This window comes from Sesamum indicum, linkage group LG10 (genome assembly GCF_026168435.1).
Source record: "Sesamum indicum cultivar Baizhima isolate 11 linkage group LG10, ASM2616843v1, whole genome shotgun sequence".
Lineage (NCBI taxonomy): Eukaryota > Viridiplantae > Streptophyta > Magnoliopsida > Lamiales > Pedaliaceae > Sesamum > Sesamum indicum.
In genome coordinates this window covers 13,262,630-13,390,221 of record NC_142666.1, presented here as the reverse complement: position 1 = coordinate 13,390,221, position 127,592 = coordinate 13,262,630, and the positions used below count along the sequence as shown (strand labels likewise).

Genomic DNA, 127,592 nt, shown 5'->3' with positions numbered 1-127,592 from the left:
TCACTGGGCTGGGTTTCTGGTCTAATTATAACCAGGATGGTGCGCTAGATGATGATACGAGGTCCTGTCCTGTTGATTGTCGGGCCTAGTTCATATTATGAAGGGGCTCTTATGATTATGTGTTTGGGTTGGCAGATTGATTTAACGATGTAATGCATGCTGCCGAGCAACCATTATGGAACAGTTGCAGCCAATCTAAATTGGAATTTATTGTTGAGTTGTTGAGCAAACATATGATCGAATATCGCCATGGGCTGATAAGATATTGCCCCGCGACCACACACCTTGCCTTTGGATTACTATAGTACAAAGAAACTGATAAGAGACTTGGGTTTACCTGTTGAGAAGATTGATGTGTGTAAGAATAATTGCATGTCGTACTGGAAGGACGATATTGATCTTAACTATTACAAGTTTTGTAAAAAAGCTAGGTACAAGCCTACCAGGGAGCAATATCCTAACAGCAAGAAGACCCCTTATGCTATTATTAGGTACCTGCCGCTTACCCCTCACCTGCAGAGGTTGTATGCTTCAAAAGCGACTGCTGAGCAAATGACGTGGCATGGCGACCATCAGACGAAAGATGGATCCATGCGCCATCCGTCTAATTAGAAGCATGGAGGCATTTTGATAGGACATATCCCGATTTTGCAGCAGAGTCCCGTAATGTTAGATTGGATTTGTGCAGGGACGTGTTCACACCACACGGACAGTACGGTCGTACATATTTATGTTGGTCCATTACACTTACACTGTAAAATCTCCCACCGGGATTGTGCATGAGTTCTGAATATATGTTCATGATGATTGTGATCCGCCCTTCCAATCCAAAATGTCTCATCGATATTTACCTAGAGCCGCTGATTCAGGAGTTGCAGAATTTGTGGTATGTGGGTGTACTAATGCATGACAATACAAAGAACAAGATATTCACGATGCGCGCCGCATTGATGTGGATTATGAACGACCTACGCACCTATGGGACGGCGTGTGGTGATAAACTACACCAATTATCATGATTTTATGGTGATTTCACCCTTCCTTTTGGGCCAAAATATTCCTAATCATTTGGATTTATTAAATTTCAGCTAAAAAGGTTTGATATGGGATAAAGATGAAAAAATCAAGCTAAAAACGAAAATTGAAAGCACCAAAAAGGAAACAAAAAATTTTCAAGACAGTTTCGTAGGACTGACTAAGCGTGCCCACGCTCAGTGCTTCAGTCAACAATGATGAAGAAAAGGAAAGATGCAATTATCACAAGAGAAGGAGTGATTTGCTGAGTTTTGGAAAGGATCCCATTTCATATGTGATTGATATAATCCGATGCTTTGTTGATCTTTTAAGAACCAATCATGTATTTAACGCTCCCCTATGTCTAGATTCGTAGGAGGCTTTTATTATAAATAGGAGGGTCTCTCGATTTGTGGAGAAACTTTAATTCAATTGATGACTTCATTTTCATATTCTCTCTTTAGTTTTAATTCATTGCCTAGAATTAATGGAATTTCACTTCCTAGTGTGTTATTCCATCAAAATGTCCACTAATTTCATTATTTTCTGGTTAAGGTTAAGGTGATTGCTTGATTCATAAATTGTTGTGCGATATAATCTGCGCTTTTCATGCTTGTTAAATGAGCATTCATGTTGTTCTCTGTGCCCTTATTACAAACATCTGATTTATGAATAATGCGGCCAATTGTTCATTTTAAAAAAAAATTGCTTAGCTAATTGAACTTTATAAATCCGTGTAATTATTTATTTATTTCAATACTCAGTAGCAACGTAGCATAATTAATTATGTCAAAGTAGTTAGTTATGATATGAGGAATGCATGATCTAATTTAAACGAATTATCCTCGTAGGAATTTGTTAATTAGAATTAAGTCTTTCTAACTCTTAATGTTGTTAATAGATTAAATCTTGTGCATGTTCCCAGGGTAGTCTATTAATTAGGGATCTAGCTAATGGTCGTACCTTGGCTGACGAAAAGGTAATGAAAGGTGAGGCCATACCAATAAAAATAACTGATTTATTTATTTAAACAAGTGTTATATTTGCTTCGATGATGAACTCACAGAATCAAGCATAAACTTGACTTTAACCGGGAAAGCTCTTTCTCATATCTTCATCCCTTGTTTTATTAGCTTTTGTTTAATTTAGTTCTTTTTGTTCTTCTCTACAATTGGAATCCCCCCAACTATATTCTTTTATTTTTACAATCAACTTAACACCGGTCCCGATGGAATCGACCCTACTCCCACTCCTACAAAGTCCTAGTAGGAATTATTTTTTGTGGTCTTGACATCCATCATCTGGATGGTGTACCGTTGGTATTATGGGATGTCTTGTTTGTATGAAAGATACATGTGGATTCTATTTTCAAAACAGTAAGAAGGTGTGCTATTTTGACTGCCACAAACAGTTCCTCCCCCACGGTCTAATTAGACGATGAAATATAATAGTATAAGATGCTACTAACATCTACATAAGACTAACAATCTTGGATATACAAATACACTTGATCTGTTGAACATGTATCAATTTATCGAAAAGAATTATATGTGTCCAATGGTCTACTTTTCTTTGATCATTAATATGTCTGGAACTGTTTTTTCTTCGTTTTTAAATTTTTTCAATAAAGAAAAAATTATTTTTGGTACTTGAAAGTGGAATGGTTCAGTAATATATAGGAATCGTCTATTGAAAAGACCACTAAAACGAAATCGTCTATAAAATAAAGCGACATCGTTTAAGTTGCTTAGCATGGTTCTAGGAACATTTATATTATTTAATTACTGTTCCAAATTGAACCCAAAATCTAATTAATCATAGCACATGAGACGGCATCATTTTACGTAATTAAGAGCGGTCTAGGAACGGTCAGTTGCCAAAAAACCGTTCGTAGACCGTGCCAAAATTTTATATATATTGAAAACTTAGTTGATTTTTTCCTCCCTCCGTCACACACTCTCTCTCTCTCTCATTACTGCCATTCGCCTGAAGCCGCTATTCGTCGTCACTCTCTCATTTAAGGTTCTCTTTTCTTTTTTTATTTCTGTCCCACCATTTTTTCTTAGTCACTATTTCTAAAAATATTTTCAAAAAGAGTTTTTGAAAATATTTTCAGAAATTAAATTCTGAAATAGTTTATGAAATATTTCCAGAATAAATTTTCTTAAAATAGTGTTGGAAATATTTATATAAAATGTATAACTTATATTAATTTATGTAACAATATTATTTAATTAGTCCATTTATTAAATATTGTTTATATTGAGAAATGTACTATTTAATCGAAATATTTTACAAGTTTGGCTATTAGTGTCGAATTGAATCACATCAAATATAAAAATGATATAGTTGGTTAATTAAATTATTAAATTTGTTGGATTTGAATATTACTATAGCTATTTATACAATTCCATCGCAATTATTAACCAAATGCGCAATTCTATGTATTGTTATTTAATTAAATTATATAGTAGCAAGGAATTGACAGGAAATTCATAGAAATATTTTGAAAATTATATTTAAGAAATATTATGTTATTAAACAGAAAAAAAATGAGTTTTTAATGATAATCTATTTTAGGTATGTTATTAAAAATAATAGTTATAAATATATAAAAGGTTTGGTTAATCCTACGAATTAAATAATAAATGATAAGTATTTTTATGAAGCCTATAGTGTCCAGTTATTAAGAAGAACTAAAACAAAGATTTATATTTCGATAGAAATGAAATATGAAAGGATCATTAGAAATTGTGCGAATAATATCTAATATTATATTTAAAAAGAATTACGATATTCTCGATATATTAATTATATGTGGTATAAGTTATTATAGAAAACGGGGATAAGGTGAAAAGACTGACAATTATCGATTGAGTAGATAAAATCGTTGTACGGTCGAAGTAAGTAAAAAATTAGTATAATCTATATATATTTCCTTTATTTATGGTATTACTGTTATATAAATTTATGATTCATGCTGAAGTTGTTTATCTGCAAATATATGAGTGATGGATAATTTAATTTGATTGACGATATGGTTTACGTGAAATCAGAAAAAAAAAAATTACAATATCATATTTATTGTATGATGTGTTGTGGGTGTCTGAAAATGAGAATATATCGCTATATGGTTTTACGTTACTAGTTGTTTATAAGAATGGTGATATGTGAAAACGAGGGAATGGTGGAAATTGAATATAATTGTGATGTAAATACCCATTGATGTTGATAAAAGTCTGTAAGGTGAAATGATATGAAAATAGCTATGATGCGATATGAGATAGAAATAAAATGAAAAGAGCTTTCATGGGATATGAAAAAGACGTGATATGAAAAGAGCTATGATGCGATATAAAAGAGCTATGATGCCAAATAAAAGAGCTATGGTGCGAAATGAGATTGATGAGCCTGTTGTCAAGGAGATTCACTTGAACTTATATAATGGTGAGATTGAGTTAACGAAAAAACGCGATATCACCTTTTGGTAAGCAAACTAGAAAAAATGGGAGTTTAATTGATTGTGTTATTGCGAGTTAGCTATGTGGTGCAAAAAAGTTGATTATGTTGGAATTAAATTGACTATATTCTATTCATGTCGCCTATTTATCTTGTTTGGACTATATTTGATATATATATATATATATAGGGTTGTTTATTTACTTATTGAGTAACAGGCTCATTCCCCTGCTGACAACTTTTTTTTCAGGAATAGATCTAGATGTGTTTGCCTGTCGAAGGCTAGGTCTAAACGCTATATTCAGGCAAGTCGGGCGAGTACGTAGTTTTCTCCCCATTGTCAGTTAAAATACAAATCATATTTTATTTGTATAGGGAGAACGTAAAAGCATGGGGATTACTTATTACGGATTACTTGTGGTGTTTGATATATATATATACATATACATAATGTTTTGGGTTGATTATGCCTGTTATGACGTTGGGATTACATGTCCATATTGATTAAATGATGATGTGCATATTTATATATAGATACAGGGGTTACTTTAAGTATAACGTTTAGGGAAGATATAGCCCTAGTAGCGATAAAGGGTGCTACAATATTTTTCTTAAACTTTTTCAAGAATTAAAATATTTTTCTTGCAATAAAACACTTTTCTAAAACGTTTTTAGAAATTAAAATATTTTTTTGAAACTTTTTCAGAAACTAAAATTTTCCATTTATTGTGTATTTAGATTATTTGTTTAATTTTTTTCAAATTTATTGTAAAATTGTGTTATTTATGCAATTCTTGTGTAATTTAGATTATTTGTGTAATTTTTGTCAAATATAATGTATAATTGTGTCATTTACTCAATTCTTGTGTAATTTACAAGATTTGGGTAACTTTTGTCAAATTTATAGTGTAATTGTGTAATTTATGTAATTCTTGTGTAATTTTTGTCAACAATCACAAAATTAGGCTACTATTTCCAATAATATTATAATTTACATAATAATATCAAGAATCACAAAATGAGGCTAATATTTTCAATAATATTATTATTTACATCATAATTATGTCAACAATCACAAAATTAGGCTATTATTTTCAACAATATTATAATTTACATAATAATGTCAAAAATCACAAAGTGAGGCTACGATTTCCAATAATATTATAATTTACACAATAATATCAACAATCACAAAATTAGGCTAATATTTTCATTAATATTATTATTTTCATCATAATGTCAAAACAATCACAAAATTAGGCTATTATTTCAAATAATATTATAATTTACATAATAATGTCAACAATCACAAATTAGGCTAATATTTTCAATAATATTATTATTTACATCATAATGTCAACAATCACAAAACTAGCTAATATTGCAATAACAAAAAGTTCAGGTGATATGCTGAAATATCTTAAAGCAATGCTTGACCCGTTTGTATATGTGCACAAAGGAACTATACATTTTTAAATAATTAATGAGTACAATAATCATAAATTCATGATAATATTTTCAAGAGAAAAGTATTATTTTAGTCCGCTAAGTATGTCTAATTTTAATTTTAGTCCGATAACTATGTTCATTTTTATTTAGGTCCAGTAACTTATGAAATTGCTTACTTTTAGTCCTTTGGCAGATTTTCGGACAATTTTACACCTATGAGTGCATATGGACTAAAACTACTTTTCAAAAGTTGCATAGGGGTAAAACTGTCCGAAAATCTGTCAGAGGACTAAAAGTAAGCAACTTCGTAAGTTACTGGACCTAAACAAAAATGGACATAGTTATCGGACTAAAATTAAAATTAGGCATACTTAGCGGACTAAAATAATACTTTTCCCTATTTTCAATAATTAAAAATTAGTACATTTTTTTTCTAATAATGATAAAATTAGGGTAATTCTTTTAATTTTTTCAATAATTACAAAAATTGATACTTAATGTAATTTGTACAGATTATGTCTAGTGGTATGCCTCTTCTACCATGTGGCCGTGGATGTGGCCCATTAGTTCTACCGATGCTGTCAGATGCTTCCCACGTTGAGAAACCAGTCTTTCGACCACCCCCACCACCTGACAGGTCGGACCTTCAGCCGCCGCGCATACTCTAAATGATGCTGGACCATTTGCTGCGACACTGGCAGCTGAGGAGGTCGGACAACTGTTCACCACACCAACGGCTGATCTTGCCAGTCCGTGGGATGTTCCACCCCCACCAGCATCAGCACTACCAGCAGTCCCCCTCACCATCTACATGCCAGTATATCAACCTCGATGACGCTAGGTAATTTTGTTTATGATTAATATTTAGTTTTATTTTATCTTGAAAATAACTAATTAACATGTCATTTTAGGTCGCACCATAAATTCCACGAGTGCATAAATGCGGTGGTGTGAGGACACTTTCTCCATCCTTGGGGATGTTTAAGGCAGGTGCCGCCAGAGCACCAATAGTTCTAGTTCGAGAGCATGAAATAATTTTATATTATCTTATAACCTAAATTGTTACATGAATTTAGTAGTGCTTTTTTAAGTTGATATTTTGTAGATGACCTACTGATGGAACTGTGACGATGAGTCTATGCTCCGGGTCTTCCACATGTAGACCGATAAATACATTCGCAATAAGTTCGCCGTCGCTTGCAGGGAGCTGGTCAAGACACTTTGGCTGGCCAGCGATGTATGGTTCTATCTCCAGGCATATTAGGCTAGCGTGGATTTCTAGGAGGAGCCTGGGAAGAATAAGGCAAACAGGGATGCGAACCCGGCAGCGTCCTCTATTGTGTACCGCGGAGGATCTTCCCTGTCGGCATGCACAAGAGGAAGATGGTAATTACATCATATTATTTTTTAAATTTTATCATTATTTTATAAATATTATGCTAACTGTTTTATTTTTCTATAGGAGGCAGAACTCGATCGGCCGCCCAAGCAGGTGGAACTGTTCGCCAGATATTACAAGAATAAGGCCAATGGCAGCTGGAGCGGCCCGAGGACAGCTGAGGTAGAGGTAAGTACCTTGTGGTAAAGTTTTAATATTTATTTATTTTGCAGGAGATGTTCCAGAAGCTGATGGAGGATCATTAGCCTCAGTCCATGGCCGAACCGAAGGCTTCAGTAGCCATGACTGAGCAGCAGCTGTGGCTAGCTGTAGTCGAGGGCCAGAACAAAGGTCGTGCATTCTGCCTTGGTTCTAAGGCCCACGTCTCCACGGAACCTACACATCACCATCGCCAACCCCACCGATACAGCCACAACCAAACTCGGCTATGGAGGATCGCTTCAGCTGGCTGGAGAAGATAATTGTCGACGTGATGGCCATGATGAGGGAAATGCCGGCCAGCTCGTCGACTACAGGACCATCACAGCCGACCGCCTCCACTAGCGTCCCAACACAGTCTCCGACAGACCCCCAACTTCAAAAGAGGGGGATATGAACGACGCTGATGAGGAGCGTTTAGATTAGATATTATTCTTTTTAATTTTGTAATTAGATAATATTTTATATTAATAACATTTATTACATTTCATTATTTCATATTTATTCAATTAATTGAATTTATAAATTTAATGAATTAAATTAATTAGATTATTTATTAAAATTTATTAACTATATAAATTAAATTATTTATTAAAATTTTATTATTAAATAAAAAATTAGGAACAATTTTAATAATTGTAAAGAAAATGTTACAAGTCTAAAAAGTTTTGTTCTGAAAATAATTTCTAAAACAATTAAAAAAAATTAATCTTAAATAGTCTAACCGTTTTTAAAACAGTTATAAGAGACTGTTCCATACAAAAAATAGACCATGCCTAATACTATTTCAAAAATTGACCACTATAAAATTTCAATGACCGTTCCTAAATATATCATCAATACAAATAAATGTAGTTCCAAAATTCAAGTATCAGTATAGAAAGACTTTTCCAAAAATAACCTGAATTAAATTACATAACCGTTCCAAATGTTATCCGATGCGTTCCAATAAAAAAAATATATATATTCAAATAAACTATTAAGAACGGTCACCATCGACGTTTTACAATAACCAGCCCAAATTGAAACATTCAGCAACTGTTCCTATATATTAGGATAATCGTCTACAACGAAGGATCATAAACCGTTCTAAACTCCGGTTTAAAATGATTTCTTTAATTTCTAACCGTGCCAAATGCAGAAAAGACCGTTCCTAAAATCACCCAAAATCCTGCATTTTTTTATAGGGATATTGGTTATGCAATAATAAAAAATAATTAATTAAATTATATTTAATTAATTCTATTGATCACATGATCAACTCTAGTTGAGGGTGAACCTAAAGGGTCAGACACAAATTATTGTGGAAGTAATGGAATTAATTTAAAATTAATTTTGAATGAATAAATTAATTTTATGTGGATTAAATTAATTCTTGAAAATCATTTATTGTGGAATAATTCGTTGGATGAAAAGCCCAAGAAATTAATTGCTTGAATCAATTAAATTTTGGTCTTAGCCTTTAAATTAATAGGATTAATTTAAAATAGCTTGAACTGATTAATTTGTGGATTAAATTCGTTAATTAATTAGTAGATGGACGTGTCTAATTAATGGATTGGGTTCATAAATTAGTGGAGATGTGCTTCAATTAATTAGTTGGACTAATTAATTGTTTGGACTTGATTAATAAATTGGATTATTAATTGATATATTTGGCCTGTGTATATTTAATTGGATTAAATATGCACATCAATTTTCTATTGGTTATTTTATTTAATTAGATTAAATAATAAATTCAATAGATTATTATTGGACTTGATTTAATTTATTGGATGTATTAAAACAAGCCCGATCCAAATATTAGGTGGTGAAAGTTTAAAAGACTTGGTTTTTTAAACACACTACAACACTATGTCACAGGTCATTCTCCTTTGTGCAGCACCATAAGCCACGAAATTTTCTCTCTTTCTCCATGTTTTTGAGTCATCCTTGAAGCATATTCAAGTTGAGAATGAAAACAAATTATTTACAGTAATTGATAATGCAAAACGGTTTCAATTTCTTCCATCAAATCTAAGTCTTTCTAGTAAAAAGGTTAGATCCATCTTTCCACGGTGTGGTATGGAGTAGCTTTAGAGAGGTTCTACACTTGAACTCTTTAAGTGAACAGATCTAGAAAGAGGAAAGGAGTCAACGAGTAGCCGAACTATTAACGATGAAAAGGTATTTTTTGTGGTTACTTTTCTATTCGTCTATTCTTCCTTTGCCACTAATAAACACATATTTTATTTTATGCATCTCTGCATTTTATCTGCACAAAACACCCGAGAATGATCAAAGTGTACACCCCTGTGATCCGATTTTATTCAGTTTGATTTTAATTTACCATCTTTTATGCTTCAACTGCGTTCCCGGATCGATCCGCTCCCTAATGGTATTAGAGCCTAGTTTGGTGCTTGTGGCATTGGATTTATATGTTTGAAATATATTTTACGTCTTTCATTGCTTTTGGAAAGTTGATTTGTTAATTGCATGATTATGTGTTTTTAAATGCATAATTTAGTTTTGTATACTAAAATTTGGATTTTTTTTTTTTGAAAAATTAGATTTTCTGAAAATTTATGATTTCAGTTTTTTTTTTTAAGAAAAAAGAAAATATAGGATTTTTTCTGAACAGGGCAGTAGTAGCAGCCGCTACCGGCAGTAGATGCACGCAGGGCACCTGCGTGACTGGCCGGGTGATTGTTTTGCACTATTTTTCCCGAAAAAATGAATTTTGTATTTTTTCTATATTTTCTGAAATATATGATTTTGGTTCATTTTTATTTTGATTAAATTAGATTTTTTCAAAATTAAATTTTCCTAAAATCAATTTGAAAATGGTTTTCAAATAAAAAAAATATGTACATTGGATGTACGAGGAGATATCCATTTTCTAATTGTATTATTACATATGTATTTTTCTGCATATAATTGTGACAATTAATAGTTATGATATTAGATATCATTTATTATAATGCATGATTTGTGTTATATGTGGTGCATGTGTATTTTAGAAAAAAGATGTGTTATATTGTTAATTAGATTGATAGTGGGGATGATCACAAAGCCTATATGGCCTGTATGTATGGTTTCAATTTATGTTGGGTGGGGCCTGCGTGCTCTCTTATTATCTCTCTCATTTTTAGTCTTAAAATAATAAGCTTGCTTTCTCCCTCTTTTTGTACTACTCCCAACTTATGATTGTCGTTTTCATTTTTTATGATGTAATGAGAGTAGATAGGAGGTAAGGACTTCTTATTTTGGTAAATAAAATGTAAGGAAGATAAGCACAAGGCGATGGAAGCCCATGGTGGAGGCTATTGGATGGCCTAAGGAGAATTCATGGTAAAGAGGCTTGGTGGAGCTCACGTGGAAAGCCCAAGAGAATAAAGAGGAGGTACAAAGCCCATTAGATTGATAATGGGCTAAATTCTTGTAATAGCATAGGCCCAAATTCTTATAATAGCATAGGCCCACCCTAGATTGACCATAAATCCACTATGTGCTCATTGAGTCACAAAGGATTGGGCTTGTGGTCATCCAACAAAGGCGTGGTAGGCTTTTATATTCTTGTATGATACATTTATTTATTATGAATGCTTTATTAAACACTTGTTATTTAATCACGTGGATATACATAATGTGATGAGGTCTTGGTCTCAAAACCAAAAACAAACTCTCACCTGGATTTTTCAGGTCAATATTAGGTCCATAATGGACATAAATCTAATAATTAATTCAAGCATTACATCCACGAAAATGAAGTGAGGAAGCTAATTTCACCCTAACTTGGCCTCACGAGTCATGGCACATTTGAAATGAAATAAAGTTGCACTATTGTTGTAAACGAAGTCAATACACTTCTATTTTCCTATCTTACAAAGCGTGCGTGGCGAAAATTGTGCTATGATTTGGTTGATGGGTCGGGTGTAAAGCCATCAAATATTATTTGCTTGGAGTCCTCAAGATCATATGAAGAGGCGAGGTAAAATAACTTAGAGATCTCATTAGATGAAAATGGTATAGGTTACCTCCCACATGGCCTTTTTTCATGTGAATCGTAAAAGCGGAGCATGAAGAATTTCACTTGTGGACTCCAAGTCTACTAGAAAATGAATTTTTCTGAAACCCAGTTGAGAGTGATCAGCTTCTGCAGAAATAGTGGGAGGGGTTGAGGACTAAAAACCAAGTTTTAACTTGAACTCTATTACTATAATCAACTTAACATATTTTTTGTGAAATGTCTAAGAATTCACTAACCATAATACTTTAGGCAAATTAATTTAATGGAACTAGCTATTAATTGGTTGAAAAATCTGAGGATAGTCCTCCATTTCAAGAACTAGATCTATGTTCTGGATAGGTCTCTTTCTTGGATTCTACCGGAAGGGTCCACGCCTGAAGAATGTTTAACGTTCGAGAAGTGGCATGAGGATAATTGAAAAGTCTACAACATCACACTGGCTTATCAAGAAAGAAATTTTATGCGATATCGGACGATATATTAGATAGGCTATGACGAAGGCATTCTTTGGTGCCAAAATGACAAAAGGTTGTATGTACAAAAGCATGGAGTGATGATGTTGTCCCTTCTGGAGAAGCTCAAAGATCTCCAGGTTGACTTTGAAAAAGAGACGTACATTGACGTGATTATTCAATCTCATCTTTCCTTCATTTAACTCATTTATTGTCAACTATAACGTGAATATGCTTTATGATGTAAATGGGCTTGATTGGAGTCTACGTTGAAAAATCTACGTTGTTGGTACTAGTGGAAAAAACTTCAAACTCTAAACCAAAAGAGAAGGCTGCCGGATACTGGAAGAGGGAGAAGGTTAAGACATTGTCAACCGCTGCTAGCACTTTGAGTGTTGCTCTTGTTACACCACAAGGCAAGGGTAAAGGAAAGAGGAAAAGGGTTCGATAGTCAAGGATTCTAAATGATGTATGCATATTCTGCCGGGAAAAATTGAGGTGGATGTGGTGCCTAGCATAGCCAAGCCAGTAGTTGCAATTGAAGCAGACAACTAGGCTAAGACAAAATCTTTTAAGCCCGAGATCTCATTACATAATCCACGAAAAATTCTTAGATAACTACCATCTGCCAGGTAGCGATAGTAGTAAGAGGTGACACATAGTTAGACCGTGTTACCTGACCAAAAAAATACAGTAGACCCATGGGACCGAGCCGGTATTGTAAATTGTTAATACTCAAAAGGTTCTGAACGACATGGGTAATTAACTTAATAGTCAAGTGAGATTGTTAGAACAACTTATAAGAAAGCCAATTAGATTGGTTGTTTTCTTATTCATCAATCTTTATCAACCTAATATTAATCAGATGCATAGAACAAGTATTTATCATTGCCTCATGCGGTGTTTTAATGTCACAACAAATGCCCACAGACCGAAAGGCTACACTTGTAGAGTTGGGTTGTGCATAGGTTGGCAAGCTATGAAACCAACTTCTAAAGATCTGCTCAAAATGTTGCAAGTCGAGGACCTCGAGACAGGGCATCAAAAAACTTATAGAGACTTGCAATAAGTATTGCAGTGTCGTGTTTTATCTAGGAAGACGTAGGTCGTCTATGCAATTTTAGTGGGTTGGTTGGCAAGGTTATCGACTGGCAGGATTGACTCATGAGGATCATCATATGGAAGCCTTGAGAGCTCGTTAGTATGACAGGAATTCTCGATTTTGATAGTTCAGGATTAGTCCTCGGACTTGAGAAATCATGGCAATCACGCACATACGAAGACTGTATATTAGATCTGGCGAGCGGTGGCTGTGTCATAAGCATGATCATCATAAGCCTTGTCCAGTGTAGATGCAGTATGTAGCGAGGATGGTGGATTTCAATCCCCTATCTCTATGTTTAAGACTCTCAAAGACTTTGGCTAAAGCAATTGATCGATTACAGATAGGTTTTCTAGATCAATTCGGTAGAGTAAACATGTCTCGAATATGAAGCTTAGTTGTTTGGTCAAGAAAGGGAGCCGAAACCCGATTCCATGCCCTAGACGAAGCTCAGGAGATGGTTGATAGTAGGCCTGTATCCATATGGAACTCGTAGTTTAAATGTTCACGCCAACGTTCACCTAGTCTCTAGTGTTATGGACCGTTGTTAGCCGTCCACTCATCGTAAAGAGCATTTTCGGTTATAGTATAATAAAAAATAATTAATTACATTTAATTTAGTTAATTTTGTTGGTCACAAGCCCAAGCCTAGTTGAGGGTGAACCTAAGGTCACACACAAATCATTGTGGAAGTGATGGAATTAAATATGAAAGAAATAAATTAATTTAATTCATTGAGAAAAATAATTAATTGGATCATTTATTTAGGATAATTAATTGGATGGATAGCCCAATAATTTAATTGATTGGATTAATTAATTTTTGAATTTAGCCTTTTATATTAATTGAATTAATTTAAAATAAGCTTGAGCTGATTAATTGTGGACTGGATTCATTATTTGATTAGTAGATGGACTTGTCTAATTAATGGATTGGATTTATTAATTAGTGGAGATGGGCTTAATTTAATTAGTTGGACTAATTTATTTTTTGGACTTGATTAATAAATTAATTTTATTAATTGAATATATTTGGGCCTGTGTATATTTAATTGAATTAAATATCCATATAGATTTTTTGGGTATTTTATTTAATTGGATAATAATAAACCCAATAAATTATTATTGGGCTTGATTTAATTTGTTGGATAAATTAAAAGATGTCCAGTTCAAATATTAGGGGTTTGGAAGTTTAAAAGACTAGGCTTATATTTAGATTTATGTTTTGAGTGTTTTGTTTTGTATTTTGAAGATAGAGAGAGAAAAATAGAGATAAGTAAGTGTGTGTTGAAGATAGATGGTATGTTTGGATTTGTGTTTTGAGGTAATTTAAAATATTTTAAAATAAGTGGTGTAGGTTTGATGTTGAGATTTGGGAGATAAAAATCACTGTTCATTGTCAAATCATATTTCTTTTATATATAAATATTGTATGTTTAATATTGTATTTTTTGGAGACAAAAATTACTGTTTATTGTCAAATCACGTCTCTTTTATATTATATATATACATATATATATATGTTATATATAGAAAGTTGAAAAACAAGAAAACACACAGATAAGGTGTAAAAACACAAAAATAAAAATTGGGTAGGTCTTTTAAACATACTACAAAAATTACTGTTTATTGTCACAACTCTCTCTCCCTTGTGCAGCACCATAAGCCACGAAATTTCCTCTCTTTTTAATGTTTTTTTAGTTCTCCTTGAAGCATATTCAAGTTGAGAATGAGAAAAAATCGTTCACACTAATCGATAGCGCAAAGTAATTTTGATTTCTGCCACTGGATCTGATCCTTTCTAGCAAGAGGATTAGATCTATCTTCTAGCCGTGGGTTGTGGATTAGCTTTGGAGAGGCTCTACACTTAAACCCTCTAAGTGGACGGATCCAAAAAAAAGAGGGGGAGATAACACGAGTAGCCGAATAGAAAATGAAGAAAAAGTATTTTTCGTGGTTACTTTTCTATTCATCTTTTCTTCATCCTTTGCCACTAATAAAAGTATATTTTGTTTATGCATCTCTGCGTTTTATTTGCACCGAACATTCGAGAATGATCAAAGGTTACACCTCTTTGATCCGATTTTTATCCCGTTTGGTTTTAATTTATCGTTTTTCACGCTCCCACTGCGTTCCGAAATTGATCTGCTCCCTTTCAGTTATCTTATAGAAGTACATTTTAAAAATTATAAACATTACATATATTACATCCCCCATAGTTCACAAATATCATAACACATCCTTATTCAAACAAAAAGACATTAGCACTCCTAAACTATAAAACCGTATAAAATCACCCCTGAGGATTATATAGACAAATCATGTCATAATTAATTATGTACTCACTAGAACGTCCAAATTAAATGTGTGCACACTCGATAAGGATGAGTATAATGAAAGAAATCAATTACCCATAAAGAACATAATGGAAGAAATACTCATCTTGCTTATGGTAAATTATATGGACGCCCCCATAAGGTTAGATATAATTATACAAAAATTTTATATCATTTGTAAAAGTATAAAAACGTTCTCCAAGGGGTGTTAGTGTAATATACTTTAGAATATTTATGTAAATTTTGTCAGTGAATTGGGATGTCCTTAGTATTATAATTATAATTTCGAAGGTGTAATTGTAATTTTAAAAAAATTATAACATATTTGCATAATTAAATCTAATTTCAGGATGTGTTAACATAATTCACTTATCCATCTTAAAAATGTTAAGATTGTTGTAAGTAAATCTTTCAAGCATCCTCTAAAAACATTGGGGGGTGGGGTTGGGAGGGAGAGAGAACAGGAAAAAAATTCGCTTCAACCATACAAAACATAAATAATTTAGTGCTCCCAAAATAGGGTAAAAGAAACCTTTAATCCGCTATCTTTGTCTCCGTTTAATTATGGTCCACTAATTTTGGGGATATTAGTTTTAGTCTATTATCTTCCAATTTTGCGTAAATCTGGTCGTTCAGGCTAATTTATGACCATTTTGTCCTTCTAATGGAAATAGCTTAATAGCCCATCTTCATGCTCTAAAATGGCTCAACATGCTTTCGAAATAAAATCAAGCCCTTATAAATCCATACATTTTTCCGACCGCTTTGTTCCCAGATATTCCAAGTTCTCAATTTCACGGACTTCCTCCAACCACACTACCGCAGTAGATGGTTTGTAGGTACTTGACTCCTTCAGCAACAAATAGCACATCCCTATTTCGTTTCCTACCTTAGTGCATAGAAAACACTCCAGTATAGGGATTTAATAGAATTTTGGGCAACAAATTGAAAAAAAAACCTTACTTTTATTGAACAAATATATGAAATATTACATAGATAATATAACCTCCATTGCAGGAGACAACTGTTTAGCCTCTCATATGAAAGAGAACTTGACTCGTTGAGGAAACCACCACAAAATTGAGAATTAAAAATTACAAAGACTTGAAGGCTTAAATTATTATGCTTTGAAGAGTTGGAAAACATTTATGATGATCCCAATCTGCTTCATTGCCTCTTTATTTATAGTCGTCTGCTGACTTCAAACTTATTTTTTTATCACTTCACTATGCTCGTCATCTTCTTGAACTTTTCGGATGATGTCATTGCATTCGTGATCATCGCGTCCTTTTCAATTGTTGGTTGGTTTGTCAGCCATGTGGTTGCTAGTTGGTTTTCTTGCTTTGTTGACTGTTGGTTTTTGTCTTCTTCTGCCGACAGTCTCACTTCTGAATTCTTGACATTCTGCAATTTTTTACTTTGCCTTGTAAAAATCCTTTCTTTTACCCTTGTCCTATTTTGGTTTGCATTTTTTTTGGGTGACCTGAGTTTTAGTCCCGAACAGGGCTCTTCTTGTTTTTACAACAAAGGCATACATAGTTATCCCATTGCCCAACATGCAGCATGTTGCATGTCTTCATTCTTGTGGCCTCGGCTGCAGGCACCTTGTTCTCCCATATAATTGATTTTTTCTCGAACATGCTTTTTGCAAACTCAGTGTTTTTTTCTGTCATGGAGTTTAATCGAAATGATCCATTTAATTTGTTTGAAAATATTTTAAATGGATACTTGACTTTGTCCATCTTAGTGAAACAAACCCATAACCCCCAAGCTCTTCTGGTGGAAATATCATCCTCACTTATGGCTGACACCTGCGGAGCTTCTCTTAAGGCAACTTTAATTTTGTTGAAAGCTACCATGTCCGATCTCTGCAGCTTGATAAAATAAAATGTTGGATGAGACCTTTTCTCTGCAGTTTCTAGAACAGCTCAAATGAATTTTAGCTTCAGAATATCTCCTCATTTTAGTGGGGATTATTTTTCCATGAATCAAGGACCGCCCCACTAATCCATTCCTGAAGCTTTGGAATTTTCGAAAAACTTGGTGACATAGTATGAATTGAAGCAAGAGCTCCAAAATCTTTTAGTTTTGACCTCTCTAACATCCAGACCCTGTTATATTTTTTGGATATTTCGATTATAGTTTTGCTTGAATTCACTCCTTTGCAAGAAGTTAATATTTCCCACATTCGTTGGTAAACCTGCGAAGCAAAAAAAGAAGATTTCAACTAATTAGTATTAGTCCTAGAGGTTTATCGGCCTAAGACTAATCTCTCCCTTTTTACCCCAAAGGTGCAGGGTCGACTTGAATCATCAGGAGTTTTTATTTTTCGTGACCCAATTGTCGTCGTTTCACCAGAGTCTGGCGATAGTCTCATGCAATCGGTACTTGAATCCGATGCTATAAGTCTAGAGCCCTGCACTCTTAGGGCATGTTTAGGGTCATGCTCCCTCAACTCGTGAGTCATCCCCAAGGGTGATGTCTTCCGAATTGGTTCTTGTAGGTCGTTCCATAGCGAGGTTGAAGCCACCATGGTACTTCTTATTGCGATCTGGACAGTGTCAAAATTAGCTCTTTGAATTTGTCCGTTTACCTGGGCATTTACCGCTAGCCATCCAAATTTCTTGTCCAACCCCTTAAGATTTTCTCTGAGGTGCCTGAGCCTCAACATGATAGAGTTTGCTTCAGATGCCTCCATCTCTTGTCAGGAAATCTGCAAGAACATTCTCATGAGATTTTATAACGATATTATTATATTGGCATTCAGCTTGCCATCTAATAATACGAACTTTCTCAATTTTAGATTCTAATTTATTTTTCAAGAAAGCTTTAACATTAATATTATCAACTTTTAACGTAAATTCTTTAGCAAGTAAAAATAAATGTCATTTTTTAAAAGCCTTCCGAACTGCAAAGAACTCTTTGTCATTAATGTGCTAGACTTGGACTTGTTGTTCAAAGAACAATCCTCCTGTATATCTACAATGTTCTTTCCCTGTAGTAGTGTTTTTCATGTGCACTGCTACCCATCTGTAGTCATTGACGTTTGTGTAGACCGCCAATTCATCCTCATCTTGTGGTATGGCAAGCTTTGGCAAGTTATTGCAAACCTGTTTTAGCTCATGAACCCTTTGAGCATGAATTCCCTCCCGTTTTCACTTTGAATATTCTGTTTCCTTCAAAAGTGGTTGGAAATCCTTTTTGTATTTTGCAAAATTCTTAATAAAGATATCTGCAAAATTAACAACTCCCAAGAAGCTCAGCAAATGTTTCTTATCCCTGAGTATGTTTAAAAAATTGCAAATTTTCTCCATAATATAATCATGCAACTCAATACCTGTCTCAGCAATAAGAATTCTTAAAAATTCAATTTTACTGACAACTATATTAGCTTTCTTTTCAAAAAGCATTAATCCTTCTTTATGGCATGCATTAAAAGATATCTCAAGATGTTTAATATGATCTTTCACATTCTTAGATGCAATCAATATATTGTCAATGTAACAAACATGAAACCAAAATAATCTTTAAGAAGATCATCAATTTTTCTTTGAAATATCTGGGATGCATTAACTAATCCCATCGGTAGCACATTCCAGATATATTGTCCATGTGCCGTGGAGAATGCAGTAAATTTTTTTGATTCACTCTCCATCTTGATTTGATAAAAAAACAGAGTTGCAATCGAATTTAGAAAATAATCTTTACACCTTTGATGCAATCAATTAAGTGCTCTCTACTAGGAATATGATAACCATCAAATTCTAATAGTTTATTAATACCTTGATAGTTAATTACCAACCTGATCTTACCTCTTTTTATTTTACCATGGTTTCTTACCAAAAAAACTAGGGCTACTGTAAGCTGAGACTCCAGGCTCAATGAATTTAAGATTGATATGCTATTTGATAATCACCTGCATATCCTTCATATTCTCCATGTTCATCTAGATAGGCATATTTACACTACTCCTTGACCTTATAGTACCTTCGATCTTGTTCCTATCGAATCAGGCCAGAGAATTTTCACTGAAGTTCCTCTAGATAAGCCTCTAGACATTTTTTAGAGAAAGCCTGCTTTCCTCGCTTGTGTCCAATGACTTTATCTCCTGCAATGCTTCCTTGAGGTTTTTAATCTCTTTTTCAGATTCCTCATAGAAACTATCACTATCAATGAGTCTTTGTTACTTGAAAAGCAAAATAACTTTATCAAATTTCCTCATATCCTGCATTTTTAGATGGGTTAATTTGGCATCAAAATCACCATGCTTGCTGCGAAAATTTATGGGCAATGTCCTATTAAATGCCTTTTCTCTTCCCAAAATCTGTATCTCACTACCATAGTTAATAGTAAAAATTAACAAATTCCTCTTATTATTCTAAATATATCTTGCGAATGTGTGAATAAAATTTTTACCAAGAAAGATATCAGCACCTGTATCATGAAATAAAGAGGAGGTGTTTTTACCGTGACCTATGGTGTTCTGAAAGCTCCTCCAATCATGATCTTGACTTCTCATATTCCCTCATTAAGTATTAGGATTTTCTGCAAAAACTCTCTTCCTGCAACAACGGGTAAGATTTTCCTTGCTTCTTTAGAGAAACTCCAGATTTTGTTGTGCAAATCCCTAATCCTGAATCAATATAAGCTACAAAATACTCTGTCATATATTGATCATATAACATACTAACATATATGTATATAGAAAAGGTACTAGTCATTCAATCCTTATAGTAACACCATCAAGACTGAATTCCATTCTGGTTTATGATTTCGAGGAAACTGGACCCCAGAGTTATACTCCCATTTTCTTTCCTACAACTAGAATTTAATTGCCTGTTATTTCTAATATGCCTTCATATCTACCAATAACAGGTTGCTGCAAAGAGTTTTCTTTCTTAGTGATGTCAAATAAAACTTGTATTTTTTTCCATCCTTTAGGGCATTTAAGTTTTACATTATCTACCCTAATTTCTTCAGGAGTTAAAGCTTTTAACAACTCTTTCTTCTTTCCTTTGTAGCCTATAATCCTATATTTCGCAAAGGACATCTTACTACTAAACTCAATTCTAGAACTAAGTATTGTGTCTAAAACTGGGTGATCTTTAATTATAATATCGACACCACTTATTCTAGGTATCCTAATAGGGTATGGTGTCATCACCTTGGCAAATTCCTTGAAAATTCTAGAAATCTCAATATACTATTTCATAAGAAATAAATCAGAATGATGTGTGTTGAAAAGGGCATAAGCTATTCTATAAGTTATAAAATATGGTCTATTACCTTCTTTCATTAAATCTTTTTTTTTAAAATCCTAGTGAAGGGTTACGACTCTGCTAAAATCTTGATCTACTAGATTGTACGCAATCCTAGGATGAATGTCAAACATTAATTTTTCTACATACAGATTACCTATCATAGTCCCAAGGCAACCATCTGTTAAGTTATTGATTGTTCTATCCATTATAGATAAATATATTTTTGAATCAATTCATTCTTTGAAAGTTGATTTTATTACTACTTCAATAGTTTCTATGTGGATTCAATTTCATAGTAGCAACTACTTTCTCTCTAAACTTACTTAATGTTTCAAGAATTTCTTCTTTAGGAATAAGTTGCATTTCATTTATATTACCCATAGGTTCCATGGGAACAACAAAATCACCTGAACTTACTTTATAGATTATGTGATGTTTCCTCGGGTTCAGTTCTATCTGGCTGAGGACTCTCCCGATTCATCCAATTCTAAAACCATCGCATAAGCTGAGGTTGGAATCTTAGCACATGATTCTTTCCATATTTGTGTTAGACACCATCATCCTTGAAAAGAATAATGACACGCTTTTAGAGGTTTGAAGCCTATCACCTTAGTTATAATTATTCCAACTCAGTTAAAGATCCATCTGAATCAGGCTCTATTTCTTCGTAATATACACTCTCATCTGAAGGAAGATCTTCGGTTTGTTATATTGGTGCCAAATCGCCATAGTAGACTGCGTCTAGGATGTCATCCTTACCTTCAAAATTTCTTAATTCACCATATTTTTCCAGGCAATCTGGAGATATATGTCCTTTTGCTCTGCATGTCCAACAGTTGCAGTCTTTGAAACTTATATCGGCTCGGGTATGAGCTCGTTTGAAAGTTCTCTTTGTAGGGGTTATTCTTGTGGATCTTGTATCTGTTCGTCTAGATCCTTGGGATAAAGCCCTTATTGGTCCGGCCTTTTGTCCATATTTATATGATCTGGCCTTTGATTTAGACTAGCATGATCTCCGCTTGAAAGAGGTTCTCCTGGAGTTCCTAAGGTAGGAGTCATTGTTCTGCTTCTTCTTCTTTCCTGGTTCGCTTAATTCTCCTATGATTGTAGGAAAATCATTGTTATCACAACAAGAGAAGTTCTTTTGATCTTACCTCTCAGCTTCTTCATGTTCTTTTGGATGGATGCTTGATAACACCAATCCTTAAACTTGTTTTTAAGGAAAGACATCCTCCTTGCAATTGAATCCACCTATCCTTCGAATACTTTGTATGACTAGATCAACATTTCCTACCATGGACTGCAGATCTTCGCAAAGAACATTGGAGTTGCTACTCCACTCTGAAAAAAATACTTGTGAAACCAATAGATATATTCATGTACTTTGCAAATAGTCTTTAGTTCAAGGCCGAAAAGAGATTGTGCATACTCTCTAGCCTTTTCCGTTCTAATTCCTTTGAAGTATCCATCTCCGATGAAGTGTATCTTGATAAGCCTTCCTGGCCTATTTATTATTTGCTTTTTGAATCTCCGACGAGGATACTAGTTTTGGTGTCTTCTGAGGTATTATCCTATCCGATCTTCCCAAACCCTCCAAGTTTAACTCCACTAATTTTATGAAGATTTTTTTGTCGAGTTCTAGGGTGGTTGTTGCGATCTTTATGGCTGCAACCCATTCATCTATTAGCTTCTCGATGTTTCGAAAGTCCATAACATCAAGGTTGAGCATGGCGTCGTATGGATGCAAGGGCTAGAGCATGGTCCTTGACTCAGGTTTATTTTCAAGCGCTCTCCTCGGATTTCTTCCTGGATTTTCTCTAAATTTGGTTCCTTAGAGAAAATCTGTACTTTCTCTTATTGGATGATCCTATGGACGATCATAGGAACTTGTGCTTCCCTCAAGCGGTGGTAGTGCTGAAGTAATTTCATTAGTTTGAACGTTCATTAAGTCCACAATCCAAAGTTGAGAAAAGGATTCAACCAATTCCTGTAAATCTGATAGATCAACCCCCGCTAGCCCCATTATTTTATGGATTTTGATGGCTTCAATGATCATCTCTTGTCTTCAACTTTGGAATCTCCGTTGCCTTTCCCTTCTGATGTAAAAGAGATATTGTTCCAAGGGCGTCCCTAATCCATTCTTGTTTGGATCTGGATGTCCTAGGGTTTTCTCTTTGGTTTCTTTTTAGATTTGTAAGATCCTTGTGTAGATCTGGAAGGATCTTAAGGATTTTGTCCATCTTTTGGTTCAAGTCTCTATTTTCATAGGTATATGGATTAACCTATGTCCATAGTATTGAATTGTCTTTGAATTTCTCTTAGATCTTGTCAGATCTTCGAGGTGTCCGGCTCGAGTTCTTTCCAATCAATTCATTTAATCATAATTTTAAGAGTTGTATTGATAAAGGAATTTACCCAGTCTAGTTCTTCTTGCTGGTATTCTACCATGAATTTTGGTTACTTGTAGGCTTTTTACTGCATTCCCTAGTAGCACCTTCTGGATCTGGTGAATTTTCACTATTCTTCTTATTCCTCGGTGGTAAGAGGTTCAGAATCCCACTTTGTTGTGGCTTTATTTGGAATTTCTAAGATGAAATTCTTTATCTGTATTTTCAAGATCTAAAAATACTCCAAATTGTCACTCGAACCATCATTCGTTGTTTGGAGATAATCTTCTCCATTTCTAAGAATTCTCATAAAGAAATTCCATCTTCGATCTTTCAGAATTTGAAAATATTCCCTACTGTAACTTGAACTTTCGTTCGATTCCATTCTCTTAAAGAGTCTTTTCGATCAGTGGAATAAATATCTAAATGCAATATAAACAAATAATACTTCAATAAACCTAGGCTTTGATATCATTTTTGGCCAACATGGGTGAGAGAAAACACAAATTGAGTACAAATGGACTAAATTGCTCTTTCGTGTGTAGGGGTAAAATTATCTAAAATTCTGTTTCTAGACTCAATTTAAATAATTTTGAAAGTTATTGGACTAAATTTAAAATACGCAAACTTAATGAACTGAAATTATAAGAGGGCAAACTTAATGGACCAAGCGAATCTTTTTGCTCCCAAAATATAAAGTTATAAATAGTAGCAAGATATCTAAAAGCAAAATGATCATTTAGTACTTACAATTTGAATATCTTCCTTGTTTGTTGGGCTTAAATGCGTATAGTTCTCTGTTTTTAAAAATTCATTAAAAAAAATCTTTTTGTTTTAAAAGTAAGCTAAAAGACTCTTTTTAATTTATTAAATATAGCTCAATCGTCTTTCTTTATTAAATATAACTAACGACGTTAATTTTAATACAAAATGATCGTTATACCCTTACTTAATATATATTATTTCTTATTTTAATAAACGTTGGATCTGTATTGATTATATCAGAACTGTCAGATCTAATCAATTAATTTTAATCATTGAATCTTATATTTATAAAAAAAAATCAAAAATTCATATTTTACTAATTTTAAACATATATTATAAAAAATTATTATTTAAAAAATAAATTAAACAAAATTAACCCACCCCCATCCCCTTCCCCCACTGCCCTCTCCGCAACCCTGCCACCCTCCTCATGGGTTGCCTCCTGTAGAAGGTCATCGTTGTCCCCAAATCTTGGTGATGCCTGCATCATCACCTAGATTGGAGGCTATGGCGACGGTAACAACACCCAGATATATTGGGCAACGGCAATGTCACCTCCAATCGACGGTCATTCAAAATAGCGCAGTTTTGGGGGCTATCGCCCTTTGGGCGACGACGACGACGACGGACGTTGCAGTCGCCCATTACTTTTAGTTTTTACATTTTGAATTTTAAAGTGAGTAAAATATTACATCAATTAAGTTTAAAATAATTTATTGAAATATTTTTAAACATTATTAAAGTCAAGTTTTAAATTTCAATTTCAATCATTATAAAAGTAATTAAATTTAAAGATAATTTATTAAATATTTTTAACTAAACAATAATTTAAATTATTAACAATATGTAATTTTATAATTATTAACATAATATTTGTTAAGAAATTTTAATTTTATAAAATGAATTTATTAATTTTTATACTCTGATTTTAATTTAATATTTCAATTTTAATTATAAAACTTCAAAAAATTATATATTTTATTATTTTTAAGTAAATATATTTTATTTTTTAGATAGATAAAAATGCTAAAAGAAAGTCACTCAAAACAAGTAAAAGATGTAATGTGAAATATATAAATACCATGAGGATATTTTAATAAAAATATCCAAAAATAAGGTCAAAAGTAACTAAAAAACACCCTCAAACGCACAAGAAGCGCGTGTAATGCAGCTTCCGTTAATTACTAATGAAAGAAGGTGTTTTTCCTGAGTTTTACAAAACACAGGTGGAATTTCAGTCTATTTCGAAAACAAAGCGGATTTATATCTATTTCAACAAAACACAAAAATTTATAGCTATTTCAACAAAATACAATGGCTAAAATGTATTTTAGCCAATTGTTTTTTAAATTAAAAGTAACACAAAATTATACTGCTTCCATTTAAAAAGAGAGCATTTCTAAGGAAATTTAGATGTAATTCCCAATATTCAAAGGAATATCTTATAATTAAAATATATTGGGAAGGTTCTAAAGAAATAAGAAGAAATTGATCAAAATAGTAAATAAATCATTTAATGAGTGAATGACAATATCAAACAAGCATGTAAATACCAAATCAAACATAAAACCACCTTTCTTGGACATAGACAGCCAAAAATTGAGTGGAGACAGCAATCTTGTGAACAAAATATTTGCACCTAATGGACTCCCTGGAATGATGAACAGAATAGTTCATAAACCAGATATATTGAAAGCAACATCAGTTACAGTTATGGTCTGAATGTATTGTAGCAACTTTCTGCATCCAAGAACTAAATATGCAAAAAATGTCCAGATAATTTTCAATGTCTAAACACATCTAAGCATGTTAGCTAGAATTTTAATTTAAGTCAATCTTTGATAAATATGGATTTTCATTGAACTAATTTGCTGACGTAATTCCGTGAATTTTACTACCACATAAATCTATTTGTTGGACGAAAACAAACGTTAGAAATACTAGGTGTAATTTTCCAAACCACATAGAATCTACTTGTAATTATATCAAATCTCATAAGAGAACAGAACAGATAATTAAGGTAGACATCTTTATTCATAGTAAAAACATGTTAGTGTAGACAGCTCATTGTCCTGGGGGTAATGAATTTAGAGAGACAACCAAAACAGAGAACAACACAATCATTATATCCATACTTGTCATCAGAAGTCAAGACATACAACAAATACCCAAAAGTTCTTAATGCATGATGAAAATGAAAAGATCCACTTTCTTTTAACGATCTAAATACCAATTTCCAGGGCACAGATTATCTGTTTCAACAGCAAGACTTATCTCCGGTTTCCAGCAACAGGTCGACGGACTCGGAACTGTGTTCTACTAACTGAAACCGAGCAGTCACCTGATGTTCATCTTGATCTATCGGTAATGATGGCTTCCTGGTAACAAAAAGATGAGATTAGTTGGACAAGGGAGATGAACAAATGAATGAATTTGTTTTATACCACCATAAATATGCATATACAAGCTTTCTCTGCAATAGACACAAACAGTCTCAATTTGACTATTTCACCATAAAGACATCTATTACCACTGTTGTTGCATGGCACTCCTTTATATTCAGCCATATTACAACAAGATCCTTCATCTTGGAAATTACTCTGGTACCCTCACTCATGTTTTACATTACATGTTTGGCGTTCCCTTCGACGATCCGGTGAGGAATTTGTCAAATGAAATATGATTGGTTTTTAAGGAAGATTTGTAATGTAAAATATGACAACAGGAGATGCAAGAGAAGTAATATAGGGGGTTTTCGTGATTATCCCTATTTGGTGTCATGTCTTTATTGTAGAAGGCCCGTGAAGAGATTATTTGACAACATTCACACATAGACGTGAACCCTCTTGTTACATTACGCGCAACACTCACCATATACGGCTCTCACAGACTCCTAAATCCATCCCGACCCTTTTCTTCCACCACTTCAATCCTTGATCAAACTTGCGTTCCCAAGGAGATATGACTTGGGAGTTTCTTATGAAGGATCGGGCAAGTACTTCACTCCTGCTGCCTTCTTGATTGGAGAGCCACCTTTACTAGTAAGCACACAGGAGATTAGAAGTGGATTTGGACAACCAACAGAAGGAACTTTTGTCCTTCACTCAAATCAGCTGAGCTACCTGAACCACTTTCCTAAGGATTTCTGGATACTGGCGCTGGTCTCAAGTCTCACTCCAAACCCATCGGTTGGTGAATCAGTGCGAAGGGAAGGTCTCATGTTTGAAGGACACAGAAACAGCACTCTAACAAGGCATAGCCAGTGAAGAGAAAACCAAAGCATACTTGCTCAGCACACCATCACACAAAATCATGATGGGTCTGACTCCCATCACGAAATAGGATGATGTGAAAAAGATTGACTGTGTAGAGTCCAGCCCTATCGTTCTAATCCAACCATATAGACAAGACAACCCCTCTGGAATGTAAAATACATCTATTCTCACCATCCCCAAGCATTCAATGTAACATATTCACCTTATACTCACTACAAACAGTAAAAGGAGGACCCAGTGCCGGAAAAGTGTTATAAATTGAAAAACTAAGCACATGTTCATGACAGGAGGGTGAAATTACAAAATGAAGGCATCACTATAGTTCACAATCTCAAGTTTCATGTACAATTACTTCACACTATTTCATCTAAGTACAGCCTATAAGAAGTCTAAAAAAGCAATAATTGTTGAAAGTATGACGCTTAGATTCTCCCAGGAATTTGACAGCACTGTGAATATTACCCATAACCTACTGAAAAATGACTGAAATTAGTTTTCATTTCCATAGCAATAATTCGGCAACCCTTTTGAGCTAGTCTCCATCTAATAGAAATAGGAGGGAAAATAAAGCCTTACTACGATCTTTGCATTATCTCTTGCCCAATACTTCTGGATTACATTGATAGTTTATCAAGAAGTTAGCAGGAAACTGGAATTTTTCCAATTTATTGAGTTCTAAATGCTTAAACAATTTGTCCCTCTATACACATGATGTTTGCTAAAGCTAAAGAGGACATGATGATCATAATTAAACAAGTGAATCGCAAGCTCCAACTCTTCACACTTTATATCTATGTTAAGTTTGTGTCATAAAAATGCAAAACCTAGGCTATGTTTTTATTTGATTTTGTTTGCTTTTGTAAGATAGAGGTATGAGTATGTATGAGTAATTTTTGTATGTCTGGCTTTGTTTTACAACTAAAAGTTCAAAAATATAGAAATTTTAATTAATATGTTTCTCATAACACATATATAATTATAATCCAGTTCTTTTTAAATTATTCCGCACACGGATCGAGTGTGCTCCATTGTTAATATAGAAGAAAAAGAAAATTAATATCATTTTCATCAAACACGTGTTTCAACTAAGAAAACAATGCAAATCTTTCCACATTTTTATCAAACACGTATACACATAATATATGGATAATTCGTGGTAAAATGGTACACTTAAACATAAAATATAAAGTGAAAGATCCATATTTATAGATACAACTCAAAAAGGATAGTCATCAACCACTTTTCTTCAAATAAAAAAGTAAAATGCCAAGGAAGTCAAATTTTGTTATAAATTGTGTTCCCATCAATGTCATCAACAATCGTATATATAAAATTTATAAAAATTCAAGATACACAGATATACACAAGCCACATGGACAATACATGACAAAAAAAAATACAATTTACAGTAAACTAAAACTCGTTAACAAAATGAGGAACTCATCCTATACTATATACAATACTTTTACAAATTAAAAATACAGAACGAAATATAGACATAATTTAAAATAAGAAATTAAAAATAATTGTTGTAACCAAATATATTTCTCAAATAAAAAATTCCAAGCAATTCAAAAAGTATAGATGGTTTCAATTAAAAAATCCAAATGCATTGTCAATTGAAAAAACCATTGATGTCAGAGATGGTTTTTGTAAAGGAATGGATTTGGCAGTCAAATGGAAAATGCAAATGCAGGCATTCATTAAAACCGTGATTGGCACCTTTAGGCCTTAGCTTTTATCAAGGGGAAAAAAATTTGAAACGGAGAGTTTAGTTGCAGCTACTAAAACAATCAAAGTGAATTTCTCCGTGCGAAACCTTCACCATATACTGCGTGGTTTACACAATTACACCAAAATCAAATCAATCTTGGGGTGTCTTTCGAATGGACAAAAAATGGAACCAAACATAGCCTTGGGATTTATGCAAGATTGATTTTGGCAATAAACTAATTGTTTCATTGAAGAAAATGATGAATGAGCAGGATATTCTTCAAATCCTTCCAAGAAGTCCAAAAGAATATACCCTGGCTGGATAGAATTCTATCAAGCAAAGGCTTAAAGGTAGTTATTTCATTCTCAAACATGGGAAATTATCTCATATAAGAGCGTGCTGATTCAAGTGTTGCAGATGCATAATGATTTTCTAAAAGATTCTTATATATATTTTATAATATTTGAATATAAAAATAGCTGCAAGACCAAAACAGGGAAACCGAAAGCTGATTTATAAGCGTACTTTCTTTCTCCCTCAAGACTGAAAAGATCTGACCTGGCATAGAGCTAGAGCGTGCTATTGTAGAGCGTAAGTTACTTTAAAAGTGCAGTAGAATTAACAAATAAAGAGCAAATTAAGCAAGGGAAGAAAAGACCTCTGCTCAGGTTTGCTGATAAGTGGGTATAGGCACCCCTGATTCTGCTGTCAGATTTGCATAAGCCTTCTGCAATCTTTGTGTCACAGGTCCCACTCTACCATTACCAACTATGCGTCCATCAATTTTAATAACCTAAGCAGTTCAGCGAAACATGGTTAGTCACCATGCATGAGATAGTTATTACTAAGTTGAAACAACATGGGATAGAAACTCAATTTATCTCGAATTCCTCTACAGGAAGCACTTTAAGAGGTCCCAGGCAGAGAAAGCATGGTCATGTTATTGACAAGAGATGTTATGTCCCTAAGACCAAGCAGGCCACAAAGCTCTCTGTTTTCAACCGAACTGACTTAATGGAAAAATGCTTAGTTCGTAACACATTCCTATGGTCGGATCTGGCAGCCTCACGAGGTGCCATGGAAGTAGTACATTTAAGGAAACTTTGCTTAGCAAACAATTGCAGGATTCACTAAAAATGCAGAATAATTTGGAAATTGATAACCATGAGTGCAATCACAGATTCTGAAGCCAAACTTTCTATGCCTCTATAGTGTGTAAAGAAGCTGCTTTGGTAAGTCAGTCAACAGAAAACATATTACAGGCCATTTGAGCACTAGAGAGGAGTCCTTATAATTTTGAAATGGAAATGGTGTCTAGTTCCTGTCTAATGTGGATTGATTAGAGGAATATAAGAGGGCTTTGAGGAACCAGAGGACAAAATCTAACAATTCAAGAACAATATCTTTGAAGTCTGTAGTTAATCTCACTGATATAGATTGTTGGATGTACTAACTGTCAAATTTGTACAGGATTAAGCCCCTAAATATTTATTTAAGTATAAGATTTGGTTTTTTATCCTCAATACTTATATCATTGTACAATCACCAACATCATTGACATAAACCTACTACTGAAGCTAATGATGAGAATGAAAACGACTAACATGAGAAAAATAATTGAAATATTAAATTTGATGTTTTTACAGTTGTATGCTAAAGTATCTAGTGATAAAACCAATTTTGACATGAACACAGTTGGTCACACGCAACACCTCTTGTCAAGTATCTTAAATAATCAACAATAGAGAAAGGGAAGAAAACTTGGTAATAGCATGATAAAAGTAGATCAAACATCTAACCAAAATAGTCAGACAAGAATAAGTATCACCAATAAAGTAATACTTTGATTTGAAATGCTTACCGGACTGAGTTCACCCATGGTTCCTGTTGTGAATACCTGCAGCAACACAGTCAATGAAATGAAATATGCAATAAACAAGGAGGTGTAAGAAGTATAATCTCAAATATCTAGATGAATCATATATTTCATATTCCAACGAGCAAAAGGATGGGTGAGAAACTAGCAAGTAACGCAATCAATGTATAATAAACTATGAAGCGTCTTCGGAAGATAAGTCACGAAAGGCATGTGAATCGTACAAACAAGTGAAACTGTAAGCAAGACGGGAGGCACAGGAAAGGCAGAAGACGCAAGACCTTAACCCATGATGCTAACAAATGTGGTTTCCTATCCAGGATGAAACTATCGAAAATAAGAAAATACCTCATCTGCAGTGTGGAACTCTGATAGACTAATATGCCGCTCCACTAAAACCAAATTTTCCTTCACCACAAGTTCCATGACCTACAAAACATGGGTGTCATTAGCTCATAAAGCATATTATAGGTAAATTACTCCATCTGCAAGTTGACGTCACATAGATTCAGCATACACTGATATTTCAAATAGCAAAAGAATGATTAAGTATCATGAAACAGTTCACAAATGAGATTGAATCCAGAGCAGAGCTAAAACAGTGAAACGAATTAAAATGTAATGTATTATATTGATATATTATCCAGCCACTACTGAAAAGAGTATAATGGTTCTTGCTGTCTCCATTGCCCATCAAATTACAGCAGTAGAATGATCCATTTGTCAAAATAATTATGTTCTGCACTGAATTGAGTGTACCAGTACAAGAAAATATAAACAGAGGAAAGTGCTAACCACAAACTACATAGAGTGCTAATATATAATATACCAGTCTGATTTTACTTCATACGGTAATGAGAACTAAAATCATCATAGCAGCTTACTTTAGAGAATTTAGGAGTTGCTTAAATGATAACGTGTAAAATTTTACAAGAATGTAGGAGTCTCATATTGGTTATAAGGAGGTCAAGAACAAAATAGAAAAGACTTGTGCATTAAAATTATATTATGAATCTTACAGTCGCCCGTGTTATTCCTGGAAGACAATAATCAGCAGAGGGTGTAGCAACACGGCCCTTCTTCACCAGAAACTGCATTACAAATGGGTAAAAAATTTAATATTTAAAATGTGCATCTATGAGAGCATGGAGGAATACTACAATATGGAGCTCACTAATACATACAGAATGGTTAACTGATGCAGCAATAATCCCTCTCACAAAATACAATTGCAAGTAGATAAAAGACAATCGTACATGTCAACAAAAAGAAGTGTATAGTTCTTAGCATGACAAATCCCCAAACTCACCAACTTCCTCATCCCACCCTCTCACCTACTCTATTGATTTCAAGCAAGAAAGAACTCTCAGGGCCAGGATTATTACATTCCTGAACAAATGAGGTAGATGAAAAAAAGGAAGAAGAGAATAACTCATTTCATAGATGGTCACTGGGGCATGATTATCAAATTCCCAAACAAATGAGGCAGATGAAAAAAAGGAAGAAGAAAATTAACTCATTTCATAGATGGTCACTGAAGTTTCAAATAATATAAAAGAACAAGGATACAAGTTCCTATTGTGCAACATCAGCATTCCCCATCAGGCAATGGTTAATGCAATGCCATCATGGCCCCAGCTTGTCCCCTGGGGGATGTAGCAAAGTGCAAATGCAACAGACTCCACATTTCGCGCATATTACATGAACTTACTATATTGGTTGCATTAGTTTCTGATACGTAGCCATCCTTGTCAAGCATGATTGCATCATCCGCATCTGAGTTATTCCCTTCTATCTGCATCAAATTGAAAACATCTCAGTTAAACCAACAGAACTGCCAACCATGACAACTCACTGAGACCAGGTAATTTTATCAGCACTACTACAGAAGGAGCGCAATAGTGTTGCGCATTTAAGATTTTCCAAGGTCACCCAAAAGAGGCAGTTACTTGCAATGTCAAACCACTAAACCAGGAAAGAAATCTAATTTTAATTCCAGAAAATACAGACCATAACTCTTTTTTGTACAACAAACTAATTAAGATGATCCTACCTTCGCAAGGATATTGTTAAGAAGGTTGTTGTGGTGAATTTTCGAATCCAAATTCTGCAAAAGCCAAATAGTCTTGCTCATCAGTTGTTGAAAATGCATCGCTGCATGCATACTTGCTATATATAGATATGAGCCATAACATAAAGAATGGACTTCAAATGCAACTGTGCAATACTCAGTTGAAGAAATAAAAACCAACATCAATAAGACAAGATAAAAAGACATAGAAGAATGGCCGACCATGTGATAATCTATTCTCTATATCGACAGGCTATATCAGAATTCCAGGTTTGTCCATAAATCAGATAGAAATCACACCTTTGCTTATTTGATTGCTGATTAAATCATTTCTGAGCTAAGACATAGACTTTTACTGTGTGAATTTTAGGATCATTTTGGATGAGATTCAAATAACCCAGCAATTGGATCATTTATGGGGCCAATGAGACATAATATGCAAAAAGATGATTACATAATTTTCAGCAGCACCAGTTTACCACTACAACACTTGGATGACACCCTTAAGTACTGGAAACCCAGAAGAAGAAACTATTGAAAGAGGAAGAGTGAAAAGAGGGAAATAAGAGAGGCTAAGCATATAAAATGAAAGATTAGCTGCTGAAACAAGTAATGTAAGACCTTACATTAGGTGAATTACGGCGTGTTGTTGCTGTCACCAGATTTATGCCCCTTTCATTGTCATAGACTGGTGGCTTCCATTCAGCTAGCACTATTGAAATATAAAATGAAGTCTGATAACATATTGAAGTTTTTGACATAGTTCACATAAACATGATATTCTACAAACTGGAATTTACATATAAACTTGAGCAAACAAATCTACATCTTCTGGTGCAAAGTATAAAATCCACATTTTGTTCTTGCACCAGCAATATATATAAGACATTTATACTAGAAAGAATATGATTGACCACAGTCTAGGAAGTTTTAGTATAATAACAGATCAGCTGAGCAAGTGCACGATCCGAAGAAACATAAAAAATAATTGCAGTGTCCACAAGATTCAGGATATGGACTATCAAGTAGTTAGGAGTTTGTTTCTATATGGTTTTAGATAAGTTTGAATTAGGATGTGAATAATCTATAGGATACTTCGTTAGTGGTGTCTATCTTTATGCACTTCCAATTAATCACATAGATTAGGTGAGATTTCAGTGATGCTATAAATACCTCGTGTGTTATCTGTTTTTGAATTAAGAGAGTGAGAGTAAAACTTACTCAGTAAATTAGAAGGATGTTGTCGTTTATTTCATCCGATGGTGCAGGTGATTTCTCCTGTATTTTCTAACAGTTAACTGAACTATCTATAACCCTCAGAAACAATTGCATTTCCTGTCAGGGGGGCAGAAACTCTGATTAATACAGCGGTACCTTGAGAAAGACTTCAACAGATAAAAAATCCCGTTGTACAGTTTCCACGAAGTTTGAAGGCTTCAACAGATTACTAATCTCATACAGCATTTCCAAAAATTATGAAAAACAAGGTCTCAAAAAAATGCTGCAGAAAGGTCATGAGAACTCTCAGTGTTTTTTATTTCATTCAGTTTAACAATATGTCCAGGAGTCTTTTCTGGGTTAAACTTCCTCAAAAAACGTAATGTGTCATTCAGAAGTAATTCAGCAGGTGCAGCCACTGATATAACATACGTAGCATGATACTTCCTATTTTATTATTTGAAGTGTTAATTTATTTAATTTTCGCAACTGAAAGGGGCATTAGAGAATGACTTCTGTATAGATGAGATGGCCGAGGGGCTCCAATCCATACCAAGATCCAAGAACTGGCAACTGAAGTGTAACAGGAATTGCAAATACTGACACTCCATGACAAATGCTATACATTTATGCACATCTAATGACTACAGAATGCAAAGTGCATCTTACCAATCAAAGTACAGCCGTACAGATTGAACGCTGGACTCATTCCTGAAGTCACCTATGAAACAGACATTGGAATGACTAAAAGCATGGATAGAATGGATTTATATGAGAAGTTAAATAGCAATGAGAGAGCACCTCTACGGATATAATTGTGGAAAAAAAAATAAGGCCCCAGGTTATGAGGCAAACTTTATAGGCAGGGGAACCAAAGGTATCTTCTGTGACGAATTTCACACACACGCTAATCTCCCACTGGCACATATATGACCAACTCCAAATCCTTAATAGATCACCCAATAAACATTAACTACTCAGATGAGTCAGACCTGGCAATGGGACAATTTTCTTCTTCCTATTTCCCCATCTCTCCAATACAAGATAAACTCAAGGGCTTGGCAATTTTGCTGCTTGATAATATTATGTTGTAAATCAGAATGATCACTTTTTAGCTTTGTGAACTAGAACACCCACATCCTTCAGTAAAGCATTCACCCATGCTACTTGTGATGCAGGGCTCACTCTTATGAAAGGAAAATGTCTGTTCGCATTCTTTAATTTGAAGTTTAAAAATCACAAAAATGAAATCATAAAGCAAGAAACAACATATAACATGCAGCAAGAGTTTTCCTCTTATATCAATTTTGGATTGGCATAAATTCATTTGAAGAGTTTTATATTTGCATGAAACCTAAATGGTCTAGATCCTGACAATTCATTTGGATTTCATAAACCTCCTCAGTAGCAGCCACAGAACCAAAGCAAAAGCAAACTGGACATACCTTCTTTCCACGGGTCAGAGTTAATCTAATGTGTGCATTATTAAACATTCCATTCCTTATTAGAGTTTTGAAAATTGCTTCCTTCACCTGCAACATTTTGAACGTCTTAATCAGGCATTAATAGTAGAGTTAATAGAATACATGCCCATGAGCCTATAGGCAGAACAAACACTACTTGAATCTAATTAGAAAAGGATCTAGGTAAAAGATTACATATTCACGAGTTGGCACATTACTGAAAGCTAGAGCTTTTGCAGAATCGAACAACCTGGAAACCAGAAAGGAACTGTCATATACATTGTATGTACAACACGAAATGCAAACATAAATGTGAATTGATACACATGTATGTAACGAGAGATTGAGATATCTGGCTTTTTGGCTTCTTTCACGAAGAAAGCTTATTGAGCTAAGGGCAGAAATTTAAAGAGGGTTTAAATAAACCATCACAAAAACATTACACCAGAAGTGCTTAAAAGATCATATTACGAGTTCTAGGTCACCATCTTTCAAAAATTGACTCGACATTGTAAGATAAATGTTCACGAGTTATGCTCAAATCAATTCCAGAAAGAAGTATCCTGTCGTTCTTTCCACCCTTCCATACCAAGAACTGGAGTCAAAGAATAAATATCATGTTTTACATCTCATTTTAGGTGATCTGTACAGAAGGAGAAATGTTTTGAAGAAGTGATGAAATATTCTTATCTGATTAATCTCTTCTTTGTAAACAATGAATGAAACAAGAACTGCACTCTATTATAGATTAGCCAGCATTAAATAAGGTGTCCTAGAAGCATTTAGATGAATTCTTAGGTCATGAGGATCATTCCATAACACAATAAAAACTATGAGTAGGGTCTAACACCCTGAACGCCAACAGAGGCATATAGAGAGGTAAATTAAGACAGATCCCTATCTTTCATAGAGATACTTATTCCGGATTCAAAAATATGTAATAAGGTCAAGATACAGCAGTAATTAGCTGACGAAATAACTTTCAGTAATTTTCTAGTTCCATGGGATTATCATAAGAAGTTGCATATTTAGCTCATAAATTTTCATTATTTGAATCCAAGATCTTTTCCAGTAGACCGGCCCATAATATCAAGTAGGCCCTCAGTAATGTACTCAAACAACTAACAATCCAGGATATGAGATAGATTTATGTAAACATGATGTTCTCATCAGCACCGTTAAAGAAGTATTTCAATATCAAATGTCGAATGCATCCGCCTGGGATTGCCCAGCCAAATTTTATCACGTAAGCTGCATTATAGCCCACACGTCTCACCAAACAAATAAGTTTAAGAATTAGAAAAGAAAAGGGAAAGGCTACTCTCCACTTGTCAATGTGGATTAAGCCAAGTAAATAGCACCCAACTGCTAGATAGATGAGATCCTACGCCAAATACAACATCTAACAGTATCTCATTAACAATCACTTAGATCCATTAGAATATGAGATTCCTGTTTATATTCACTAAAAGAAACAAGTCCTTATAAAAATAAACTTAATAACCCAGAGCCAGGTTTTATACCCGGGACCAAATACTTGCAGAAATAACCTATTATTATATCCAGAGTATCTTGTCCTAAAGTGGGATCAGAGAGAACTAATAACCTAAATCATCAGATTATTGTTTCTCTTTTTTTATTTCAGTTACCTGTCTAAATGCTCCTCCAGTTTAAATATCTTCCCGTTATAAATGCGAAGACCCTCCCAAACTGCATCACCACCTTGGACAACCGAGTCAAATACTGAAACCTGTGTTGCATGAGTATCATAAACCTTGTATTCACATCAAAAGATGAGAGAAATTTGTATCTCTTTTTTGTTATTAGAAATTCTACCTTTGCACTTTCTCGAGGAACAATCTCATCACCAACCCAAGAAAGCAACTTCTCATTGTCAGGAACCGGAAGCTTGGGATTGAAGGATCTTGTAGTGGTCTGCCTCACATAACGCTTAAGCAAGTTGTAGAAAGCTGAACTTTGCTCCAGCAAGTTGTACAAAGATGATGGAAATGGCTGAAAATATGAAAGAGTAAACATCAAGGCGACAGAACATCATCAGTGTCCATCATAACTTTCTCGTGTGGGGGTGTAACTGGTACATCCTCTCAGGCTTCCAATATTGATACATATGATGTCACTTGGAGTTCCAACAGAAGTGATTATCATCTTACAAAGTACCATCCTCCACTCTTGGGTGCACAAGGTAAAATATATACAGACTTCAATCAACATAATGCAGAAAAATGATACTTAACAAACAATAAACATAAAATAGTGGATAAAACATTGCACTGAAGAAGTTAGGAATCGGGTTGGCTGAGCAATAGGAAGCAGCATGAAAGATAAAGAAATCTACGTTAAACAGATTGAGTAGCCATATACTGCTTAAGCAATGACTACATCGGGTGGGTTTCTCCATTCAATGCTTATTCATGAACTGCATCCTTTGCGCCCATATTTCAGTAGCTTCCTAAGAAATTGCCTGACCCCAACCCCACCCAGTTTGCATGCAAGGCGTAAGCTTCAACATTAAAGTTATACAAAAATTTTGGCATGGAACATAATTGTGGAGTTGCAAAGGAATGCATTAGACTACTATTGGGCTTCAAATTTTTTGCTTCAAGAGTATATTTATTGGTTTTAGCTCCTATTTTATTACAATCATGTTCTTCATTGCTCGATGGCCAAAATGGAAGAGCAGAAAGCCTCTATGTATATACAGATAAACAGATTAGGGAGCATGTGTAACTTAATTTGGTTTAACAACTACTCAAGAAAATGGAGAACATGCAAAGCATCATTTACTTACAGAAGGATACTTTCTTGGTGGCTCAAAACCTGTCGACTTATGTGTATTTTTATACCAATAGGGAGCCCACATGCCATCAAATGGTTTTGGTCCAGATTCCCATCTGAAAATAAATTGCAAAAAATTGCAGTTTTAGGAAATTCATATATCTAGATGAAATCAAATTCTAGAGTCCTAGCTACCAAACGCAAATCGAATTTTTTTTACCCATATAAGTTCGAGTTTAGATCACTTTATTCCGGTCTGTGAGTTAAGCTAATCTAAGATATTTGTGGAAAATACTGTTAGGACACATGACCAAAAAGCCAATTAGATTGGCCTATGGATGTATCCTATTCTGACACCTCAGCCCCGTGTATTTTTTTTTTTTTGTTTCTTTATACATCAAATGCCCGGGAACTCGAAGGGTACACCCCTTGGATTCGTTATTTTATGCTTTAATTTTAATTATTATGCGTTCTAGTTTATCGCTTCCGCTTGCACGTTCCTAGACCGTACCACGCGATCCTTCAAATACAAGCAGCTAAATGAAAATTTAGAAAAAGATCTAGAGGATAAAGGTTCAGGAATTCTGGTCTCACTTCCTCACACGAAATTCTTTATTACCCCAGATACCGTAGATGTCGATAACCTCTTGGAAGAGTGTAGTTCAATGCTCTAATAAGGATAAGAAAGCATGCAACAAACTCACCCCCTTTTCTTACATGCATCATTTTCAACTCCTATTCCCTCCAACCATCATTAGATTTCCTCTAAAAGAAAATACATACAAGGCACAACTGCCAGTGACACAATTGTGAAAGTCATAGAGATAGCTAAGTTCTTTCCTTGAACATCCTACATCTAGTAAATTATATCAATTTTTCTTCCTCTATTTGCCCCTAGCATGCACTAGAGAATCATATTGCACAAATATGAGTAAAGAAACAGTAGGTGCCTTTCCCATGTATGTTACAGTACACTATGAAACACTAGTTCAATATATCTTAGAATTCCAGAAGCTATACTCTTCATTGGTATGCATTAGTTTTTGTAGCAAATTTACAGGTCTGAGAAAGCTTGTTTTCCACATATATCAAAGGGTAATCATTATCAATTCCTCAAGTTCACTTCACTATCAGGAAACAGGAATAAATGGATATAATTTTCAAAAGTCCGATGGAGGCAGTAGTCTATGACAATTCCTCATTATATAACAAAGGAACATAAAAACTGATTTTGGAACAAAAGGTGCAGCATTGTAAATCTAAATGGAGACATATATGCCTGTCAAGTTCATAATCTAGAAGAAGCATATAAACCATGATATCAAAGAGCTACTTATAATATAGTAGTACTTTCAGAAACTTGATAGTCTAAGAAGATTTTAAACGCAGCATATGAGCCACTATAATTGTCTATACAAATAACATTTTCTTATCTATATTTTATTTTAGCTGAATTGAAACTTTTCCAAGTTCTTTCAAACTGTGATTCATTTTGTAAATACAAGGTCTATCCATATGCTTCAAAAAGATGCAATATAAGAAGATCAGTGTATTTGTTATTTCGGAACCTACTTTGTACTACCTAAAACAACCAAAAATCTGGCCTAAAAGTTAAAACCGGTCAAAATATATACTTGCAACATATATCAAAGACATATTCTCAGATACAGCTAATAACTTCTTTCCTCCTTTATGAACTTTCTGTTTCTTAACGTGTTTGTGTTGTGACATAATATAAGTCTATTTAGCTCCCTCACCTCTCTCTGCCTTTCTATTCTCGTCACTAGTCTTTTCTTCCGACCTAGAAGTTCTGCTGAAATCACAAAGACCATAGTCTTCCATAAAACCATGATAGGTAGTCTCTAACAAAGCTTATAAAGAAGAAGTCTAATGTGGGCTGAATAACTAATATTACTTTCTTTACTATTTTTTTCTTACCTGAGCATTGCAGCCTGGAATGGTATACCTAGATCATCACATAGACCACGTAAAGTAGCCTGCATGCAGAAAATAAAATGTCCAATAATATTTTAATAACAGAAAACCAATTCTGCGTAACATCTTTTGAGACAACAAAACTAACAACTATTATTCTTGACATTATACAAACTAATTCAAACTCCAACCACTGGATAAATACTGTAAGTTATTCTTAAGACCTCAAGGTCCATTAAAGTCCAAAAGAATTTCTCTCAAAGAGCGATAACAATTTGGGGCTTTCACAAGCCCATACAAACCCAGAATAAATATGGGTTTTCCTACACAGAGTATCTGAAATAAACAAGGCCAGATGCAAGAACCAGAAAAGCAGAAAACTGAAGACATAGCTCTGAAAAGTTTGCAAAAGATGTTATTGGACTAATAATACAAATCACACATGAAGAGAATCTGCTTCAGTCTTGATCTGACTTTTGGGGGCTTCAAATACAAACTTATATGTAAATACCTAATGGCTAAAAAGTATTTTTGCCCTCCGAACTATGGTTGCCAATTCCTTTTTCTTTTGTTGCACTTTGCCATACAAACTACACGATTTTGGCATCTTTACCACTTTTTAGCTGAAAATTCCACATGCAAGTGGTCACATGCACAGCACAAGGCATTTCCACACGTGCACCTCAAGTGTGTTTCGAGCAAGAAAGCCAAAAAATGACGATTTTTCCCTTAAAAATACCATGTACTGTGCAAGTGACTGCTGGTGGTTTGAGATGGTAACATACCAAAATCATGCAATTTGTATGGAAAAGTACAAATAAAAATAAAAAAAAGGGTGGCAAAGTGCAAAAACGGCCATAGTTCGTACAGCAGAATGTTTTTTACCCAAACGTAATTGGAAAAATGTAATTATAACAAAAGAGGCATGTTCAAGCAAGGATTAAAAATAGAAATTACATGGTGATTTGAGAATTATACTGAAATTCGAAAAACTATGGACCTCCGAGGAGTCCGTCGTCATGATCAGAATACGAATAAATAACTGCAGCCTGTCACACAGAGATCTGGAGCTGAGGTTCTACATACTTTTACTAATTCACTGGTCTTCCTGTTAGATAGTTAAAGTATTATTCTTAACACAAATTTGTATGACAGAAAGAGCTGGGAATCCAAGTAAAAACAGAAAACAAGCAAACATTAATTGATTCTGGATATAGTTGTATACAAAAGAATATTAATGAAATCCAATTAAATTGTATTCATTCCATGGACAAACAAAAAATTGCAGATACTTCTTTTCTTTCTTAAGATAAGAATAATAACCAACGAAAATTGCAGGCTTAATTATTTTATTATTATAAAAAATAAATTATATAAATATAATTTATTTATAATATATAATAAAAATATGTCGAGTTGCGGATTTCGACATTAAAAAATTTATTTTTTAAAAAAAAATGTGCATGTCGTGGATCCAATCCACGACATGAATTCAATTCATTAATTATATTCAATTAATTTTTAACAACATATTAAAATCCAAAAAATCATAATATTATAATTTTATTGGTTTTAAAAATACAATGAACTATACAAATATAATAGTGTATATTTTTTGTATTAATTATTAATTGTATAGTTCATTGTATTTTTATACAATTAATACAATTTTAACACAATTTTTTAGATTTTAATATGTTGTTAAAAATTAACAGAACGATTGAGCCACGCTTTGGGAAGAGAACAGGAGGAGGAGCTTTTAAAGAGTGACGGTGAAGGTTGATGTGACTTAAATTCTGGGTCTTAATGCAATTTATATTGTTAATAAGCAATAGTGTATTTTTTTTGTTTTTGAATTGTATAAAAAAGTATACACTATTATATTTGTATAGTTCATTGTGTTTTTTAAATTAATACAATTTTAACATTCTGATTTTTTGAATTTTAATATTGTTAAAAATTAATTGAATATAATTATTTTATAAAAAATAAAATTAAAAATAAAAAAATAAAAATGTTGAATTCAATTGAATCCATGTCATGGATGGGATCCACGATAGCAAGTCGTGGATCCAATCCACGACATGCACATTTTTTTAGAAAAAAATAATTTTAATGTCGAGTCGCGGACAATCCACGACATGCATATTTTTTTTAAAAAAATAATTTTACTATATATTATAAATAAATTATATTTATATAATTTATTTTATTTTATAATAATAAAATAATTAAGCCGAAAATTGCACCTATGTGAAAAACAAAACAAGGATAAAGAAATGGCTGAAATTGCAATTGAAAATTTTAAGAACTGCTCAAAACCTCTGGATCTTCTTGCAGTAAATCTGAATCAATAACAGGAGGGGGTTTTCCTCCACCACACAGATCACTGTAAATGGAGACCATGCTACAATACCCCAGATCAGTTAGTGATGGGGGAATGACCTTGTTATAGGACGTCTGAGACAATATATGAAAGGCAAAATCAGTAAAAGTAAGATGTATATGATTAATACAGAAATCAACACATTTCATCAGTTCCCAATAAATTTTCTCGCGCCTTGCTGGAGTCATGTCTATTCATAAATTCTTTGACCTGTTAAATATCAAACTAGCCTAAGTGTTTTATCTAAGAGAGCCAACTGTTAAATGGGGAAATTCATATTACATAGTCTACAGATGCTACATGGCGTAGTACATTTAAATAAGCGTGTGAATGAATTAATGAGCTCATTTACCAACACATCAAGGGGATTTCTTATCAGTATGCAGTGCTTTCCTTTCTTCATTAACTCATCCGTTAGGCCAGGCAGACGATGACTAGCCATATGCTGTAGATGAAGACAGCAAAAAATGTATAAGCCATTATTATTGGTTAACAATCTTTTAACAGAAAATAAAAATAATAGCGGGTCCTTGGAAAAATATTTGCTGTGCTTGCCTAAACATCGTTTACAAGTTAAAGCTAATTAACAACACCCATTAAAATCAATAGTTTAATTGTATAGTTCAAGCATATTTTGTGGTCAAAAGTTGATCAACCAGAGTTCTTAGAGATTTGATTGCAAACACAACAGTCCATCTAGGAAAAAATTTTGAATTGGTTCATTAAAGAATTTCTGTTATACTAAAACTAAAAAAAAAAAAAAAAATTCTTAAGATGGAATGGAATTAGCGGATAGTAAATACCATCCAAAGGTAATATTTCTCAAAACAAATCCATGAACTTTATTTAGATATATCAATTTTCCATTACAATGTATAATCAAATTATCATCTTGACACCTACAAGTTAGAACTTGTCTCTTTTGCTATCAGTTGCAACAATTACCTGGCATAGCATCTATGCTTATGAAAATCACAGCTCTTGATCAATAGATAACATCATATGTGGACCTCTTTCATTCTTTTACATACCTATGCTGCTATATGTTAAAGAAATAATAAACTACCAGCCTTTATAAGTTTATTTAAACAGTTCATTTTCCTAAAAGAGGGGGATTCCTGAATAAGAACTGCACTAAGTATTTCTAACTTCAAGATTTTCAATGAAACAAGCATAAGAAGGCTCTTGGGATGGCCTTAAAGGAAATCTCCACTTCTTTTGAAAGATAACACTAAAATTTGAAATGATTTTCTCCAGCAAACTTGGCACCCAATAGAGACAAGAAGAAAGAGAAAACTGGTGCTTTCCCATATAAATCACATGTGCAACGTCATAAATATATCCATAAATTGACAGAAACAGGTCTCAGATGATTAATCATGGATGAAGATTTTAAATGAAAATCCTTAGCTATAATATTTTGAGATATCTTAAGATATTTAAACATAAAATTAACATTTCAAGTTTCTAAGAGCTCGATTGGTCGGACGAGGAAGTAAAAGTATAAGAAAAATGAAAATAAAAGGAAATGTAATATAAAATTTTTGTGGTTAATTAGAAGAAATAAATCTAAGAGAGTGAAACAGACTGTATATGATGCTCCTCAGAGTCCAATTTCATACACAATATTCATAAACACAATATTTCTTCAATTATATTGATTCTTTTTATCTTCCCACTAAAAGATATTGTATTTTAATTCTTGTTTTTGATAGAAGAATTTTTATTTAGCATATTATTCATAAATAAAAATCCCTCATTCATTAATTTATTTATTGTAGTGAATATTTTGTCAAAAATTTAAGCATAAATTCATTCGGAGTAATTTGAAATTGTTGTAATAATAACTTGTTCATTTTTAGCACATAATAAAGAGAAAGGGGCTAATTAATAAAGAAGAAAATATATCCAGGGCCCAGGCCCAGGCCCAGGCCCAGATTTGAGATTTACTTCCTTGTGAATCATGCCAAACAACTTAAAAATAAAAGAAAGTATTAGACTTCTCTAATGTCAAGTGAAATTCACTTGTTCTCCCATTTTCACTTCCCTTTCCTCTGGTGAAACCAAACAAAGACTTCGAATCAAATGAGGTTTAGTGTAAATACATATAAAGTATTGGTCTATTGATATAAATAGCATTGTCTAGGTGACTTTTAAGTGTTATCGAATGACTAGACCACAAAGTTGAGAGAGATGAATAGAAACACTGTATGGAGGAGATCATTATTGATAATGAAGTACACTGTTACGGTAAAAAACGCAGACTAGTTGTGATGTCAAATACACAAGCAATATGAAAGACAAACATAGTAATACAACTTAGCCTTGCAACACTAAATCTGTAACTACAGTGGAATTACCTTGCAGAATCTGTACTTCTTCTGTCCAGGGCCAAAAATGATCTCTTTCACAACTTTATTTCCATCTGATTCCTATTCATTCCAGAAAGCAACATCAAAAGAAGGCAAACTGATATGCAAGTCATCTCTTTTTTTTGTTTCCTGCCATAAAATGAAGAATGACTGTTTTACCAATATTTTAAATGTGGCAAACACAAGATCCCTTGAAAAAATGTAACATTTGATTTTCCTCCTTCCATTAAAAAGGTTTAAAAGGGGCTTGAACTATAAAGAAGCACCAACTTTAGCACTTCTATTTTGCAATCCCAACAGTTAGCTATATCTTGCTATCCAGACAAAAAATTGTAAATTTCTACACTAAAGGTTCACTTGGGGACCCCCAGTTATGGTAAACATTGGATGGCAACCCACAGCGAGCGAATGTTGGGAGAATAAATTAAACAGGAATAGCAGTGAACAGCACATGAGATTGAATAAGTTCTGATGTTTTTGGTCATATCTACCTAGATTAGCACATGCAGCATAAGCCTCAATGTCTAGATATCTGACACTGAAAATTAGAGTACCTCATCAGGAGAGCAGACAATATTTTGGCAGAGAATGTAAAATTGAATTGGTAGGTATTTCATTAAACTCACCAGTTTAGACAGCAAATCTTCTCTGTAAGGCCTTTCAGCTCCTGTTACACGTAAAAAATTTGCATAGAGAGGTTCATCGAGCACTTCTGTATCATCTCTCTGGGTAAGTCAAAGAGATGAGTTTTTGCATCACAAACAGGGAGATTAATATAATTTTTTATCTCGCATATAGCTCTTCATTTATATTTTCATTCAATGGAAATTTTATGCTCATGACATTTATGAATGGCCAACTTGTAGAAAATTAGAAATGCTAGCAAAAGAATTTGATATGGTATCAAAATAAATTCTCACAAGAGCATAAATTAAAAACAGTATAGTAAACCTTGAAAGTATATTTTTAAGTGTAATAGTTGAACAAAAATGCTTTACAATATTTCCTAACTTATAACTGCCGCATCCCTCTCTGGACACAACTACCATCCTTCCCTCCCATAATCAAAATCCTGTAATTTTTTCTGAACATTTCATGGTACCTACAGCCATCTCAAGATACTAATATGAGCTTCAGGTATAGTATTTCAACCATCATTATTATTCCTTAAGATAATATCAGGCTATCAGCAATGATGAAATTCCACACCATACAACATATAGTATGCCATACACCGTGTCCATTTCCAGCAATCAAATGCATGGGTAACGAATTACATTTTAGTCGAGGAAGAACCAAATTTAGTGACTCATATGCTTAAAACCGAACGAAGTTTAGGCGCGTAAACTGACTGAACAAGGCAGTTGTGGGAAAATTGAGCGAACAATACTATTATCAATTTACAAACCAAGGAACAGTATGCAATAAACTCTCAGAACCTATAGCTGAGAGCAGTTCATATCAGGGACCAAGCCTGAACTTTTTAGTTTCAGAGGTAAAATAGATCCTTTGTCTGACATGAGAAGAGAAACATTTGAAGGTTTAGTTTACAAATAAAACTTGATATTATTGAGAAATGACTGATCTTAGCCACTGCAACATTTAGCCCCCTGCTCATTCCGCTCTCTGATTTGTATCTCTTAGTTGAATCACAATGATAACACTTGCCATCACCAACATATCCATTAATTTACAAGTCATAGCCCAATTTTTACTTACAAGATCCATTCCTTCATCCAATTCAAACATAGAGAACCCAGCTTAGTTAGTAATTAAACAAGAATCAATAAACTCAGCAACATGTGCCTTGGCCAATTCCAGCAGTACCAAGTGCGAGATAAGGACCAACCAAGTAGAGTGGGTAAGTTGGACACCCCCCACCCCCCACTCAAATTAGGGCAATTCCACCCCCCAAAGCACAAAAACGAAAAACCCTTAATCTTATTATTTCTTATGGACATGATCCATAAACCTTTAACCAAAACACCCATCTTCCCCAACTGACCTGCCATTTGAACTTCGTATTCACACAATGCTAAGAAAACCATGACCGATTACACATAAAAAGCCATCTTACACCATGCTTTATCATTCCATAAACACATATTACTGCAAAATCCACAAAGAACAGTAAAAACAAAGATAAACCCACGTCAAAAATCATACAAATAGATGATCATATTCCCACACACAAACTGGCAGTCAAATGATCAGCGCTGCTCGAGGTTGTACCTGAGCAAAAGAATACATGAGACTTGTACTCGCAGACCTCGGCGAAGACCACAAGTGTATCACTTCGACTTCTCCTCCATTCTCCCCCATTGCCAATCTCTCCAGCTATCAAACAACCTCACCCTCCTAACAACTAAATGGCAATCAACTCGTTATGACGATTAAAAAATGGGAATCAAATCAAACTACCTTAATATTGAAAAGAGGTGCAACTGGCAATGACAATAACTATTAAGTGCTCGTGAGCAGGCAAAAACTGTGTTTCGATTCTTCATGTAACATGACGTTTGGCTAAGCTGTGTCTTCGTAACAGTGTCAGTGACTCAGTCTAAATAAAATAATATTTTGTACTTCGTTAGTAGTTATTTTTGAGTTAATTATTTAATTATTATAAAAAAATTATTAAGAGGTGTAATCTTATATACAGATTCAATAAAAAAATTTTAATAAAATAACTTAAATTTAAATTAAAAATTAGTATAAATAATAAAAAAATACATTGGGTCATATTATTAATTCTCATAAACATTACATTGACACCATTTCTATCTTTTGATAATATACAAAACACTCTTGAAGGTATTTCTATCATTGAAAAATTAAATTAAAGTTTGACCAAGTCAATAGAGGCATTTTCAGGTTTTAAAGGTTGTTAGGGGTGGTTTCTATAGATTTTGAAAATGTAGGGGTGATCTATGTAAAAGAACAATAGGTAAAGAGTGTAAATATAATTATTCCTTATTTTAAAATTAATTTTATTACAATTAATTATATAGTTATCAAATTAAATGGATCCGCATAAAAACTTAAAAAATGAATTACATCGATAGTTCGATACTTCCATAGATTAAGGCTAGTTACACAAATACGTCTATTCTTTGCAAAATTATAAGTGTATCCTTATAATGAATTTAAGTCAAATGGCGTATTTGCACATTTTGCCCGTATATAGAGGATGTAGTATAAGCATAAGAAGTGTACTTGTAATTATAACTATAATTTAAGAAGCATAATCATAATTTTACAAAGAATAATAGGTGTTTGAATAATCTGACTAATTTTAAAAGTATGGTTGTAAATACTTAAAGTGGAGCCGAACACATCATTATTTAAATTTATTTGAATTATTATCGAGCTTCAAAACTATATTTGAATTTGATTTGATTATTAATCTGATCAAGTTTAGACGAGCTTTAATTGGATCAAACATGAGACGAACTCGAATAGTTAGATACTTTTAACTATATTTTATTTTTTTAACTAATCAAATCAAACTCGAGTCAAGCTTGATAGTTTATAATATAAAAAATTTTGTTCAAGTTAGTTTGTTATGTTAAACAAATGTATCAAAGTTCACAGTGGGCTAGGTTGGCTTAGGATCAACTCGGTCCAGCTCAAAAAAGCCTGGGCTAGGACCAACCAATACTATTCATGATGTTAGAATAGGTGACCTGAAAGCCAATTAGATTGGCATATTTGTAATCCATTCTGACAATAACTCACTTTTATGCATAATGTTTAGTGAATAAAATGAGTATTCGTTATTGGCATTTCCTTTGTTGTGCCCATTATATATATGTTTGCATTCCTTAAACATCACAACAAAGCCCACAGACCACTTTAACAACCGTGCAACAGTTGAACTGCGCATTAAATGACGGTCATAAAACCAACTGCCAAGGATTGGGTCTAAAATATTCCAAGTCTAGGATCTCGAGAATGGGCATCGAGGGTCCTATAGAGACTTGTATTAAGAGTTTCATTCATCTGTTGAGTGCCACATTTTATTGGCAACAGACATGAGACGTCTATACGATCTTAGTGGGTCGATTGGCTAGGTATCGAATCGACTGAACTAATTCGCGGGGATCGTCATATGGAAACCTTGGAGGTTTGGTCGGTATGACTCAAATTCCCGGCTCCGATATTATAGGAGTAGTCCTCAAACTTGAGAAATCACGACAGTCATGTGCGTGCAATGAATGTATCTTAGATTTGTGTGGGAGGTGATCGTGCCTTAGACATGGTCATCATAAGCCTTGTCCAGTGCAGTCAAAGCATGTAGCGAGGACGGTGAGTTTCAAGAAGAGGATCTGTCCCATGTCAATACGTAATAGAGTATCTCCTATGTGCTTGGAGATGTGTTCACGCTATATAAACCTGTGCTCATAGTCATTGGTCAAATAAGAAAAAGAGGTTCCTACGTCGAGCAATTTGACGTAACACGATCTCAAGTATTAAGCATAGACGCCTAGTCCATGATGGGAGCCAACACCTAATTCCATGTCCTAGACTAAGGCTGGGAAACAGTATTGGAAGGACCATACCTATATGGACTCGAGAGCTTAAAAGTTCACATGGATATTTGCTTAGTCTCTAGTGCCATGGACCGTTGTTAGACGGCCACCCATGGTGACTGGCTTTCTTGATGAAGGGTTGATCGAGAATTATTAATTAAATTAGATCTAATTAATAATAGTGCTTGACACTAGCCCCAATCTAGCTGAAAGGTGAAGCTAAAAAGTCACACACAAATCATCAAGAAGGGATGGAGAATTAATTGGGGATTAATTTCATAAGTAATTGGATTACTTACAAATGAGAGATCCATTGTATGGAGGAGCCCAAGGATAAATTAATAGGATTAATTGATATTGAGCTTGCCCTTATTATTTAATAAGGTGGACTTATTAATTAATAAAGGCTTTTTTGGCTCATGTATTTAATTGGATTAAATGTATAATGGACTTAATTATGCGAATTTTAATTAAATTGAATTTAATTAAAATTAGTTGGGCCTTGTATTTTGTCTCAATAAAATCGACCAAGCACCAACTCATTGGATAATTTTAGGAAAGGAAATAATTGACTAGCAATTCTCACTTTTGGAAAGTGCTATGTTGGTCATTCTTTATTTGGAATAAAGAATATATTACCTTATTGATTGGAATGAACCTAGACACATTCTAGTACATCCATACAAGGTATATATATTAGTTATTTGGAAGAACTAATAAAAACATTACACAACACAAAAATTATTCCTACCCTAGAACGCTACAAATCGGTTGCCCCCTTTCTAAGCACACTTGGTGTGTTTTTCTCCCTTGTTCTTAGTGGTACTTTTATTTATACATTTAATCTTTGTACAAAAATAAATTTATTCAACAACTTAGTAAGTTATAATATTTTTTTATAATTAAAATTATTATTTAATATAACACATATAAACTCTATGTTATATTTTAATATATATTTCTATTGTGTTATACTTTTTTTAAATTTATAAATAATTCACTTATGATTTTTTTTATCTATTTCTGAATTTTTTATTTATATCAAGATACATACTATGTATTATACAATCTATTGTATTACTTATAAATTTATGTCAAAATTTAGTGATTCCTATGAATCAATCAAAAAATAATGATAATGATAATAACAGTGATGGTTAAATAATTTTATTATATATAATGTGATCAAAAAGTTTAATCAACAATTACAATATCTTAAAATTCGGGCTCCCGAATTATACCAAATTTATATATATATATAAGGTTGTGTCTATTAGATCATATCAGATGGTCTGATTTAAAATCACATGGCCTGATTCAACGATACATCGACTTGAATGATTATTCTTATGTTCCAAGTACGATATTTTGACATTCATATATTCAATAAGTCTAAAACTTTACTAAATTTATTTTTCTGTAAGTTTGATTTGAATTTTGATTATTCATATGTTCCGAGTACGATTAACTCATGTTGTTCAACAATATACGATGATAATTACATCAATGTAATACTAACATTTAGAAATATATAAATTTATTACAGATTGTGAACATATATTTATCTCAACTATAAAATATTTTTATGTATTTCAATTACATTATTTTCGAAAATGGATACTTTTCTATAATTTTAAATTGTTCACTATGACTTTTTTTTGTATACTTTACTAATTATATTACTACTAAACTAATAAGTAGTTTATATTATAACAATAAATTAAAATTTCATGCTATATTTTGGTATATTTATAATATAGTATACATTATGCAATCTATTTTATTACTTATAAAATTATGTAAAAATTTGGTGATTCCCATGATTTAATCTAATAATAATTATAATAATAAAAAAATCAACTGAACCTCGAGAACTCGACTTTTTTTGGTCAAGCTCAACTCGTTTACACCCTTATACCCGAACAAGGGGTGTACCCTTGATTTTTGTTCCCGGCGTTTGGCGCACTAATAATAGATTAGGCCAAGAACACAAGGAAACTTGAGAGGAACATGTACTTAAATAAAAATCTCACTCTCATAGTTTTCTTTAATCAACTTCTTGTGTTGTTCCAATTCTCTGCTCCAACGGTTAGACTCAATGAAGAGACCCTCTAAACCATCCACACCACCCCTGGAGATCGTCTCCTCCTCATGCTAACAAGAAAGGAAACAGGAAGAGCAAAAGATCAATAGCACGTTATTGAATTAACGGATTAATCTTTCTTGTTGAATCTTTGATTCAAGATCAAGAATAGAACTAGGGTTCTTGGAGTGGTTTTTGATTGCGAGAGGAGAGAAAGATGGCAGAAAAATATCTGTACCAAAGAGAAAAAACATGTGTGTCATGGCTGTTAGGATAGATCCATGTATATCAAAGATCTAGTCTCTTGTATATACACTTTTTTTCATCCTATCCTCAACCTACAACCACATGGCTAAACTTTTAGATTTATTTTAAGTCAAAATTTGTCCAAGCCACCCCCAAAAGTAAGTCATCTTTTCTTCTGACCTAGACTAGGTCAAACCAGGTCGTGGGCTTGGTTTAAATAGACTAGGCCTTAATTTAAATGAATCAATCTAAGGTTCAATAGACTTAAATTAAATTCAATTTAATTCTAAGTCTATTTAATAAATCCATGTCTCTTAGTCCAATTAAAAGACCCAAGCACACTCTCTATCTTAATTTATAAATTAAATTGAGCTCAATTAAATTAATACAATTAACTTAAAAGGCCAAATCAAAATTAATTAATCCAATTAATTAATTTTTGAAAAAATCCAACCCATAGATTTTTTATAAAAATGATCCAATCATTTATACTCCCCAAGAAATTAATTTAGCCCAATTAATTCAATCCATTTCTTCTAAAAGTAATTCTAAATTAATTCCATCACATCCCAGTGATAAGTGTGTGATTATTTATGTTCACCCTTAGCTAGACTTGGACTCGTGTGATCAGCATAATTAATTAATCTAATTAATCAATTTATTTTTATTTAATTGATAATAAAAAATGAAAGGCACCGGGAGGTGCAAATGGACCGGCCTGGGAACGTGAAAGCGAAAGCGACGATAATATAAAATCCATAAATCAAAATGAGATCGCAATAAAATCATAGTTCCAGGGGGTGCACCCTTGGAGTTCCCGGGCATTCGATGTAGTTAACAATAATAAACGACAATAAAATTAACGGGGCTGTTGGTTGAATGAAATACGAGAGGTACTAAAACGTAAATCAAGAATTATCTCTTTCTTTGATTTACTTCGGATCACATTCGTTTTTTATCCGTTCACGCAAGGCTTCAATGTAGAAGCCCTCTAAAGTTGCGTTCACAGCATACCGGAATTGGGATCCCTCAATTCTCTTTGCTAGAAGAAAATTAGGGAGAAATCATACCAAGTGTGTATGAGAGGATGGGGGTGGCCGAATGGTGGAATTAGTAGAGACGAAATCATTTTCTTTGTGTATTGTGTATTCATTTATTAGTTATTTTAAATAACCAATACACATATATACCTTGAATGGATGCAGGAAAATATGTTTAAGTTCATTTAACCATCCCTAAGGTAATAAAATTATTTAATCTAAATAAATGATGACTAATATGGCACTTTCTAAAAGTGAATTTGTTAGTCAATAATTTTCTTTTCTAATAATTTTCACCAACTTAATTAATGGGCTTGGGCTGATTTTAATTAATTAAGATACAAGGCCCAATTAATTAAATCTAATTTAATTAAAGCTCACTTATTAAGTCCATCATATATGTAATTTAATTAAATATATGAGCTCAATAACGCTTTATTAAATAATAAGTCCAACTTATTAAATAACAAGAGCAAGCCCAATATAAATTAATCTAATTTGTTTATCCTTGGGCTTATCCATCCAATGGATCCCTCTCATATATAAGTAATTCAATTACTTATGGAATTAATTTCAATTAATTCTTTGTCCCTTTTCGGTGATTTTTGTGTGACTCTTTAGGTTCACCTTTCAGCTAGAACTGGGCCAATGTCTAACAATATTATTAATTAAATCTAATTTAATTAATAATTCTTAATCAACCCCTTGATCAAGAGAGCCCGTCATTATTGGTAGCCGTCTAGCAACGGTCCATGGCACTAGAGAGTAGGCGAAAATTCATGTGAACTTTTAGGCTCCCGAGTCCATATAGGTACGGTCCTTCTGTCTACCATCTCCGAGTCTTAATTTAGGGCATGGAATTGGGCGTCGGCTCATCTTGGACTAAGCTTCTTTGCTTAACACTTGAGATCGCGTTACGCCAAATTGTTGGACATAGGAACCTCTTCTTCCTATTTGACCAATGACTGTGGCCACAACTTTATAGAGCGTAGATGCATCTCCAAGTGCATAGGAGATACCTCGGCCACGTTTTGACAGGGAACAGATCCTCTTCTTGGAACTCACTGTCCTTGCTACATACTTTGACTGCACTAGAGAAGGCTTATGATGACCATGTCTGAGACACGATGACCTCTCGCACAAATCTAAGATACAATCATCACATGTACGTGACTGCCGTGATTTCTCAAGTCGAGGACTATTCCCGTACTATTGGGCCGAAGACTCAAGTCATACCGACCAAACCTCCAAGGCTTACATATGACGATCCTCGAGAGTCAATTCAGTCGATTCGACACCTAGCTAATCTACCCATTAAGATTGCATAGATGTCCCATGTTTGTCGCCGATGAAACACGACACTCATCAAATGAATGCAGTAATGCAAGTCTGAGTAGGACTCTTGATGCCTAGTCTCGAGGTCCTCGACTTAGAACATTTCAAACCCAACCTTAAATAGTTGGTTTCATGACCGTCATCCAATGCGCAATCCAATTGTTGCATAGCTATTAACGTGGTATGTGGGCATCAGTTGTGACGTCTAAACAGTGCTTGACGTAATTTGGTAAAAACAACAAATACGTGTGCCGACGATGAATTCTTACCACATGCATCAGGACAACATTGCTTAAATAAAGATTGCTTGAATGGTTCTCAAAACCACCAATCCAATTGGCTTTTCTTCACCCATTCCAATAGAAAATAGCCCGTTACCATGGGTGGCCATCTAGCAATAGTCAACGGCACTAGTGACTAGGTGATTTGTGGCGTAAACATTTAGGCTCCAAATTCATATGAGTACGGTCCTACAGTCAATAGTCTCCTGGATTTAGTCTAGGGCATGAAATTGGGTACCAGTTTCATCCTTGACTAGGCATATATACTATCCATTCATTCAGTCACTGTGGCCATAGAATTTGAGGGTGTAAAAGGGTCTTGGAGTGTATAGGAGACATTGCTGTCATATACTGATAGGGGACTGCTGTTACATACTGATAAGGGATAGATTCAGGAATCCACCGTTACTCCAACTACACCGAATAAGGGTTATGATGACCATGCTTCACGACACAACCACCTCTCCCCATATCCAGTATACAATGTTCGTATGCATGCGACTACCATGATTCGTTAAGTTCAAGGACTTATCTTGTACTATTGAAACTAGGAATCCATACTGACCAAACCCTCAAGGCTTCCATATGACGATTTTCGCCAGTCAGTTCAGTCAGTCGATTACTTTGCCAACTAACTTACTAAAACTACACAGACGACCTATGTCTCCAACATACAAAACACAACTACAATATTTAGTGCAAGTCTCTATGGACTCTCGGTGCCCTATCTTGAGATCCTCGACTTAGAATATTTCAAACCGACTCTCAAGAGTTGGTTTCATAGCTGCCATATCTATGTGCAACCCAACTCTATGGGTGTAACCTTTTGGTCTGTGGGCATTTTGATGTGATATTAAAACCCTATTCAACATTAGTGGTAAGCACAACAAAAACAATGCCAACTTGATGAATTCTTACCGTATTCATCAATCTAATATTATTCGATAAAGATTGGAGAATAGAAAACAACCAATCTAATTGGCTCTTGATCACCTATTTCAACAGGTCTAACCCGACCTACTGTGCATTTTAATTTAGGTCAATACACTTTGTACCCATGCACTATGCATAAAGTGCATTTATACCTTTGAACTATAAAACGTAACAAAATGGTCCCTCATGATATACACTAATTTTTTATGATGAAAATACCCTTATTATTTACACCTCTTAAATATCTCTATTACAATCGTTCTCCTAAATATAATCTCAATTATTATAAATTTTTTATTTAAAATAAACACTACCCAAAAATTTATAATTTTTATACTAAGTATAGAACTATATAAACTCCATAAATTTACAATTCTTATATTTTTTACACAACTGCTAACAAATTTACATAATTTTTTGCTGTGATGTTATATATATTGAATTTTTTTAAAAATAAATTATTAATACAAATTTAAAATATTACATCGAACATATATATACTGTAAAATATGCTAATCTATAATATAATTAATATATAATATTCTATATTTTTTAAATAATGATATGATATATTTTTATTATTTGGACATATAATAATAAAAATTTATAAGTTATATAATATATACTTTTTCTATAATATTATATGCATTATGTATTGACACATATTTACATGTACTTTTTAACATAATTTATTTACTTTGTAAAATATATTTGCATATATTAAAAGCCTATAAATATTTTTTCTATTCCATAATTTATAAAAAAATATAGATTATAAATTTTATTTTTAAAAGAAAATACGAGTAAAATTTTAAATCACTAAAAATAGTTTGGGGGAGATATTTTAATAAAACAATTTTACGAAGTAGAATAAAAAAGTATAGGGGTAAATGAGAAGGGCATTTTGTCTTATCAATGTCAAATTATTTTGTCAGGGATGTATTTGTTATCTCCATACATTAGGAGTGTAAATGAGACAAAATGTATAATTCAGGGTGCAACGTGTATTTAACCCTAGTAATTTTAATCAAATATGTAGTGATCAATTTATTTTCAACTTTAATTGATAATTTATCCAGAATTAAATGTTGTAGTAATTGGTAGATGAGTAACACGTGCACGTAACTCTTTCTTCTTCTTCTTCTTTTTTTTTTTTTAAATGGAACTTTGTGCTTTGGTGTCATAATAAATTTTCATTTTATCTAAAGATTTGACTATGATTAAAAAAGAAGAATATTAGACAATTTTTTGCAACGTGTTCCCTTCCTTGTCGACGATTATTTTACTATCCATTATCACACACTGATCATCACCTTTTTCTGACGATGGGTTGTTCATCATTTTCAATTATTTGTGCTCGTATTTGATTTTAAGTATATCCCCTAATTAAATAATATTCACATTCTTTTAGGTATATATTTATAATTTTAGAAAAAAATAAAATAATTTGTATGTTTAAATTTAACTTTAAGAAGTTTCGATGTAATTTACTATTCAAAACTTTAAAAATCACACATAAGTTTAATTTTCTTTATATCTCTAAAAATAAATAAATAAAACTACATCAAGTAAAACAAAAGAGAAAATTATATTCTTAGTACCACAATTTATGATATAATACAATATTAATATCATATTTTGTCAAATAGCTTGAAATTGCCCTAAAAAATAGGGATGGGGTCCATTTGCAGCGTTCACACCATTACAAAACACACACGGCTGTCAAATGGGCAACATGGGCTGTAAAAAACAGTAGTTTGCAGTGGGAAATGGGAGGGTCCAAAATTATCTCTAAGCACTTTTCCACCTATTTTCACTATTCTTCTTCCATTTTTTTTTTTTTTTTTTTGCTTATATTGTGTTAAGAATGTGAAAATAATGTTTTCATCAACAAGGTTAAAATTTGCTTGCTTTTGTGGAAAGGTTGCTAGTTTGAAAACATCATGAACAATAGAAAATTAAGATAGAAAATTCTATTATTGTGAAAATTTATGAGTGGTGATGGATGTGGGTTCTTTGAGTAGGAAGTATTGGGCATATGGTTCTGACATGTTGTTTTGAAGTCAGAGCGGACATGAGATGAACCATGGTCATGGCTTATTACATGACCATTCTCTGTTCAATGGACATATGTTTATGCTAACATTTGGTATTAGAGCATGGTTTATCTCTGTCTTAATTTTAAGTTGATGTTGGTATCTTGGGAATTGAAAGTTATATGTATAAATTCTGCAATTGAAATTATCATGTATTTATTGTGCTTTCAAAATATTTGTATGATGGAATTTGTTGTACATATAAATGTCAAGAATATTTCAATCAAATTGATTCAGGGAGTTTATCTGCATTTTCATGGATTAAAGACTAGCTACAACATCTTTAATTTATGTTTATGCTTTGAGGATTCTAGATTACATATATAGTAAAAGGGCATTAATTGTGATTGATTATTTCGGTGCAATGAGATCATCGTAGAGGAATTTTGTTGCACTTGTACTATTAATCAGGATGATGTGTTATGTTACGTTTCTTGATAGTGTAACTTGATAATTTCATCATAAATGCATATGAATCATTAAGTTAGGAATTTCACCCACAGACAATTCTTGTTGTTGATTCACTTATCACATGTTTTACATTGGTAAGACATGATCAAATTTGTTGTCTCTATTTGTAATATAAGCATGTATATTGTGTTGCAGTCTTTAAACCTATGAATTTCTCTGATATAAAGTGTGATATTCCCTAATTAAGAGATCATAACTATAAAGTATGGACGGAGAAAATTCTTCTTCACTTGGGCTGGATGGATATTGATTATGCTATAAGGAAAAATGAACTAGCTCTCATTACTAAAACTTGCTATCCAGATGAGGTTGATCTTTATGAAAAGTGGGAGTGATCTAATCGCCTCAGTGTGATGTCATAACGACTAAAATATCGGCTAGTATTTCGGGGTCAGTTGATCAACATAATAATGTCTGTGAGTTGCTGAAGGCTATAGATGACAGTTTGTATCTTCAGATAAAGTATTTGGCAACACCCTGATTTGAGATTTACTTCTAAAAAAGTCACTAGTTTAAATGGTTTTCATGAGCATATTATGCAAATGAGTGATATTGTGGTGCACTTAAAGTCTCTTGAAGTTGATATGTCTTAATCTTTTCGTGTGCACTATATTTTGAATACTTCGCCACCTCAATATTCTCCTTTTAAGATCGCTTACAACACACACAAGGATAAATAATCAATTAATGAACTTATTGTCACGTGTGTGTAAGTGGAAAGGATATTGTCTATGGAGGGTAGGGAAAGTGTGCATATGGCAACACAAGGAAAAGAATAAGGATCAAGTCAAAGGAAAGCGGAAGGCAAAGGTACCTCTTTATGGTGAAATTAAGGAGTCCCAAGTGTTTCTTTTCTAAAAACAAGGGACACATGAAGAAGGACTGTTCTAAATTCAAAATTTGGCTTGAAAAGAAAGGTAATCAACTTTCTTATGTTTCTATTAAATCCAATATGGTTGATGTTTGTCATAATACATGGTAGATTGATTTTGGTTCTACAATCCATTTCACTAACTCTTTGTGGGATTTGGAAATTCTAAGAAAGCTAATAGAAAGTGAATGCTACATCCATTCAAGCAGCAAGATGGCTTCACGTGTAAAGCCTATTGGAACATGTAGACTAGTTCTTAAAAGCGGCTTTGTATTAGTATTGGAAAAGACTTTTTATATTCCAAATTTCTTTAGAAATTTCATTTCAGTTTCAAGACTTGAACCTTATGAACATTCCTTTAACTTTGGAGATGGTGTTACTTTATTTTATAATACTTATCTTGCTGGGAATGGTACATTGTCTAATGGTCTTACCATATTAATTTGCAAAGTGATGTATTTTACACATTGCATGTTGATGATAATGCTGGCATTAAAAGATGTGTTATGAATGAGGATTCCTCTACTTGTGGCACCGGAGATTGGGACACATCTCCATAGAGAGAATTAAAAAGTTAGTAAATGATGGTGTACTTAATACTCTAGATTTTACTGATTTTGACACTTGTTTGGACTGCATTAAAGGCAAGCAGACCAATGTGTCAAAGAAAGGTGCCAAAAGGTTTTCAAACTTATTGGGAATCATACATACAGATACTTGTTGTCCGGACTTGGACTCATATGGTCAAAGATACTTTATTATCTTTATTGATGACTACTCACGTTATATGTATATCTACTTCGTTGAACATAAGACTGAAGCATTGGATGCTTTTAAGGTTTTCAAGGCAGAAGTAGAGAAATAATGTGATAAATAAATTAAAATTGTGAGGTCAGATAGAGGTAGTGAAGACTTTGGTAGATACACTGAAGGTGGACAAGCACCTGGGCCTTTTACAAAGTTTCTAGTTGCGCAAGCTATTGTTGCTCAATACACCATATCTGGTTCTCCGAATTAGAATAGTGTAGCCGAAAGAAGAAATTAAATATTGTTGGACGTGGTGCGGAGCATGATAGCTAGCTCCAAACTTCCTAAGTTCTTATGGACTGAAGCTCTGAAAACGGCTGTGTACATATTAAATTGAGTTCCAACCAAAGCTATCTTTAAGACACCATTTGAGTTATTTAAAGGTTGAAAACCGAGTTTGAGGTATGTACACATTTGGAGATGTCCGTCAGAGGTGAAAGTTTATAATCCACAAGAAAAAAAAGTTGGACACAAGGACCATTAGTGGGTAGTTCATTGGATATGCTGAAAGGTCTAAGGGATAAAGATTTTATCGTCCATCAAATAACACTAAGATTGTGGAATCAAGGAATGCCAAGTTTTTTGAGGATGACTTCATTAGTGGGAGTGATAAAGGATTGAGTATAAGATCTAATGTCAATCATTTAGACTCTCAACCTTCCACTTCAACTAATTGATTGATTGTTGTAGTTCACAATACTCCTACAGTTCAAATGCGTGTTGGATAAATAATCCAATCAGTTCCACAAATTGATGTTCACGAACTAGTAGATCCAGTTTTTCCACATATATCGAGAAATGTAGAACAACCAGTTGATCATCAAGCTCCTCCGAAGATTGTTGACGCAACATTAAGAAGATATACTCAAATAAAGGGATTGGCGATTCCTAGTGACTATATGGTATATCTACAAGAGTCTGATTCTAATATTGGAGCAAAAATGATCCTGAAACGTTTTCTCAAGCTATGAGAAGTAGGGAATCCAACTTGTTGTATGACGTTATGAAAGAGGAGATGAATTCCATGGCATCAAATGAAGTCTAGAATCTTGTCGAGTTGCTTGATGGTTTTAAAGTCATGAGGTGTAAGTGGGTCTTTAAAACAAAGAAAGACTCATTAGGCAGCATCAAAAGACATAAAGTAAGACTTGTAGCTAAGGGATTCACTTAAAGGAAAGTAATTGATTACACAGAGACCTTTTCTTCTATATCTAAGAAAGATTGACTTTGCATTATCATGGCATTAGTTGCCCATTTTGACATGGATTTTCATCAAATGGATGTAAAAACAACATTTTTGAATGGTGAGCTAGAGGAAGAGATTTATACGAAGCAACCTGAAGGATTCTCCTCTAGTAACAATGAGCACTTCGTATGTAAGCTTAAGAAATTCATATATGGTTTAAAACAAGCCTCTCGTTAGTGTTACTTCAAATTTCATGATGTTATCTCTTCATTTGGATTTGTAGAGAATATCATGGACCAATGTATATACCAAAGGTTAGTGTGAGTAAAACTTATTTTCTTGTACTTTATGTGGATGATATTTTACATGTTACCAAGGACAAAGGTATGCTATGTGATGCAGAACAATTTCTTTATAAAAATTTTGAAATGAAAGATATGGGTGAGACATCATATGTTATTGGCATCAATATTCACAGAGATAGATCTCGATGAATTTTGGGATTGTTTCAGGAAATCTATATCAATAAGGTTTTAGAAAGATTTCGGATGAAAGATTGTTCAACTAGTTTAGTTCCCATTGTGAAGGGTGACAAGCTACATTTGATCTACTGCCCAAGGAATGACTTTGAATAGGAACAAATGAAGGATATCCCATATGTTTCTGCTATTGAAAGCCTTTTGTATGCTTAAGTCTGTACAATGCCTGACATGACATTTGCCATTTGGATGTTGAGAAGATATCAGAGTAATCTGGATTTGGACCACTAGAGGGCTGCAAAGAAATTCATGAGGTATCTTCACGGGACGAAGGAATGCATGCTTATGTATGGACGAATTGAGAATTTGAAAGTTGTTGGGTACTCAGATTAGGACTTTGCTGGTTGTGTTGATTCAAGAAAATCAACATCTGAATTGCCAGTGGAGCTATATCATGGAATGCAAAACATACTTTAATTACTACTTCCAATATGGAAGCTGAGTTCGTGTCTTGTTTTGAGGCAACTTCACACGGTGTGTGGTTGAAGAGTTTCATATCCAGGCAAAGATTAATAGATTCAATCTCTAAGCTATTACGGATATATTATGATAATTCAATTATTGTCTTTATGGAAAAAAATAATAAGAGTGGAATTCAAAATAAACACATCGACATTAAGTATTTAGCCATAAGGGAACGTGTGAAAGAAGGAAAAGCGGTCATTGAACACATTAACATGAGTTGATGCTAGTTGATCCTTTAACTAAAGGCATGCCACCAAGGATCATGTAGCTAGAATGGGAATAGGTCCCATGATGTGATTGTATTATGATACAATTATTTTGTTTAATGAAACTCTTATTCAATTGTTGTGTTTTCTCACTTCAATTGTGCACATTTAAATTTAAGAAAATGATATTATTTTGGGATCCTAAATAAGCATAGGTCTTATTTAATTAAGTTGTATTACTATGTGGGTGAGAAATTATAATACATAGAAGATACTACTCAACAACAGAGGACATGTCCCTATGATTCATGTATTTAATTTCTTATTTGACCTATTTGAGATGGAAGTTTGATAGATGGACCAAGTAGGAGAATATTGGATATATGGTTCTAACATGTTGTTTTAAAGTCAAAGCGGACATGAGATAAGCCATGGGCACATGACCATTCTTTGTCTAGTGTCTAGTACATTTCTGATAAGCCGTGGCCACAACTTATCTCTGCATGACAGTTTTGTTGATATGGTCCACTATCCAACTTACAACTTTCGACAACTATTAATTATGTATACATGATACATTTTTTATGGAAAAATGCATGAAGAAAAACATTGGGTTTTTGATGGAGTTTTCTATGAAAAACATCATATGAGCTTGGGTCTTCTGAAATTCTATAATTGTAAAGAAGATACACCATCGATTTGATTGCACTAGATTTCACAAGAATCCAGCATCAATTTCTTCAGCATTTTGGTTTTCTATTTTCATTTGAATCACAATGCTTGGAGGCAAGTATCCTAAATTATTTTGCTTCCCAACTTAAAGATCTAACATGTATATGATGTAATTACTACATATATGTTATATATAAATTTTTTGACAGCATTTATGTTGGAATATATTTTATATTATTTGATTAATTAATTTACTAAATATTATATATATATTATTCGATGTACTGTTTAATCAGAAAATTTTATGATTTTGACTATTTAAATTAATATTGAATTAAATATAATATTTGACTTAAAAACATTATAGTTGGTTAACTAAATTACTAGATTTGTTAGCTTTAATCATTATTATAGTTAATTTATCAATTTCATCGGGCCTATTAACCAAATATGTAAATATATATATTGATGTTTAATTAAATTATATAGTAGTGAGGAATTAATAGAAAATTCATAGAAATATTCGAAAACTATATTTAAGAAATATTAAAAAATTGTATTTGACAAATATTATTGTTATTAGAGAGAAAATGATTCCCATGATAATTCAATTTAGGGATGTTATTAAAAATGACAGTTATAAAAGTATAAAGGGTTTGATTAAATGAATTCCTATGAGTTAGTTGATAAATTAAATATATACATAGGAAGGTTAGTTATTTAAAAGAAAATAAAATGGACGTTTGAACTTTAATATAAATGAATATTAAAAGATTGGTGGAAATGTACGAATATGATTTAATGTCATATAATTAGCATTTATAATATTTTCAATATATTGGTTATACGTACAAACTTTATTATAGGACATGAAGACAAAATAGAGGGTTGAGTAGCTTCTTGTGTTAATTGAATTATTTTGAGATTTGAGGTAAGTATAGTTAATTATATATAGATATATATATATTTATACATGATGATATTGTATATATTGATTGCTTATATATTTCACCATGAACTTGAATTTATTTTTATATATATGGATATTATATATTTGTTTTCTATATATTTGATCGTGGACTATTTGTTGGTTTACCTGGATATCGATGGAATTGTTACTATATGTTATATGTGGTTGTATTGTATGGATGCAAGATGAATGATTATGTGATTGTATAACTGATTGGTGAACTAAATTGAGAGAAAAAAGTTATTGATGGGAAAATAATTAATACAGAGAATTGAATGATGAAATTAATAATATTGTTATTGAGAATTGGAATAAAAGATGGCTTACCTCACTGGGAGGGGCATACTGGAATGACTTATGATGATATGATTAATGACGACTTGTGTGTTGTCATTGATTAGTGGAGATAATGTGGCATATCATATGAGTGATATGAGTGATGAGGAGATATCATCGAGCTGTGTGTTTTGTGATATTGAAAAGAAAAGAAAAAAAGTATTATGATCAAGATGATGATGATGATGATAGCTGGCAAAAGGCCATTTGGTGATGCACTCTAGTTTGGTTAATGAGAGCCCTAAGAAAATAAATGATAACATCAAATATTATGCCGTGGTTGAGGTTCAATTCTAGTATTGGTTTTGCAAAACTATGGGCATTGAGTACTTTGTAACTACATAACGAATATTGGTTGATTGGTGTCAATGTATGAAATTGGTCTTCTTTTCTACATGCTATATGTGTATATATATTATTAGCTATGCTTATTGAGTTGCCAATTTATTCTTTCCCGCGTACTTTTTTTCAGGAGATAGATCGCAGTGACTCATCTAGCTAGATCATAAGCAAGTTGTCAGACTTGTAGGTCGGTCACCGGTGTCATTTTGAGCTAGAAGTTCCAACAATATATTTACAAGAATATTAAACCATGACTGAATTGATATCTTAAGTATTGTAATAATTAGAAACACTACTTTTCTATTTTTCATATGTTATAGTGAAGAATATTATACCAAGATTTTGTTAAAGTATTTATTCACTTGAGATATATATATATATATATATACATATATATCTGAGGATTTTTCCCCGACTTGGCACCAACATAACATCCTCTTCGAGGAGCGGCTGTATAGGGAAGTCCTCTTACTTTGGGACAATTGCGCTCTTTTTATTACCAACTCTTGGTGGATAGTACTCTCCTTTGGGTAGGCATTTGCTTACATCTAATACTCTTACGAATATAGGTTATATATAAAGTATTAATTATATAAGATGTTTTATCGAGATAAATGTTAGTTTATTATGTAATAGAATGTGATTTCGAAGGGGGTGTCACAGTAACTACAAATAACTTAATAAGTACTCGAGTTTCATCATTAATATCACTTCGATACTTAATTGATATTTTTTATTTTTTATTTATTTTTTCTTTATATAATGACCATTTTACTCTTAGATAAGTTATTTAATATTTTGATTCTTCATGACTTGATGTTTAGCATAAGTTATTTAATAATGAATTTTTCTATATATTGAGAGATAATGATAGTAGCAAGTATCAAAATAAAAATATAATAATTTTAATAACAAAATATAAAAATTAAAATCAACTCATTCAATTAAGAATATATATAAAAATATATGTATCTCCATAGAAATTTATGCAATTTTTTGTGATATTTATTATTTTATATTTTAATATCTAAGGATAAAACTATCATTATATAAAAATTATTGGTATTCTATTCTTTTATTTTTTAAAATTAAAAATTTATTTTAATTTTCCCCACTCATCAAATTTTTGATAACTATCTTTTTTTTTCTTTCGCTCATTCATTTTTAGCTTATGTATAGATATTAGGTAATTTTTAATTACATAAAAAATAAATAATACAATGTAAAAAACTTATTTTAAATATTATATAAAAATTATGCATATATATATATATAATTTTTAGCTTATGAAGGGTTAGAATAACTGTGCTGATTGCATTTTAATTTATTTTGACGAAATTAACCTTATTGGAAGTAAAAATGACAATAAACTTTTTGTCGTCATTTTTTCTTCCTCACCTACACCATGTTATATTTTTCTTTTTTCCCTCTCTTTTCTGTCCGATTTTACTATTCAATCTTTTGCAATCATACTTTTTATATAATAAATATATATATATAATTATTTCTTAAAAAAAAGTATTTTAAATTTTGTATCGGTTAAATTTAAGCACCCTCATAAAATATTTTGAGCATTTTTGTCTGTTTTTTCTGCATAATATTTTCATTATTTTTGAAGCATATGACTTTGGGAAAATTATATTTTTAATCCCTATATATAGCCACTTATTTGTGTTAGGTTTCCTAATGTTTACGTGTAACTATTTTGGTCCCTAATGTTTATAAATTTGATCCTACCTTCAAATTAGGGGCCAAACTTAAAAAAATTTGTACATACTATGGACCAAAATTATAGCACATGAATATTAGGGATCAAATGTGAATAAGTGACTATATAGGGACCACAAAATGTTACTTACCCATAATAATACTTTTTTGTTAGTTTTCACTAATTTTACTTATAAATATTTATGATGCCAAAAAATAAACTTGGCCCAGAGCAAGGTCCAACCTAAATAAAGGCCCCATAGGAGGCGCTTAAAAACACACGAGATCCGTGAGGGAGTAATTCTCGACTCAAGTGGCAATAAGAGCCCACTACCCCACAAGGAAAATGCCCATTTGGCCAACCTGGCTCCCATGTTGGCTGCCTCACAGATGGTAGGAGGTCATTCGCTCATAAGAGAAAGAAGATGGTCACGTAAGCTATGACACGAAGATATAGGAGGATCTCTCAAGCATCCCAACCTCCAGGAATTTGAAACTCATCCTCATAGGAAATTATCTGTCTTAGGATTTGTCATCAAATACAACTCATCCAGATTCTAGCCAACCGCTTCTGGTTTTGTTCATGGTAACTGTTGACTCGAGCCCCTGGGGTCACATTTCTTCAGCCGGTGGTGGGACTGTTGCTATAAAAGCCAGCTTTATCCCTTAATAAAGGGTAATGAACATTTTTCTCATAAGTGTTCACATAAGAGAGCTTTATTAAGATTATCTCTCATTATTTTCAGCACTCATTGCTACCTTATCTTGCTTAATTTCATATTTTCACATTTTTTACTGATTTGAGCATCAGAGTGCTAACGTCTTTTTTTGCAGATCCTCCATTTTGGACTTGCAAAGGCTTTGTCCCAAGTAATCTAGATCCAAGATACAACGAATGTAGATAATTAAGCATTGCAAGTAGAGCATGGGACGCCCTTAGCCCCAGAGTGATGTACCGGGCAGATCTTCTGGCCCTGTTGAACCCGCGGATCCTCCACATAATGGCACTTCCTCTAGCACCTCCTCCTAGAGCCCTAGGCCTGTTAAAGACCATGCAATAGATGATCGCCTTGACAGAATGAGCACAGCTGATGCTAGCGACCCAGATGCCCATGGCACCCCCTGTGGCCACACACGTACTTGATGATGGAGAAGGAGCTAAATCGGAGGACCGTTTGCCACCTCAATTGTAGGGAGAGGTTTCCTATCAATGGGTAACTTGTTCGGGATGCTTGTAGAAGGGACTTTAGGATGTTTAGCATCATGTGATGGAGTTCCACTATAGGAGCAAAGTGGCACGCTTTTCAGCGAGGAGGTCATGATGGACGAGCTCCCTTTTAATTGTCAAACTCCTCTTATAGCAGAGTATGATGGTACCATAATCCTAAGGAGCTTTGTCTCAGTATGAAAATACAACCCTCCTACATCGCTACATAAACGGGATCAAATGTCGAGTATTCGTTACCATCTTGCTAGGAAAACCAAAAATGGTTCACCCAGTTGTTAGCGGGTCAGTTAGGAGCTTTCTAGAGTTATGGTCCTGATTCCTGCACTAATTTTCTAGTAGCAGGAAACATTGGGAGGCAGCTCCAGAAGCGCAAAAATTTAAAATTAAACAAAATAAAGTTATATTAAACCTGACCATGGGATGTATCCGTGATCTTTCCCTGGCGTTAATTGTAAAATAGTAAAATAATAGGCCAAGAATTATAAGAAAAAATGAGAGATAAGAGAGTTGATAAGTATTTTTTACCTAGTCTTAACACACTAGGACTCATCTAGCTTATCCAAACTCCCTACCTCTCAACCCATCAAACCTTAGCCGATTTTTGGCTCAAAAGAGCTGCAAAAAACATCCAAGGTCTTTCTTCCAAGAGAAGGCATCATCTCTTTGACCCAAACAAGGTCAAATCGGGTCGTGGGTTTGGTCTTTCATGGATTAGGCTTCAAAAGCTCAAGCCCATATTTGATGAACCTTTAATTAAATTCAATTTAATTATAAGCCAATTATTTTAAAGATCATGTCATTTAATCCAATAAAAAGACCCAAGCCCACTCTCTCTTTAAATTTATGAATCCAATCCATAAATTAATTTAAGCCCACTAAAATAACAATTAATTTAGAAGGCCTAAAATCTAAAATTAATTAATATTTGAGAAAATCCAACCCATGAATTTATATATATGATCCAATCATTTATTCTCTCTCCGAAAAAATAATTTAATCTAATTAAATTAATCTTCACCTATCAAAATTAATTCCAAATTAGTTCCATCACAATCCGGTGATTACGGTGTGACTCTTGAGGTGTACCCTCAGGTAGACTTGGTCATGTGTGACCAACATCATTAATTAAATTCAATTTAACTAATTATTTTTTATGATACCATAACCATAAATAACTCGTTACCATGGGTAGCAGTCTAGCAATAACCCATGACACTAGAGACTACATGAATTATGCGTGAACATTTAGGCTCTGAGTTTCATACGGCTACGATCATACTGTCAAACGTCTCCTAACCTTAGTCTACGACATGGAATTTGATGTCTGTTCCCATCCTGAACTAGGCATTTATACTTTAATATTTAATACTGCATTTTGCTTAATTGTTCAACATAGAAAATTATTTTCTTTTCAATCAACCATTGTAGCCACAGGTTTATAACGCGTTGAACCCGTTTCCAAGTGCATAGAAGATACTGTTGTCAAGGGATGGGTCCTCTTTTTGAAACCCACTATTTGCACTACATGTTCTGACTGCACTGGATAACGTTTATGATGACCGTGTTTGTGACATAGTCACCTCTCGCCAAATCCAAGATACAATCATCGTATGCACATGATTGCTGTGGTCTCTCATGTTTGAGAACTACTCCCATACTATTGGAGCTAGAGATTCCAGTCTTATTGATCAAACTTCCAATCCTTTCATATGACGATACCTGCGAGTCAGTTCAGTCGATTTGATACCTAGTCAACCAACCCACTAAGAGCGTATAGATATCCAACGTCTGTCGCTGATGAAACACGACACTTATAAAATGAATATGATGCTTAGTTCAATCTTCATAGGACACTCGATGCCCAATCTCGAGGTCGTTGACTTAAAACATTTTGAACCAACCTCATCAGATGATTTCATAACCTTTATCCAATGCGCAGTCCAATTGCATGTGCTATCTAAATGGTTTGTGGGGTTTTTTGTGATGTTAACGGATTTCAATATAATTAAATGAGTACAATGAAGATAAAGCCAATAATGAATACTCATTTCTATTCGTTGAATAATAGGGAAAAATGCAGCGCACCCCCTTGTGATATAGGTAATGTGCATGATACCCCCTTGTGCTATGACAAATACCAAATTACCTCCATATAAATTTTTTATTGTAGCAATTAGACCCCTGCGTGTCCAAGGTGTGCCACACGCACCAATGTTGCTGCTGGGGAACCATATTTATGTTGCATTTTGACAATTCTGCCCGTCCTTCATCAAATAAAAGTGCAAAAGCTCATCTGTTATTGCAATTTCTCCTTTTTCCACTTATTTCTCACGGTTTTTTCTCTAAAAAGAGAGAAAATATCAAGGTCATCTTCTTCATTTCGGAAAACCAAATCAAAACAGAACACACAATCACTAGATTTGAGATTCCCAGCTATGCCTTTATGTGGGTGCAATTTGAAGGCCGAAATTAGAGTAGTGGAGTCACAAATAAAGCCCCCAAAAGGTAAGTTATATTATTGTTGCAGATATCAAGTTTATAGATATTTTCGTTGGCTGGAGCCTGAAAGAGCTACATGGGCACCTAGTGGGTTTATTCTAAAATTTCATGCTGAAGTACAGAGTGGTGAAGAATTTTTTCGTGGCTTTGATGAACAGTGCGATTCAGACGATGGTGATGAAGTAGTCAAACTTGCAGACTAGTGGATCTATTGGTTTAATGTCAAACAAGAAATATTTGCTAGAAATGTTAGTTTTTGGATTGGTGTTAGCAGTGTTGTTTTTGTGTTAGTATTAGTTTTTTGTTAAAATGAAGAAATGTAAACTAAACTTGTAAAACTCTATTGTTTAAGTATTGTAGTATATATGTTGTGTCATGTATTAATTTGCAGTATTTTGACTTTTTGGCATTTTTGTGACCGAAAACTGAAAGTGACTGTTCAAATTAATCTTTGAATATATAGAAATTAAACACAAACACTTAACACTAAAAAAAAAATGATAATTGAACACTAACACTAAACATTAAGCTGAAGTTGCATTCCAGAAACATCTTTTGCTTGTGTGCCTCAACGGATTACAATCCCCTATGGTAGACCATCGCAACTGCTTCCGAGTTTGTTGCCCAATTGACCTTATTTATGGCCGACTGTGCATGAAATTTTGTGCTCGACCAGAACTCCAGGAGCTGGCGCCAGATCTCCTCGGCCAGCTATAGTGGTTGGGCCAACTTGTTCCGGGTGTCAGCAAACTACTTCTGCAGGAACTTCCCCACCTGTGACTTGACGAGTTTGAACATGCTCTCGTCGTTGTGGTCCCACCAATACGACATTTGAAAAATTGACAAATAAAAAGTAATATAATTATTTAAAATATAACTTTTTTAATTAAAATTATACTTACCTTCAACTTTTGGAATCAAAATAGCTGGTGTTCCTATGGGATCTACTAGATGGTGGCCCAGGAATGTGGATAATGTCCTTTGACCGCAGAATTGACGGCCATGTGAAAATTACTGTTGGACCTGAAAATAAAAATTAAATATTAAAATTAATAAAAAATAAGAAAAATTATAAAATAATTTTTTGTTTTGGTAAATGTAATTTGCATTATGAAATAATGGTACAGTACAACAGTCAATTGGTTTATCCCTCGATAGGCTAAGGGATACGCTACAGTCTATAAAGAGCAATTGTACTAACGGAATTAGACATATTAATACTCAAAATCCTCTGTCTAATATCATCAACAATGAGGGAAGCCAAAACGTTTGCCGAATGCTCAATTTGCTGGAATCGTCTCAAGTTTCTTTCTTGCCATATATGGTAAACGAGTGATCCAAGTAATGCTCGATAGGCTGTATTAATAATATGCTTCCCTCTCCATTTTCGCGTTGCCCATTCGACGTCTGTTGCCCATTCCCGGTTGGGCCAAGGGACTCGAATAATCCGCCGAACAGCTGCCAAGCATAATCTACTGAAATGGCATCGGAAGAAAAGGTGGGTATGTGTCTCTAATGCCTCCTCGTCACAAAGAATACACCCACCAAGATGTATGAGCCATGGTCTATCGGTTGTCGGTAACTTTTCCTGAATAGCCATCCATAAGATAAATGAATGGCGTGGAATCTTCAAAGATCCCGAAAGTAGTGAAGTCCAGCCTACTTTCGGTCCAGGTGGGCAAAAGAGTCGGTAAAGTGCTTGGGTAGTAGGTTGCCCATCAGGAAATCGCCAAATGATCATATCATCGCCTCCATGAATCTGAGGTAGTGTATATGTGATTTGGAGGCATTCCAGATCCATGATGAGGGGCCAGTGCCATTGGCTCCCGTCAATAACCGAAGAAAGCTTAGTGGAGTCTTCAAGCCCAAGTAAGTTCGGTCCGCGTGGAATTCTAAGAAGCAGGGGTAATGTAATGTAATGCCTTTCGGGCCACTGGGAGAAATAGTGACACTGGTGGTGGTGGTGGAGGTGGTGCATCCATGGCCGGGGGCTGTGAACTGCTGGCTCCCCGTGCTTCTGACCCCACTGCTGGGAGTTTGCAGGAATGGGGCGGGGGTTGGGACACTCCCTCCGAGGATGGGGGGCTGGAGGTGCACCTGCTGGCTTATCTCGGGGAGGGCTGGGAGGGCCACGATCGCAAGCACAACCACGGCCTGGGCCACGATCTCATCTCGAGAGTGGCGGGGCATCGATCGTCATTATCAACGATTTATAAAATTATTAAAACTAAAAACAAAAAATTATATTTTATTATTGAATAAATTATATTTGTTTTGTAATTTGCCTAAAAATGCATAGTTTCCTAAAAATTTCATTTAGGTGCATAATTTCCCTAAAATTTGCATTGCAGTCGTTACTTTTTTAATAATTTCATAAAATTTCTATTATTCTAAAATTATATTAAGGTCCTCTAATTTCCTAAAAATTTCATTTATGTGCATAATTTTTATAAAAATTGTATTGTAGTCCTTAATTTTCTAATAATTTCATATAATTTCTATTTTTCTAAAATTACATTGAGGTCCTCTAATTTCTTAAAAAATTCATTGAGGTGCATAGTTTCTCTAAATATTGCATAAAAGAAAAGGCCACTACTCACCCGGTGGTTCGGACGGTGGTGGTGGCAGCGATAGGAGAGGTGGGACGGTGGTGGGGGCGGAGGGTAATGGAGAAACCGAGAGATAGAGAGAAGGAGAAGTAGAGAGAGGGGGGGGGGGTAGGGGGGAGTCGGCGTTTGAGAGAAGAGAAATAGGGAAGAGAAGAGAAATGGACGAAAAAAATTTGTAAGTGTTGTATATATATATAATTTTTGAAACGGTCAGATAAGATCACACTTACAAAAGAATCCTTTTGGCCAAGTTGTAGCCTTATTGGGTATACGAAATTCGATATACAATTCTTAGAATGTAATAGTAATCATTCAAAAACGTGTATTTCTAAATCAGGCCATGTGATTTAAAATTATACCGTCTGATATGGTTTAATGGACACATACTTGTATATATTTAAAATTGGTACGAATTAGTTTCCCGGGTGTAAAGATATCTAATTTTTCTATCTAAATTTATGAGATGGCTCATTTTTTTGTAACTGTTTTTGTAACAGCTGGTATAATTTATCATTGTAACAGTATTTGTAATGGCCAATTGAAATTAAAATTCGCATCATTTTTTATTTTGATTTAAAAAATTTTAGTTTGCAACTGCATTTCTAACGACTTTTTGAATTTTGGCCATACAAAATTTCGTTTCCCGCCTGGCGTCCAAAGTTGACCGCCTTACTTGATAACGACTTTTGTAATGATTTTCAATTAAATTGGCCATTCCAAATAATAAATTTAGAAAAGAAAATTAAAATTTTTTGTAATTTTTTTTTATTTTACAACATTGCAAGTAAAATATTTCATTAAAAAAATATACATTATGTAGCCTTGTATTCATCCTCGTCAGTCTCGTAGTCCTCGATGTTGTCTTCATCATCCTCTTCATCTTCATTATCAATTTGACCAGCTTGAGTCCGTGAAGTATCTGCACCCTGCTGGGGTGTAATCGAAAGATGAACTACAATTTGTAAATCATTGGGACCACGTAGATCCTACGACTAATTGTCCGTAACAAGTTCAGGGACTGGTACAACTTGCACCGGCTAATATGTGATCTCAGTCCACTTGGACTCATCAACAACTCTCCGAGCCTTGGTTTTGCAGACAAACATCCAATTGCACTGCTTATTATGCAAGTATGAATGACCCATCATTTTGGTACACCTTTTTGAAGTTTACATCAACAAGGTGATAGCGTGGGTGTACCTTCATACCTCTTACTGGATCGACCCAACAACACTTGAACAAAATAATGTGCAAGTTCGGTATAAGTATGTCAATTGAATTATCTCTTCAATGATTCCATAAAAGTCATTGTCCTCGTATGTATACGATGAACTTTTAACACACAACCCAAAATTCATGGTTGACTTACCGGCATTGTGATGTTTTCTGTGGAAGTTGTACCCGTTCACAAGATAGCAAGGCACCGATGTCACTTTTGCACTTAGACCCCTATAATGACACTTTAGGAGCTCGTTGTCTGTGTAATTCAACTCGGGATGTAGCTGCATGTTCATATATTTTGAATTTGACACAACGTACTTTTAAAAATTAAAAAAAATATATTAACTTACACTTCGTTTGAACGAATCCTTGAACTCAGTCGAACAAGTCAATCAATAATTGGGTCGGCTGAATGGTAGTGCTGGTACAGTTTGTTCTAGTATGAACTGTACATATATTAATCAGATAAATGATATATATAAATATATATAAATATATATACATGAATACACTAATTAACATAAATATATATGTAACAGACTCATAATATGGCGTGACTACATCAGAGTTAGTCAAAATGTACATCTCGATGACGTGCTATTTTGGTTTACTGAGCCATATTTTCTGCAAGACACCTGAATTCCAGCATCGCTGCTCGTGCGCTCATCATTTATATGAGGCATGCTTCATTTGGATAGCACGTCCTGCTCAAAGTAATGTGAAGAAAACAAACTGATTTCCTCGACAATTGATGCCTCCACATGTGCTTTATTTTTCACCTTTTTCTTCAACTCATGTAGGAACCTTTCAAATGGGTACATCCACCTGTATTGCAGTAGCCCACTATGCGAGCTTCATACGGCAGGTGAACAATGAGGTGCTCCATTGAGTCGAAAAATGCTAGAGAAAATATCTTCTCAAGGTGCACAATATGATGGCAATACTGTTTTCTAACTCATGTAGCTTGGTAACATCAAGCGTGGTCGAGCATATGCTTTGAACCAAAATACTAACCTCCGTTAATGCACTCCATACATGCTCGGGAAGAATCTCATGAAAGGCTGTTGGGATCAATTTTTGCATGAACACATGACAGTCGTAGCTCGTCATGCGTGCGTTCGCAATTACGTCATGTCAACACAGGGGGCAAGGTTAGATATGTAGCCATCAGGAAACTTAAGGCCATGAATCTATTCATAGATCCTCCTCTTCTGCTCCTTCATTAAGGTATAGACTGCTTTAGGCATAACGTTCGGTCTATGTTCATCGAACTCAAGCTTTGGGTGATTACAAATGATCTTCAAATCCCTATGGGCATTCAAATTATTCTTCGTCTTTCCCTTGATATCCATGACCGTGTTTAATATATTGTCAAACACATTTTTCTTAATGTGCATAACATCAAGATTGTGTCAGATCAAATGCGTAGTCCAGTATAGAGGATCCCAGAAGATGCTTTTATTCGTCCACTTATGGTTGCTACCATAGCCAAAAGGGACTATCAACAACATTTCAACTGCAGGACTAATGTCTGTAGCCCAATCCTAGTCTCCTGTCAGTCTCGGACGTGAAATGTTATATTCGAAATGATTCTTCGTGAAGGCTTTCTTATTTCTTCAGTAGGGATGGTGTTTAGGGAGAAACTGTCTGTGGCAAACAAAGTAGCATGCCTTCTTACCGTGCTGCACATGAAATTCCCATGTGTCATCCATACAAATCGAACAACCTATAACACCGACGGTACTCCACCCAGACGCCATCCCATAGGCGGGTAGGTCGTTCACAGTCCACATAAACGCCGCCCTCATGATAATACATGGTCCGTGGCATTGTCGTACGTTCAAACACCCATATGCCACAACTTCAGCAGCTCTTCGATCAATGGTTCCAAGTACACATCGATCAAACGCTTCGGATTAGAAGGGCCAGAGATCACCATCGTAAGAAACATGTACCAGGGGAAGATTGTACGGTGTAATGATAACAGGCCAACATGAATAAGTACGGCGGTACTAACTATGAGGCGCAAAATCGTCTATGCAAAGGCCCAGCCAAACATTACGCGGCTCTTCTGCAAAATTGCGATATGTCTGGTCAAAATACTTTCAAGCTTCGACATATGATGGATGACACATTCCTTCATCTGATGTGTGACATGCCACGTCATGTGCTCGACAAATGCCCTCGAAGAATACAACCTCTACGCATGGGGACTAAGCGGCAGGTACTTAAGGACGACATATGGGGATTTCTTGATGCGTTGTTCGGCTTGTACTTAGTGTCCCCACAAAACATGTAGTACTCCAAATCGACGTCGTCCTTCTATTAAAACATGCAGTCATTCTTACATGCATCGATCTTCTCAATGGGTAAATCCAAATTCTTTATCAACTTTTTCATGTTGTAGTAATCTCTAGGCAGGGTGTGACCCGGGTGCAATATTTTACTAGTCCACTTGGATATTCAATTGCTCAAAAATATGGCAGTCCACCTTGTATCCACCAACTCATCAACAGTTGCTAATTAAGATTGGGTTCAACCGTTCCACCATGGCTGGTCGGCAACATGCGCTATATTGTAAAAACGGTCTGCCAATCCTGACTCATAATCATGGGGGCCACCGCTATAATAATATGAACTAGGACGGGCATCAAAAGGGCAGGACCTCATACCATCATCAAGTGCACCATCGTGAGAAGAAGAAAAATAACTCGGCCCGACTGCATCAATAACCATCCTGTGCGCCCAATCCATATGTTGTTCATTACCCCAATGTGAATAATTACCCTCAACATAGGCAATTCAGATTTGCTCCCCTTGCACTGGAGGGACAATCACAGCCTCAAAGTACTCCTGCACCCTATCTTTGCCTTGAGAAGTCCAATTATGATATTTTGACATAAACCGACGCATACACAAGTGATAACTGACATCATCGGATGTTCTAAACTTTATATTTTTGCATTTTCGGTAAGGGCACCTAATTTTATCTTCATCCATATGTCCACACTAACCTTTTGCCCATTCTATAAAAGTCTTAAGCCAATTCTCAAGCTCTGGTGTCATACTTGTCCTCCTTGGGAGGTTGTTATTATACATCCATCTCCTCAATTCTCGTAATATGATGATATATATATATATCACTGTATTCACGCAAAATATATATCTAATTAATTTTCTAACTTGATGATCTATAAATTTATAAATATTATACTATACTATTTACAAGAATACATATAATTAATATAATATAAGATTAATAAAAATCATAAAACTAAATAAATAAACTATAATTAATTTAATTAAACACAATAAAGTATTAAGTTAGTCTTTGTTACCTGGTCAACCAACTTAAGCAATCATCAGCACTAGTTGACGGTCCAAAATTTGAATAATAATCTACAAGATAATTAAATGTATATGCACGAAAATCAGAATGTTGAGAGTGTGTTTGGTTAGTATTAGAATTTTTACAACAAATGAAATGAAATGAATATATATATATTATAGGTTTTTTTGTAGCTACTTTTCAAATGGCCTTTGGAATGCCTAAAGTAGCCGTTGAGAAATAGCCATTAGAAAATGTAGACGTTATTTTGTAACGGATTTAATAACGGTATGTTGTATTACAAAAAAGCTGTTACAAATCCCACCTTCTTTTTTTTTTATAGGGAATGTTGTATTACAGGTTCTACCAAAAGCATCAAGGAAGCAATAAGCTCTAGTGTCTTTGTCAAGTAGATTGGAGAAGAGAAAGGGAACAGAATCTTCACAAACTACATTTGAAAAGCAATCACTATGTTTAGTTTCATTTTTTATTTATTTTGGTGTGTTTTCTTGACATAGAGAGAGAAAAATAAAGATAAATAACTATGTGTTAGAGACAGTGTGTATGTTTGGATTTATTTTTGGAGATAATATAAAATAAGGATTAAATGCAATTTTCGTCCTCTAACTATAGCCCAATCCCATTTTAGTCCTTTATCTATCTAGGGTTTGAATTTGGTCCTCTATGTAATTAAATTGCTCAATTTTAGTCCTATTTTGGCCGGAAAAAAACTAAAGCCGCCGGAAATTTACACGTGGCTCCTACGTGGACATTTAAATTGGGGCTGAGATATCATTGGTTGAGATTTAAATGACTTGGCAATTTTCGAATTTAAAAAAAAAAATTACATGGCCGCCGCGAAAACACATTCTGCCGCTGTTTTCTCCTCCGTCACGCCGACCTACGGTCGCGAACTGGTACCGTTAGATTTGCCTGCTCATTGCGGTTCTAATGGTACTAGTTTCAACAATTTTCATCAACTAGGCGAAAAGATACATCCACTTGAAGCTCTCGATCGTCGTCCGCCGCGAAACCACATTCCGCCGCTGTTTTCTCCGCCATCACGCCAACCCACGGTTGCGGACTGGTACCGTTGGGATTCGCCTGCTCATTGCGGTTCTAATGGTACTAGTTTCATCAATTTTCATCAACTAGGCGAAAAGATACATCCACTTGAAGCTCTCGATCGTCGTCCGCCGTGAAACAACATTCCGCCGCCGTTTTCTCCGTCGTCACGCCGACCCACAGTCGCAGACCACCACTGTTCGCTTCCTCTCGTCGTTGCAAGTTGTTTGAGACCAGTCCCATCGTTTTTCATCAACTGTGTGCAAAGATCTTGCAATTTCATCTTCTCGCCATCGTTGTCCGTCGCGCCGCCGTCCGACGGCTGTTTGCTGAGTATTTGGCCATGTAATTTTTTTTTAAATTCAAAAATTGCCAAGTCATTTAAATCTCAACCAATGAGATCCCAGCCCCAATTTAAATATCCACGTAGGAGGCACGTGTAAATTTCCGGCGACCTTGGATTTTTTCCGGCCAAAATAGGACTAAAATTGAGCAATTTAATTACATAGAGGACCAAATTCAAACCCTAGATAAATAAAGGACTAAAATGGGATTGGGCTATAGTTAGAGGACGAAAATTGTATTTAATCCTATAAAATAAGTATGGTATGTTTAGTGTTGTTTAGTGGGAGATAAAAACTACTATTTTCAAATTATGTCTTTTTTATATATATTATCTATATGTATGAGTATGTATATAATTTTTTAGTCGTAGGGTATATAATTAGTGTAGATTTATTTGGACCAAAAATAAATAAATCACTATTTCAAAACATTTCAAAATACCACCAAAACTTACAAAATAAATCAAGACAAATATTTACCATGTTTTGGCCTATCTCCGAAATGAGCCAAAAAATGAAACCAAACACTACGAATGTTTCTACCAAATAGAACTTCTTTCTCATCAGTCCTCAAAGGTGTAGCAGACCCATATGACCAAGGACACAACCTAGTGGATCATCGTCAACCAACCACACTTTAGGAAGCTAAAACTGAATATATATATTTTTTAAACTAAACATGTGAAATTTTTGACACACTGTGGAACTGAATTCATATGATTTTTGGAAACTTATGGAGTTGTGTAAATTCTGAAACAGAATTTCATGTTGTGTTTTTTTCAAACTTATGAAGTTGTGTTTTTTGAAAACTTATGGAGTATTGTACTTTCTGACACAGAATTCATGTTGTTTATTTGGTGATTTTTATGAATTTTTGAGTCTGAGTTCATTGTTGTTCTCATCGATTTTCTACTGCAACTGACATCTACATTCATTTGCAGAATGAAAAATCGTTAAAACAAATAAGAGTATCAGATAAGTCTATCAATTACACTACTTTAATACCACAACAACTAATAAAACAAACAAATTACAACTTATGTTTTTATTACTCCTTCATTCGATTCCAATTGCTTTATGTTTTATGTCATTGTCTTCACCAAATGGATAGCAATTCTTTGTAACGCTCCACTCTAACTCTATTGGATTCAACTACTTCGTCAGCTTGTGGCATTTCGTCTGAATTTTTGCTGGATACACTAATCGGATCCAACCAACAGAAAAAAAGTTACACTGATTTGTTTTGTAGTTATAGAATAATTTATCTTCCGTTTCTTCGCTATGACGAATAACCTGGATGACAACGTTCATATGCACTCATAGGGGTAAAATTGTCCGAAAATTTGCCAGAGGACTAAAAGTAAGTAATTTCGTAAGTTAGTGGACCTAAACAAAAATGGACATACTTATCGGACTAAAATTAAAATTAGGCCTAAAATAATACTTTTCCCCTAATATTTATCATATTGAAACATATTGCTTGTTCAATATTTAAATTTTGTTAACTTATTTATCATTTCAGTAAAAAATAGCTAAATTTACTAATCAATCATATTAATTTAGTGTATGGTGAGTAGCACTTATTATACTCATAGATTAATATAAAAAAAAATGCAATTTACCGACTGTGATATATGTAATTAGTTAATATTTTTTTCATTAGAATTTCTTTACTTATTTCATATATCACGAAGACAAATCCCACCTCTTCATATGTGGGCAGAATAAACAAACATATGGTCAGCAATGCACATAATAATAATAATAGTACAAGGTAATTAATAAAAACGATGTATTGTACGTTATCATCTTCTGCATATGAATCATAGCAATCAATCAAATCCAGTACTCTAAAGAAAATCCATTTGTGATCAGTCTTTCATCAGAAGTACTAATTAAGAATTCATTTTTTCGCCAAAATACAATTTATAATTTAATTTTGTACGAGTTCATTTTAATAATCTGATAGGAATTTGCAAAAAGCGCTGGATAAGTGCACGGGTCTAGCTTAATTAGGTGAACTTTTTCCCTGATTTTTGTTTGCAATGCGCTAAATTTTTTAAATTACATGACAAAATTACTTAAATAAATTCATATAGAACTAAAATTACCACCCCATACTTACACAATTAAAATTGCAATGTTGTCTTAAGAAAGACTCCCAATAAACGATCCATGTCCGAAAGCCAGACAAAAGTCGACGGAATCTTGACAAGTTTATGCAAAACAAGAATCTTGATGATACACTAAAGTTGAGCACAAGTCTTAAATATGCTTTGGCTGTGGCTTGCTTGTCTTAAAAATAAACGTACGTAATTGCAGTTAGAGGGTTTAGTTAATTAACATAATGCATAATGTGATCATGTAAAAATGGTTTACAATTATAGAAGCACTAAGCAGTAGGGTTAGTGGACTCTGCACAATGTTTTTTATGGTACGTTCACATTTGAGGATGCAATAATTATCAGTATTTTAATGTGATCATAAGTTACTTAATGCATTTTGCTCATCTGTTTTCCTGACTCAGAAGCCTTGTTCTGTTCTGAGACGTGTAATCCATCTTCTTTTTCTCGTCAGCCTCCAAAAACGGGAGAAATGATATTTTATGTGAAAATGGATACAGTAATTTGCTTTTCTTGATATTCCATCAGATTCCACGTGAAACAAATAAAATTACACCTTTGTGTGGATATTGGAGGGTGGAGTTTTACCGCATGTTACATTTGTGCTCAAATTTTTGGTTCAACTCTATTCACATAAAAAAAAAGGGGTGGGATTTGATACGCTCAGAATACCTGTTTCAAAGCCTATTTTCTTTTGGAACACATGTGGAACGGAAATGAAAAGATGAAATCAGGTGGAACATTTTATTTTGGTTATTAATTTGGGACGGTCCAACCATCCAAAGTTGAGTTTCAAACAGACAGTTACTAAACCCGTTCCCTATTCTGTGCCAAAATAGTAATGAAAAATCGTTGGAACTCAGTTTGAAATACTATATTAGATTTAGGAACGGACACCACCTAACCGTCCCTAAATCCAATGCATAATATGTCCCAAGAGTGACAGTTCGAAAATGTATTCCAAAATGAAGTATAATTTGAAACGATCGTTTTACACTCTGACTAAAATATGCCAAAACCCATTCCAAAATATGAGTTTTTTTGTAAGGAGCAATGTGTTTCTAAACCCGTTCCAAATTGTGGTAGAAAGTGGAGCAGTTCCTTTAAATTATTCCGTATGTGTTACTGAGTCTGTTCCAACTTATCATCAATGGCTATATTTCAACAATCCAACAAACCGTTCCAAAAACAGTCTCAAAAACCGTTCCAGAAGTAGGAATTAACTGCTACTTTTTAACGGCTATTTATGTGTTTCTATCCCTGTTCCTAAGACCGTTCCAATTTTTTCTATATAAATGTGTTCCGTTCTTTCCATTTAATCTCATTATCTTCTTCAATTTTCTTATTTTCTCTATCCTACTAATATTTTTGTACTCTTGTTCGTAAATTTTGTGTCGAATTATCGTTGATATTTGGAATTATTTTGATCAGATAACAACTTTAACCCTTTATTTGTCAATTGATTATATATTTGTTATAATTTTATTATATTTAATTAAATTTAATGTTATAATAATATATATATAGATATATATGTATGTGTGCGTGTATGTAGAACTAATCATCATGTTGAGACAGTTGAGAAGATGAATATATGAGAAGAACCTTCTGAATAGGGCAGGTTTTACTCTGGAGTTTCAAGATGGTGTTGCTATGTTTATAGAATGGGCGAAGTATTGACATCTACATATGGACGGTGAGAAAATTAGGTGTCCTTGTTGGAAGTGCAAAAATGAATTTTTCAAAACTACAAACGAGGTAAATTTCGTCCTGTTTATGAAAGGTTTTACGCCGAAATATTATAATTGGACTTCTCATGATGAGGAGAGGGTGCAACAGTATTTTGAGACCGTAACGATGGCCCAGTTGCGGGAGGAGCAAACTCCCATTTCTCATGTTATGTACGGGACGAGTACGCCTTGGGGTGATGCGGTGTAGATGGATTGGACGCAGAGGATGGTTTTTTATGTCGTCGAGTAGCTGTCAGGTCTTCTAATTATAACCAGAATGATGTGCCTGATGATGGTATGAGTTCGTGTCCTACTGATGTAGGGCCTAGTTCATATTACGGTGTGGGCCCCTACGATTATGTATCTAGGCTGGCAGATCGATTTCAAAATGTAGTGCATGCTGCCGAATAGCCATTATGGAACGGTTGCATCCAATCTCAATTGGGGGTTGTAGCTGAGTTGGTGAATATCAAAGCTGAGGGTCATATTTTTTAGTATATATATGATCGAATATCATAGTAGGCTGATCATATATTGCCGCGCGCCCATACTCTGCCCCATGATTACTATAGTACGAAAAATTGATAAGAGACTTACCCTTACCTGTTTAGAAGATTGATGCATGTAAAAATGGTTGCATGTTGTATTGGAAGGACGACATTGATCTAGAATACTGCAAGTTTTGTGAAGAAACTAGCTACAAGCCGAATGGGGAACGAAATCCTAATCGCAAGAAGACATCATATGCCATTCTTAGGTACCTATCGATTACCCCTTGCCTGCAGAGGTTGTATGTTCCGAAAGCGACTGTCGAGCAAATGACGTGGCATGGCAACCATCAGACTGAGGAGGGATCCATGTATCGTCCATCTGATTCAGAGGCATGGAGGCATTTTGGCCGAACATATCCCGATTTTGCAACAGAGTGCCATAATATTAGACTGAGCTTGTGCACAGATAGGTTCGCACCGCATGGGCAGTACGGTTTGTACGTACTCGTGTTGGTCTGTTATACTTACACCGTACAATCTCCTCCCGGATGGTCAATATTTTCAATACCGTTCCTACGTATAAAATTTTTGCATATAGGAACGGTAAAAAAATGCTAGCCCGTTCCTAAATATGGTGCATATTTAAAAAAAGGGAGGAAAAACCAAAACTTAGGAACAATCAATTAAATTTGATCGTTCCGACGGTATTTCCAACAAATCTAATTACGTGCCAAAAGGAAAACTGGAGAAAAAATTAATTTAGGAACGATTTTTTATTCTTCACCGTTCCTAAAGGTAAAATTACCCACAACCGTTCCTAAATCTGTCGATAACTTTGTTCCTAAAATAATTTATTAGACCCGTTCCTAAATCCGTTCCTGAGACCATGCCTAAGAATGTCCATAGGTTGCGCATTTTGTTCCCGAATATGATATCTCTATATCTGAGACGCTGATTAATCCTAAATTTGAATGTATAACAATACTTACTATATGTAAACATTTCTAGTGGTCCGATTTAAATCAAATGGTCTGATGGATAGTTGTATCATTTTTAACATCGTTGATTGTGTATCAAATACGAAATATCAGCATTCGTATAACAAAAATCTCCAAAACAACATCGAATGTAGTACATTTTTTATTTAATAATATCGAATGGTCCGATCAAAATTTTAACGGTTTAATTACGCGATCCAATACAACAGTATAAGATGCTATTTACATCTATGTACGACTAACAATTTTGTACGTATAAATATACTTAATCTTTTGAACAATTGCCAAATTTTATTCGTAACATATATGTTTTCAATTTCCTTAATTACTTATTGGTTTACTTTTTTCTGATCATTAACATGTCTGGAACGATTTTTCCTATAATTTTTATTTTTCTAAATTTTTTAGAAAATTAATTTTGAGACACAATTAGGAACAATTTGTTATAATTAGAAACGGTCTACCTAATACTATACAAAAACGACATCGTTTTATTCTATTTGGACCAAAAGTTTGACACGGTTACTAAATAGAAATGGTTTTGTAAGCAATGTTCGTCAAAAGAAACGATGTCGTTTTACTAACTAGGAACGAGCTTAGGAACGGTTACTTTAAAAATGACCTTTCCAACGCCCATTCCAAAAATCAATATATATATATATATATATATAATAACTTAGCAGATTTTTTCTTTTCTCCTTCTTCCTCCTACTTTCTTCATCTCCCGCTTTCCTACTGTCTACTACGCGACTTCTCACCTCCTCCCACCGCCTGCCACCGCCTGAAGGTGCACTCCCTCCTCCCTTCCCTCCTTACCTCTCCACCCTTCTTTTATATGAAACCCCCCCACCCGCCCTTTCTGCTTCAACCCGCACCTCCACACCCCCTATTTCTTCTTAACCCGCCCCCCCCCCCCCCCACCCACCTTCAGAAAATATTTTCACAAAATTTTCACAAATTTTTTTCTAAAAATATTTCTATAAAAAAATTTTGAATTTTTTTTTCTACAAACATTTTCATAAAATATTTTGAAAATATTTATGTGTAATTTATATAATTTAATAAATTTATACAATTCATGTATAATTTATGTAATTTATTTGTAATTTATGTGATGTATGTATAATTTATGCAATTTAATAAATTTCTGCAATTTATTTATAATTTATGTAATTAACTTGTAATTTATGAGATGTATGTGTAATTTATGTAATTTAATAAATTCATTTATAATTTATGCGATGCATGTAATTTATGCAATTTAATAAAATTTTACATAATAATCACGTTAATAAAGAAGTTTAGAACAATTTATGCAATGTTAACAATAATACATTAATAAATGAAATAATCATAAATTACATAATAATAAAAAAATTAAAATAAATTACAACAATATTCCCATAACATTTTTACATAATAATGTAATAATCACAAAATTAATTTAGACCAACTTTTCCAATATCAATATTTTTACATATTAATAAAAAAATTAAAACAAATTAGAACAATATTCTCAATATATACTAACACTTTTACACAATAATGTAAATAATAGTTTTACATATCAATCAAAAAAATTAAAGTAAATTAGAACAATATTCCCAATATATACTTATATTTTTACATAATAATATAAATAATCACAAAATTAATTTAGATAAATTTTCTCAATATTAACTTTTTTACAATAAAAAAGAATTAGTATATTCTTTTTTATTAACATATTAATGTCAATAAGCCAAAAATTTAGACTAATATTTTTATATAATTTGTGAGATAATCTCTAGTGGTACGTGGCTCTACCATGTGGTCGAGGGCGTGATTGTGATGGTGGCCTGCCACTGCCACCAATACCGTCAGATCCTTCCCAGGTTAGGGAAGTATCCTCTCGACTACCCACACCACCGGATACACCCACACCATCCCCCGCCTCGCAGACTCCAGATGATATTGGTACACCTAGAGCTGCATGTATGGTTGCGGATGATGCTTACAACAGCTTGCAACACCGGCGGCTGCTCCACCACCACCATCAGCTAGACACTACATCAGTGTCGATAGCGCGAGGTAAATTTGTTTACCTAATTTTTTTATTATTAATTATTTTATTTTGAATATGTTAATTAATTATTTAATATCAAATTAATTTAAGGTCTGATCGGTGGTTCCATGAGCGCATCAAATGCGCTCGTATGGGGATATTTCCCCACCCGTGGTCGTGTCTAAGGAAGGTACAGCCAGAGCACCAACATTTCTGGTTCAAGAGCATGAAGGTAGTTACTTTTACATTAATTTATTTTTATCTAATATATAATCTAATTGTTTAATTTATTTTATAATATTTTGTTCAATCTTATTACTGCAGATGATCTACTGGTGGGACTGTGATGATGAGTCCATATTTCGAGTCATCCACATGTGGGCCGGGAAGTACATCTGGAAGACCTTTTTCCGTCACATGGTCCAGCCTTGTAAAGCCACTATGGTTGGCTAACAAGGTCTGGCTACAGCTCCAGACGTATTGGGCTAGCGAAGACTTCCAATTGGAGTCCTCCACGAATAAGGCGAACTGGGTGGCGTCCTCAACTGTGTACCCAGGAGTTTTACTCAATAGGTAGCACAAGAGGAAGTTGAAGTTGGTAAGTAAATAATAATTTCTATTTGTTAATGATTATTTTTAAATATGATGCTAATTAATTATTTTTTCCTTATACATGAGATAGAGCTCGAACAACCGCCTAAACAAATGGAATTATTTGAGCATTGCTACAAGAAGAAAGAGGAGATAGTTGGAGCGGGCCAAGGGCGGCGGAGGTGGCGGTAAGTAGCTAAATTCTTCATTTAATAAAATAGTATTAATATTATTTTTTTTAATAATTAATTCTTCATTTAATAAAATTACTAACAATTTTTATTTGTTTTACATGAGACATTCTAGAAGATGCTGGAGGATCATCAGTCCCAGCCCACGACCGACGACCTCAGTGCCCTTGCTGATTCTGAGGCTTTGGTGGCAATGACGGAGCAATAGATGTGGCTGGCTGCAATCAGGGGCTAGAACAAGGGCCGAATATTCGGCCTTGGTTTTGAGGCCTACATCTCCAGCCGCATATTCACATCATCATCGCCACCGCCAAACCCGGCCATGGAGGACCGCATCGGCCGCCTCGAGATGATGATGGCCGACATGATAGGTATGATGAGGGAGATTCGGGCCTCCTCGTCCACTACAACACCGCTTCCGACGAATCCCCTGGCCGAGAATCAAGATGCTGACGAGGAAAGTTTAGATTAGGTTTTACATTGTTTTTCAGTTTTCTAATTAAATACTCTTTCATATTGATATAATATTTTTTTTAGTTATCCATGTTTTATAATGTTTATCAAATTCTATTATTTTATATTTATTCAATTCATTAAAATTATACAAAAAATTAATTAAAACTTCATTAAATTAGTTTAATTATATATAAAAACTTATTAAAATGTATAAATTTAATTAATTATTGAAATTTATTAAATATATTAATAAATTATAAAAAATATGTAAAATTTAAAAATTAGGAACGATTTTAGTAATGCTAAAGAAAATGTTACAAATTTTATCAGGACCCATTGCAAAGTCTGTCCCAAATAATTGTTCCTAAACTGAATGAATAGTTCCTAATTAAGGAATAATCGTTCCAAATAAAATTATTAATCAGTATCTAATATGTGTTTCAAATTACATCAAGCATTCCTAATTTTATTACTAAAAAAGTTAAACAAACATGTTCCTAATTCACGAACCCATTCCAAATAACAGTTCCAAATACCGTTTAAAATTTGATCCCAATTAAAAAAATAGAGTTCCAAAATTAAAGCTAGAGTATTACAAATTCCGTTCCAAAATTTCAACGATATAAATTATCCGTTCCAATAGCATCACGACCGTTCCAATTCCTAAAATTAAAATTTTTTGGATAAAAACTATATTAGGAACAGTTGACTAATACCGGTACACTTACCATCTCAAATTGGAACGGTCTTGGCTAAATCGTTCCTAATTTTTTGTAACGTAGTCTGTAAGGACGGATTACCAACGGTTCGAAATTCATTTTAAAGTCCGCTCCAAATAAGTGATGTATTCTGTTGATCGTTCCAAAGTAAGAAAAAATTATTCCTAAACCCGCCCCAAATTCTACCTTTTCTGTAGTGATTGCATATCGAGTTTCTGTCGCACCATAATGGTCGAAAAGTTTTTATGAAAATTCTAAAATTATCAGGGGACTAACCCTACAAAATAAATGGTAGCACTTTGATGCTTAAGTCAGTAACATTCTGATTGAAAAAATAAATATAAAACTCGAATCAAAGTGAGAATAATGGTTGAAAATAGTGATAAGGTGAAGACAATCCTATGGACTGTCAAAAGTATGCTAAAATTAGCCTAGAAAATGAGAGAATGAGAGTTTGAGTATGATAATTTGTGTTATGAAATAATTGCACTATGCCTCAATTTATAAGTCCGTAGAGCAAGCTCCAAGAGTCAGTTGCTGCAAATATGATGTCATTAGATAGCTGCATGTGTTATCTTTGTAACAAAAAAATGAAACATGGGATTTGGACTTATCTAGAAGAATCTATGACCATTAGATCAAGCATTGTCTAATATGCCCTTGTATATATGGATGCAGTTACTTGCTGAGTAAAGAGTCAATTCCAATTTTGCTCTTAAACTTATCTGAAAATTTTTTACTATCATGTGTCTTAACGTGTCAACCACCTGTGTGGCGTGGTCGCCTTGCTTGCTGAAATAGGATTTCTTCTTGGGCCTGCCAGATTAGTAGAGATATTATGGCTTTGTGAGGTAAAGAGCCTACCTCATGGGTTGGAACTCCCTCTTGGGTTTCTAAGGTAAACATTTGAGGGGGCATCATCACTCCTTCCCTCCCCCCCCCCCCCAATGTGAGCCATGTTGTTGGACTCTGGAGTTGGAAGAAATACACGTGCAAGTTTAAAAAAGGTTGTTACGTGGGCTTATTTAGTAGGGAAACCTCGTTGGCTAGCGAATGTTAATGCATGGGAAACCATGGATTGAGGAGATCTATGGCTATTTGTAAGAAGAGTCAGAGTGATCACTGTAAAAAGATAGGGAAGGGAGGTATACGTAGATGCACGCAATCGACACGCCCCCTGTGAATAGGGCGTTTAAGACAAGCGAGAGAAAGGGGCGTCGAGTCTAGCATGGCTAGGACTGTTCAGCTGTTAGGTATTATAGGCAAATTCCTTTAGGGGTCAATTCATATGCCTCTTATGCTCAAAGTAAGTCTCCACTCATAGAATTTTTCTGGGAACTTGTGCAGATTTCGAGATTTTAGGGTTTTTTCCAACAAATCACCGTTTCTTCCCTTCTCCCTGTGCTGGTAAGGTCTTCCTACTCCTGTCTCCTTATATTTTAGTAGTTATGTCGACTAGTAGCATAGACAAGAGAGCGATTGAAGATGTGTTGACAACTTAGTGGATATGTTTGGTGAAGAGGGGGAGAATCTTGCTGCCTTAGACTCTGCCCCCACCACAGGGGTGAGAGCGAGGAGGATGGGAAAAGTAAGGAAGAGCAAGAGAGGAAATAAGTAGATGATAGCCTGGTGGCGTCTGGGGTGGAATCTTTCAAGATTTATAGGTTGAAGTTCTTAAAGGATGATGTCGCAAGAATTAGGGAGAGGTATGGGATACCTGGTGATTTTGTGATCCAGGTCCCTACTTCCGATGCTCGCCCTAATTTTCCACCTCGTAGATTTTTATGTTTTTTTTTAGTCTAGCTGGAGGTTGGCTTGTGTTTTCCCATACCTATTTTTTTCTGCAATGTGGTTGCTTTGTTAAATGTTCCCCTAACTCAGTTAGTCCAAAGTCCTTAGCCTGCTTTTCAGTTTTTATATTTTGGTGAGGAATATAGGAGAGAGCCCCTCTGCTGCTCAAGTCCATTCTTTTCTAATACTCAAAAGAGCAGGGCATGGCTTAATTTACTTCACTTCCAAAGGGGAAGCTTAGTTTCTTCGGAACGAGTCCTTTGTAAGGAAAATTCCAGGATCCACTGCGAGTAGAGGTGGAGGAGCCATTAACATGTAGATTCCATTTTCCTTCACGCTGATCAGCAGGGGTTGCCTTGTTCATAAACTTTTTTAGTCCCTGGCCCTTAATGATCATTCTAGGTTGGTAGGAAATATCATATTCACTGAGCTCAACAACCCACTTAATCATCCTACCTAAAATTTTAGCTTTACCCAGTATTGCTTGTAGGGGAGTGTTAGTATGCACAATACTGGAATGTGATAAAAATATAACGATGTAGTTTACGTACTGTTATGACTAAAGCAAAGCTAGTTTCTCTACCTTGGGATACCACTATTTAGCCCTATGAAATACCTTAGTTACGTAGTAGATGAGTTTTTGGCACCCTTCCTCTTCTTTGATAAGCACAGAGCTCAGTTCATGCTGCCCCTCAGTTAGAAATAGGTACAATGGCTCACCAGGTGATGGCTTAGTGAGTAGGGGTAGCTCAGCAGGGTAGGTCTTTAAATCCTAGAAAGCTTGCTAGCATGCCTCATCCCAAGCAAAGTTCTTGATTTTTTGATAGCTTTGAAGAATGGTAAATTGCAGTCTACTGAGTGGGATATAAACCTGTTAAGGGCTGCTATAGATCCACCTAGCTTCTAGACTTCATTGAGGTTGGTAGGAGGTCTTATTTCTTTTATAGCTCGATCTTATCAAGATTAACTTTGATCCCATTTTCTATAATCATAATCTTAGGAATCTGCCGCTCCGGACTCCAAGCGCACATATAGCTAGTTTTAGTTTCATTCAGTACTTCCGTAACATGCAGAATGTCTCTGCTAGATCAGTGATGTTGATCCACCTGTCAGCTCTTCACCAACATATTATCAATGTACACCTCCATGTTACGTCCTAATTATTCTCGGAACATGCAGTCCACCAGACACTAGTAGATACACCTGCATTTTTTAGCTCGAAGGGCATAACAATGTAACAGTAGGCCCCCTGACACGATGAAGTAAACTCGCTTCTGGTTATTGTGGTTAAATATAATTTTGGTAACCCTACTAGGCATCCATTAGACTTGGCAATTCATAACCAGAGGTGAAATCCACCAGCTGAACGATATGAGGTCTAGGATAACAGTATTGAGGGCATGCTTTATTAACATCATGGAAGCCAACACACACATATGCCATTGTTACCTGGCTTGGTTATTAACACCACATTGAACAACCATTCTGGAAATTGAATTTTCTTGATGTGTTCGGCTACAAGGAGTTTCATTACCTCCTCCTAGATGACCTTGTCCTTTTTAGGACCAAAATGCCTCTTTTTTTGCTATGCATGAGGAAATGTAGTATCTAGATTCAAGTCATGCACTAATATGCTAGGTTAATGCCACAAGGTCGTGAGTTGACTAAGCAAAAACATCAAAATTTTCCTACAATAAAGTGGTTAGTCGTTTTGCTAGCTCAAGCCTAAGTTGGGAGCCAATCTTGGTGGTTTTATCTAGCTTTCCTCGGACTAGCTAAGTACTTAACAACTCTTCAGCTTGTTGTACGCAAGCAGGGACTGCATTTCGTTCATTGTCATATTCAACGGGACTCTTGCCCTTCTCGCTGCTAGGAGGTTCTACTTCCATGTCCTTTCGGCTATGCCCCTTTATTGATTCTACATAGCACTTTCGTGCTACATATTGGTCACCCATAACATCTCCTACCCCTACTCCAGTAGGAAACTTCAGCTTACCTAAGGATAACGTTGTAGACCGATGGTATGTCCATCATAAGAAAATGGACCATCTTGGTCTTCTTGGTGGGTTCTACTCCTCAGGAAAGAGGAAGCAAGATCTAGCCCAAAGGGTGTACCACCTCTCCTACAAAGCCGTACAACAAGGTGTCAGTGACTTTAGCGAGATATCACCCAGCTCAATCTGTTGGTAAACCTTGTAGAAAAGGATATTTACAAAACTATCAAACTTAACAAAAATGCATTGAATAGTGTAGTTATCTAGAATGACAGAAATAATGAGTGCATCATTATGAGGTAAACAAACCCCTCGTACATCAGAAGAACCATATTGGATCATAGCACCCCTCCTAGTCCTTTTTGATCAATCTCCTTGATGGCTCTGGTTTCTCTGGATTGGACGCATCTAGCTTGTCTAGAGTCTCATTGGCAGTTCCCTATTATCACGTGAATCACACCTTTAGAAAGGGTGTTCTCTGGGCTTTGTTTCTCGGCTACATTTTCTCCTTTCTGCGCTACTTCTTAGGGGATCCTCTACTCCTCTTTGCTTCTGTGGGAGCATTCCACTTTTTCCCATGCCTCTTTTCTATGTGCACATGGTATTTTAGATAGTCGGCTTATATAAGCTTTAATATCTCTTGCCTCAACTACTGGAACCGGTTGGTGTCATGCCCATACTCCCGGTGATACATGAAAAAATATTTAGATTTAGGAAGCTCGGGTCCCTCCTAGATCCCTTAGGCTATGGTAGGGCAGGGCATTGATTGTGAGTTAAGTGTAATGCTCGTTTTTGTTATCAAATGCGTTAAACCACCCTCTAGGTTCTCTCTTGTTCCTGTAGGAGGAAGGCCCTACATTGTCCTTTCTTCGATCAGGTAGATTGTCCATCTTTGTTAGTTGGGCATCTTTTGGGTTTATGTACCTGTCCGCCCAAGCTAGCAGGTCGTAGAAGTCAGAAATGGGCTTTTTGGCTAGGGATTCGAAGAGAGATCCATCATGGAGTCCTTACGCGATAGCACTGATTAGAACTTCTAGATGTGTAGTTGGGATCTCCATGAAAGGCATTGCGAGGTCCGAGTGGATCGGTCCGGGAACACGCAAGTGAAAGCGGCGATAATAAAAAGCATAAATTAAAATGGAGACACAATAAAACAATAATTCCAAGGCATGTACCCTTGGAGTTCTTGGGCATTCGATGTAGTTAATAATATTAAATGACAATAATAAAATTAACGTGGCTAATGGTTGAATGAAATACGAGAGGTAATAGAACGTAGATCAAGTATTACCTCTTTCTTTTATTTACTTCGAACCACATTTGTTTTGACCCGTTCACGTAAGGTTTCAACATAGAAGCCCTCGAAAGTTGTGTTGGTTCCCATCCTGGACTAGGCGTCTATGCTTAATACTTGAGATGTGTTACGCCAAATTGCTCGACATAGGAACCTCTTCTTCCTATTCGACCAATGACTGTGGCCACAACTTTATAGAGTGTATACACATTTCCAAGTGTATAGGAGATACCTCTGTCACATTTTGACAGGGGACGGATCCTCTTCTTAGAACTCACCTCCTCACTACATACTTTAACTATACTAGACAAGGCTTATGATGACCATTCCTAAGATACGATCACCCCTCGCACAAATGTAAGATAGAATCATCGATGTACGTACTGCCGTGATTCCACAAGTCTAAGGACTACTCTCGTACTATTGGAATCAGGGACTTAAGTCACACCGATCAAGCATCCAAGGCTTTCATATGACGATCCAACGAGTCAGTTCAGTCAATTTGACACCTATCTAATCGACCTATTAAGATCGCATAGACGTTCCACGTCTATCGCAGATGAAACACTACACTTATCAAATGAATGTGACTCTTAATTCAAGTCTCAGTAGGACTCTCGATGCCCAGTCTCGAGGTCCTCGACTTGGAACATTTCAGACCCAACCTTAATAGTTGGTTTCATGACTTCCTTCCAATGCACAATCCAACAGTTGTACGATTCTTAAAGTGGTTTGGGCATCTGTTGTGACGTCCAAGTAGTGCTTGACATAATTTGGTAAGCACAATCGATACGTTTACCGACAATGAATTCTTACCACATTCATGAAGACAACATTGCTTATATAAATATTGCTTGAATATTTCTGAAAACCGCTAATCCAACTGGCTTTTGGTTACCCATTCCAACAATCTCCCACTTGACCTTAAAGCCAATTACTCATGTCTTTTAGACTAAACTGATTATAAGCAATCTGCGATATCAGCTAGGTCTTATGGGTCTATTTTTTTGTTTCTGCCGATGTCCTGTGGTCCAACCGCACGCTATATCTTCCTATCATCGCTCCAACAGATGATGGTGCCTAATATTTTTTCTTTGACCTGTAATGAGATCTTGGGCTTTTACCTTGTGCCATAGCCCAGTTGCCATCCTCCAAGGTGACTACTAGCGCGGCTATGCTAGGTAGCACACCCATCAATTGGGCGTTGTTTTTCGGTCCCAACTGTTTTTCAATATAACTTTAAACTTGCCATACATTCAATTTTCCATGATAAGGTTCCTTGTGGTATTCCATTTGGAACATTTTCAATTTTACCACATTATCATAAATCTCGAATGTACCTCTGTTTTGAGATTAAATATTATTTATATGATCCTGGAAGCTACTATCGCTATAGCCTTCCAGAATCAACACTCCATTTATGTGCGTCAAGGGCTCTTCTTCAATCCTTATTCAGGTATTAAAGATAGCCCCTCAATAGTTGTCTATTGCCTCGTCGGTGCACACTCGATATCCGTTGTTGTGCTCAAATAATATAAGCAACATCAGTTGTAGTGCACCGAACAATATTCCATGCTGCTTACAGCAAATACGTAGGGGATGTCGAATATCTAAGCTCCTCATCAGTCTACCATGACTAAATGTTGGACAACTTATCCGTAGATAGGAATCCAAGTTCAATTATGGAGAATTTTATGAATAACTTTCGTGTTTTAGACTTGCACAATATCTTTCTATCATTCTAAATAATAAAAAAAATATTTAATATATAAAACACTTAGAACACAATTGATCTCTCACTGACATTCTACCTTGTTCTTGATCAAGTCATGTACCTCATGATTTTGTCAAAATAAGTATGTGGGACGTTCAAACCCAGTTTGAACTCCATAGTGGATTTTATGGCTCCAAGTCATTTATCCAGATCGATGTCCTACATCGCTTCTCCTTGTCCAATTTCATAAATTCATACCTCTCAGATAACCAGAGTTTTCTGATCGTCCTTTGGAGAACTATAACATGGTCAGTTAAAGTTTCGATTACAAGTGATGTTTGCATTATTCTATAATGAACTTGTATAAATCAGACTCTGAGTCTAACTTTCCTCCCACTAGTCTTTGACGTATGCAAGACCATTCCTCATACTCAAGACTTTTGTAGGGCATAGGTTGTTTGGATTGTTCAATAACTAACCTGTATAAATTAGACTCCGAGCTTAATTTTCCTCCCACTAGTCCTTTGACGTATGCAGGACCATTCCTCATGCTTAAGACTTTTGTAGGACATAGGTTTGACAATCCATATCAAATATGGTGTCTGGATTGCGACTTAAGAAAACGCCAAGTTTTACAATCGGACAATTTTTTGATAGTCCACATCTAGGTAGCCCAACTGATTCATTGCAGCACTGATCGAACTATGTCTAATTGTGGTCTCGGTTTCTTCCTTGCTAGAGACAGTTCAACATTGTCTCTTCCAGAGGAAATTCACTAAATGAAAATTCCATTCTCATTTTGGATGCTTCAAGAACTCCCATTAAATACGCACCACCTTGATCCCATCGAAGGGTTTGTCTCCAAAACTAGTTTGGTTCTCCACCTCAAGTCTAATTTATTCGAACTTCCCAGAAGTCCTTAGATTTGTGAACCCTGTGACGCCCCAAAGATTATAATGTATAATTGGGGGATTAATTGGTAAATTCTTATGAAACTTAGTTAATTGGTAAATAAATTATAGATCATAATTGGAATATAATAAAACTTGAACGGGTTAAATTGGAGTTCGTTATAATATTTGAGAGCAAATTATATTAATTAAGAAATTAGAAAGGACGTAATGGGTATTTTGAGAAAAAATTTAATAAAAAAATATTATATATATAATAATAGTATTATGTATTTATATTAGTAAATCATATATACATATATTAGTATATGTATGTATGTATTATTGAATAATGTATATATTTAGTAAATAATATATATAAATACATATAAATGTATGGAAGAGAGAGAGAGAGAATTGAGAGTGGAGGTGGGGCCACAATCCCACCGCCTCACTCTCCTCTCTTTTCCTTAAATACACACACAAATATAATACATACACACATGCATAACACACACATATAAGAAGTGAGATTTGCTCTTGCGGGAAAAGAAAAAAATAGAGGTACGAATTGTAATTTTAATTCTTATTAATTTATATAATTATATTATTTAATTAGTTTATTTATTAAATATTGTTTATATTAAGTGATGTACTATTTAATCGGAGTATTTTACGAGTTTGGCTATTAAAAATAGTGTCGAATTAAATATCGAATTGGATATAAAAATGATATCGTTGTTCAATTAGATTATTAAATTTATTAGATTTGAATATTACTATGGCTAATTTATACAATTCCATCGAAATTGTTAACCAAACACGCAATTATATGTATTATTGTTCAATTAAAGAGTATAATAGCGAGAAATTGATAGAAAATTCATAGAAATATTCCGAAAATTATATTTAATAAAGGGTATGTTAATAAAGAGGAAAAACGAAGATTTGTATTTCGATAGAAATGAAATATTAAAGAATTATTAGAAATTGTACAAATGATATTCAATATTATATTTAAAAGAAATTACGATATTCTCGATATATTAATTGTGTGTGGTATAACTTATTATAGGATACGGGGTATAGTGAAAATACCGAACCACTACTTATTGGATAGATAAAAGCGTTGTAAAGTCGAGGTAAGTAAATAATTAGTATTATCTATATATGTACCCTTTATTTGTGGTTTTACTGTTATATGAATTTGTGGTTCATGCTGACATTGATTTATCTGAAAGTATGTGAGTGATGGATGATTTGATTTGATGACGATATTGTGTATGTGGATTGAAAAAATACGTTGAAATACTATGTTTGTTGTTAGATGTGTTGTGGATGTCTGAAAATGAGAATATTTTGATATATTATTTTACGTTACTAGTTGCTTACAAGAATGGTGATATGTGAAAATGAGGGAGTGGTGGAAATTGAATATATAATTGTGGCGTGAATACCCTTTGATGTGTTGAAAAGCCTATAAGGCGAAATGAAATGAAGAGAGCTTTGATGCGATATGAGAAAGAAATGAAATGAAAAGAGCTTTGATGCGATATGAAAAAGATGTGATATGAAAAGAGCAATGCTGCGATATAAAAGAGCTATGATGCGAAATGAGATTGATGAGCCGGCTGTCAAGGGGATTCACTTGAATTATATAACGGTGAGATTGAGTTGATGGGAAAAACACAATATCACCTTCTGGTAGGCAAACTAGACAAAAATGGAGTTTGATTGATTGTCTTGTTATGAGATAGTCATGTGGTGTAATAAAGCTGATTATGTTGGAATTAAATTGATTGTATTCCATGCGTGTTGTCTGTTTGTCTTGTTTGGGCTGTGTTTGATATGCATATATAGATAGGGCTGGTTATTTACTTACTGAGTGGCAGGCTCATCCCTCTGCAGACATTTTATTTCAGGAGTAAACTTTTAGGTGTCTGACTATTGAAGAATAGGTCTACGCGCTATACTCGAACAGGTCGGGCCAGTATGCAGTTTTCTCCTCTTAGTTAGTTAGAGTACGAATCACATTTTATTTGTACACAGAGAATATAAGCGTACGGATTACTTATGATGAATCACTTTGTGGTGTTTGATATGTATATATATATAATGTTGTGGGTTGATAATACCTATTATGACGTGTTGGGATTACGTATGCAAATTAATTAGATGGTTATGTGCAAATGTATATATATGAACACAGGGATTACTATAAGTATGACGTTTAGGGTAGATATAGCCCTTGTAGCGAAGGGGGTGCTACATCCTCTACTGGTATTTGTGTATTTAGTAACTTACAGATGTCTATTTTAGACTAATTCAATAGATCGCTTTTTGACAAGCATTCTTTGTCCAACAAAGTGCTTTCATGTCTTTCTTCCTTCTCAGAAAGGATTCATAAGTCAGTAAATTCAAATCATCTATTACGAGACTTGTTGAATCTACAAACCTACTCATCCTAACTAGAGGGATATGGCCCTAGCTCATGCATGCCAATCTCTGTAAATTATATTCTTGACCATCCGTTTTAATAATTTGTTTTAAGCATGCATAATCTAATTATGCACTACGAGAATTTATAACTTAGCAGACTCAAAAGAATCTTTTGTTGATCAAGCTCGTCGTTCAATTTGTCCAACAAGTAATTAACGACTTGATCACGCTGGGTTACATAATCGCATACTATTTCAACATGAATACTAACAGCTAAGTTTACTTAGTCTAATTGCCTTTTCAGTAATGGCCTAGCCATTGCTTAGCTTTAAGACTACTTGACTTTCGTTCTATTCCTTTTCATTTCTACAATTCATTTGCAGAAATGTGTTTCGAGAGCAAGTGTCCAACACTTGGGAATAAGAACAGTAATCATGTTTGCTCAACAAATGCCATAATTGGGTGAAGGAGAGCTCACAACACTCCTTCTTCTAATGCCTTTTGGCAATTTTTATAAAAACATCACAACCAAATTTTGACTGTCGAACTGTTATTCCTTTTTTCCTTTCACCCTCGCTCATCAGGGCGATAGGAGCACTCAAAGTACTTGAAGCAGCTGACTTGCTTCATCCTTCTTTCTCATTCGGCGTTTGGCTCCCTGGCCTAACGCTTTTGAGGTTGAAGCCTCCAAATTCAATACCGACAGTGCAGATTCTTCAATCGTTCCCTTGTATTGGTCCATCCATTTTATCAACTCATGAAATGATTTTCTCAAGCGCATTTAAAGTTTATCACAAATAGGTCGAAGGAAGGATAAAGTGACCTGAAGAAGGATAAAGTGACCTGAAGGATCAAGTCAATGTACATCTCCTTTCGACATCAACATTGAGGTTACCGAGCTCTTCCACAAGGGATAACATCTCAACACCATGTTTATGTACAGACGATCCTAAGTCATCTTGGCTTAAAAAATGCTTCCACAGCAGCATATCCAATACACCAGTTCGACACCGAATAAAATGATTTATGTGGAGCATTTATTGAACCAACAACGTCCAATCTGTCATACCGGTCATGAATGACAGAAGCAGGTAGGACGCTGCGGACCTTGCGATTGTCCTTATGTCTTAATCCCGAACGTCAAATGTTTCTTAAGCAAAGACTCCTTTTGCAAGTCCGATAGAAGTGGTTTTTCTATTACACAAGCCTAGATTCAGAAATCGAGGACGATCCTTCAATTTTTGCAGTCAAATTTAATCGATAGTGTTCCATTTAAATAAGTCTCAAAATAAAGAAAATTGAAAAACGGTATCATAGACATGCATTCTAAATGCAAAGTAGAAATAACAAGTAGATTATAACAATATTGAGTTGAGTTAAGACTCGGTCTTTAGTCGTTAACTCCTCCTACTATTTCTACAAAATCCCACCACTCTCAGTGAAGTTTCAAAAATTCCTTTCCTAGTGGACTTGGGATCAACAAGCGAATTTTCCATGCCTTGCTTTTACGATTCACACAGCAAAAGCCACGTGGGAGGTATCCAATACCATTCTCATACCATGAGATTTCCAAGATCTTTTACCTCACCTCTTCACATAATATCGAGGACTCCAAGCGAATCGTGCTACTCAGTGTTAAGCCCGACCCATCAACCAATCATACCTCAATTGTTGCCCCCCACGACTCATGAGATAGGAAAACATAAGCGTATTCCTTTGTTCATAACAATAATGCGGCTTGCATACTATTCCAAATGTGCCACGACTTGTGAAACCACAATTGGATAGCGATAGCTTCCTTATGATATTGCTATGGATGGAAGGCCTAGATAGATTGAAATGTCATTTCGATCCAAGTCTATTTATAGGCTTAAAATTTCTTTAGTGTTGGGCTTAACCCATCGATCGAATCACACCTCAACTGTTGCCCCCCACAACTCATGAGACAGGGAAACATTGAGCGTGTTCCTTTGTTCACAATAATGGTGCAACTTGCCTCTAGTCCAAATGTGCCCCAACTCGTCAGACCACACTTAGGTAGTGGCAGCTTCCTCAACACATTATTGTGGATGGAAACCTTGGACATAACAAAAAATTTTGATCCGAGTCCATTAGGCCTAACACTTCAACTTAGTTCAACCAAGTAGATTTAATTATGAGTTGTTTGATCGATACCTCATCACATATAAAACACTGCATGCATAAATATAAAAAATTTAAACTATTTAAATAAACACATCGAATGTAATGAAACCTAGCATACCCCTGTTGGATGATTATGAGCCATTAAAGGGTCCATAGCTCAGTGGTAGAGCATTTGACTGCAAATCAAGAGGTCACTGGTTTGAACCCGGTTGGGCCCTTTTAATCATATTCTTTCTTTTTTCATTTTCTAAATACGTATCATAATGTTGACCATGCTTACACTTCTCTATGGGTCTTACTTTGAAGACTTGGTATCTGTTTCACCACAATTTGCCCAAATTGGATCAGTGCCATGGTGCTCATCCAGTCATTTTCCGCTGGGGCCTTTCTAACATTTTTTTTTGCCTGGAATCAGGGATTAACTGCTAGAGGTACTTCACCTTCCCGAGGGCTTTTCACCGCTTAAATACTTGGGATTACCACTTATTCATCTCGCCTTACTATTACTGATTGTAAGTCACTCCTTACAAAGTTGGATCAGCGTATTGAGAGTTGGAAGAGCATCTCCTTGTCCTATGTTGGGCGTCTTCAGATCATTAAATCCATACTCACAGCACTCAGTGTATATTGGGTTTAAGCTTTTATATTACCGGAAGGGGTTATAAGAGAAGTGGAGAGGAGACTACGGGCATTCTTATGGCAGGGTACATCTGACCGTGGATATGTTAAGGTAGCTTGGGAGCATATTTGTCACCCATTGATGAAGGAGGTCAGGGGCTTCGGGATATTCTTGCACTTAACCGTGCACTCATGGGTCTCAGACTTTGAAAAGTTATATGTGGTGATCGATCATCTAAACTATTTAATTATGAGTTGTTTGACCGATACCTCATCACATATAAAACATTGCATGCATAAATATAAACAAATTAAACTATTTAAATAAACGCATCGAATGCAATGAAACCTAGCATACCCCTGTTGGATGGTTATGAGTTATTAAAGGGTCCATAGCTCAGTGGTAGAGCATTTGACTGCAGATCAAGAGGTCACCGATTCGAACCCGGTTGGGCCCTTTCATTCATATTCTTTCTTTTTTCATTTTCTAAATACGTATCATAATGTTGACCATGCTTACACTTCTCTGTGGGTCTTACTTTGAAGACTTGGTATCTGTTTCACCATAATTTGCCCAAACTAGATCAGTGCCATGGTGCTCATCCAATCATTTTCCGCTGGGGCCTTTCTAATATTGTTTTTTTTCCTGGAATCAGGGATTAACTGCTAGAGGTACTTCACTTTCCCGAGGCTTTTCACTGCTTAAATACTTGGGATTACCACTTATTCATCTCGCCTTACTATTACTGATCATAAGTCACTCCTTACAAAGTTGCATCAGCGTATTAAGGGTTGGAAGAGCATCTCCTTGTCCTATGTTGGGTGTCTTCAGATCATTAAATCCATACTCACAACACTCAGTGTATATTGGGTTTCTGCTTTTATATTACCAAAAGGGGTTATAAGAGAAGTGGAGAGGAGACTACGGGTATTCTTATGGCAGGGTACATCTTACCGTGGATATGTTAAGGTAGCTTGGGAGCATATTTGTCACCCATTGATGAAGGAGGTCAGGGGCTTCGGGATATTCTTGCACTTAACCGTGCACTCATGGGTCTCAGACTTTGGAAAGTTATATGTGGTGATCGATCATCTATATGGGTGAACTGGATATACCATACACCTTTCATTCATATTCTTTCTTTTTTCATTTTCTAAATACGTATCATAATGTTGACCATGCTTACACTTCTCTGTGGGTCTTACTTTGAAGACTTGGTATCTGTTTCACCACAATTTGCCCAAACTGGATCAGTGCCATGGTGCTCCTCCAATCATTTTCCGCTGGGGCCTTTCTAATATTGTTTTTTTTCCTGGAATCAGGGATTAACTGCTAGAGGTACTTCACTTTCCCGAGGCTTTTCACTGCTTAAATACTTGGGATTACCACTTATTCATCTCGCCTTACTATTACTGATCGTAAGTCACTCCTTACAAAGTTGCATCAGCGTATTAAGGGTTGGAAGAGCATCTCCTTGTCCTATGTTGGGTGTCTTCAGATCATTAAATCCATACTCACAGCACTCAGTGTATATTGGGTTTCTGCTTTTATATTACCAAAAGGGGTTATAAGAGAAGTGGAGAGGAGACTACGGGTATTCTTATGGCAGGGTACATCTGACCGTGGATATGTTAAGGTAGCTTGGGAGCATATTTGTCACCCATTGATGAAGGAGGTCAGGGGCTTCGGGATATTCTTGCACTTCACCGTGCACTCATGGGTCTCAGACTTTGGAAAGTTATATGTGGTGATCGATCATCTATATAGGTGAACCGGATATACCATACACGTTTACGGGATATGACGATATGGACGTCTCCGGAACGAAGCGGTTCTTGGGGATGGTATAAGCTTCTTCGCCTACGGCCCCTATTTCGACCTTTTGTTGAGTACCGAATTGGGGATGGGTCTACCTTTTTATTATGGCATGATCCTTGGCATGAGCTTGGACCACTTATCCAGTAATTTCTACATGACCATTACCTCACGAGTACTCAATTGACAGATACAGTTGCTGCTGTAATTGAGGATGGGCAATGGCAATGGCCCCATATTACGAATATTCATTGTCCACAGATCCTCCATACTCTCCCACATATCAATGGGGGCATTGACCGTATTTCTTGGCGATCACATATTGGGCATTTGACATCGGCTACACTACTCCAGGTTTTTCAGAACTGCGGGTACCAAGCATGGTTGGTCTTTACTACTCTTAGGCCCCTTCAAGATGCCGTGCCATACGTTTATCCTCTAGCTCGCCATCCTTGGAGAGCTTTCTACAGTTGACATACCTTGCTATCTCACATGGGTACCACTTGTGTCTTGTGTAACGAAGGGGCTACTGAAACACACAATCACATCTTCTTTTATTGCCCCTACTCAAGATATTGCTTGAGGGTGATCCGGTGTACACTGCGTTTTGACTGGCCCCACCGTGATTGGACTACCGACGTTCTGTGGGCAGCAAAAAGGTGGCGAGGAAAATATTGTATCTCGGCTTCTTATCGTGCACAATTGGGCTCTCTTGTATACCACATATGGCGCAAGTGCAATCTTCGATGATTTGATAGAGGAATACGCGGGGCACCTTCGATAGGAAGACTTATTATTGAAGATGTCCGACAACGGACACTTAGTGTTGATTTACCTCCTTCTATTAGTACTTGTGCACTTTTTCGTTTATGGCGGATTCCTTGGCCTGTCGATGTGACTGCCTAGCCTTTCATGTTATATTGTACCGATGTACTACCATTTATTTAATAAAATTTATATTTAGCAAAAAAAAAGATGACGAGCCCATCCTATTCGACCCACTGAGCCCGCAGTGAGTATATGGTCGGTCTAAGGTGGCCCTATGCTATTACAAAGTGATATTACCCCTCAATTTATATAGGCCTTGTGATATCTCCATGGGCCCATCCTCCCTGGTCCTTCTTCTCCATAGACCTTTTTCTCCATGGGCTTGCTTAAAGTAAACTCACCAAAAATATCCTATATTGCTCTCATTACAATTGAATAAAAAATTCCGATTAGAAGTCAAGGGGAGTACATTAGGAAGGATATAGCAAACTTTATTATTCCAAGGTGAAAAACGACGAGGAGGGAGAAAATTAAATATCAAGGGTACATGGGCCCACCCAACCATAATTAAAAGGCATACATGCGATCTAGGGTTCCGTGACCATCCATTCACATTCATTCTAGCACATAATAACAATTAATCATGCCGGACAGGAAATGAACATCACAAAAATATCGCGATATCCAATATCATGACAAACAATTATATGCAGAACATAATAAGCTTAAAATTTGCAACTCAAATGGATGATCAAGCCTTGTGCATCCAATGCACGCAAATAAACCAAATTAATTTAATTAAGCCTCGTGCATCCAATGCACGCAAATAAACCAAATTAATTTAATTAAGCCATGCACGAAAATAAGCCAAATTAATTAATTAAATCTCGTGCATCCAATGCACACAAATAAATCAAATTAATTAATTAAGCTTCGTGCATCCAATACATACAAATAAGCCAAATTAATTAATTAAGTCTCGTGCATCCAATGCACGCAAATAAATAAAATTAATTAATTAAGCCTCGTGCATCCAATGCAGACAAATTAGCCAAATTAATTAATTAAGCCTCGTGCATCCAATACACGCAAATAAGCTAAATTAATTAAAGCAATTTAATTCTAAAAAAAATCCAATTTTCTCCAAAACTATATCTGCAATAATTAATATTTTTCAGAAAATGTGCAAAAATTGAAAAATCTAATTTTTCAGAAAAAATGGTGAAAAACAGCCCAACCGTCTGCAGCAGCGGCAGCTTTGCCGATCGGTAGTGCACTGCTAGAGTGCCAATTTTTTTGTTATTATTTCCACACACTAATCTGAAATTAAAACAAGTATTTTATCATAAAATCCTGTTTTTCATAAAATACTTAAATCATCTAAAATTACAAAAATTAAAAAAATTAATCTTCTCATATAATTATCCGTTAATAAGACAAAAATATATTATGCTCCAAAAGTAATAAAAAATATATTGTCATGTTTATTCACATAATATTGTAGCCCATACTTCGAACCGAGCTCTGATATCACTTGAAAGGCACCGCGAGGTGTGAGTGGATCGTCCCAGGAATGCGGAAGCGGCGATAATAAAATGCGTAAATTAGAATGGAAATGCAATAATACAATAATTCCAAGGGGTGTACTCTTGGAGTTCCCGAACATTTGATGTAGTTAATAATAAACAACAATAATAAAATTAACCGTGCTAATGGTTGAATGAAATACAAGAGGTACAAGAACGTAAATCAAGAATTACCTCTTTCTTTAATTTACTTCGAACCACATTCGTTTTGATCCGTTCAAGCAAGTCTTCAACATAGAAGCCCTCTAAAGTTGTGTCTGTTCCCATCTTGGACTAGGCGTCTATGTTTAATACTTGAGATCACATTACGCCAAATTGCTCGATATAGGAACATCTTCTTCCTATTCTACCAATGACTGTGGCCACAACTTTAAAGAGCGTAGACGCATCTCCAAGTGCATAAGAGATACCTCTATCACGTTTTGACAGGTGCCAGATCCTCTTCTTAGAACTCACCATCCTCGCTACATACTTTGATTGCACTAGACAAGGCTTAAGATGACCATATTTGAGACACGATCACCTCTCGCACAAATCTAAGATACAGTCATCGCATGCACATGACTGCCATGATTCCTCAAGTTTGAGGACTACTCCCGTACTATCGGAGTCTGGGACTCATGTCATACTGACCAAGCCTCCAAGGCTTCCATATTATGATCTCCATGAGTTAGTTCAGTCGATTCGACACCTAGCCAATCGACCCATTAAGATACGTCCCATGTCTGTCGCCAATGAAACACGGCACTCATCAAATGAATGCAACTCTTAATACAAGTCTCACTAGGAGTCTTGATGCCCAGTCTTGAGGTCCTCGACTTGGAACATTTCAGACCCAACCCTAAATAGTTGGTTTCCTGACTGCCATCCAATGCACAGTCTAACTATTGTACGGTTGTTAAAGTGGTTTGTGGGCATCTGTTGTGATGTCCAAGCAGTGCTTGACGTAATTTGGTAAGGACAACAAATACATGTGCCGATGATGAATTCTTACCATATTCATCAGGACAACATTGATTAAATAAAGATTGCATGAATGGTTCTCAAAATTGCCAATCCAATTGGCTTTTGGTTGCTCATTCGAACACTCTAGAATGACCTCATTGAAGCACTCAATGTACGCCTTTGGAATCTTCTTTTCCTCCTACTTTACTCGAAAGAGGTTGATGGCCGATTTCTGGCACTTCTTGTTCCTTAGCAACTGATATAGGAAAAGGTCACTAAATTCTGCAAAAGATGTAACTGATGTAGGTGGAAGCTAGTCAAACCATTATGGAACAAAATTGGTTGGTATAGTAAGAAATACACAACATATAATACCATCTGTATACTTGTGCAGCAAGGCTTCCTTTTTTAATATATGAAGGTACTCAGTTGGATCAGACTGGCAGGTGGAGGGCATCCTACTGGAGACTAGTAAGAACTTTCTAGCTAGTTCTTTGCTCACCTGGTGTTCTGCTTTTCTCCTATTGAGAAGGTTGTCCTGCTCCACTAGCTTGAGAGCTTCGAAGAGTTGTCTAGACAGTCTTCATTATAAATTGTCTGAGCTGCTCAATTAGCAGTGGATTGAGAGGAGCAAGCATAGTTGCTTGATCAAATTTTGGAATAGGTGATCAAAACTCAATTAGATTGGAGGTTTTGAGAACCATTTAAATAATTTTTATTTAAGCAATGTTATACTGATGAATGTGGTAAGAATTCATCGTCGACACAGATATCTGTTGTGCTTACCAGATTACGTCAAGCACTGCTTGGACGTTACAACAGATGCCCACAAACCACTTTAACAACCATGCAACAGTTGAACTGCGCATTGGATGGCGATCATGAAACCAACTATTTAGGGTTGAGTTTGAAATGTTCCAAGTTGAGAACTTCGAGATTGGGCATCGAGAGTCCTACTGAGACTTGCATTAAGAGTCGCATTTATTTTATGAGTGTCGTGTTTCATTGGCGATAGACGTAGAACATCTATGCGATCTTAATGGATCGATTAGCTATGTGTGTAATCGACTGAATTGACCCGCGAGGATCGTCATGTGGATCCCTTGGAGGCTTAGTCGGTATGACTTGAGTCTAGGGCTCCGATAGTACGAGAGTTGTCCTCAGACTTGACAAATCACGGCGGTCACGTGCATGCGATGACTGTATCTTAAATTTATAAAAGAGGTGATCGTGTCTTAGACATGATCATCATAAGCCTTATCTAGTATGGTCAAAGTATGTAGCGGGGATAGTGAGTTCCAAAAAGAGGATCCGTACCCTATCAAAACGTGACAGAGGTACCTCTTATGCATTTGGAGATGCGTATACACTTTATGAAGTTGTGGCCACAGTCATTGGTCAAATAGGAAGAAGATGTTCCTATGTCGAGCAATTTGGCGTAAAGCGATCTTAAGTTTTAAGTAGACGCCCAGTCCAGGATGGGAATTGACGCCCAATTCCATGCCCTAGACTAAGGCCTAGAGACGAGAGACGGAAGGACCGTACCGTATGGACTTGGGAGCCCAAAAGTTCACATGAATTTACGCCTAGTCTCTAGTGGCATGAACCGTTACTAGACGGTCACCCATGGTGACGGGCTTTCTTGATCAAGGATTGATCAAGAATTATTAATTAAATTAAATTTAATTAATAATAGTGTTGGACACTAGCCCAAGTCTAGTAAAAAGGTGAACCTAAAGAGTCACATACAAATCACCGAGAAGGGATGAGGAATTAATTACGGATTAATTGCGTAAGTGATTGGATTACTTATATATGAGAGGGATCTATTGGATGGATAAGCCCAAGGATAAATTGATTGGATTAACCTTATTATTTAATAAGTTGGACTCATTATTTAATAAAGGGTTATTAGGTTCATATATTTAATTTGATTAATTATATGACGGACTTAATTAAGTGGAATTTAATTAAATTAGATTTAAGTAATTAGGCCTTGTATTTTAATTAATTAAAATCAGCTCAAGCCCATTAATTAAGTTGCAGGAAATTGTTAGAAAAAAAAAATTATTGACTAGCAATTTCACTTTGTGAAAGTGCCATGTTAGTCACCCTTTATTTGGAATAAAGGATTTTATTACCTAATGGATGGTTAAATGAACCTAGACATATTTTAATGCATCCATTCAAGATATATATAATGTGTATTAGTTATTTGGAATAACTAATGAATGAATAAATACACACAAAAAAAAAAAAAAAATTCCTGCATACTGTCCAACCAACATTCAGCCACCCCCTTCCTCTCATACACACTTGGTGTATTTTTTTCCTAATTTTCTTCTAGAAAAGAGAATTGAGGGATCCCAATTCTGGTGTGGTGTGGAAGCGACTTTAGAGGGTCTCTATGTTGAGATCTTGGGTGAACGAATCAAAAGAAGGAGGTTTGAAATAAATCAAGAAAAGGTAATTCTTGATTTACGTTTTTGTTACTCTTATTGTACGTTCAACCATTAGCCCCATTAATATTATTATTGTCGTTTATTATTATTAACTGCATCGAACACCCGAAAACTCCAAGGGTTCATCCCTTGAAACTATTGTTTTATTGCGTTTCTGTTTTAATTTACGCATTTTATTATCGCCGCTTCCGCTTGCACGTTCCCGGGCCAATCCACTCGCACCTTGAGGTGCCTTTCATCAAACACTAGACGGGAGGTATTGAGTCCTCCTTCGACTTGCTGTGGAGGTCGAATGGATGAACCAACAACAAAAAGTAGGAAAGTGTTTCCCTCAAAAGATATGTTGTTACCTCTGTATCATAACTAGCCATTCTCACATCTTAAACTCAAAAGTTCCCACAAACGGTGCTAATGATGCGTACTGAATTTCTAACGCACTACAATGGTTGAAGAATTTCACAAAAATTCTAAGATTACCCAGTGACTAACCCTACAAATGAGTAACGTTCTAATCAAAGAAATAAAGAGAAAACTCGAGTAAAAGTGAAAATAATGATTGGAAATATTGTTAAAGTGAAGAAATTGTGTGACTACCAAAAGTATGCTGAAATTAGCTTAGAAAATAAGAGAATGAGAGTTTGATTGTGATAGTTTGTGTTATCAAAATAACTGCATCATGCCTGGATTTACAAGCATCCATAGAGCAAGCTCCAAGGGTTAGCCGTGGAAAATCTAGTACCATTAGATAGGAGCATGTGTTAGCTTTGTAACAAAAAAGAATCATGGAATTTGAGCTTATCTAGAAGAAGATATGACTGTTTGACCAAGCATTGCCCAATGTGTCCGAGTATATAGGGATGTAGTTACTTGCTGACTAAAAAGTCAATTCCAATCAGGCCTCTTGAGTTATTTGGAGATCTTTTACTATGATATGTATGAAATAGACTTTCTTCTTAGTCGTGCCAGATTATTTGAGATATTGTGGTTTTGTGAGGTAAAAGGATTGGCTCATGGGCTGGTCGGGCTACCTGCTTGGCTATTGGAGATCCCTATCCTTGCTCTTGGACTTTTAAAGTAAAAATTTGAGGGGACATCATCGACCTCTATGGTAAGTTGATGGGATGCATTGCACTAAAGTATAATATAAGTGAAAATTTTAAAGTTGTTCATGTAAATATATATAAAAGAAATAATTTATTAGCAATGGAAATTTGTGATCACAAAATTTTGTCGCACTTGATGGATTTTGCGACATATTTGGGAAAAATAGTTTCCAAATCCCAAAAAATATCGTTGAATCCCTTGCAAACTATTTATCGAATTTTGCCATGACTTATTTATTGAAAATCCCATTACCAAATTGGCAGAATTTGACAGGACATTATCCCATTGCAAGCCTTCAGTAACATTGTTGCAAATTTCATTTCGAGATGGAATTTGCTACAGTTTACACCTGTTGTAGAGTTGCAATAGATTTGGGACAAGTTTGATGGACTTTGGAACGGAACGTCCACAAAGTTGGTAGCCCTCAAAATGTGCAGCAAAGTCTATTGCAAATTCCAAAATATCTGAGATAAATAATACTATAATTCATGGCACAATTAGAGAGGGATGTTACAGCTCTTTCTCCTATCGCAATTTGCAACAACAAAATTAAACAGTAATGTGATTCCATCTCTTAATCGGTCACACTGATAACAGGTCCTTTCCATCGCAAAGACCATTGCAAAAACCACCCTAAATTTAAGGACTATATTCCAATTGTAACTTTTGATGGACACAATTCGTGTGTACATCTATCACAAAAATCTCTATATAGTGAAGTCATTCTCTCAATTGAAATCTTACACTTTTACAATTGTCCAATAACAATTATAAGCGACACAACAACTGTTATTTAACATTATTAATTATGAAAATGGGACTATGATCGGAGTTGATGAGGAATTACAAGTGGTCGACAAGAAATTATGTAAGAGATCATCAAGAAAAGCAGCGAAAAACAATGTCGATAGTGCAAGTTCAAACTTAAGTTTCAAATTTATAGAAGTATAAGTTTCAAACTTAAGTTTCTAATTAGAGAGAGAATAAGAAAGATTGAACAAGATAGTGAGATTAAATGGAAAGAGAGGAAAAAAAATTGGAACTGTCTTAGGAACGGGCATAGGAACACATAAGTAGCCATTAATTCCTAATTCAAGAACGGCCGTTGTCACGATCTTTGGAACATTTTGATGACCGTTGAAATATAGCCATTGAAGATCACTTGAAACGGGCATAGTAACACGTGGCAAATAATTCTAAGGAACTGTTCCAATTTATACCTCATTTAGGAATACATTTTTGCACTGCCAATTTTGAGACATATTCTGCAACGGGTGTAGGAACCGTTAGATTGTGACAGTTCCTAAATCTAATATAGTGTTCCAAACTCAGTTCCAACTTACCAATTTGGCACGGAATGTGAAATGGGACTAGTAACTATTCTTTTTTAACTCAACTTGGGACGGTTGTGCCGTGCCAAATTCGTAACCCCAAAAAATATTCCACCTGACGTCATCTTTCAATATTCGTTTCGCAAGCGTCCCAAAACTTAGAACGGGCTTTGGAATGGGTGCATTGACCGTGCCAAATCCTGCCTTTTTTATAGTGTTTGTTGAGCTTAATGTAAGCATATCTATTATTTTTCAATATTCTTTTATTTGTATTATATTATAATAATTTTATTTTCTATGTTGCAACTTCTCTATCATTAGGATTGCTAAGAACACGAGATGGGTGGTCCACTCACAGCAACTATCTAAGTGTAGTTGATATTATACCTGATATTATCTTTTGATAAATCAAAGGTTGGGATGGATCAAACAAGAGATCATATCATACCTGATATTATCTTTTGATAAATCAAAAGTTCTAGTTTTGTGAGGCCTCAAGTCCAGTTTGAACTTCATAATGAATCCTTAGGCACCAATCCATTAATTTTGAACGATGTCCCATATTTCTTCTCCTTATGTCCTATTGAATTATTATCCAATCACTCAAACAAACAAGGATTGGAATACGGTTAGTTAAAAGATAATATTAGATTACAAATGGTGTTTTCAAGAAATTGTATGAAAACCTACTCCCATTATTTCCTTGGCATGTATAGGAACATCCTATCAACTCAAGTACTTTGTGGGACAAGGTTTATCAAACAATAAAAGCCAACTTATTTCAATGATAAAACAAATCCAACTTAGTTTGATTTCTTCCTCATCAGAGACCGGTCAACCATGGTCCTTTTAGGAAGAACTTCACTAATTTGAGAATCATGTTCTCATTTTCAATGTTCAAGAACTCCTACTGAATACACATCCGCTCGATCCAATTGAAAGAAAATTAGTTTGGTTCACCACATTAAATCTAATTTTTTTAAACTCATCAAATAGAATTAGATTTGTGAACCCTTATTGATCTTGTGTATTTCAGTGACTTACGATTATCACACTGGATCCAATCCACTGTTCAACTAGTAAGCTCACTTTGTCCAACAAAGAGTTGTTATGGTCTTTCTCATTCTGAGAAAGGTTTTGAAAGCTGATAGCTCCAAAATAGCCTATTTCTAGTACTCTTTGAATCCATCCATCTTTCTCATCTTTAACTAGAAGGGATTGTCCTAGCAAAACTGCAAGTCTCGTTCTTATCAATTTAATGCTTTATTTTAGTATTCATAATTCAATTATGAGATAGTGTAAAATTTACGTTCATCCTAGCAGACATGAATCCCATTCAATATCAAATAAAAATAACTTTTATTGATCAAAATATGTAATAAAAATTTGTCCAATAATAAATGAAAACATTATTTTGACTATGCTACGTTACATAGATATTATCCTAACATGATCACTATTAAGCTTAACTTAGTCTCTGTTCATTGCAGCAACAACACCACTATCGCTAAACCCTAGGACCTTCTTGTTTCGACTTTTCTACTCTTCATCACCAACTGCAAACCGTTTGTAGATTGTGAATTATTGGTATCCAATACCAAGAGTAGAATAGTAATCATGTTAACACTCAATTAAAAGTTTTATCTTCATTGGAGAGGAACTTGGCATACTCCGTCTTTTAATGGCCTTTTTCTCGGCAATAAATGCAAATATCATTTGGAACCCTCGACTGTCGAATCCTCTTGCTCTTTTCTTTACTCCCTAGTGGTGCAACAGGAGCACTCGAAATGCTAGCAACAGTAGAAGCCATCTCATCCTTCTTCCTCTTCCTGCGTCCGACAAAACCTCTCCCACTAGTACCGACGACACAAAATTTTCGATCATTGCCTTCTACTGGACCAACATATTAATTAACTCATGAAAGTTTTTCTCAAGCTCATTCATGTTATAATTTATAATAGATTGATCAAAAGCGGGAGGTAGGATTAATGGATCACGTCAATGTACATTACTTCCCTCTCGAAATCAGCTTGGAGGTCTTTGAGCTTCTCCACTAAGGATAGCATCATAACGCCATGCTCTCGTATAGATGGTCCTTCAACCATCCTAGCGCCGGAAAATGCCTACATCACGGCATATCTAATATGCTCGTCCGGTACCAAGTTCTTTCATGCGGTGCATTATCGACCAAACATCATTGTACCTCTCGTACTGTTTCTGGATCTCGTTGGTCATCGAGCTTTCCGGTTGTCCTCATGCCATTGAGTGATTTTTCAAACGTCAAACATTCTCTGAGCAAGGACCCTTTCGGCAAAGTTTGAGATAGAGGCTTATCGAAAACATAAGTCTGATTCTTGAAATGAGAACTCTCTTGAAATTTCTCAACCAATTAACGTAGTTGGTTCCATTGAATTGCCTTGGTCCAAATCTGATCGACACCAAAGTTTCAGAAGAAGTTCGCAAAGAAGAAAGCCAACCAAGTGGCCAGTCTAGCTTCAGCGTGTATGACATATATACCAGGTGGGTCATCATCCGTTGGTCAACATAAGAGGAAACTAGTAATTTTACTCTTTAACCAAAGTTAATTTAATTTAATTTTGATAATGTGTTAAGTTTTGCATACCTTTTGCATTTTGTAATTTTTGCACAAAGACCCAGATTGGCAGGCGACCCAAGTTTTTGGAAGTCTTCTCTTACTACTGGTCGAAGAAGACCGACAAGCTAGATTTGCCAGAGGAAAATGGACGAAGCAGAAAGACTTTCTTCCTAATTTGTTTTAAAATTCCACATTTTAATATTTTAGTATGTAATATTTTTTCCAGTTTAGGAGAAATTCCGAAATTGATCTAGCAGCATAACTCCCAAGGCCAAGGCGCCACTTAAGGAGGAGCTGTGACTTTCAGAAGCAAGTGGCCTAATGAAAGACGGGTCTTCGGTATGGGGGTCCGAGGCCCATTCTATGTTCACGAAGCATTCGAGCACGTCAGCTCCAGTCTTGCCATCTTACTTGCATCAGATCCAGACGTACGTGAAGAACGAGATGCAGAAGATGCATCTCATGATGTAGCAACTCGGCCACCTTCTCTACCTGGCGAATCTCCACCAGAGACTGCAACCGGCCCAATAACAAGAATTTATTGGCCATGCATAAATTACAATTAGGTAATTCTTATACTTTACAATATTTTTCAAAGACTTTAGTTGTATAATATTATTCAATCATGACTCATAAATAGCTATCTATAGTAACTGGGGTTAAATCCATTTTGCCCCCTGTGATATAACAAAATATCAAAAACCCCCTTATGAAATTTTTAATATCAAAAATCACCCCTAGGTTACCAATAAATAATCACACAGCCCCCTGGTCAATTTGAATCTATTATTTTAGAAACAATGACTTAAATACCCTTCTAGTCAAATCGGTCAACTAGGCTTATTAATATATAATTATTTTAATTTATAATTTTTAACATATATTTATAATACATATAATTATAATTTATAAAAAAAACTAAAAAATAATAATTATACCCCATTCCCCCCACCCCCACCCCCACCCCCCAAACCCCCAACCCCCATCGGGCCCACCCCCACCTCCATCTTCTTCCCCACCTCCATCTTCTTCCCCCCTCCCCCACCCCTTCCACCTCCAAACCCCCCCTTCCCTCCCCCCTCCCCCCTCCCCTATCCTCCCCCTCCCCTTCCCTCCCCCGACGCCCATTTGGGCGACGCGGTCGCCCTCGCTGGATGGGCGACCTCGTCGCCCAAATGATGGGCGACGGCCGTCGCCCTTGCTGCGTTGGGCGACGGCCGTCGCCCATGGTGAGGAGGGCGCCGGCCCTCCTCTTCAGCAGCGGCGGCGACGACGCCGCCGCTGCTTTTTTTTTTTTCTTAAAAATTATATATAAAATTAATTTTAATTTAATTAAAATAATATTTTATTATATAAATAATTAAGTAATTATTATATAAAAAAATATTTTATTATTAATAGAAATATATCATATTTTAATTAAATAATTATTATATAAAATAATATTTAATTCTTAAATACATATATATAATATTATATGTTAAATGTGAGAGAAGGGCAAAAATGTCAAAAAAAAATATATTTTTATAGAAAAATCGCAGTCAAAGCGCGTGTGGCCCAATTTTTGTACGGAGGGGGTTTTTTGAACTTTATTTTATATCATAGGGGGTGTATTTGATACTTTAATTTTCATAGGGGGGTTTTTGAACATTCCTATTATCACAAGGGGGGTCTCTGGATTTTTCCCATAGTAACTGCATGATTGTTCTATCCCAATAACAAAAACTTGATTAATATATATATATATATATATATATATATATAATCAATCGTAATATACTCGCATTTAATAATATTCTCTGTTACGTTTGCACACCATTTACTTTTGCCTAATTCCTAACACTAGTGGAGACGCAGTATCCCATTTGCTCTTTATTCAACTATAAATAAGTTGGCAACTTCACTCGGCATTTCTCAAGGAAGAACCTGTTTTATTCCCTCACTCCTTCTTAATGATGGGCAGAGGCTCATAAACACTCATACACACAGTTAAGTAAATTCTTCCAAGGAAAAATGACGAGGGAAACATGTTGCTCGAGCTTTTTCAAGAACAGCAAACCCTATATGGGTATGATCTCGTTGCAGTTTGGCTATGCAGGAATGAACATTATAACTAAGATATCACTGAATGGAGGGATGAGCCACTATGTGTTAGTCGTTTATCGTCATGCCTTCGCCACCGCTGTCATAGCCCCCTTTGCTTTCTTCTTCGAGAGGTCTCGCTATATACGAATGTATAGCATTATGTATACGAACTACATGCATGCGTATCTATACGCTTACTTCATATGATTCATGAATTTTTTTACATGTGAAATTTATATTATGGACCATCTCTTTGATATTTCAGGAAAGCACAACCAAGGATAACGTTCCGAGTTTTCGTGCAAGTCTTCATTCTTGGTCTTCTTGGGTTAGTCCCTTATGCCAATAGCTACCAAATTAGTTAGAAAACCCTCATTTGTTTTAAAAATAGGAAAAAACCCCTGTTTATTTTTTAAATGTAGCTCAATCGTCCCTCCCAATTAAATTTAACTAACGGTGTTAACTTTTTTACAAAATAACAGTAACACCCTTACTTAATATACTAAAGTCGTCCTGAACAATTAATCTTGATCGTTGGATTTTAAATTTATAAAAAAAATCAGATTAAATGTAATTTTCTTCCACTAATTATAGCCAAATTCTATTTTAGTCATTTAACTTTCTAGGGTTCTAAAAAGGTCCTCCAACTTTTGAAATTACTCAATTTTGAGTCACTAGACCGGATTTTGTCCATAGTAATTATATATATATACACACACACAATATAGGGGCATCTTAATCAATTAAAGATAAAAGAATATCAAAATACGCAAAAATTAATCTTAAACGCACTTCAGGCCCATGCAGGCCACCTTCCATTAGTTTGTAACGGAAGGGGGGGGGGGGTTGTGCTGAATTTATATATTAAAACACAGGAGGTTTTTAGCAATTTTAGAAAATTACAGAGGGTAAAATAAATTTTAGCCGAAATATACTTTCAATAATAAAATTTTTAGTAAAATCAGCAAGAAAAAAACTCGATGCTAAAATCAGTGACGATCTAATTATCATGTAAATACAGTTTTGCTAAATTCGTTGATAAACGTAAATTAGCAAGGAACACCACTATTTTATAAGGAATTTGTGTGGTTGCTTAGAATGACATTATTTCTTTTAGTATCTATTTATATGTATAATTGTAGTTAACAGAATTAGATAATTGAATCTGTTTTCCATCTCCTTAATTTAATTACTGCCCTTATAAAATAATCTATTCATATTATTGAAAATTGGATAAATGAATGAATTTCTATGTAGGCCGGTGATTGATCAAAATTTCTACTACGCTGGGCTGAAGTTGACATCGCCTACATTTTCATGTGCAATGAGCAACATGCTTCCCGCCTTAACATTTGTCTTGGCTATTATATGCAGGTATATATATAATTAATATGCTCCTTTAATTCATACAATTTACATACTTCAACATGTTTAATATTACTTGTGGAGTTAATTGGATTTTATCCTCAGGTTTAAATGTAGTTTCATCTAGTATTTTTTTGTATTTTAATTTATGTGTTAGTCATTTATCTTTTTAAAGTAGCAAATACATCTTGTATTTTTTTATTATTTCACTATTTTGATCCTTCACTTATCGAAAATTGCAGATGTTGCCTGGAAACTCTTTTAACTTGGGGCTTTCATTCTTATTTGTCAATTTACGCCAATATAGAAGCAAATTTTTGGATCTATATTTTTTACAATTTGACATTTTAGTCATTTATCTTCAGGGTAGCAAAATAGATCGTATAACTTATAATTTTTCACGATTTTGGTCAATTAAATTGACAATGGGACCAAATGCCCCAAATTTAAAAAATCATTTCTGGCAATATTTCCAAACCCCAACGACTGAAGGACTGAAATAAAAAATAAAATAAAAAAGTTGCTATTTTAAAAAAATAAAGGACAAAATCCCAAAAACAGATGCAGCACAAAAATCATTTAATCCTTTTTCCCCATAAAAAAAAACATACATTTAATCCTTTATCCCCATATAAAAAACACTAATTCATAGTAAGCTCACAATTACTCCCTTGAACTCAAAAGAAAAAGTATCTTTCTACCAGCTCCTGAATCAAGGGTTTGCGTTGCCTTTTCCTCTAAAAATTCAAGGGTTCCTGTTGCCCTTTTTCCTTTTGATACAGGGTCTTTTGTTGTCTACAAGTGTATTTTTGCAGAGGAACTTGTTGCATTTATCTCATGAATGAAGTGTTCAAAATTGTGAAAAAAGGATGGAGAAAGTTGAGATGAAGAAGGTGATATACCAAGCCAAAGTCGTGGGGACAATCATAACCGTGGCGGGGGCTATGTTGATGACCTTATACAAAGGGCCACTTGTGGAGATGGCTTGGTCCAAGCACCGGCAGTCCCAGACGGCCGCGACTAGCAGCGCAGCCACAGAAACAAGCGAGCGGGATTGGGTGATTGGCTGCATTCTCCTCATAATCGCCACCCTTGCATGGGCCGCTTTGTTCATTCTGCAGAAAGCGGCCCTGAAAACATATTCCAACCATCAGCTCTCCCTCACAACGTTGGTGTGCTTCACGGGAACTCTGCAAGCTATTGTTGTCACCTTTGTCATGGAACGCAGGACCTCCGTCTGGCGTATTGGCTGGGATATGAACCTTCTTGCTGCTGCATATGCTGTAATCTCTTTCTCTTTCTCTCTCACACACACATATACACATATTTGGTGAATCATACCGTGTTAAGTTATGGAAATTCTGAGTATTTTATGAAACTGAACAGGGAATTGTGACCTCAAGCATTTCATACTATGTCCAAGGACTCGTGATGAAGAGCAAAGGGCCAGTTTTTGCTACTGCTTTTAGCCCATTGATGATGATCATTGTAGCGATCATGGGCTCCTTTATCCTTGCAGAAAGAATCTATCTTGGAGGGTAATACTTCCTATCCTAGTCACTTAATTTTTTAAATTTAAATCCTTTTGCATTTTACACTTTCGTACTCTGAAATTTGATATAATTACATGTAAATCTCTTGGTTTTGAAAATTACATTGATCTAATACTCTTGAGGTTTGCTTTCATCAACCAAATTCACTGATTTATTAATATTAATAAAAATATTGAATGTAATATTTACCCTCGACTGACTAATTATTTACTTATTACAAGTCAAACAAATCTTTTGTGACTAAACAATGAAATTTGACTAATGAATGCATTTATTTTGGCTAACGGTCAATTTTGATTTAAATTTTAGGGGTACTAGATGTAATTTTTTTAAACTTCAAGATGTTTATATATAATTATACCAAACTTTAGGAAAAACAGTATAATATCCCTCAAATAAAATATATGATCTAATCTTTATACACATAACATGCGTATATTAATTGAAATAAAAAGATGCAAAAACATTTAAAATAAAAATGATCCAATCCAGTTACAAATACATGCTTGTTGTATATAGTCCATAAAAAGTGTCTTTTACAAAAAAAATAATAAAGATACTTTACATATTTTAAAAACTCTAATGGGAAAAAAAATCCTTCAAAGAAAAAAGGCAATCTGTCTGCTTAAGCTTTAAAAAAGGGGTAATTTACCCCAATAGACGCTTCACTCATTGCAAAATGCAACTTGTGATTGATTTTTTATATGTATAATGTTTGTTTTACTACCACTTTGTTAATATAAAAACATAGCTAATGAATTAACTTTACTATTTGCAGTCAAAGAATCCATTTCCACATATATATATAGATATATAAGAACAACTTATCCTAACAAAAGATTATCAGACTGTGTTTGGTTGGGATGAAAAAGTAGAAATAGAAATAAATATATAAGAAATAATTTTGTATTTGATTAGGGAGAAGAGATGGGTGATGTAAAATTCGATTTATATGAAACCCCTCCACAATTCAATTTTGTTTCCATTCAAAACTGGACGGAAAAGTGAAAGTATAAGGCCTAAAAGACAAAAAAGTACAGTTTTTATTTTTATTTACTCTATTACCTATATATATCTACATATATAATACTCTTCCAAAGTTGTTTTTGATACCAATAAAAGCATTAATGTTTGAACTCGAATTCATTAGTTGAAAATATTGTTAGAAATTTTATTTTATTTAAACTAAACAATCTAAAATGAATGAACAATACTCATTTTGATAAATAAATCTATTTTAAAAACTACTCTTATTCTTATTTGGTAAATATTTTTATTAATAAGGTTTTTAAATTTGTGATATACTAAAATTATATTAGTATGATATTAATTTATTTATGTTCAAATACAAAATAAAGAGAAGGATTATTCAGTAAAATTATAAAAATTAGTATTTTTTTCTCAATTTGTTTTCCCCGTACCAAACAAGGTGAAATATTTGAAATTTACTCCCCTTCCAATCAAAAACTATATTCTTCCCTTTCCCCTTTCACTTCCCCTCCCCTTTTCACTTTCATTTTTCTCTCACTTGAACAAAAAAGGACCCTAAATCTGAATGAGGAGACATTGAGTTTTTTATTTAAAATCTAGGGGGCGATTATCCCATTTCTTTTAGTGTTTAATGCAATTGACCCATCTCTGACATTATAAATAAGCAAATTATTCCCTTATGAAAGCACAAGGGTCAAGTGTTGTATTTAAGGGAGGTAAATTATTATTTTTTTAATAAAAAAGTAATTTGTTTGTTTACAAGATATATCAGAGAATTTGCTTGCATTTACCCATTTCTTTTATTCAGGATATTTATTGTTCATTTATCATTTTAGGCAATGTTTTGAAACCTACCCCAACCCAGACAGTCAGACCGTTCGAACCGCCACCCAGTCCACAAAACGGGTCGGTTGGAACTAGAAAATCGGAGGAGCCAAAAAATAATTTTTTTTTTTGGTGAAAATCGTTTAACCCAATGGTTCAACCAGTGAACCATGTGACCCGGTACTAGGTTGATGATACCGACGGGGTCAATAATCAAGTGTGAATACATGATAAAATTATTAATTTTTCTTCTAAAATATATTACATTTGTTAAGTACCCTAAGTATATGATATTTCTGAAAGGATAACAGATTATTTCTAATAATATGCATTATTTCTATCAAGTTGGGATAATTTCTATTAAGTTTAACTATTTTATATTATTTCTAAATATAGAATCCTGATTTCTCTTCTTAGGTTAATTTTGCTATTTCTGTTAGATTATTTCTGATAATTTGATCTTTATAAGTTTGTTTATAAAATTGTTTATATATCTTATTGGACTATTCTGTCAAAAAAAAAATAATAATTTTTTTTAAAAAAAATAAGATAGGTTGTTAAGTATATTGATACTATTTATGTTTTATTATTTAATTTATTTTTAAAGTATTAATAATTATATATAAAATAAATAAAAAGTCAGTGATCTGACCATAGTTGATCCAATAACCTATAACCCACTTAATTTTTCCGTCTTTATAAACAATTTGAGTTTCAAAACATTGAATTCAGGGATGTTCAATCTTCTTTCACTGATTCTACATATATACTTGTGCATGAACAGGATGATCGGTGCCGTAATAATAATTGTTGGTCTTTACTCATTTCTATGGGGCAATTACAAGGAAGAACGGGAGGCGAAGATGAAGCGGCAACTTGAAGAAACTCCACAGATCGGCGTAAATGACAGTGCACAAGTGAATGGCAACACACAATTAATGATAGAAAGTAGGAATGAAGTGAATGGCAATATTGAGATGCCAAAGGCAGGAGCTGATAAGTTACGCTCAGTTGCCATTGACTTACCCACATGTCATCCTCCCATGCACTAAACCTACTGAACAAGTTTGATCCAAGAGCATCTCAATCTTATTTTGAAGTATTTGTCCACTTCCTGTTTTGCTTTTCTTTTCTTTTTTTTTTTCTAAATTTTTAATTAAATGCAACTGGCTCCTTATGAAAACATTAATAGACAAACCCTTCCTGAAAAAATGGGTAATACGATCACTTGAACATAAAGAAAGGGCAATGCAAGGTGTAGATGTGGAAGATAGTGAGCTTTATTTTTCAAAATTTATGATTTTTTTTATTTCAAGAGAGTTTGTAGTTATCATTGATTTTACACTACCGAAAAAGAAATGTTATTTGGGACAGATGTTTTGGGACGGATATTTTGGGACGAAAAATATCCTCAAAATGAAACTAGTATTGGAATGAATTTGGGGTGAATAACGTCATCACATCTTTTAGTACCAGTTAAGAATTTTTTAGATGAATAGACCATTTCAAAACCCGCTGCAAAATACGATTCGTCACTGGTTGTCCCAAAAGCCGTTCCAAAAGGTGGGTTGCCCCACATTTGGGATGACTACATAGCGTGGGTTGTTTTCTGTTTCAAAATCGACAACGATTGTATTTAAATAATTATGTAACGAAAATATTTGCCCATTGCAAAATTGATGCAATACCTATCGCAAGTTGAAATAACTTTTGGGACAGCTTAATATTCAATTTCAAATTTATATATACCTGCCGCAGAATTGATATTTCTCCTAAGTTGCAAACTCGACCCAAATTCCGCCAAAAAATGTACAGCTAATTTTCCATCTCAAATCCCATTGTCATATCCGCTCCAAAAACTTCCTATATATATGTGTTGTTTTTATTTTATTCATTTATTTTCACTCTCTTAAATCATTAAACCACGTACAATCTCAATCTCTCTCTGGTTTTCAAGTATATTAATTGTATTAATTAGCATTATTTTTATGTATAGTTGATCTTTTGAGCTAGTTGACCATGTAACAATTAAAACCCTTTTATGTTCAATGTACGTAGTTTAAGTATAGGTTTTAATTTCTATATTTGGATGTTAAATTTTAGTAGTGACAATTATGAATTTATAGCTTGAAATTTATTATTTGTATATGTGTGTTGGTGTAGTGATCATAATATTAAGACAATTGAGAAAGTGGGTGTATGAGAAGAACTTGTCGGAAAATGTGGGTATTAGACAAGAGTTTGAGGATGGTGTTCACCTTTTCATAGAATGGACCAAGTGTCAGCATAGACATATAGATGATGAGAAAATTAGGTACTCGTGTTGAAAATGTAAAAACGAAAGGTTCAAAACAACAAAATATGCATGACAGGGTTTATTCTGAATCAAAATTTCTATAGTGAAGATAGGGCACATAAGTACTATGATCTAGTGATAGCTCCACTCCAAAAGCAAACCCTAGCTGCACAAGAGGTTACTAGGCATTGGGGTAAGCACCAGCAAATGAATTGGGACCAGAGGATGGTTTTGTATCCAATTTGGCTAGAATTTTTTTGTTTGTACGCCGAGAGTGTGCCGGATGAGGTTTCAAAGTCTTGTACTGGTGATGTCTGTCCTAGTTCATGGTGTGACAAGATAGGCTACAATGTATTTGGGTGGTTAGATCGATTTTTCAATGCATGTTCACTACAAAAAAGGCGGAATTTCGCATGGATCAACAGACTATTCCAAAGCCTATTGCATATTGGAACGGGTATCCAAACATAGTAGGAAGGGAACTTCATAGATGACGCCATGATCCCTATTTTTTATGGTTATATTTTTTAAACGGCTAAATCATGCCAAAATGTGTACCAAATAAACAGTTACAAAAGTCAGTCAAACAACTGTTCGAGCATAGTAATGATAAATAGTTGAAACTCTGTTTGAAATACATTATTATAATTAGGGACGGTCTTGCATTGCTCGTTCCTATATGTGAGACAATTGATGTCCAAAATATGACAGTTAGTACATATGTTTCAAAGTGAGGTACAATTAGAACGGTTTTGAGTATGCACCCAGGCAATTATTCAAAAAACCGTTCCTAATTACGAATTTTACTAAAGATGGAATGTGTTACAATGACCGTCCCAAAAATAGGTACAAGTTGGAACAATTTGTTGTTTTATTAATATTGTATTACTAAGACCATTCCAGATAAGATACAACAACTATAATTCAACGGTAAAAAATCGTTCCAATGACCGTTTTAAATTGTAAAATAACGGCTACTTTTTAACGGCTAAATATGTGCTCCAGTAAACATCAAAGACCGTTCCAAAATTTTCTATATATATGTTCCTCTCGTTCCATTTAATCTACCTCTCTCGAATTCTTTTTATTTCTCACTATCCCACTAATACTTTTATACTCTTATTCGTCAATCTCTCTCGAATTCTCATTGATATTTGAAGTTATTTTGATCAGATAACAATTTTAATCCTTTATTTGTCAATTGCTTATATTTTTTGTAATTTTGTCAATTAATTTAATGTTATAATATATATGTGTGTGTGTAGGACTCATCATCATGTTAAGACAGTTGAGGAGTTAGATGTATGAGAAGAACCTACCGAGTAGGGCGGGTCTTACTCTGGAGTTTGAGAACGATGTTGCTACATTTATAGAATGGGTCAAGTTTCAATATGCATATGGATGGTGAGAAAATTAAGTGTTCTTGTTGGAAGTACAAAAATAAAGTTTTCAAAATCACGGATGAAGTAAATTTTGACTTGTATATGAAAGGTTTATGTTGGAGTATTATAATTGGACTTCTCATAGCAAGGAGATGGTGCAGAAGTATTTTGAGGCCATCATGGGGCTCATTTACAGGAGGAGCAAACTCCCATTTCTCATGAGGTGGAGGGTACCAGTACGCACTGGGGTGATGCGGCGTAGATGGAATGAGCGTAGAGGAATGTTTTTTATGCTTCTGGGCCGACTTTCTTGTCTTCTAGTTATAACCAGGATGCTATGCTTGATGATGGTACGAGATTGTGTCCTACTGATACAATGCCTAGTTTATATTATGGTAGGAGACCCTATAATTATGTGTTTGGGCTAGCAGATAGATTTCACGATATAGTGCATGCCACCAAGCAACCGTTGTGGAACGGTTGCATCCATCTCAATTGAAGGTTGTTGTTGAGTTGGTGAATATATCAAGACCGAAGGCTATATTTCTCAGCATATATATGATTGATATCGTAGTAGGCTGATTATATATTGCCTCGCGATCACACCCTCCCCATGGATTAGTATAGTACGAAGAAGTTTATAAGAGAATTGGGTTTACCTGTTGAGAAGATTGATATATGTAAAAATGATTGCAAGTTGTATTTAAAGGATGATATTGATCTGGACTACTGCAAGTTTTGTGGAGAAGCTAGATACAAACAGACCAGTGAGCGAAATCTTAACCGCAAGAAGACCACGTATGCGTTTCTTAGGTACCTGCCAATTATTCCTTGCGTGCAGAGGTTGTATACTTCAAAAGCGAGTACAGATCAAATAATGTGGCATGCCAACCATCAGACAAAGGAGGGATCCATGTGCTCCGTCTGATTTAGAGGCATGGAGGCATTTTGACCAGATGTATCACGATTTTGCAGCAAAGCCTCGTAATGTTGGATTAGGTTTGTGCATGGATGGGATCGCACCGCACAGGCCGTATGGTTATTCATACTCATGTTGGCCCGTTATACTCACACCATACAATCTTTCATCAGGAATGTGCATGAGTTCAATGTATATGTTCCTAAAACGATGGTGATCCCTAGTCCTTCCAATTCGAAATATCTCATCGATGTTTATCTAGAGCCGCTAATCGTGGAGTTGCAGAATTTGTGGCATGCGGGTGTATTAGCACAAGACAGTGCGAATAACAAGACGTTCCCAATGCGAGCTACGTTGATGTGGACTGTGAACAACCTACCCACTTATGGGATGACATCTGAATGGAGTTCCACCAGTGTTGTGGGGTGTCCAATTTATATGAAAGACACACGTGCATTCTACCTGCAGAATGGTAGGAAAACATGCTACTTTAAATGCCACAGACAGTCCCCCCCCCCAAACCGTCCGTACTGTTGGAACAAGAAAGCTAAGAACCGAGTAGAAAAGAAGGTTGCACGGCCAAAATTGACGGGAGAAAAGATCCGCGATTGGGTTGAAGAGTTTAATCCTGCGGTTGATGTGCCGGTGTTACTCCTAGATGGCACAGTAGCAAGCATAAATGGATAAAGAAAAGCATCTTCTGGAGCTCGAGTACTGGTCAATGCATTTGATACGACACAATCTTGATTGTATGTACATTAAAAAGAGTGTGTTTGACAATATATTCAACATCGTGATGGATATAAAGAAAATGAAGGATAATTTGAATGCACGGAAGGACCTGAAGATCATATATAATCAATCAGAGCTTGAGGTGGATGAGAGGAGACTGAACGTGATGCCCAAAGCCGTATATAACGTGACCAAGGAGCAGAAGAGGAGGATATGTGAATGAATTATTCATTTGAAGTTTCCTGATAGTTATGCATATAATTTGGCCCGTTGTGTGGACATGAAGGAGATGAGGCTTCACAGGATGAAAAGTATTCATGCAGAAATTGATCCAGATTGCCTTCCGTGAAATGCTTCCGAGCCTATGTGGAGTGCGTTGATAGAGGTCAGCCTTCTATTCCAGATTCTATATTCGACGACGCTCAATGTGACCAAGGTACAAGAATTGGAAGCTAATGTCGCCATCATCTTGCGTAACCTCGAGAAAATATTTTCGCCAGCTTTATTCGACTCAATAGAGCATCTAATTGTTCACCTGCCATATGAAGCACGCGTGAGAGGGCCTGTGCAATACAGGTGAATGTATCCATTTGAGAGGTAAGTACATGAGTTACTCTAGTTTTTGGATATAATTCTAGTGTCATTTGGTTTCTAGTAAATATTCAGTTATTAGATTTCTTCGAGACATGAAAATGAAGGTGAAAAACAAAGCACATGTCGAGGTGTTAATTGTAGAGGCTTACCTAATAGAAGAAATCGATCTTTTCACTTTTAACTACTTTGAGCCACAGATTCTTTGCAAATGGAATAGGCCACACAGAAATGACGACCTCTGTATGAACACACTCATATCTGACAGTCTTTTTTTAACTACTATGGCCAAGGTAGTGGTGCATTAAAGGAGAAATGGCTCAGTGGATCAGAACGCCACATAATCGAGACATATATATTGATCAACTATGAAATAGTCACGCCATACTCTGAGTAAGTGTAAAGATACTAATATAATTTATTCACATTTTATTTGGACTTTTAACCTATGTATTGATATGTAAGTGAATAGGTCTTTTTTTAATGAACTTTACGAGCACCACCATTTGGATGACCCCATTATTGAGGAGCTAGTAGCTACTCAATTCAAGAATTGATTCAAACGTCGTGTAAGTTGTGCCTTATGAATTGTGCCTTTTGAATTGTGTTACAATTGTAATTTGCCAAAATATGGTTTCTCTAATATGTGGAACACATGTGAAATCCAAATTGAATTACACGGACAACAAGATTTTGAAGTTGCATTATTGGGTCCTACAACTGAGGTCACAACATTCTCGTGTTACTTTGTGAATGGTTACAATTTTCATACTGAACTTCATAGCATAAGCAAGTCTACTATGAACTGTGGGGTGTGTGTCAAAAGCTTATCATATACAGACATGAAATGTGACTTCTATGGGATTCTCGAAGAGATAATTAAGTTATATTACCCACTTATTCCAAACTTACTAATCGTTTTGTTTAAATGTCATTGGGTCAATCCCATGAAAGGTGTGAAGATACATCCTTCGTTATCACCTTGTTGATGTAAACTTCAAGACAGTATACCAAAGGAACGAACCATTCATCCTAGCACAACAAGCAGTACAAGTCTACTACATGAAGTGGACTGGATGGCTATCTGCAAAATAAAAGCCAGAAGAGAGACAAAGTGGACTGGACGGCTATCTGCAAAATAAAAGCCAGAAGAGTCATTGATGACTCTTGATGGACCGAAGTTGTGTTCCAAGAGGATAAGACAATACCTACTCCACAAGTTTTGATGGACAATCATAATTATGACCAGCATGACCCAAATGGTATATAATTAGTCGTTGAGCTTTCTGTTGCTAATCAACAAGGAGCAGGTACATCCCGATTGGGCAATTGTCAATCTGATGATGAGTATGATGAATATAGCTTTGACGAGGATTACGAGACCGAAAAAGACAATAATTATGATTGAAAGTTCAGTATTTCTGTAATCAAATATCTGTAAATAATCCTTGTATAAATTACTGATTAATTAAATAATTTTTTTAAAATATTTGTTCTATTTAGAAACGATTATAAATAGAAAAGACCGCTCCTAATCCATTCCAAATAGCCACAGTCAATATAAAAATTGTTCCTCGTTGTACGCGCATATTGTTAAACGTAACATTAGGAACCACTATTAAAAAATCATTTTTTTGAAATGACTTTTGGAACAATATTTTTTTTAATTTGTT

The 127,592-nt window shown here is 34.7% G+C and overlaps 1 protein-coding gene, 2 long non-coding RNA genes, 2 other non-coding genes and 2 pseudogenes across 9 annotated transcripts; 5 read left to right on the top strand and 2 right to left on the bottom strand.

Moving 5' to 3' along the window:
- Window positions 1-25,842: 25,842 nt before the first annotated feature.
- On the bottom strand, window positions 25,843-47,463 carry LOC105172200 (branched-chain-amino-acid aminotransferase-like protein 1). Of its 4 annotated transcripts, none has more exons than XM_011093562.3 (20): window positions 47,169-47,463; window positions 45,563-45,661; window positions 44,925-44,996; window positions 42,917-43,009; window positions 42,501-42,638; window positions 40,182-40,240; window positions 38,257-38,359; window positions 37,284-37,460; window positions 37,097-37,197; window positions 35,643-35,697; window positions 35,430-35,516; window positions 34,654-34,705; window positions 33,393-33,478; window positions 32,749-32,802; window positions 32,407-32,490; window positions 31,715-31,786; window positions 31,044-31,124; window positions 30,681-30,716; window positions 29,478-29,612; window positions 25,843-26,208 (listed from the first exon to the last, which is right to left on the bottom strand). In XM_011093562.3, the coding sequence occupies exons 1-19, from the start codon at window positions 47,256-47,258 to the stop codon at window positions 29,484-29,486; spliced, it is 1,668 nt and encodes a 555-aa protein (XP_011091864.1). In that variant the 5' UTR covers window positions 47,259-47,463; the 3' UTR covers window positions 25,843-26,208; window positions 29,478-29,483. The 4 variants fall into 4 exon arrangements, with proteins under 4 accessions (XP_011091864.1, XP_088741960.1, XP_088741959.1 ...); XM_088885834.1 differs by having other exon boundaries at window positions 44,925-45,065; window positions 45,563-45,603; XM_088885833.1 differs by having other exon boundaries at window positions 45,563-45,603.
- A 25,736-nt stretch (window positions 47,464-73,199) lies between these two features.
- LOC148786685 (uncharacterized) lies at window positions 73,200-78,244 on the bottom strand (annotated as a pseudogene).
- Window positions 78,245-84,382: 6,138 nt separating this feature from the next.
- On the top strand, window positions 84,383-87,053 carry LOC110012743 (uncharacterized). The gene is made up of 6 exons (XR_002287954.2): window positions 84,383-84,474; window positions 85,478-85,757; window positions 85,843-85,963; window positions 86,056-86,329; window positions 86,414-86,510; window positions 86,629-87,053. It is a non-coding gene; the product is annotated as an uncharacterized LOC110012743 (long non-coding RNA).
- An 8,825-nt stretch (window positions 87,054-95,878) lies between these two features.
- LOC148786684 (uncharacterized) lies at window positions 95,879-97,527 on the top strand. Its single transcript, XR_016067976.1, has 3 exons — window positions 95,879-95,935; window positions 96,447-96,513; window positions 97,280-97,527. It is a non-coding gene; the product is annotated as an uncharacterized LOC148786684 (long non-coding RNA).
- A 2,574-nt stretch (window positions 97,528-100,101) lies between these two features.
- TRNAC-GCA (transfer RNA cysteine (anticodon GCA)) lies at window positions 100,102-100,173 on the top strand. The gene has a single exon. It is a non-coding gene; the product is annotated as a tRNA-Cys (tRNA).
- Window positions 100,174-100,959: 786 nt separating this feature from the next.
- TRNAC-GCA (transfer RNA cysteine (anticodon GCA)) lies at window positions 100,960-101,031 on the top strand. The gene has a single exon. It is a non-coding gene; the product is annotated as a tRNA-Cys (tRNA).
- Window positions 101,032-115,111: 14,080 nt separating this feature from the next.
- Window positions 115,112-121,098, top strand: LOC105172244 (WAT1-related protein At5g07050-like; annotated as a pseudogene). The gene is made up of 6 exons (XR_016067856.1): window positions 115,112-115,397; window positions 115,532-115,594; window positions 116,524-116,640; window positions 117,500-117,914; window positions 118,018-118,169; window positions 120,784-121,098. The product of XR_016067856.1 is annotated as a WAT1-related protein At5g07050-like (transcript).
- Window positions 121,099-127,592: the final 6,494 nt, after the last annotated feature.

What these genes read in the sequence shown, in the direction of transcription:
- LOC105172200 (XM_011093562.3), bottom strand. Translation starts at nt 47,258, where the DNA reads ATGGGGGAGAATGGAGGAGAAGTCGAAGTGATACACTTGTGGTCTTCG. An exon ending in TTCCAGGCTGCAATGCTCAG is followed by an intron (nt 38,360 to 40,181) that starts GTAAGAAAAAAA and finishes ATTTATTTTCAG; the next exon opens with ATGGGAATCTGGACCAAAAC. An exon ending in CCATGGGTGAACTCAGTCCG is followed by an intron (nt 29,613 to 30,680) that starts GTAAGCATTTCA and finishes TGAACTGCTTAG; the next exon opens with GTTATTAAAATTGATGGACG.